Genomic DNA, 144,179 nt, shown 5'->3' on the forward strand with positions numbered 1-144,179 from the left:
ACATACACACAATCAGAACAGAAGGCTGGATACGTATTAGAAAAATATGGAAGATTTCATTAAAAGAAGCCTTTTATAACAATGAAGTATAAGTTTAAGTGAGAACGAACAGTGAACTGCTTAGTTACAAGGAGCAAAGCAGCAGTACGTCAGGGAAAAAGGATTTGATCATTGATAAGATTTGTGCAGAGCTGTTTCCCTATGCAGTGAGGGTGGATGCACAGATGTACAGATCTGAGGAACAGGTGGGAGGTGAGAGGGAAGCAGCATTCATGTTCACTGTATTAGTCAACACTAATGACTAATACAGAGCTGCAATCCCAAAAGACATCCTCAGATCTCAGTGGCTTAGCACGATAAGAGACTTATTTCTTATTCACAGAAAGCCTAACACAGACCAAACTGCCCCTTCAATCTTGTATTTGTGCCTTGCTGAGCAGGGGGCACAGGCAGTAGAGGAGGATAGAAGATGCTCGTCTTTATTACTTCACTGTGGAAGCCACATGTGTCATTTGTGTTTATAGTTTGTCTGCTGCAATGGGTCTGCTATTTGGAGGAGCATCAGTGTCTTCTAAGGGCCATGTGTTACAGGCTCAGTCCCCAGCTTGGTACTATTGGGAATTGGTAGAACTTGAAGGGGTGGAGTCTAATGGGTGGTTTTAAGTCATTGGGGGGGGGGGAAGGGACAGAGAATGATGCCCTTGAAGCTAAGAGTAGAACCTAAGCCCTTTCGTTAGTCTCTTCTTTTACATCTGAGCCATGCAATGAGCAGCTCTGATCTACCACATTCCCACCATGTTTTGCTAACTTACCACAGTCCCAATAGGACCAACTAACCTGAACTAAAACATCTAAAACTGTGAGCCAAAATAAACCTTTTCCCTTTGATTCAGATATATGTGATAGCAACAGAAAGCTGACTAACACAGTTGTGTGGTTTCCACCTAACAACACAATACACTGACACTTCATTCGAGTGTGGTAGTGGAGGAAAGGTACCAGAGAGGAAGGGGGCCTGCATACATATAAGATATGGAACTATGAGCATATCTAAAAGAATATATAATCAAGTCAGAGAACATCCTGAATGATATCCAATGAATCCTGAGTCTCTCCTCAGGCATAATCATTGACTCTCTCAGCCTTACATCATCTGCCCTTGATTATAAATGTTCCTATAATCCTTTTCTATAACCTGTTTGGGCATATAAATCAGCCCCAGAATCAGCTAGTCCATGAAGGGTCATTTGGGTGGCCTTCCTGAAGAATGAGACAGCTAAGCCTGGTCCAGCTTGCAGGAAGCTTTAATATACACCATCTTAGCTGATTTCTTATTATAACAGTGTCATGGGGGCATAGCATATACACCTAGTATTTTTTCATCATCATCACCATCCTTGTCTTACAAGGAAGAAAACTAAAATGCATGGGAAGCAAGTGACTTACTCAAGGTCATCTGTTGAGACATGAATTTGTGTCCCCTGGCTCCTAGTCAGACTCTTTCCTCAAAGCCATGAGATGCCATCTGCTTCTTTCTGTGCTTATTAAGGGAAGGTTTTAAATGTTTGACAGTCCTTGTCTACCAAGTGGGCAATGAGTTTGCCAGGCCTTTTGTAGGGTTCGGTTGATATCTTTCTTTCTTTTCTTTTCTTTTTGTTGGTCATGGGGCCTGAACTCTGAGCCTGGGCGCTGTCCCTCAACCCTTCAGCTCAAGGCCAGCGCTCTACCACTAGAGCCACAGCACCACTTCTGGCTTTTTCCGCTTATGTGGTGCTGAGGAATCGAACCCAGGGCCTCATGCATACAAGGCAAGCACTCTACCACTGAGCTACCTTCCCAGCCATCTTTTTTTTTTTTTTTTTACAAAAGCTTGTATAAGTAGTAAAGAAATGGTTTCAGTGACTTATGATCCATTTGAACTCTATGGCAAGGTTCACATTTTCAGCCCCATTTATGCTTGGGAACAAATTTAAACTGATACGAGAAGTAGATAGCATTACAATCCAGCCTCCCTCTCAATATGCACCCTGGTCCACTCCAGAGAATAGTGGTTTCGATGGTGACCCAAGTTCAACCTGATTGGGCATGATCAGCTGGACCACGGCAAGTCCTTTCTCTATGCCTCTATGATGTTAGCTTTTCATATGAGTTTTAAAAACAGGCTGCAGCACCAAGAAAACATTGGGTCCTAATACGCTCCTGGAACCTCATATACACTGTGTATCATGGGAGCCTTAAGAACTAGGAATTAGTCTTCGTTAACAGAGGCTAGAAAATATACACAAATTACCCATCGTTCAATAGCTACAAATAGCACAAATAGCTAAGCCCATCTTTCTCTAAGGTCCAAGCAATTTTAAGAGTTCCACTGAGCCTCCTGGCTGAGAGACATGATGGGAAAATGAAAATAAATCAACCATAATCTTCTTAGATCATTGCACAGTGACCTTTCCAGTAGAGTCTATTTTCTCAAGGACAGCAAATAGGGATGAGAGACTAGATGGACAGATGCTGTGGACATGGTTTGGAATATTTTGCACACAATACAGGTCTCTGATGAGATGCTTTCCTAAGTTCTAAAAACTGTTTGCTAAGTGCCAGGTTGAGCCTAGGCCAGGGTCTGGGTAAAGAGCAGTCAGGAAATGAGAGGAAAAGCAAGAGGAGGAAAGGCCCCAAGCCACCAAGAACATCTGTATTCCTGCCAACATCATCAGTAAGCTAACACGTTCCTCTCAGGTTTTTCTTTTCCTGTATTTACCAACACATTCTTAAGTATTTATTTTTGAAGCAAAAGGGAGAGAACATCAAAGGGCTTGCATTAAAACAAAAAGCAACCCCAGCCAGATGCTGGTAGCTCACACCTATAATTCTAGCTACTCAAGAGGCTGAGATCTGAGGACCATGGTTCAAAGCCAGCCCAGGAGAAAAGCCTGTGAGGATCTTATCTCCAATTAACCAGCAAGAAGCCAGAAGTAGTGGTGTAGCTCAAGTGTCAGAAAAAAGTGTGTGAGAAGGCAAGGCCCTAAGTTCAAAATGAAGTACTGGCACAAAAACAGAAGTAACACAATACCTTTGCTTTTTTAGCTTCTTTGTGAGACTGTCCCCACCTGCTGGTGGGAAGCCATTTGACCACTGAAGCCCAGATGGCTCCATTTTCTTGCAGCACGCAGGCAGGTGATGGCAGAGACCCTCCACTTATCTATAGTCTTGGCCACCAGAGCACACATTCAACCTCACCTCACAGCCCTGATGCCTGGGACAACCTCCAAGCCTGTCATGGTGTGTGTGTACGTGAGTCCCTGCTCATGCTGGAATTAAAACGCAAGGCACCTACTATTTTCAGCCAGAGCAATTGCCAGGCCTCTCAAGCCAAGTTGGTGGAGGCACCTCTCCCCAGAGGAGTGCCCCATGTGAAGGTCAAAACCGTCAACCTTTCTGGAAACACAGACAGTGCACTGCAGTGCTATTCCTTCATAAAGACTACCTTTCCCGGGCTGGGAAGGTGGCTCAGTGGTAGAGCACTTGCCTTGCATGCTCAAAGCCCTGGGTTCGATTCCTCAGCACCACATAAGCAAAAAGAAAAAAAGCCGGAAGTGGTGCTGTAGCTCAAATAGTAGAGCGCTAGCCTTGAGCTGAAGAGCTGAGGGACAGCGCCCAGGCCCAGAGTTCAGGCCCATGACTGGACCCCCCCCCCCCCAAAAAAAAAAGACTACCTTTCCCTGAGCACCAGTGGCTCACACCTGTAATCCTAGCTACTCAGGAGGCTGAGATCTAAGGATTGTGATTCAATGCCAGCCTGGGCAGGAAAGTCTCTCAGACACTTATCTCCAATTAACCAGCAAAAAACAAAAAAACAAGCAAAAAAAAACCCCACAAGAAAGCAGAAGTAGAGCTGTGGCTCAAGCAGTAGAGCACTAGCTTGGGGGGTTTTTTTTGTTTTTTTTTTTTTATTTTGGGTCCGGTCGTGGGCCTGAACTCTGAGTCTGGGCACTGCCCCTCAGCTCTTCAGCTCAAGGCTAGCGCTCTACCACTTGAGCAACAGCACCACTTCTGGATTGTTTTTTTGCTTATGGGTGCTGAGTAATCGAACCCAGGGCCTCAAGCATGCAAGGCAAGCGCTTTACCACTGAGCCAACTTCCCAGCCCCTAGAGCACTAGCTTAAAGTGAAAAAACTATGGGAAAGTGCCCAGGCTCTGAGTTCAAGTCCCAGAACCAGCACACACACACACACACACAATACCTTTTTTTTTAATTGTGAAAATACTGTACAGAGGGGTTACAATTACATGGGCAAGATATTGAGTTCATTTCTTGTCAAGCATTGTAGCCTCCTCCTTTATTTCCCCTTCCCATCCTTTCCTATCCTCCCCCTGCCCCCCACCAAATCCTCCTCTCCCCCCATCAAGGTTGTAAAGTTCGTTTTCGACATAAGGACTTGTACATCTCATTGTTGCAATGGGTCCACCTGTATCCCTATTTAAACGAGTTTTTTCCCTTCCCCTCCACAAATTATAACATCAAATACAGTGAGAGCAGGGGTTATACTGTGGAGGAGGGACATACAAAGCAACAAAGAAATAATCTTATCAAAATACCTTTTTTTGTGGGTTTGGGGGCTTGAACTCTGGGCCTGGGTGCTGTCCCTGAGCTCTTCAGCTCAAGGCAAGTGCTCTACCACACACTTGAGCCACAGTTTTCTGGTGGTTAATTGGAGATAAGAGTCTCCCATAATTTCTTCCCGCCCCACCCCCACTACTGCTGGACTTTGCTCCTCAGATCTCAGCCTCTTGAGTGACTAGGATTACAGGCATGAGCCTCTGGTGCCAAACACAAATACTATCTTGCATTGTTTGCAAAGCCAATTGAAAGAAACCACAATGAAAAGGTTTATCTTCTCCTGAGTTTCTCCAAAGTTCCAATGTGCTGGAGGGGTACAGATTAGAATCTCCCCACCTCAGGGGCCCAGAACTCAGGGGAGAGATCAACACTGTCTCTGGGGTCCAGTCTGGACAACACCCCACTCCCAGATCGGGACTCAGGGGAGCTGTTCTATTTACTCCCAATTTTTTTATTATACAACTCAAGTCACTAAAAAGATTGACACATCATTTTCCTCAGCCCTAAAATGATGCCAAAAGAAGGGAAGGTTATTGAGTTCAAAGAGACACCCCCACACACACACACACACATTCAGAAACAAGCATGGATTCAACCATAAGACACAAGCCCATGGGGTCTCCTGGTCCACCCATGAACAGGGTGGCCTACATACATAGCTTTGACCCAGCCCGTCCCTGGAAGGTTATGTACTTCCTGCAAGAGGGCGTGAAACACAGCCCTTTAGCAAGAAGAGAGTTCAAGCAAAGCCATAATGTGCTTGAAGAAACAAGCCAAGTTGCACCTCAAAACCAGATAAGTTTGTGCTACTCCCAATGTGCTTTCTTTGCAACAGAAACCTGGGAGTTGGTGTGACAAACAGAAACCCTGACTGGCCAACTCGGGCCAACAGTTGCCGGTAAAGGGAAGGGAAGCCATGGGTGGGGTGAGAGGCAGGCTTTACTAGGACAAAATTGGCCTCTTTAGGCTTTGCCCACGCCTTCCACCTTGCCCTTGGTGCATTTTATGCCCCTCACCCAGCAATGCAATTGCTCTGTAGCCATTCTTGGTCTATAGATCTTCGTCTTGCTCAACGGAGAAAAATCATGAGCTAGTCAGTAACAGGGAAGACAGCATGACAGATCTGGCTCAGAGCCTGGGCCTCCTGACTGCCAGCCCTGTGGCCTTTTCCCATGAGAAGGTAGATGGCCAACATTGTTTCAGTAGTCCCAAAGAGCTGTGTGGACAGAAATACCCTCCAGGATCTTTGTTATTTCTTGGAGCTGACTGAGAGTCCACCTGTAAGGACACGAGGCCCCACCCTCTGTCCTGTGCCCCTTTATCCTTCAGGAGCAAAATTCAACAAGAGTGTGCTATCCCATGTCCCTCTCGCATGGAAGGCTGAAGCAAGGTATCTGAAGCAACTGGGCCAAAGGTCACCTTGTAGTAGGTGCTAGAGGGGAAAGAAGGCAGATTTCCCACCACCACCCCCAGCCCCACCCCAGCAGCTTGTGACAACCCTCCCCCCCCCTTGCAAGGGACATGCAAGCACAAGCCCTACCTGCCCTAATGGACCAAGCATCTCTGCCATGAAGCTCTCATCTCAGGAATTACAATCTATGTGTATGCATGCATCTATATTTATATAAACATATACTACATATATATTATATAATGTCTACAATAACATCTACTCCCAGACCCTTTAAAGGGATCACCTGTGGATCCTGTAAATAGAGTCTAAGGTCAGGAATTGGGTATTCTGACCTTCTTCAGGGAATAGTATATGACGACCAAGTTTGATCCCAAATACAGGTAATGGGGATTGAGGAGTTTGGGGACAGGTAAGACAAGTGGCTGGGGTTAGGGATTTAGCTCAGTGGAAGAGCACTTGCCTAGAAAGTGCAAGGCCCTGAGTTCAGTCCTCAGCAAAGAGTGGGGAAAAAATAAGAAAAGACAAGAGGCTGGAAGCTGTACATGGCTTCCATCCAGCTTCTCCAGGAAGGAAGCTTGCTACCTGCCATGGGGCAGGGGAAGAGGGCTCTGTCCACAGGCCCCGACCCCCTCTGGGTGTTTATGACCTGTGCTAAGCTCTTTGCCTCCACCACTCACCCAAGTGAGTGCTAGGTCACTGAAAGCTAAGCAAAAATCTGCTGCATGACACGTTCACCCTGGCTGGCTGGCTGTTTTGCATGCCTATGGGGCAAGCAGGCTATTTTTGCATGGATTTCATAACCCCTTTCATAGATGCTGTTGCTGCTGATTGCAAATGTGTTCCCAGCTCCCCTCCCATGGTTGAGAGAGACAGTGCCTTGTCAGACAATGTGCAGAAAGCAGGACTGAACGATCAGGAGCACAATGTCCTAGTCTACAGCAGGGTCAGCTCCAAACCAGGGCCCCAGACCTCAGCCCCTTGTGCTGACCACTCACAGAGTCATTTATCCCAGCTCTTCAGAACCTGACAATGAAACGAACAGGGCAGAGGGAAGGATGAAGAGGACCCTGAACACTCTTCCTGAGAACAAACTCAAGGTGAAGTTCTGAATGCTCTGGTAGGAAAACACATTCTCAGAGCACCTGGCTTATATACATTTTCTTTTTTGTAATCTGTGTGTGTGTGTGTGTGTGTGTGTGTGTGTGTGTGTGTGTGTGTGTGTGTGTGTGTGTGTGTGTGAATACTGGGGCTTGAACTCCTCACACTCTCCCTTGACTTTTTCACTCAAAGCACTCTACCATTTGAGCTACACCTCAACTTCTGGCACATTTCTGTTTAATTGGAGATAAGAATCTCATGGATTTTTCTGCCCTATCTGATTTCAAATGGAGATCCTCATATCTCAGCCTCCTAAATAGCTAGGATTATAGCCATTCGCATCTGGCTTCCTTTTGGTAATCTTAAACCTCAAATCAAATTCCAAGCCAGGTCCTGACTGCAACCTAGCTGGTAAGTCATCTTTAATCACTACCTGGCTTGCTCTTTTATTGGATCTTGTCCACTTTCTTCTGCTTTGCTTACCTGGAACTCCTGTCCAACTGATAATAAGCCTGCCCAGGTTTTTCCTTTTAATTCATCACTGGGTTCCTCTGTCCCACCTTTGCCTCTGTATTCAGGCCGTCCGAAAGCAATGTTCATTCTGTTTATTCCACTTTCACTTCTGAGCCCCATCAATCCCTTTTGGCCCATCATTATGATCACCTTCTGGAAGCTACCTGAGAATGGAACTGGTACCTGACTTCCCTTCATTTCCATCATAGCCTCCATGGATGAAGTTCTAGGCAAAAAAATAACACCAGCCGAGAGGCATGGTGGCTCACACCTGTAATCCCAGCTACTCAGGAGGCTGCGATCTGAGGATTGCAGTTCAAAGCCAGTTAGGGCAGGAAAGTTCATGAGACACTTATCTCCAATTAACCACCAGAAAACCAGAAGTAGCGCTATGGCTCAAGTGGTAGAGTACTTGTCTTGAGCTCAAAAGCTCAAGGACAGTGCCCATGCCCAGAGTTCAAGACCCACAACCAACAACAAAAAAAAAGTAATAATAGCACTAGCCAATCACTGAGCAGCACTAGGTTAAGGCTCTTCATGTGTTTGCCAATTTTCACTTCATCTCATCACAACTTATGGAGGAGGTAGCTCTTACTTTCCCAACCTTACGTATAAGAGCCCAAGGCTTAAAAAGGTAAAGAAAGTTAGAACCCTTATTGCTATTTCCTGCATAGGAAGCTGGAAATATTTCTCGCTCCTTTGTTATATTAAAATAAATCTTTGCTAAAATCTGAAAACACACACAGGTCAGGCACCAGTGGCTCATGCTCATAATCCTACTTACTCAGGAGTCTGAGATCTGAACAATCAAGGTTTAAAGCCAGCTCTGGAATATAAAACTTCAAGACTCTAATCTTCAAGTGCTAGAGTAGTAGAGCCCTGAGTTCAAGTCCTAGACTGGCACAAAGCTAAAAACGAAAAGAGAAGGAGGAGGAGGGAGAGGAAGAAGAAGACAACAACTTCTGTTAATTGCATTCACCTCTAACATTCATTCAAACCTGAATAAATATTCTGTAGGACAATCCTAGAAATTTTTGTTCTCTTCTGGACATTTCTCACTCTATGCTGGACATCACATCTAATCCTAGGGAAAAACCAGACTGAAATTGAAATCAAAAGTTACAAATTCAGGATCTGGTCATATCACTTACTAACTCAGAGATACCAAGTGAGTCATTTATTCTTTTTCAGATTTCACTTTACCCACCACTTAACAAACATACAATAAGAATAAGGAGAGGAAAGGGAACTTTTTTTAAATTCAAAAATGAGGAGAGGCAGAAAAAGCCAGTCAACTCCTCATGAGGGCTAATAACTCTTCTGTTTTTGAACACCGGTTTTACTCTGCATTTCCAGATATTCATTTTGATTGCTATCCATCATCCAATCCAATTTTTTCCTAACCTACTGATTTTTTGCAATGTTTATATTCATAAAAATTTTATTAGCATCAAGTATTTATATAAGGGGATTTTATTTCAAATGTCCATTTATGTATACAATACATCTTGCAGATCTTATTTTAGAATACTCCAGTATAACTGAGAGTTACTAGCCCTCCTCTCACTATGGGCATCAAAGAGATTAAATCTTCTATTACAGTTTGATCAGTCCAAAGCTTTCACTCAGGCCTGGAACCTAGAGCGAGTGACCCAATCTGGAGGCAGTGGGACATCTTGTTCACCTTGGCCTGGCAATATAAGAAATGGTTCTTTGGACCACACTCTCCTGAGCGCCCTTGATGTCTGTCTGCTTTCTAAACTTGAGCATCCTAACTATTTTAGAAGCTCTACTCTGATTCCAAAAAGTCCTTGAATGGTAAGTAAAGTGAATTTTCAAAAGGATAAATAATTTATCCAATGCCTCTGAGCTAATCAGTGATCCAGCCAGACACTGAATATTATTAAGTCCTTAGATTTAAATATCATATCAATGAGTTCCTCATTTTTGCTCGTGGTAGCCTGATCAACTCCTGTGCTTTGCAACCTAGAACCCCAGCTGATTCACAGAGTATAAATAGCAATGTGAAGAGTCACACAATTTGCACATCAAAATAATGGATATAGACTACTTTTTCAAAAGAGATTAGGCTTTCTTGGGATAACATTCAAAAGTTATTTGTCAGCTGGGCACCAGTGATTCATGCCTAGAATCCTAGCTACTCAGAAGGCTGAGATCTGAGGATCACTATTCAAAGCCAGCCAGGACAATAAATCACTAAAAAAACAAAAGTGGAGAAGTAGCTCAAGAAGTACAAAGCACCAGCCTTAATCAGAGAAAGCTAAGTTAAATACAACACCCAAGCTCTGAGTTCAAGCCCGGTACTAGTACAAAGTGGGGGAAATCTTATCAGAGACAGTACATTCAGATACTCTGAAAGCCAAAAACTTGTTTTAGATCTGGCATCCTTACACCATTTTCCACAATATTACCTAGTATATATTTGCTATGAGTAAGATCACTTTCTAGAAACTTTTTCAGCCAATATTCTGGATTAGTGTTTTGCCATCTTTGTTTTGAAAAGTCAAAGGAGTTTCATGACAACATCTATACTCTTTTTCGTCAACTCCCATGCTACCTATGCATCAACAGATCCTGTGTGGTTACTCATACTGAGCCTTTCCATTCTTCTGACTGTATTGTTCCCGTCCATCCAACATGTACAAAAAGCCTCTTAGAAGTTATCCTTTGGGCTTCTGTCACCTAAGCTGAATGTAGAGATGACCTAAAGGAGACCACAAAGATGGCACCTTAGAGATTCAGAGCAAGAAGGAAGAGCCAATGGGCAAGACTAGGCAGAGCAAGGCTGCACCCCTCTGCTCCCTCAGGCTCAGGAGCATTTTCCCTGCCTCTTTGCTGATTTAGTAACTAGAGAAAATGTGATTTTAAAGGACCACATAACATCATACAATGCAATGACCAGCCAGCCTTAAAACAGACAAGTCTGAAAACTATAGTTCAGTAGGGCCTGTCCATTACATCTGCAGTGGTACTCTCTAGACACTATGTTGAAAATGAACTATACAACTTGTGGGTGAGAATAGGAGAGAAAAACTGGGAAAGAGCAAATGGAGGAGTGATATTGCCCAAGAAGAAATGTGCTTATGAAATGATTAACCCTTCTATATTCCAATGATATATTCCACAAGAGTGTTTTTTCTTAGGAGAACTGGGCTATGACAATGAGCTTGTAAGGTTTGGAGAAAGGAGACCTCCACGTGGTTGTTCAGGCAGAAGAGAGTTTATTAACAGAATGGAAACCACCAGCCTGGACAAAATGGAGGTGTACAGAGGGACGAGTTATGGTAAGGACTGAGGTTATATAGGGAGAGGGCTGGCCACAGTGGATACAGAAGTGACCTCAGATCCTGGGAACCTCTCAAGATCTGAAGGAGGTATGACCAGGGCAGGTGAGGAAGTGATCTCAGAGCATGGGAGCCTTCTCACTATCCCCAGGTGTTCCAGTTACCTGGGTTACAGGTGCTAGGCCAGACTTCTAGAGAGGGCCATGTTTGCACAGAGGGAAAACAAAGGGCAAGAAGCCATTTTTTTGCCTAGCCCCTATCATCTATTTACCCTGGATAAATCATTGCTTCAAGTCCCTGGGAGGCATTAGATTACATTTCCTCTGATGGCAGGATAACCACAGTGTGGAAATAACACTATTCCAACATATTCCGTGCAGCTAATCAACCTGGCATAAGAAGAATTCAGACTAGACTGGAACATAGTGAAAATGATAGGAAAGCTTATTAGGAAAGCAATATGGCAGAGAGTTTACATGGCATAGGCATGCCACAGGAGGATGGCACTTTAGTTCATCTTCAGCCATCTTCAGGGTACAGTCCTGAACTTTAGGTTCAAATAGAGAAAGAATTAGAGGCAGAGGACAAAGGCTTGAATGTTTAAGAGTCCTGGTTACAGGTGTGGCTTGACTGGTCATTATGTCACTTCTGGTTTTCCTCAGGTTCCTGAGAAGTTGTGATCCGACTGAGGGGAACAGTCTGGTTCCCCTGAGATGATTCCTCCAGCTCCAGGGTGCAGCCTCATCATCATAGGTAATTATCCTCTTGAAGGGGTTAGGGAAGATGATTTTATCCTGAAAGGATCTGCTATTCCTTAGGGATAGTTTTAGTCCCTTATCATAAAGATGTTATCCATCAGTCCTGTCTTTCCTGGAACCCAAGATGATTGCAAAGTGACTGTAGAGCGAACAGCTTACTTAGAACGACAACACAAAATGGCAGCGAAGAAGCCAGGCTTTTCCCCTTCCGGCTTTTTGTTAATTCACAGAAGCAAAAACAGTTTCAGTTCCTCTGACATTTTCGATAGACTCAAAGTGAGTTGTCTCTGTGGTAAGAACAAGGCCCTAGCCTTGAGGGTTGGTGCTTATGGGATTGCCTTGAGGAATTCCTAGCCTTAGGTCCAGTCTACACCTGTGAGATGGGACTTTTAATCACATTCTAGGTTGTTTTTGCATTTTCCCTTGGCTCATAAACATTCTGGAAATAAAAAAGTATTGACACTTTCTCCCCCGTGCCTCCCCCCCCAGTTTTCTAGGCAAGTGGGAAGAGCAATTTACTCAAATACAAACCAGAAGTGAGGAAAAGACCCCAGTGGCACTCTATTGAGGACCTGCCACAATACAACACCTGCTCTGCACTGAGCTATGCAAAGAACAGGACTCCTACCAGGGCCTGAGACTGCTTGCCATAATCTTGTCAAAGTCTTCCATCACCCTGATGTAAAGCCTGGAGTAGCTAGAAAAGCAATAAAAGCAATGCAGCAACGGCCCTTCACTGCCTCCCTATTATAGAGAAATGTAAAAATATGTTCTAACAGCATCAGCAAAGCAAAGTATTCGTCTCAGCTCATTAGCATTTCTATGGATGGCTGGGCAGATTCCTTTCCCTGCTTCAACACAGCAAGAGACCCATTGTGTGCAGTTTCATTCACCAAGTCAAGGCAGATCTCCAGAAAAACAGGCCAACTAACACAAAAAAGCCCCCTCCTTCCCCAACCCTGAGCAAGGGGATACCCAGGGGGGCCTCCAGGGCTCACCCTTTTGCTTTTCCTATTAAGCATTTATTTAAAAGAAATTTACATGTTTGGCTTCAGTCCAAGCACTGTGTGAAAGAGACTCAACCTGGAGCTACTTTTTGTCCAGCATTTCCTAATTTCTCAGGAAGGGAAAGAAGAATATAAACTCACTATTTGGCCTCCAAAAGCTATTGCTTTCATATTTCCAGGCTTTTCTTTCAGTGGTATTTGCTAGGAAGTACTTTTCTCAGGGAGGTTGGAGAGGGGAGAGTTACCAGTACTAAGACTTGAATTCAGGGCCTGGGCACTGTGCCTTAGCTTTTTAAAAAAAAAAAAAAATCAGGACTAGTGTTTTACCACTTGAGACACACCTCCAGTTCCAGCTTTTTACTGATTAATTGGTGATAAAAAGTTTTATGGGCTTTCCTGCCTCGACTAACTTCAAACTGCAACCCTCATATCTCAGCCCCCTGAGTAAGAAGAATAACAGTTATGAGCAGCTGGTGCCCCTCTCCCCTCCCCCCCCCTCAAAACCTTTCAGAAGTTTTGAGAGCAGCAGATTTACCTGAGGGGGGAAAAATTGTAGGTGTATAAGTGTTGAGCTATGTTAGCTCTCAGATGTCTGGGAAGTTTTATACCAAGTCTCAACAATCAGGTCACTGCTCTGTTTGAGCCAAAAGATGGCAAATGTCTTAGAACAGTATTTATGTGGTTGTTCCCATTTCTTCCCAGAAAGGTATCACAACAAAAAAGCAAAATGGCTTTTTAAGTGCAGTGCTTGACAGGTTGGAGGAGACAGGGCAGAAGTGGAGAACGGGAAGGAAGAAAAAACAGAATTTTATAACTAAACATTAAAGTGTGGTGTACAGGTGATCAACCTCACCCCCACCCCCACCTCTGCCCTGCACCACCCCCATAATAACAGCTCAGCAGACCAGGACAAAAGACAACCAAAAGGCCTTGTCCAAAGAGAATTTTAACCAGAAGTGTTTCACATAGAAATTTCCTTCAGGCCATGGCCATCATCAAAGAATCTTAACACTATTGTCACAATCTCCAAATCAACTGGCAATAGGCACTTGAAGCTTTCCCAGGGATGAAATGTATAGATTTGTATAGAAATGTATAGATGAAATGTATAGGTAGATTTCAGAAAGTTCTCTAGTTCTTTTCAATTTAGATCCTCTCCCTGATGTAAGAGTCTGTAGAGAACATTTGGTTCACATGACAAAGGAGGAGAAAAAGGCTGGAGTTTCTGGGGCAGGGAGGGGGAAAGTCTCTCTTTTAATCCCTTCGTCATCTTCTATCTGGTATCTATGACATACTCAAAGTGACATGAAACTCATTGCAGCTTTTTCCCAAACCCAGGATGGTGACACTTTAGTACAGATTCCTGTAGAACCAATGTTCTTTATCTTTGCATCACAGATTAAATACTTCTAAACATAAGCATTAAAATGATATGGGTGGTTCTTGTATTTTTATTAACTCACATAGTTCTCTAGAAGTCACATCTTCTCTAGAAGGGTTAACAGGTACTTACACTGCTTTTGTTGAAAAAGCACTGACTCCTTACTTGTGGCTCATGAATCAACTAGAAACTGGAGGAAAGCCTGGCATCCCTGCCTCCATTTTGATGTCTGTCTTTGCTCTGAGCTATTCACCTTGGAAGGCAGGAGGACAGGACTGATGGATAACACATTTACAAAGAGGGATGGAGAAAACTGTCCTCAAGGAGAGGAACAGCAGAGCCTCAAAAAGACAGACCACCTGCCTGCCAAGTGGTCTTCTGACTTGCTTACCCTGACTGTTAGGTTTTTAAAAAGAGGTAGCCGAGTAAGAACAGCAGCAGGTATTCAGGTAAGGGGTAGATTTATTCAGTAGACCTGATGGGACCAGTCAAGGTTGGCACTCCACGCGGCTGGCAAAAGAAAAGGGAAAGTCTGGCCGCGGTTTAGGCCTTATATAGGGTAGGTGGTGGGGAAGGGTGTGTCCAGGTAAAGGGAAGTGGGATCAGGTGGGAGAAAGGTGTGGCCACATCAGGTTAGGATGTGACCTCAGTGGATGCGGATGTGACCTCTTCCAGGTGTCCCAGTTGCCTAGGTAACGCAGGTACTGGGCGAGGTCTGTTCGCTGTCCAGGAATGGACCTTACACTGACCACATTGCTTTCTTCAAAATGACTTTCCCACAACAACCTCTCTGGTATACTTCCCAACCAGAACTGAAATAATAACCAACCAATCATTATGCATACCTTTTGCTCTCAGCTTTTCCAGTTCTTTGCTTAAATATAAACTTTTGTCTGTAGCCTGAAGATGGGCTGAAGTGCTCTTTCTCTTCCCATAGCATGCCCATGCCACATAATTCACCTCCTTTCTCTGCCCTTTGCCATTACTTGTCTTCTTTATTTGGTAAGTTGAGGGGAGTGGACAGACTTGACATGTAGAAACTAGAGTTTTGGGGTCTGGGGCCTAAACTTCAGTTTCCAAAGTGGATATCATTATTCCCAATGGAAAGATGACAAAACTCAAGATGGGAGAGGTGAACTGTTTTAGCTAAGCCTCCCCACACAAATAATATTAGTCAAACACAGACTTGAATCCAGGTCTTCTGTTCCTTTCTATGATGTCAAAAATGCCTTTCAAATGTGTACTAGAATACCCCAGCGTAGCAAATGCCAGAGTGGAACAAATTCCACCATTTCCTGCATGTCTGTTATCTGCATCACTGGAGATTGACTCAGACGGCTCTAGGAGCCATGCCAGGTGGGGCTGGCAAGAGTAACTGCCTCATATAAAGGCATCTGCTACACAGCTCCAAATCAGTGTCTACAAGAATGGGGGTTCACTGGTATCAATAATGGGGGTTCATTATGTCTACAAAAATGAGGGTTCACTGTTCATTTTCAAGAGAAGCTAGCAATCTGAGTGTGTGCTTATGTGCATATGAATGCAAACCTACCTCATTTTAAAATCTAGGCAGCTAATACATTTTAAGCCATTTGATACACACAACACCCTTTTTTTTTTTTTTTTTTTTTTTTTTTTTTTTAGGGTAAACCTGGTCCCTGGACACCAATGTGAGAAAACAGAGCTTTTCTTTCTTTTTTGTGCCAGTACTGGGCTTGAAATCAGGACTTGGGGGGCACTGTCCCCAGCAAAGCTGACACTCTACAATTTATGACAGAGCTCTATTTCCTAGATTAGCTTTTCTGTTTGGGGTGGTCCAACACTTGGCATTGCTCCTTCCTCCTTCTTCCTGGGAAAGGCAGCTGAGTGGGAAAGACGTCCTGTAGACAGGACGCCAGAGTCCACTGCTTCCATACAATTGATATAGCGTCTGGTCCCTTGGCTGGAAGACTTAGGGTTACATTAACTAGAGCAAGCTGTTTTGGAAGCTTATGGTGGTATGCAAAGGAGAGGTGGTATTCATTCTGGACACTGAATTACTGAATTCCATCTACCTTAGGACTCTCCCATCCTCCCGAACTGTTTTGATATGAAGTCTCTCTGACATCCAGTAGACATTTAACCACAACCTATCTAGTATCATCTGGTCTTGGTAACTAGCTCTACTAGTTTCAGCTCTTCATATAAGGGTCCAATCAGATGGTGAGTCCTGGAAAGCTGAGATTATATACTACATTTCCCAGTACTACCTTACCACCTGCCATTATGATCCTTACTCAATTACCTAAGTCAGTAGACAATCTAGCCAATTCCTGCAGTGGTCTGCATTTACTTTTTGCTCCTTTCCAGTTGAAAGGGAGGATTAAGTTTGCCAAAACAGGACTCAGCTTTGGGGCCCCTGTCTGGATAAAGAGTCTTGCTACTACTTTATTCTACTGCTTTTCTTTCACTTTCAAGTAGACTTATACTGTTTTCCTTTAAAAAGAAAAAAAGTTTGCCAAAATGTAGAACACAAGGAATGACTTTGAGGGAAAGTGACACAAGTTTTGATGTGAAAAAAACAAATAAACAGAAGTTCTCATCCTGAAAGGCCTCTGATTGATGATAGGAGGGAATGACCTCAGGAGACTCAGCCAAAGAAAGACAGGTAGAGATGAAGTGGGAATTCTAGAAGCAAATAAAGACAGAGAAATGGCTTGTGTTGCTTTTCCATCCTCTGATCTCTCCCATCATTTCCTCACACTGTGCAAAAAGATAAGAAACAAAACCACATCAAACCCAACCCCCCAAAATACACCAGTCAGAGATTGAGCGAGAGGCAAGCCCTGGATGGAAGGAGGTGGGAAGAGTAGGCAGCAAACCAGCTGGGATTCTGCTACCCTGGTCACCACAGCCACCTTGACCTTCCCTGGGGTTGTAGGGCATTAGTAATCCTGTTAGCTCCATTCTAGAACCCAAGCTAGTGTGCAGATGTAAAAGCCCAAGCATGCTAATATGGTGAGTCAGGAAAGGAAGATGCACCCTGCACACACCCATCATTACCATGACACAAAGAAAGCAGAGCCCTGTCAAATCATCCTTCACATGAATGCAGTGACTAAGACTTCAAGTTGCTTGCCAGACAAAATTGGCTCTCATAAACAGGTTTCATTAAGCTCTTCCTTGTTGGCTGGAGTATTGGGCCTTCCTTTCTGAATTTTGGTTTCACTGACACTGGGGGGGGGGGGGGGGGGAAGGGAGGGAATCTGATGAAACTAAGTCCTTCAGTAGCTCAACCATTCTTTCTCAACCTCGAGGTTGAGAAACACTGACTGCAGGATGGGCACCTCTTCCTCCAGTTACCTCTTTGCAAAGACTTCAGTTTCCTTATCATTCCAACCTCTCCATGAATCTTCAATGGCAGATATTCAATGCATGTCCTTTATGAAATGAGGAAAATTGAGGGGATGGGTAGGGTTGGAAGGGATGGGGGAGAATGATGAAAGAAATGATATTGATCAAGATGCACTGTACTCCTAAACTGACATTTGATGGTAATTTGTACAACTACTTAAAGATAATAAAAGTATAATTTAGAAGAACGAGAGAACAAAAATAAAAAGATTTTAATCTAGGAATCTACAATGGAAAAATAGGACATGTTACTGGTCTAGGATCTAATACTGATTAGATCATATAGCTTAAATACATATAAGATCCCGAGAGTAAATGACTTATTCAACATTGCATTAACTTGAATCCTACATCTATGTCTCCCAAATTCTCTGCCATTGCTTTCCTGTCATGTCACACTGGACTCTGAGAAAGTACTATCATATCTACTTTTATGCCAGCTCAACTCAGAGCCAAGAATCCCAGTTGCAGTTCTAGAAAGAAACAGAAGCAGAGGATAGACATGCTAGTCAAATTGTACCTCATATACAGGTATAAGTATGATGTGTCAACTAAAAATAAAAATATTTCTTTTTTAAAATAGCAAAGAGGGGGGAAAAGGCAAACACCCAATGCTCCAAGGCTATTCTGCCCTTATATCTGTCACAGCATCTGTGAGAAAGTTTGCCCAGCATTCCCCCCTCCAGATACTTGTGGATCCCTGAAATGGGTTTACACTGGCACAAGCTCCAGCAAAGGGAGAGAAAGCAAGCACTTTTTAAGAGATGCTTGAATATCAACAGGAGGGTCTGTCTCTGCTCAGAAAAGCCTCAGGTCTTGGCTTTAATCAGATATCCTTCTCTCCTCATCCTCCAGCTACTCTTCTCTCCCTTCCCAAGCACTTTTTGGGTCTAATAGCTTTATGTCTTTATTTGCTTTTTAAATACAGTTCCCAAGGTTTTGTCTTTTTATTTTATGTTCCTGGTACTGGGACTTGAACTCAGGGCCTGGGCACTGTTCCTGAGCGTTTTTGCTCAAGGCTAGAGCCACTATTTGAGCCACAGGTCCATTTTAGGCTTTTTTTTTTTTTTTTTTTTTTTTTTTTTTTTTTTTTTTTTTTGGTGCTTAATAGGAAATAAAAGTTTCACAGACTCCTACCCAGGCTGGCTTTGAACCTCAATCCTCAGATTTCAGCCTCATGAACAGCTAGGATTACAGTCATGAGCCACTTAGTACCTGGCTCTGCATTTTTTTTTTATTTTTTATTTTTGCCTTTTTATTTCCTATTTTTCATCATTAAGCCCTATGATTTTAAGTTTCTGATCCATGAGGTATTTAGTATTTTGTCTTCATTGTTTTATTTTCTTTGCTTTTTATGTTCTTGATCTTTTACACCATTAATTTATAATGTCTTCTGTTTTAAATCATCTAGTTTATGTTGTTATTTTTTTTTTTTTTTTTCGGTCGTGGGGCCTGAACTCTGGGCCTGAGCACTGTCCCTCAGCTCTTCAGCTCAAGGCTAGTGCTCTACCACCTGAGCCACAGTGCCACTTCCGGCTTTTTTCTTTTTGCTTATGTGGTGCTGAGGAATCAAACCCAGGGCCTCAGGCACGCAAGGCAAGTGCTCTACCACTGAGCCAACTTCCCAGCCCTGTTGTTATTTTCTTAAACTTTTACCTTGATAGGGCTTTTGAGCATATATTCTACTTCACTTTCACTTTGATTTCTCTTACCTTATACTTTAAATAAACATTAATGGTTTACTAAATTTATTCTCCCTTTCTTTAAATTTTTTCATTATGTTGTATATTCACTAACAAGAAGTATAAAAGGAGAGTGGGGGGAGTATAGTTGTGGAGATGGGAGGGAAGGGAAGGTAGGGGAAAAACAAAGGAGGAGGCAACAATGCTTGATAAGAAATGTACTCATCACCTTGCTTATGTAATTGTAACCCCTCTTATTTAAAAAAAAGAAGTATAAAAGGAGAGTCAAAGGTCATTTTCCTTTGACTTCTTACCATCACCCTTGATCTTCCCTTTCCCTTTCCATTCTCATGTTAAAGTGGCTTTAAAACACAGATAATAGCCAGGTGCCCAAGGCTCACGCTTGCAATTCTAGCTATTCAGGAGACTGAGATCTGAGAATCACAGTTCAGAGGCAACTTGGGCAGATGAAGTAAAGCTGTGGTTGAGCAAAAAAGCCAAAATGAGAATGCTCAGGACCTGAGTTCAAGCCTATACTGGCACAAAATCAAAACAAACAAAAACTCAGCTCTCATCTCAGGAATTACAATCTATGTGTATGCACGCATCTATATTTATATAAACATATACTACATACATATTATATGTCTACAATAACATCTATTCCCAGACCTTGCTTTCTAAATACCATTTTCTGTTAAAAGAAGCCCTGACTCTAAATAAATGGCTATTCTCAGGGCTGAGGCAAGGGAAAGTATAAGGTAAACTTGAAATAGCGTATAGTACCCAAAAGAAGCTTAAATCATGATGTAGATGTGTTTCAAACAAACAAAAACAGACAAGCAAAAAACCACTGGACTTGGATTAAAGGGGATCTCAGGAGACAAATCTGGACATTTTTACTATCAAAATAAATAATGATAATAAACCATACAAAAATACATGAAAGAATGAATAAATGAGTAAATATCTAATAGATGGAAAGCTCTTCTTTATAGTAGAATACCTACTAATAAATGTAGAAATAGTGGTAGAGGTAGAAAATTACCATCTGGCACCTACCATAATAACAAATGATAAAACTAGTAGATAACCGTTTGAGAACCAGAAATAGATAAGCTGCAACTGTCTCTCAAAATTACTTATCAGTTTTGAAGGGAAAATAATAATGTTAGGTGGAGAAAGCTGGAGGAAATCAACTTAAACCATATGCTACACTGCAAACATCACCACCTCTATAACAATCCTGCTGAAAATCCATAATCACTCTAACCATAGAAAAAAATCAACCCACCTCAAATGAAAGGATTTTTTTTTATAAAACAGCTGCCTGTATTCCAATGACATTAAAAACAAAAGAAAGCCAAGTAATCATTCCAGCATGAAGCACTAGAGCTAAATGTAATGTGTGATTCTAGTTTGGGTTGGCAATAAGGGGTTGGAGGGCTGAAAGGAGGAGGGAAGTATTTTTTTAAAGGACTTTATTGATAGACAATTGGAAAAACTCTAACATGGATGTTATTTAGAAAACAATAATATAGGAATGTTAAATGTATGGATTTTTATTATTGTACTGTGATTATGTAAAAGAATGGTTTTGTTTTTAGGAAGGCTACATTGAAGTATTGGAGCGAAAGGTCTATAATATCTTTCTCACCAAATCTGGGCTATTTTGAGCATCAAAATAAACAGTGAAGCCAGGCATCACACTTTTAATCCTAACTATTTGGAAGACAGATTTAAGGCTCTCAGTTCATAGTCAGCCTAGGCAGGAATGTCTGTGACACTCTTTTCCAATTAACCACCCCAAAGCTGTAAGTGGAGCTATAGCTCAAGTGGTAGATCATCAGCCTTGAGTGATAAAGGTCAGGAACAACACCCAGGCTGTGAGTTCAAGCCCCAGTACTGGCAATAAATAAATAAACAAATAAATAAATGCAGCAATGAATTCTGACTCATGAAACAAAAGAATTAATGAAGCTACAGTGATGAAAATGAATATATACATAAAGAGAAATGGGATGGTTTTTCTTACAATAGAACTACTCTCAAGTGGTTCAGAGAATATTGAATGAGTGTATATTCAAATGACAAATAAGAGAGAAATTATTACAACAAAGAAATCCTAGTAGAGTTTGAATGAACTGTGCCAAAAGCAAAAACACTCGGATACAAAGGTAGGTAGATGACTGATGGTCAAAAGAGCTAGGTGGCAAGTCCCTTCTTTACTTCACTATCATGAGGACTATTCCGGCCATTCTCCAATATATTCATTTCTAGGTTGTTCTGTGTCCCCTTCAGTAAGATCAAAGGCTTATAAAGCTTGCTGCTTCATTGTAAGAGTTATTGCTCACCAGAATGGAGACAATTTCAATTGTTAAGAAAATAGTGATCAACTCATACCTCTGGTCAGTAGTGTAGGCAACAAAGGTCCACACAAGAAATCAGGGAAGTCTGTTTCATCTTGATCAGAGAACAATGTAAGCTCTGGAATACTTTTTAGTGAGCAAAAGATGGCTGAGGAAGACTGACTCAGATCTATTATCTGGCTGTTCCAGGAGGAAGAACACTATGTTATGGAAGGGATAGGGTCTTGAAGGACAAGTTTGTCAACCTTCAGAATCCTCCTTAGAGTGAAAATATACATTTCTGCCCCATATTTCCTGTTAGGTCCTCTTGTAGGATATCGTTATAGGTTTTGTGTGTGTGTGTGTGTGTGTGTGTGTGTGTGTGTGTGTGTGTGTGTGTGTGTGTGTGTGTGTGTGTGTGTGTGTGTGTGTGTGTGTGTGTGTGTGTTGGTACTAGGGTTTGAATGTGGGGCCTAAGCACTGTCCCCAAGCTCTTTCACTCAAGGCTAACACTCTACTACTTGAGCTACAGCTCTAGTTTTGGCTTTTTGCTGGTTAATTAGAGGTAAAAAGCCTTGTGGAATTTCCTGCTCAGGCTGGCTTCAAACTCAGATTTCAGTCTCCTGAGTAGCTAAGATTACAGGCACAAGCCACTGGCCCTCATCCTATATGATCTTTTGCAATATAGCTGTTTGGGTAAAGTTATTCTGCATCCACTTCATGAGATTGTTCCAAGAGTTAAATGAATTAAAATGGATGAGTACGTAGAATAGTGCAGCACATAGTCAACTCAAGTTTGGTTTTTGTTTTTTTTTTTTTTTTTGGGGGGGGGGTCTGGTCATGGGCCTGAACTCTGGGCCTGGGTGCTGTCCTTCAGCTCTTCAGCTCAAGGCTAGCGCTCTACCCCTTGAGCCACAGTGCCACTTGCGGCTTTTTTCTTTTTGCTTATGTGGTGCTGAGGAATCGAACTCAGGGCCTCATACATGCAAGGCAAGCGCTCTACCACTGAGCCACCTTCCCAGCCCATTCAAGTTTTTTATTGTATTATTATTTGACTGAAATGTACTATAATAAAAATAATGAAATAATAACAGAATAACAGAATAATATAATAAAAGAATTGACTATACAACAGTATAATCATTTAGGTAAAAATTGTATTTTAATAATTAATTTTGGCCAAGGTGCTATGTTAACATTATCAACATCTGATTTATTAAAAATAATTGAGCTCTGACTATTCTTTTAACTGTGTATTGATACAAACCTAAAACTACTCAAGGAGAGATGATTGGCCCATACAGAAGCAAGGTGGTGTCTTCAAGTTTTTTTGTTTTTGTTTTTTGTCATTCCTGGGGCATGAACTCAAAGCATGGGCACTGTCCCTGAGCTTCTTTTGCTCAAGGCTGGCACTCTGCCACTGGAGCCACAGCACCACTTCTGGCCTTCTCTGTTTATGTAGAACTAAGGAATCGAACCCAGGGCTTCATGCATGCTAGGCAAGCTCTCTACCACTAAGCCACATTCCTAGTCCAGTCATCAAGTTTTGACCTTCTAGTTTCAAAACTTTGTAAGTGGGTGGCTGTATCCCAGGTACTGCACACAGAATGCTCTTCACTTTGTACTCGGGGCCCTCAAAACATATTGTAATTCAAACTTAGAAAAGTTTGAACCAAGCACTGGTAGCCTAGGAGGCTGAGATCTGAGGATCAAGGTTCTAAACCCCTCTAGGCAGGAAAATCCGTGAAATTCTTATCTCCAACTAACCAGCCAAACTGTGGAAGTGGAAGTGTGACTCAAATGGTAGAGCTCCAACCCTGAGTGAAAATGCTAAGGAAGAGCACCTTGTCCCTGAGTTTGAGCCCTATTGGCAAAGAAAGAAAGAAAGAGAGAGAGAGAGAGAGAGAGAGAGAGAGAGAGAGAGAGAGAGAGAGAGAGAGAGAGAAAGAAAGAAAGAAAGAAAGAAAGAAAGAAAGAAAGAAAGAAAGAAAGAAAGAAAGAAAGAAAAAAGTTGGTCTGAAGGATATATGTGCTCAAAATGTTATCATTAGATACTATGCTGGAAATGAACATACAACTTCTCGGGGAAGGGGATCAGGAGAGAAAAAACTGGGAGAAAATGAGGGAAGGGGTTATACTCAAAAAGAAATGTACTCATTATCTCCACTTATATAACCCTAACCCCTCTGTACATCACCTTTACAATAAAAATTTCAAAGAAACAAAATGTTATAAGTTAAAGAATTTTTAAAGGTATCAATAATAATTTTTCCTTATAATATAATAATAATTTTTTTCCTTTCCCTTAAACAGTATCAATATCCTCTCAAAGGGAACCTAAGGGGAAATTTTCCTTCTAGCCTGTTACCAAGACTAAAGATTAAGATTAATGTTTATTGAGTGCTACAAAGAACCCATCACTTTTCAAAGTACTTAATCTGTGTTGATTCATTTAATCTGTGAGATGTTTTCAAGAGTAGATACCATAATTAACTCTGATTTATAGGTGGGAATGCTAAAACACATCAAGATTTGGCAATTTGTACAAACTACATAGCTAATAACATGTGGAACACAGATTATCCAGCTCCAAGGAGCAGTCTGTAAACCACCTTTATACACACTACAAAAACCTTGTTCTGCTCCTGTAAAAGCTAGCTTGACTCTGGCTCATTGATTTCTGTAAATCATGAAATTGATTTAAATTCATTGCTAGGAGGCTTAGAGCCAAATTCCTAGTCATGTAAGAGATCTTATGGCATAAATCTTACATTCAAACCTCAATCCTAACATTCAAACCTCAATCCTAACTTTTATCTTTTCTTTCATATTTACATTTTTCCTTTGTCCCATTATTCTGACTCACTTAAAAAGTGAGCCACTTAAAAAAATAATAATAACCCCAAAGGGTGGGGGAGAAGGAACAAGCACAGAATATTTAAGGCAGTGAAATACTTCCCTACTAAAGATCAGACACCCCATGCTAGTAGATACGTGTCATTATAAATGCATCCAGACCTACAGAGTATGTAACAGCAAGAGTGAAACTTCATGTAAACCACAGATTGAAAATGAGTATGGAGGTTCATCAACAGCACCAAATGGGGAGATGTACTTATAATGAAGACTGTACATGGCTAGGGGTAGTGTGTATGTGAGAAATCTCCCTACCTCCTGCTCAATTGTGCTGGGAACTTAAAAGTACTCTAAGAAAATGAAATCTTAAATTAAATGTCAATAATATGACAAGCCAGTTATATGCATGAGCAGAGATGACATTTTTTAATTAGCAAATATATGTAAGTAATTCATTTAAAAAGTCATAATGAGCCAGGCCCCAGTGGCTCATGCCTGTAATCCTAGGTACTCAGGAGGCTGAGGATTGAGGTTCAAAGCCAACCCAGGTGGGAAAGTCTGTGAGACTCTTATCTCCAATTAACGACAAAAAGCCAGAAATGGAGCTGTGGCTCAAGTGGTAGAATACTAGCCTTTAGTATAAAACCTCAGGAGCAGTGTCCTGGTCTAGAGTTCAAGCCCCAGACAGGCAAAAACAAACAAAACCGTAATCAGATTAGATATCTCAAGGATGCAAGATAATGCAAGTATGATTTAGCATTCGCATATATGCAAAGAGCGGAGAATGCTAGTACACTGCTATAATTTCAGCATTTTAGAGGCTGAGGAAGAAGGATGTGATTTTCAGTCTAGCCTAGCTACATAGTGAGTGTAAGGCCAGCCTGGGCTACCTAGTAAGAACTTGTCTTAAAATAAAAATGCAAAGAATGTAACTAAATATACCAATAAATAAGAAAAGTTATCTAATCATTTGAATTTCATGGGGAAAAAAATCCGAATGAAATATAGCATTTACCTGGTGTTGGCAGTTCATTCCTATAATCCTGGCTACTCAGGAAACTAAGATCTGCTGGTTTAAAGCCCAGAAAAGACTGCAACTGCATCCCCAATTGACCAGCAAAATGTCAAACTGGAGGCATGGCTCAAGTGGTAGAGCAGCTAAGCCCATGAGCAAGAAAGCTAAGCAAAGTGTGAGGTCCAGCCCCTCCCCCAAAGAAAAAGACATCATATTTATTTCTGACCCCCCCAAAATATTCACCAACTTGGAATAGAGGTCACTCCCTTAATGTAATAAAATATCTTAAAAGATATACTTGCAACAAACAACATACTAATGGTGAAGTATTGGAAACATTCTGATGGAGATCAAGAGCAGGAAAAGTGTTTCCATTACCATCCTTCTTGTTTAACAGTGTACTGTGTTTGTTCAATAGAGAAGAAAAATGAATTTCCTAATATGAGCTTTTATGTAGCAAAAATTCTACACCTAAATTTTTAGAATTCTAAGAAACAATATGCACAAATAAATTGATTCTACATTTGAGGCAAAGCAAATAAGAACAAAAACTTTAGAGGTATCCTTAATAATATCATTTAAAAAAATGACTTAATGGGGAAAGATACTTCTAAAAATGTAAATCAAAGCCAGGTGCTAGTGGCTCATGTCATAATCCTAGCTACTCAGAAGGCTTAGATGTGAGGTTCTTAGTTCAAAGTTGTCAGATTAGGCAAAACTTTGAGACTCTTATCCCCAATTAATCAGAACCAGAGTTGTGGTTCAAGTAGTAGAATACCAGCCGTCAACAACAACAACAAAAAAAACCACAGGGATAGCACACAGGCGCTGAATTCAAGCCTTAGAACCGACACACAAAAAAATGTTAATCAGAGTAGAGCTATATTTTATTCATGTACTGGAAATTTCAGTCATAGAAAGATATCATTTTTTTCCAAATTGAGGCCATCTCAATAAAATTCCAACCTTTGTTTGCAGAAACTGAAAGCTGATTTTAAAATATGTATAAAAATACCAAAGACCAAAAAGAGACAAAATACTACTGAGGAAGGAAGGTAACTTATTCTGCCAGAGCAGCACAGTACTGTATGCATATAAGGTTGGGAACAGATTTTTGTCCATTTGCGGTGTGGGGGGGGGGGGCGGTTACTGGGATTCGAACCCAAGACTTGCTAGGCAAGCGCTTTGCCACTGAGCTACATCCCAGTCCTGGAAACAGGTTTTTTGTTTGTTTATGGGGTTTGTCAGGGATATTGCTGACAGGCCATCTTTTTTTCTGACTATGGTTTGAATTTCTCATAGGAACTTTTTGAGAACTCAGTTTTCACATCTGTAGTCTATCTGGCCCATTTTCCACATTCCATATTCTGCCTAGCCTTGGCATTTCTCAGTCAGCCGTCTTTCCTTAAATGGGCTTCCTCCTGAAGCAGCACATGTAGTATAATTGAGGAAGGCCTCAAACACACTTTTAAACATCATCATACATTTCTAGATTCTTCTGTTGATTAAGATATTTCACAATTTCTTTTACAAAACAGAAAACAGTTCAAAAGATATAACTCTTTCAGCAGACTTCTGTCCTTATCATTGGAATAAATACCTAAAGTTACCTATCTTAAGAATGGTAATTTTTTAAAGGGCAGCATTTATCTATACCTGAACCCCTTATTGGAGGTTTTATTATATATGTGATTATATAAATTGCCTGCACTCCTTTCTGAATCAAGGTGAAGCTTAAATGAACCAATAACCAGAGGAGAAGATGGTAGTGGGCCTGGGGAACAGATCTGGTGCCCATAAGGTATTTTTCTCCAGCAGGAACTCAGGTTAGATTCCCATCAAGGACAGGCACAAACATGGCAGGGCTGTTAATTCAGATTCCAGAGCTGTAGCCTTCCACAGAAACCAAAGAAAGGAACCAGGAACTCTTTTCACCTTCAACCTGTGAATACCCTTCCGGCTTGCTTGCCAGCCCAGAGTAGGAAGCCAGCTGATCTCTGCTTCCTCCCCAATCCCAGTTCACTGCAGCCTTTTCCTGTGTGCTGGTGATTCAGTACAGGTTTCTCTTGATGAAAGGGCAGTGAGTTCAAAACCACTGATAGCCATCAGTAGAAAGACTACAGCACCTATCATAAACATCCATAAACATCCGAAGAGATACTTCCTTTTGGCAGATGCTTTGCATTGTTTGGAAACAAATGTTGTTGACTGGATTTAGGAGAAAATAAATCTCTCCTTTTACAAAGACCAGACAAAAAGCAAGGTGAATAGCCTTTGTCCTTTACTTCATATAGTCCCAGGGGCAGCCCTGGCCTAAGGCTCAGTCACTGTCCAGGTTCACTGTCTTGCAGATGTCTGTAAAGCTCTCTCCACCCAGATTTAGCAGGGTCCTTCCCAGAACCGAGACAAGAACAGTTACCCTCTCTATATGCCTGTCTTCATCTTTCCCCATCCATCCATGTCTTGTGAATCTTTCTCTCAGAAACTAGTGTGGTGACTTGGTATTTGTAATGGACACTACTCTCAGAGACTGGACCTCTCTCAGAGATTAGGTGCACCTCAATCTTTTTGTTGTTATCGGTGGTGGTGGTGATCATAAGGCTTGAACTTGAGGCCTGGGCACTGTCCCTGAGAGAATCTGCTCAAGGCTAGTGTTCTACCACTTGAAGCCACAGCACTTCTTCCCATTTTCTGGTGGTTCTTTGGAGATAAGAGTCTCAAGGGGACTTTCCTGCCCAGGCTGGGTTTGAACCGGCATCCTCAGATCTCAGCCTCCTGAGTAGCTAGGATTACAGGTGTGAGCCACTGTATCCAACCTCACCCCACTCATTTTTTACTCAAGGGAAAAGCAGGGGTCTAGATTGGCAAAGAGACATGTCCAAAGCCACACAGTGAACTCAAGGAGGAATCTTTAGTCTTCTGACTCTCATTCCTATTTCCTGCTAGAGAAGTTTCAGGAACAGCTATACTGTATCCTAATTCCTAGACTCCTGGAGTCTGTACCTCTGCCCTGACAGAAACAAAATGAGCTAATTAAATGCTTGCCACTAGCTTATTTTGGAAACTTCACGGAGTGTGTGAGAGCCTGAATGAATTTCAGGCCACTATTGATTACTTCAAAGGCAGAGGAACTCACCCAAGCATAGGGAGAAGGTGAGGAAGCTGAACCCGTGGCTGAGGGTTATTAATATTGTAATGCTTTTGCTTATTGGTGCAGAAAAACAACTCTTGGCTGTATAAGGGATGAAAGCTTTAAAGCTATAATAGAAGAGAGCAAATAGAATCCTTCAAGGTTGAAGAAGAGTCCAACCAAATGTGCCATCTAATTGCTTTGGAATAACCAAGATCACCCTGCTTACTGTGGGAAAAAGAAAATCAATAGATTATATTTAGAGGAAACTAAAGGCACAATTGGGTCATTCTCTGTGTGGCTAGTAGAAAGTGGTGCTAGTAGAAAGTACCCAGAGGGGCAGCAATTAAAGAGAAGACAGTCCACGCTGCCTAAAGTAAACTCAATAGCTTTTCAATATAAGAGTTCCTTGCAAATTTAGAGGCTTCTCATGAAGCCTCATAAGGGAATTCCTCCTAAAATGAGATCCATCAACTGGTAAAGTTGATAAGATTTTCAGATAACAATCACAGAGATATCTAGGATCCAAATTAAATTTCTCTCATTTAAAAAAAAATACTCTTTTCAAAGGAGGAGGCTGCAATGCTTGATAAGAAATGTACGCATTATCCTGCCCATGTAATTGTAACCCCTCTGTACAGTATGTTCACAAAAAAATAAAATAAAATAAAATGAAAAAAAATACTCTTTTAGACTTAGCATGTTTGGTTTTAAAAAACTTTTCTTATCCAAACTCAAATGACACTGCTTAATCACATGGTAAAAATCACCTCAGGGAACATAGGATGGGCAATCAGGGCCTTAGATAATCACAGGACTGATCAGACCAAACATATATGGGCACATCTAGCCTCAAACTGCAGCCGTGCCAATTCATTACGTTTGTATTCACATTTAATATTTAGGACATCGATGATGTCTGTGATAGTCACAATATAGGATTCAGGTGGTTATTAAAGCAATATTGTTTCACCAAGCTCTTTCCAACACAGTGTCAAACACAAATGGTTGTACAAATGTTTTTCAATTAAGTAAGAGAGACATTTTCTGCCATGTGGATTTTTAGGAATAGGATTGGCTCATTCTCTGTAAGAAAATAGGTTTTATGCTCTTTATGCAATCATCGTGTTCTAGGAAGAAAGTGTCACCTGATTCGTGTATCATTGTAAACTATGCCATGACATAGCTTACTCTTCCCCTTTGGCCCTTCGGTTCAATGAATGGGTCATCAAATCCCAAACCCCTCACTCTGGTGGTTTCTCAACTTTCTTGTGTCCTTTGGCTATTAGCCACAGCCTCCTTTGGCTCTGGCTATTGGTATATCTGCCCCTCTCAAGCTTCATTTGCTTCCACCTGTCTCCACAGGGTGCTGCCGCTCTTTTGGGTTTTACAACTCTTCAGTCATCATCCTCATGCCCCCTTTCAAGACCTCAGCCTACCCTCCAGTTTCACATCTATACCCTTCATCATCCTGGGCTCTGGTCCAGCTGGATATCTCCTCCATAAATATATCTGCTTCCTCCTTTCTCTATACAATAGGCTGTCTGAAATAACTCTGCCTTGCTCTTTTACTAGGAAAAATTCTACTTATCCATCCATATCCATCTCCCCGCTACTTCTTGAAATCTCTCTCTCTCCTCAGACAGACCTGTCTACTCTTTTCTGCATTTCTGTTGCTTTCTAGAACAGTTTTGTTTGATTGCATATTTGTCATCCTGAGCACACTGATGGTGTATGTGTGGGCAGGGCACTTCCTGGACTTACCTGCCCATCCTCTGTGCTTCTCTGCATGTCCCTTACAGGAGCTCCATGCATCTGCACTGAAAGGATCAGCTCTAGTGGGTTTCCAGAAGAATGACACTCTTCCAAGAGTAGAGGTCATGTTTCTTAGCGGTTACCAAATACTCTTCCTGAACGATGTCTCAGGGCAGTGAATGTGACATCTGTGCTCACTTACTTTCCAAAAGTTGTGTTCACAGCATTCCCAAATTGCCCACATCTAGAGTATTTGGGGCCATCTGGGACTCTCAGTGCAGAGCTCACGTGTGGTCACCATCAGTGTGCTCTGTCCATGCCATCTGATTACCTACGGCGGGATTCTTCTGACTACAAGGACTCTCACTGGACAGTTGGGCTACACTGGCCAGGGAAACGTCTCCTTGCCAAAATACACTTTATGACTTATACCACAAGACCTGTATTTTAATCAGATCATCCCACCCTTCATTCTGTGAATTTCAAGAAAATCCAAAGCCGGCAATTTTAAATGGCACAAGAACAACAGAGGAAAAGCTTAATTGCATTTGTACAGATTTCTGAGGGATTTTTTTTCAACCCCAAAGGGGGTTGGATGATCAAGGACAAATAGAAGGAAGGTTATTTGATAATATTCATTCTGACATTTGGCATACTTTGCTATTTCTTCTCCTTGGCTAGGTCTAGCTTGTTAGTTTCTTGGCTCACATTCCTCCCTGACTTCCAATTCCTCCACATTCTTTGCTCTGTGTTAATGGGTAACAGAGCATGTACTGTAAATTAGCATTTATAAAAATCAATTACACTGCTTTGTAAGACAGCGCAGAAACTTAAGATTGTCTTCACCAGATCATTTGTATTTATCTGTTAATTATAAACCTTAATTGTCTCTTTTTATCATATTAATTTGCACAAATTGTACAACTTCGGAGTTTAGCAATTTTCAAGCCCTTGAAAATACAATTACTCTCTTACCATTCTTTTCAGAAACATGGTATTCATTAATGATTAGGTTGGTAAGAATTAGCAGTTCTGATAATTGGCCTTGGCTTCTCCTTGGATTTTCTTTTCAGTTCTTTTTTTTTTTTTTTAATTTCCCTACAGAAGTCCTGGCTCCCACAATTACACATGTCAGGGGTATCTGCCTGTGCTCAAGTTCTGTTTTAATTGGACACCATGATTCACAAGATTTCATATCTTTCAAAGTGTTCAGAGTAGAAAACAGTTCAGTGCCAGGGAACTGATTCCAAACTACATTTATCTTTTCTGTCCAGCAGAACTGGAGACTTGCTCACAAGTGTTGTCTATTTGCCATAACTCTTGACTTGAGAAGACTTAGATACAAGGGAAGGAAAAAGCTGCCCAAGCTCTAGTCCTATCTGGAAATCGGTTACAGATTAGTTGGACACCATGCAAGCTAGTTAGCAAGCACACTTCACCAGGGGCTCTTGGGCCACCATTAGCTGACGTTCCATTCCTGCTCAATGTCATATATCACACGGGCTGTGTCCAAAGACCAGACCAGATTTGTTCTTTCAACATGATGCACAAATCTGGATCCACATTGAAGAGCATTCCCCTGACCAACTTGGGACCAGGAAGCTTCCAGGAAAGTTTCTGGGGTTTGGGCAGTTTTCAGAAACCTTGCATCCAACTTCTGACAGACAATCCAGTCCATACGCTCCATCCCCAAGGCTGAAGACCTCAGGAGCAATGAGGAGGAAGTCATCCTTGCTGCCCAGATGAGGATCGCATTCTTTCCCATTTGGGAGACCCAGCTGTGTTCCCCCAAATAGTAGGATATACACAGTAGGGATGAGCCACATGTTGGTGTCTCACAGCTGTAATCCTAGCAACTCAGGAGGCTGAAATTTGAAGATTGTGGTTCAAAGCCCAGCCTGGAAGAAATGTCCATGAGACTTTTATCTCCAATTAACCAGCAAAAAGCTGGAAGTGGAAAGCGTGGCTCAAGTGGTAGAGTATCACTCGAGTGAATAAGCCGAGCCAGATCATGGAGCTCTGAGTTCAGGCTGCAGTGCTGGAATGTATTGGGGGGAGGGGTGCAGGGATAGAAGGAACCACAACTGAAGATTGTGAGCTGTTATTTTTTAGGGATTTTGTTCATTTTATTGGGTGGGGAAGGATGTTGAATTAAGGCTGGCTGGCCAGAAGGCACATGGAAGGAAAATACCTGCTTTACTTGGGTTGTTTGTATGAGATGGCCCTTACTATGTTGCCTACAGTATAAACTCTTGGTCTCCAGTGATGCTTTCTGCCCAGCTTCCTAAGGAGCTGGAACTACAGGTTCATACCACTGTGCTGGCTGAAGAAGAACTCAATTATGAGTTGTTGTTTTATCAGGCAAAAAGACCGTACTGTATGTGTGCAACTACAGTGGCTTTCTGAAACTCTTCAGATCAGGGTACTTGGAAGGAAAGCTGTGCATTCCCACATCTAAAGCACCTGTCAGCACATCAGTGAACCCATTACCTGTGGCCTAGTTCCTCAAGTGCCGCTTATACCAATCAGTTCATGCCACAGAAATGTGACCAGGTTACCTACAGACAATGCTCCCATCCTAGTTTCCACCCCATGGGAATTACAGTCCGTCTTGCCAGTACCTAGTCACGTACATTAAATCCTGTGACAAAGTAGGATCCTATTCTTTGGAATTGACAGATGATGACCTGTTATTTAGCCAGGGGTGAGTTGGCACTGTCCCTGAGCTTCTTTTGCTTAAGGCTAGCTCTCTACCACTTGAACCACAGTGTTACTTCCAGCTTTTTTTGAGTAGTTTATGAGGAGATAAGAGTCTCATGTACTTTCCTTCCTGGGCTGGCTTTGAACTGATCCTCAGATCTCAGCCTCCTGAGTAGCTAGGACTACAGCTGTAAGTCACCAGCACCTGGCTTTTTGTTTTCTTTTGAAATAGGGTTTCATATGTAGCTCTTCTGGGCCTCAAACTCAGCCTCCTGAATGCTAGAATGACAGGTACACAACATCACACCCAGACACTCACTTTTCTACCTCAAGACCCAATGTGCATCATCAGCCAGATCTGTGAACCACCTTCAGAGCTACTGCCTTTTTCTTTCACCCATCTTCCCTGATAGGTGCTATCTTATCTCCTGCAGCTCAGGCATCACCCACCTTCAGCAAAGCACAGATCCTACTTGGGTCATCTGATGACATCAGTTTAGCTGCTGACCACAGGTTAATAAAAATGCAGCTATCAGCTGTCACTGAGATCCAGAAAAGAAAAGGCTATGTCGCCTTGTTCCACATGGTCAGGATGAAGCTGAGTGCCACAGTCTCAAACAGGTGAAAGGAACAGAAGAAAGAATGTGAACTCTGCCTTGGATTAGTCTATGGCAAGTTTGCAGAAGTCCATTTATGAGAATTAGGAAGAAGCGACCCTTCTCAGCTGTCAAGCAGCTGTCAAGAAGCTGTTATGACACAAACACTGCATCTTCTCATTCACTGTAGAGGCTGGGAAAGTCAGTCTCATGGAAATAGACATAGAACAGAGGTAGGGGGGAAAGGGATAGAGTACAAGCACCAAGTGGCTGACTCCTGTAATCCCAGGTACTCAAGAGGCTGAGATCTGAGATTCAAAAAAAGCTCAAAGTCATCCCAAGCAGATTGATCTGAGAGACTCATCTCCAATTAGCCAGCAAAAATCTAGAAGTAGTGCTGTGCCTCAAGTGGTTGAGCATCAGCCTTGAGCAAAACAGATAAGTAAGAGTACGAGTCCTTGAGTTCAAGTCCAAGTTCCAGCAAAAAAAAAAAAGTAAAAGGGGGGTAGATAATTGGGTACAAAATTACAATTGAAAAAGAGTAAAATAATCTACTGTGCTATAGTATAGAAGGGTGAGTATGCCAACAATGTCATATAGATCTCAAAGAAGCTAGAAGAAAAGATGGATCTTCTTAGTAATACTCAGTTTTAACTCTGGACTTTGTGCTTCCTAGATAGGTATTATTCTACTTGAGTCATGCCTCTTTCTGCTTTTATTATTTTTCAAATAGAGACATTCTTTTAGCCTGGACTAGGATCCTCCTATTTACACTTCCCATGTAGGTGGGATGACAGGTATGTGCCATTTATTGGTTGACATGAGCCTTCGTGAATTTTTTTTTTTTTTGCCCAGGTTAGCTTTGAACCATGATCCTCCCAATCTGTGCTTCCCACCTAGTTAGGATTACAGGTATAGGTCACTGCACTTGGCTAAGGGAAAGATTTTTGAACATTCCAAATACCAAGAAAAAAAAATCAGTATTTGCTAATCACTCTGATTTGACCATTGTATGTTGCATACATGTATTAAAACACTATAATATGCACTGTAAATATATATAATTACCTAACAGTTAAAACTGAAAATAAGTGATCATAAAAGGCGCATCCAATTCGATCTGTTAATCTTTTCTATGTGTACAATTATCTCATTTCTAAATAAACACTTCAACTTATTGCTAAGGAAAAAAGGTGTAGTCAATGAACCCTGATGCAATGCACAGAAGATACATGAGAATGGTGACTAGTGAGCTCTCCAATTGGTACTGAGCTTGGAGTCTCATTCAATCCTCACATTTAACCCTAAGTATTATTATCATCCTATTTTGATGTGGCAAATTATGACACTGAGCCTAAGTAATCTGCCCAGGCCACAAACTGTGCGGTAGAAGGGCCAGGATTGGAAGGAAGAGAATCTGAGCTTGTGACCTTTATGCTCTATGGCAGTGGGAATATAACATCCTGTGTGATTTGAATGGTTACTGAAATAAATGGTGTTATCTCGGGCAGACTGCCTAGAAGCAGGGGCCTGAAGTACCTGTGATCTGTGGAAAGGCACTCTTTCCAGGAAAAACCTGTAAGCCAGTGAGGAAAGCAAGAGAAGGAAAGAGAAGATACTCAGCAAGAATGTGATCTCAGGTAACATCTGGAAACTCCACGAGGTTCTGGAGTGGTAGTATTGTTCCAGGGGGAGGCAAAGGGCAGTCTCTAACCTCTTTCCTCCCAAAATTCATTCAGCCACTGACCAGAGAGCTGCATGGCTGAACCTTCTGTGTGTCCTCCAGAGAGATGGCTACTGAGAAGATGATAGATGTGAGCTACCAGGGCAGGTAATGGCCTGCCAGCCTCTGAAGTTCAGACACAACTGCAAGTGAGGGGGTAGGCAGGCCGGACACCAAGAGCCTCTACTGCAGACACCAGAGCAAGATACAATCCTATTTGGTTTAAAAGTGTCATTTTGTATCAAGCCTATAAAGTTAGAATGCAATCATCACCCAACATGTAACACATATAAGGTGTTTGCCACTCTCTAAGAAGATCAAATCACATCACCTACTGTTCAGAACCTTATAGGCTCCCTTTCCCTCCCATGAAGGTCATTTCTAAGGTGAACATGATGAGCAGTCTTCAAATCACCTTTTTGAATCAGTCTCCTTTTCCACGTCAACCCTTCAGATACCCTCTGTTGCAATCTCCACTTGGAGAATGCTTCCCAAATAGCCCTGAAGAAACACTCTCTCAGAGGCCACAGTTTGGGCATACTGCAATGTTCCTCCTCTGGAAGAGCATGCTTTGTTTTATTATAGTAGACGATCACAATAAATAATTTTGCCATAAGAAACACACTTCCTCTTTATGACAATTTTGACAGCCAATTGTTTAAGCCTGAGAGAAGGAGTCCAGAAATAATTTACAGAGGAAACTTGGCTCAGGTGTCTTTCCCCAGATGTTCCTAGCATCCTGAGACCATCCAGAGAGGTGATTTACACACCCAACCACATACAGAATGGAATTTAAGTGGGCTTTGTGTTTCCACAGGGTATCCAAATATGAGTGCTTGCCATCTGGTCTGCTCAGATGGCTGTTTCTGGTGTCTGTCCCAGTGTCTGGGTTTGCTTCCTTTAAACCACGCATATTTATGGAATTTGAGCACTGCACTAGGCACAAAGGATGCAAAGGTGGAAAGTTGTTTTCTGCAGCTCTTCCCATTCCCTGAGCTTTTTCACTCAAGGCTGTCAGTCTACTACTGGAGCCATAGCTCCACTTCTGCCTTTTTAAATAATTCATTAGACTCAGAGACTCTTGCCTGGGCTGGCTTTGAACCATGATCCTCAGATCTTAGCCTTCTGAGTAGCTAGGATTACAGGTGTGAGCCACTAACACCTAGTGTAACAGGATGTTATAATTCAAAGAGAACATTGTAAACCAAAAGGTACAGTTATCCTTCTCCTCATCTAATCCTGCATTTCCAAAGGAGTATAAAGAGCAAAAGCAGACTGGAATATGTGCTTGATAGGCCAGAATTGAGCAGGAAAGCAGACAACTTCTTTGGAAATACTATCAGGCCACGTCTGGACTGAAGCAGCTGGTCAAAGGCCTCAAGTACTGCACCTGCTAGAGCCTGAAGGGTTAGACACCAACAGGTTTCTGGACAGAAAATTTATTCCTGAAGCTCGGCTCTGGCTGCTAGCCAGTCAGCTCTTTTCTCTTCATTAATGATGATAAAAGCTTTGACTTTAAAAATGCCTTCAAACTGTTGACTAAAATTATTTATATCATTCTGGCTAGCCTTGTCCTTTTTCATCCTTATTCCATCCTACCTCTCCCTGAATCTGAAAAAAAAAAAGACTGAAAGAGTTTATTGGAAATGTCTTGTAATTTATTCAGTGATGGAACGATTTCCCAAGAATATAAACAAAGGGAACGGCCTGTAGGTGCTGTTAAATCAAGCTGGTAGGAGAGAAGACATAAATATTCCCTCTAGCCTTTGGGCAAACTGAAAAAGGAGATAATCTCTCAGGATTTCTTCTGATGAGATTAATACCCAAGATTTCCTAGTGGGCTTTGTTATACTTTTAAAGGTAAGAAAAAACTCCGTTCAGGGCTCCCCCAGAGAGGCCCATAGTGACCAAAGACTACTAGTTAACCACCTGCTAGGGCCAGGGAGACAGAACTGGCAGACAGAACTTCCACATTACATCCCTGGCCAGCCAGGGATGAATTTCCCCTGACCTGTCATCCATCCTCCTGGCCCCAGGTCTGCCCCTCATCCTGCTGACCACAGAACTGCAAATAATTCTTAGTCAATAGGGAAACAATGGATGCTTCTAGTTTTTTTTCATCTTTTTTCCATGGTGTTCAGGCTACTCTGTCTTTGGAATCATTCGGCCATTCCACTATCTGGGGTCAAAGTTGAGCCTTAGGCATCAGCTTTCCAGTCCTTTTCTTCTCACTTGAGGGACTTTGGGTTGAAATGCTAGAATGCAGAGGTCAAAATTATTAACATTGTCAAAGATGCCTTTCTCAGAGGGAGAGCTGGGGTTGGAGCTGCTTTACAGAGTTCAGCAAGGCTGATCAGAGAGGCTGGTGTTATTTGACCTCTATTTCTCTAACTCAGAACATGGAGAGGTTTTTGGGTTGTTTTTTTTTTTTTAACTAAACCTAAATGTTTTTTTAGTATAAAATTTCTAAAATAAAATAAAATATGACTAATTAGTAAGGGAAGTGGCAGTCACCACATGTTCCCACCACAATTCTCAGGATAGGAGATCAAACCTATATTCCCACCTCAAATCTACCATGCTTTTCCCCAAAAGAATTACTAGAAATGTTACCCTATTCTAATCATACCAACCAAAAATGTTTCTATTTTCACTTTTCCTGTTTCTCATTAATATACATGCAGATCAATTAAGCCACTTTATTTTATTTTCTTCTCTTTGTCTACTGCCCCTCCCCCACTTACCCTACAGTACTAGGGTTTGAACTCAGGCAGATGCTCTACCACTTGAGCCAGTTCATCAGCCCTTTTTGTATTGACAGACTCTCACTTTATGTCTGAGCCATCCTGGATTGTGATCCTCCTATTTGCACTTCCCTTTGTCACACAGATGACAAGTCCACACCACCACACACAGTCATTTGTTGAAGTCTGCAAAATAAAAAAAAAAAATTTTTTTTTGGCATGGGATGAAGTGCAGAGGGAGGCTGGCCTCCACCTATGATTTCTCCAATCTCTGCCTCCCAAGTTGCTTAGATTATAGGTTTGAGTCACCACACACAAACACTACTTTCTTTGACGAGTGTTCAGTCTCTTTGGGAGTTGAGCTATGTTTTCCCTCATAGATATCTTTTTGCTGAGTACAAGAAGCAAGAGTAACAGGCCAGGCTCAGGCCTCGAACTTTCTAGACCAGCAAGAAATCCTAGGGGCATAGATAGCAATCTCTTTGAAACTTGATTTTCCTAAAATAAAAAGAAGGCAAAAGACCTCTCTAAACCCCAGCTCTCCAGGGCCAGTGATTTATAAGCAGGATCAGGTTCAGTCCTCTTCCTGATGGGGCCCTTTGTCCTCCTCCATGTCAAAAGGGTCATGAGGGCAGGAAGCCCAACTTCCACTTGGAGCAAGCCTAGGAACTGACGCACTCAGCCTGGAGGCCAGAGCTTGTATTTCATTTATACTTGACCTGTTCTTCCTCCACTCCCACACATTTTCCTACTTTTCTTTTGCTGCTACGATTCCAGAGAGACAGAACTCAAAGTTTCAGGAGACCAGATTTTTAAAATAAGTTTAAAAAAAAAAAAGGCAAACACAGATGACCACAGATCCTTGGCATCCTTCCAGTTGTTGCAGCTTGAGGCAATCACAGCCAGTATCAGGGCGCGGGGGTGACTTGCAAAACATCAATCTGTCAGCAGGCATGAAGAGCTGCAGTTAAATGGTAAAGGGACACATGCAGAGACTGTGTTAACAAGAAATTCCAAGTTCAGAAAGCAAACCCTTACAGGTGCAAGATAATGATCTTCCAAAGTAAAATGATAATAATAAAGAATCTGAAAAAGAATGTTGAAAAATAAAGGTATTGTCAAGTTTCTGATCCCCAAAATGTGTATCGAGTGCCTATTAGTGCAAAGACTGCACTGGGCCGTGACCAGTCTATCACCCCAAGACCTGAGCTTAGTCAGTACAGGAAGGTGGAAGTATTTGATCTAATGAGGATACAGGTTGAAGGTGGCTGGTAGAATCCAGAATTTCAGAGCTTATAAGGGACTTCAGAAAAGACCAAAATCTTGGGGCTAGAGACATGGCTCAAGTCGTAGAGTGCTTGGTCTAGCAAGTACAAAATCCTGAATGCAACCCTTAAGACTACCCAAAGAAAGACAAAGGAAGATCAGAAGGAGGTGATGGAAAAAAGAAGGGAAGGAAGGATAGAGGGAGGTACGTAGGGAGGAAGGGAGGAAGGGAGGGAGAGAAGAAGGGAAGGAGGGAGGGAGGCCCAAGCAGGCCCAAAGAGAAGAAATATATTATCTAAGGCCGGTCATATGGTTCCAAAACCAGAACTAAAACACAAGGTCCAACATAGTATTCTTTCTCTGCTACTTCATCTCTGGAGGACAGCAGAATCTTGGCAATCTCAGAGTCACAAGGAGAGCAACAGGTGCAGGTAGCATTGGGACTGTCATATCTTGGCTTGCTATGAAGAAAAACTGCCTGTAACAACTGCTTCAGTCACCAGAAAACAAAACCTCAAGAAGAGTCAATATATTAAAAAAAAAAAAAAAAAAAGCCTTTGTCACTCTAAGGCACAGGACAAGAGACAAGAACTATTTGTCCTTGGAGCTAGCCTCCTCAAGAAGCATGTGTCACCATCATCCACTGCCTGTGCGGCACTCTCTTGACAGTCAAGTGCAACGGAAATAATGCTAGCTAACCTCCTGTGTCACTTTTCACCCTTAGCACTCTCACTCTTGGACAGCATCTTTTCAGAATGTGGCCACTGAGCTTTGCTTTGAGAAACCTACATCTCATGAGAGAATGTCTGTGCAGGCACTTCTGTGGGTCAAACCCAGCTAGGTCTGCAGCCAGCAACCACCAGCAATTACCAGCCATCCAATGAATCTTTTGGATACCCAGTCTCTTTCACCCCCAAATGACCACAGCGCTTCCCACCATCTCTACAGCAGCCATAAAGAGAAGTCCCCAGTGAGGACTGCCCAGCCACACACAGCCAATCCAACAAACATGAGAGAATAGTTGAGTCTCAAGCCACCAACAGCCCAATGGTTTGTTCCACAAGAAATAACATACAACAAGACAGTCAAAGAAATTCTCAAAGAGGTGTGTGTGTGTGTGTGTGTGTGTGTGTGTGTGTGTGTGTGTGTGTGTGTGTGTGTGTGTGTGTGTGTGTGTGTGCGCCCGCGCACCCTTGCTTGGTTTTTTTCACTCAAGGCTGGGGATCTACCACTCAAGCCATTCCTCCACTTTTGACTTTCTGCTGGTTAACTGGAGATAAGAGTCACATGAACTTTCCTGTTCTGGCTGGTTTCAAACCTCAATCCTCAAAGCTCAGCCTCCTGAGTAGCTAGGATTATAAGTGTGAGCCACTAGTGCCCAGCTGAAAATTACCATTTTAAAGTAAGAATGCCCATGGGATTCTAAAAGAACTGCACAATGTGAAAGGGAGAGGTATGTTCTGAATGAAATGTTGGCAAACTATACGGTTTACATGAACAAATGACCCAACACATCAGACTTCAAGGACAGTGAGGAGAAATAGAAACTATTCAAAGCAAAACTTAATGAATGCCCAAGGGTATTCATTATGCAGATCACCCCAGCAATAAATACTCCAGAAGTAAATCAAATGGAGGAAGAGAGGCAGAGGAGCTACGACATGCAAAGAGTAATCAAGGGGAAGAAAGAAGCATATGCTCTGTTTGGTACAAAACCATCTGGAACTCACCAGAAGAGGATACATCAGCAAAGGAGGAGCAGAATATCAAATGTTAGAGACTGCAAGTGATTACCAAGTCACTCAAAGTAGTCAGAGGAAGGTCAAATCGAATAATAAGAATTATATCAAATGTACATGGAAAAAGATTAGGGCAGGAACAAAGTTGGGTAGTGAAAAGGAAGGACTTTTATGAACAATAGCAGCAACATGAGATAATGAAACAATTATCACACCCTAATCAGGCTCCAGTACTAAGAATTAATAAGCACTGGACAGATTGGGCTTTGGAATTATTCAGTCAGTTATAGGATTTTAGCACATCATCTAGATTTCTCACTGGGTCCCAAAGCATTCAAAAGGCATAGCTGGAGTCCTGGTTAGAAAGAAGCTTTGAAGCCAGCCATTGATGGATCAGTTATAATTCTAGCTATTCAATAGGCTGATATCTGAGGATTGCGGTTCAAAGCCAGCCTGGGCAAAAAAAAAAAAAAAAAGTCTGAGAGATTTTTGTCTACAATTAACCAGCAGAAAACTAGAAGTGGGGGTATGGCTCAAGTAGTAGAGCCCAGCCTTCAATGAAAAAGCCAAGTGAGAACATAAGGCCCTGAGATCAAACCCCCTCCCTCACACACACAAGTTTTGTATCCTACTCTTTCCTTCAGTGATCACAAAGATTAAATATCAAATGTCTTAGTCAGACTTGCTTGCTCAAGAAGGTTTAGAACTCAAACCTGGCTGACAATGGAGGTTCTAATCAGCTTGGGGGATGAAGGCCTCAGCCTTGGGTAGCATCACTGCCCTGCAGATGATTTCACTTCCAGTGTCCCAGCAGTGGGGACTTTCTGCAGCCTGGTTATTATATCTCTACAACCAAATCCACAAGGCCCCACACGTGGTCAGGTAAATAAAGTGGCAGTTATTTAATCATCTACTCACATCAATCATCCTTAGGAAAGCTTATGCTATGTGCCAATAGTCAAATTACAAGTTTTACATACAGTAATTCTAATTTGAAAAGCATGTAAGACTATAATTACCCACTTGGAGTTCTAGTGTTAAAAGCAACTAATAGTAAGAATAGTAGTAAATACTGTATTGCAAATACTTTAAGAACAACACTTTGAAAGCCTATATATTCTTTTCTTTGTACTGTGTGTGCAGTTCTTGGGTCTTAAAATCAAGCCTTGGGCACTATCCCTGAGCTTAGATTAGTGCACTACCACTTGAACTATAGCTCGACTTCTGGGGTTTTTTTGTGTGTGTGTGCTTAATTAGACATAAGAGTTTCACAAAGTTTCAGAGTTTCTTGTCTAGGTTGGCTTCGAAATATAAGCCTCAGATCTTAGCCTTCTGAGTAACTAGGATTATAGGCCTGAGCCACTGGCACCTAGAAGCTTTCACATTTTTATTATGAATTTCTTTTCCTTAGTTCATTTTTAGGCAAGAAATGGCACACAATTTAGGGTTGTGACTAGAGTTTTTGCTTTTACAACAAAAAGGACTTAGCTTCTAAGTTAGTAAAAACAGGCAACCTAATATCTCAATAAATGTCAAAACCCACGAAGCCCACAGACTGTTTTATGTGACACCAAAATCCAGGCTCAGAGGAGGCAGGAGTTTCCCTCCACAAAAAACTAAAACCCATATTATTTAGCTCCTCTCTATACAAATTCATCCACAGGCTGGATGCACACTCCCCATGGATTCCTTATTGCTACCTGCCAAGAAATGGGCTTTCAGTACACACAAGCCAATACAAAAACAAACACGATTTTAGTGTTCTCCAAATACTACAAGTCAACAAGGTTTTGTAGAATCCATCAAGGAGAGTATCACAAAGAAGCAACCAGAAGGAATTAAAAACTGAAGAGATAAGCCTGGCACCAGTGGCTCATGCCTATAATCCTACCTTAACTCAGGAGGCTGAGATCTGAGGATTGAAGTTCAAAGCCAGCCCAGGCAGTAAAATCCTTGAGAATCTTATCTCCAATTAACCACCAAAAAGCCAGAAGCGGAGCTATGGCTCAAGTGATAGAATGCAAGCCTTGAGGGAAAAAAAAAAAAAAAAAAAAAAGCTCAGGGATAGTACCCTTACCCAGAATTCAAACCCCAGGACCAGTACAAAACAAAACAAAACAAGCAAGCAACTGAAAAAGTATTACAACTAAAGTAGGGTTCTTAGTCACCCGGGAGGCAGAGGATTTAGCAAAGAGGCTTTTTTTTGTTCCCTACAGAGGGGACAGAGAACAACACATACCCAATACATGTGCTACATTCCCATCAATCTCACAGCACCTTATCCCTTCCCAGCTGTGTGCTCTGAGGACCTCTAGCGGGTAGGCTGACCACACCATAAGCAGATCTCAAGTGAGCACTTTAGCTAGAGTCCTAAGTCCCTAAAAATCATGATATAGTAATTATTTAAAAAAAAAAAAAAACAAAAAGAAACCCTATGGTGTATGGCATGTGTGTAAGTTTTCTATTATACTACAACAAAATCACCCCAAATTTATCCACACCAAATGTTAAACAGTGATTATTTCATGAAACTTGAAGGGTCAGAAATCTAGCTGGCTCAGGCTGTAGTCATCTGAAGGCTTAAGCCGTGCCAGAAGTCCAGGCTTCATGTTTTTCTCCCAGAATTGCCATCTTCTCAGAGGGAGGTGACAGAGACAGTGATGTCATGGGAAAATCCACACTTGCACACACCCATATGCCATGGAGGGACATCTGGTTCTCTGGCTCTCATGACACAATATTCGCTCCATCAGTGAAGCCTAGAGTTATCCAGCCTGAGAGCCTCATGCTAGGACAGCAGCAGAGGGCAGCCAGTACATCTTTCATCAAGTCAAGTTCAAGTCATTTTCAAAGTGTCCTCAACAAGACTGACATGAAGGTCATGTTTGCATATCTTTCCTGTCATTTCATGATCACTGGTTCCAATGTCTGTGAACAACTGTTAAAAAGAACACACACATCAGAAGCAGTAGCATACAGGGAAAGGGTCAGCAAACTTTTGTCTGGAGAGGCCAGGCAGTAAACAGCTTTGGCTTTGGGGGGGTGCCTGCAGTGTCTGTCAACAACATGCAAATAAGTAAGTATGGCTGTGTTCCAGTAAAACATTCTTCACAAAACAGGCAAAAGGCCAGATTTGTAACAAGAGATATCATTTGCCAAACCCTGATAGAAGGCAAAGAATGGTTCAAGTCTAAAGTTTCTTTTCTTCTTGTTTTGTTTTGTTTTGTTTGTTTCCAGTACTGGAACTTGAACTCAGGGCCTCAGTGATCTTCCTTTGCCTTTTCATTCAAGGCTGGAGCTCTACCATCTGAGCTACACCTCTACTTCTGTCTTCTCTGCTGGTTACTTGGAGATGAGAATCTCACAGACTTTTCTGCCCCCTGACTAGCTAGGATTACAGGCCACCAGTACCCAAGAAACCTAAATTTTCTTATGCAGAAATAAGGATACCTGGAAATCTTTACTTTGATGAAAAAAATTTACACATAACTTATACTAACATTTAAGCATCCACTTTCAGGGATATTCTGAGTCCATAGCTCTTGTGCTGCCCAAATGTGATACTCAAGATATTTTTTTCCATAGAATAAATATTCCAAAAAAAAGAACAAATATTCCAAACTAAATTTATGTTTTGATAGGGTTGGAAGAGATGGAGAGAATAATAAAAAGGGGTGACATTTATCAAGATGCACTGTACCCATGAACTGACATATTGAATTTGAAATCCCTTTGTGTAATGAAAAATAAAGAAAAAAATTAAAATAAATAAAAATCTAAAAACTTAACTTCAAGCTTTGACTTCTTTCAATTTTAAGCAACTATGTTTTTAGCTTCTAGGAAAAATATCATACAATTTAGAAGAAAGCTTGCCACCTTTTACCTGCAGCTTGCTGTATGAGAGAGTGCATTCTACCCCTCAGTAAAATCTCAAGCCGACTCCCCAAGACATCCAGGTCCACTATATGCATTACAAAAACAGAATGTTACACTGAGGAAGTCACCTCCAATCCAAACCACTACTTCCACTTCCTATACTAAAAACACATCTCTTATTGGAGATTTGAGTTTCAAACTTTTCTTTTATGATAGTACTGGAGATCAAACCCAGGACACATGAAAGGCAAGCACTCTTCCACTGAGCCACACCACACATACACACACACACACACACACACACACACACACACACACACACACACTCTCACACACACCAATTTCTAATCAGCTTATTTTACTACATGATTTGACTTGCAAGAAGGCACAGATGCTCTTCTCACAACCTCCCTGGAGAAAACAGTAACTCATCCTCTGTCACCAACACCACTCCCGCAGGAGGATTAAGTCCAGGAAATTTTAATCTCCTCTAAAATAATGCCCATTGATTGTCCATAGTAAACACTTACTGTCCTGATCCACTCCCGAGTGTACTTCTGGAAATTTATTTACTCTCTCTCATCATCAATCAAGGATGCCCTGCTCAAAAAGACACCGGACGGCCTCAGCAAGCTGCTGGTTCAAAAGTGTGGATACGGGCTGGGATGTGGCTCAAATGGCAAAGCTCTTGTCTAGCAAGTACAACATCCTGGGTTCAATCCCCAACACCAAAATAATAAAAGACAAAAAATATATACAGTTAAAAAAAAGAAAGCATAGATAAGTCCTGGTTCTACAGCTAGGCCCAAGACTTCGGAATTTCTGCCCATCAGGTGTGGAGCAGGTATCAAACACAGAAACAAGATGCCAACCATCAAACAATAGGAACTGGCTATGGCTAAACACCAAGAAGGTAGGAAGTGGGGTGATTGTTATTTTATACTTTATACAAAAGGAAAAAAGTGGTTAGACTTGATTTGTGCTGTTATAAGGAAAAAAAGTAAGGGAAATCCCAGCCTTCAGCTTCAGGTACACCCTTTGAAAGGGTGTGGTTGGCACTGTTTTACCACTATAAGGCATGTTAAACAGCCACGTGTGAGATTTATTTATTTATAGTTTATTTATTCACTTATTTATTGACTGATTTTTCCAGTGTCTGTGCACTGCCTCTGGGCTTCTTTTGCTCTAGGCTAATGCTCTACCACTTGAATCACAGAGCCACTTCCAGCTTTTTCTGAGTAATTTATTAGAGATAAGAATTTCACAGATTTTTCTGCGGCTTCAAACTGAATAGCTAGGATTATAGGCATGAGCCACTAGCTCCTGGCTTATTTTATATTTTATATTTTGGGACTTGAACTTAGGGCCTGGGCACTGTCCATGAGCTTTTTGACTCATGAATGGCATTCTACCACTTAAGCCACAGCTCTCTCTCCAGCTTTTTGTATGTAGTTAATTGGAGAGTTTCATAAACTTTCCTACTGTGACCCTCAAATCTCAGCTTTCTGAGTAGTTAAAATTACAGGTGTGAGCCACCAGTGCCCCGCCAAGATTCTTATGATTCTTAAGAATCACAAACACAATAGCAAGATTTGAGGCACTGAACACCAGAATATCAGTGTGTAAATCTGGCTTTCCACAGACTTTAAGAACATTGACCTCTCTCTTATTTGTCACCACTTTTTCCAATTCCATCTTCATTACAGACAGTCAAACCAGAGTCTTCACATATGGTAGAGGCTCAAGTCTTGAGCAGTGTCATCCTCGTGCTGTCCTTCCAGATCAGATTCTCACTGAGAGGGGATGGTGGAAGCCACTAGCTAAAAAGCATGGCAACTGAAACTAGAAAGGTGTCTTCCTGCTCCTCCTTTCCCCCCAAACGTCTGATTTAAGTACAGTCAAAAATAGCTTAAACAAAGTCTTGCCCCTATCAGATTCCCTCTGATGGTCCCCAAGTTTCAGTGTCTATTCAAATAACCTGGAAGGCTGGTTAAAATTCCAATTGCTGGCTCCACCTCTCAGTTGCTGATGAAATTGGCCTGAAATAAGGTTTGAGATTTTATATTTCTCAGAAGCTCCAAGGTGATATGATGACTACTGGTCTTGGAGCCACACTTTAGGAACCACTGCTTAGGTCATAAGGAATTATATAGATTGGTAAAATCTCCTAGAACTGCCCAGGATCAAATAATCCTGTGAAGACTACTAGCCCTGTGCTGTACCTCAGGCAGAAGCAGGATTCACCTGCAACTAGATTCCAGGGCTTGGAATTGGGGAGAGAAGTTGAGTCACAATATGGTAAAATTTGAATAAGGACTGTGGGAAGCAACGAGTCTGGTGATCTCAGTCTAGGGCTGGGACCATGACTTGTACCGATTCATTTCCTGCCAGCCCCATGCTTGTACTGTGACCTTGGACACATCCCTTCGTGTGTTAAAACTACAGTTTCTTCATCTCTAGACAATGATTTTGGTAATCCTAACGACAGCCTCAGGGAGTTGCCCAATGTAGATGAGGTAAGCTATTTAAACATGCAAAGTACATGGAGATGTTAAATAGGTTGATTAAACTGCTCAATAAATTCCTAAACTGAGAATAAAGTCCAGACTTGAGATTTATCAGCCTAAAGGGCTAACCTTTATACTACGGTTGCCCTGAGGCTGGCAAAATGACAGTGAGCTACAGATAACACACAGGAAGAGGTGTAAGAAAGGTCTGTGGCATAGGTTTTTTTTCTCCAACCAAGAAATACCTTTAAGTGGGTTTACTGTGCAGTGGGCATTTGGGAAATCAGGCATCAGAATATATCAGAGGATGCTGAATTCAGATAAAGCATTCAGTTACTAAAACACTGAGGTGTAAGGTAAGGATCCAGTAGACTGCTAACCTTAGAGGATGACCAACAAGAAGTGATGCCAATTTAGGAAGCTGCTAATACCAATTTGGGTTTGGATTGTGGAGTACTAAACTGCTCCAAGGTAAAGGATGCAAGGTATGGTGGTATATGCAGGAAGATCATCAGTTTAAGGCCAGCCTAAGCTACCTAGCAAGACCTTGTTTCAAAAAAAAACTACATACACCAACAAAACAACAAGAAATCTGGTAATGTCTGAAGAAATGAAGCACAGAGGGTGAAGAGATCAGGACATCTGTAGGCCTGTATTCACTCTGGGCTCTACATCCTATGCTTAGCAAGCAATGAGAAATAGACCACAAAGCCCAAATCTTCTCTGCCCCTTAAGATCAGAGTTGAGGTCTGCCTCCAGGTACTCTTATTTTGTGGTGATAGACAGCCAAGTAACTGAAGCCAAGTAAGAAGAAAAATGATTTAATTAGCTTTCAGTTCCAATGGTATCAGCTTTGGTGAGGGCCCCCTAGCTGCATCGCATTACAGTGGAAGGTTAGATGGAGTATCAGTGTCAAAGGAAGAAGCCAGAAAGTGAGACCGAAAGCCAGAAAGTAAGGCCAGGGATGAACTGCACTCTCACAAGAACAACAGTGGCAATCCCTTGAGAGAGCATGCTTCCAATGACCTGTGGACCACCTGCTCTCCACCTGTTAAAGGCCTCACCCCTCTTCACCAACACACAAATCCTTTTCAACACATTTAGACTCCATTTAAACCCAGTCTCTCCGACTACCCCGGCTTAGGCCTTCACTCAAGTCTAGAGCTCGCTCACATTTGTTCTTTCTCAGTCTGCCGTGAGATCAAGCTGCACTGAGGGATGCTGGGATAGGCATCCACTGATAATTCACCCAACCTCAAAGCCTTTTTGGAATAAGCAATGCTGAAATGACTGTCATAAAAAAAAAAATGATTTTCCTACTCTCCTACTTTTCCTGTTGCCCAAATTAGGGAAGCTTTGTTTTGTTTGCCAATTTCTAATTGCTTAGCAAGAACTGCCTGGGGTGTATGCATATTTTTTAATTATTTAATTAATTTTCATTTTATTGTTTTTTTATTATTTTTTAATCAGATAGACATGCATGTTTAAAGTTAATAGTCAAATAATTCAACAAGGTTTATTACAAAAAGATGGTTGCTCCTTATCTCCCTCAGTCCCATTTCCCCTTTCATGAGGTAATTACTTTCATGTCTTCTCACTAATACATGAAATTGGTCTCTAGGCCTCTAAATGACATTTTTGTGTTCTACTATTTGGCTGAGGTGGAGTGTTTTTTTTTCCTCTTCTAGTTTTAGGAAATATTTATTGACTTCCTTCTATAAAATTTAATATTTTATTCTTTTTTCTTTTCTATTATCCCACACTACCCATATACCTTTCACATCTTCCCAGCATAATTATAATTTTATAATTTTAGATAGGCCAATATTTGGAATTTATAATATCGTTACTGTGTAAATGCTATTCACAGATGAGTCAAGTAATCACCATAATAATGTTTCCTTTTCTGTACAACTTTTTTATTTTTCCTGAAATTAAGAACTTAACATGCTTTTATTTTTTTTATTTTTCTATATGTGTACCACCAACTAATTTAATATATATTTTGGACAGTTGTCTAAATCTCTCAGAGCATTCAATAGAGATCTTCTGTTCCTTTCATCTTCCTGAAGCAGTGCATCCTGGAGGTTTCTGATAGACTCCCATCTCTCCAGATGTGCAATATTATGACACCCTATATATGGGCAAACACGTTCTGTCCTTAGTGCATCCCTTCACTTGCTCTTGCTTCCTGTTTCCTGTGTCATATAACTCTATCTTTCTTGGTTTACAATTTTGTGTTTATGGAACACACCTCCCAGTGGCTTTCTAAGAAGAGGTATGTGAGGAGGAAGTGGTTTTGAGTGTGAGTGTGTCATTAGTCTCCCTTTGTAACCACTTGACACTGCATAGGCATTATTTTCTAGGTTGACAATCATTTCCTTTAGAATCTGTTGTCTCTATATTCTATTTTTGCCTTTGAAAAGTTCAAAGCTATTCTAATCCTGTTCCTTTCTGTGTCTACAAACATATAGGATCTTGGTTTTGAATATTCCAAATTGTTACAATGAGTGTCTTTTCTCTCTCTCTCTGTATGAATTTCCATCTGTTCTCAGTGAACTCTTAAAGATTATCCTCTAGATAATTTTCTGGAATCATTTCATTGATGACTTTCACTCCTCTGTTTTCTCTATTCTGTTCCTCAAGAACTTTCTTTACTCAGATTTTATATCTCCTGAATTGGTCTTTTTTTTTGTTATCTTTATCACCTTTTTTGGTTCATCAGAAATATATATTTACATCTATATTCAATATCTCTTTTTTACTTTAATTTCTGCTATTACTTTTTTGTGTATGCCAGTCCTGGGGATTGAACTCAGGCCTGGGTACTGTCCCTAAGCTTTTTTGCTCAATGCTAGTACCCTACCACTTGAGTCACTTTTCTGTCTTTGAGTGGGGGCATTAATTGGAAATATGAGTCTCAAGAACTTTCCTACCTGGGCTGACTTCGAACTGCGATTCTCAAATCACAGCCTCCTGAGCAGCTAGGATTATAGGCATAACTACTGGCTGTTATTACATTCTTTTTAATTCATACACTAAATGTTCCTTTAAACAGCATCCATATCTTGTTTCATAGTTGTAATATCTTCCTGTTTCCTTGAGGACACTCTAGTACCAGGGCCCTTGCACTTGGCTCAGTGTGCTTGTTCAACTTGCTTGTTCAGCTGGTTAGTCCCCTATCACTTCATGCCCCCAGCCTAGTTTTTTGCCGGTTGTTTTGCAGATGGAGTCTAGTAGACTTTTCTGTCTGGAATAGCTCCAAATTGCATTCCTCCAAGAAGTCAGCCTCCTAAAAGAATAGGATTACAGGTACAAGCCACCTGTAATATGTGATAGGCTTTAATTTTTCTAATGTTCATCTCTTGGTTTAGTCTGTTGCTTTTGTTTTTATATTATCTGTCTCTCTCCCAGTCTTTTTCTATCTGTCTTTGTCTCTGTGTCTGTCTGTCTGTCTCTCTGTCCACTTTTCTCAAATATCTTGTAATCTTCAGTTTATCTATTCACATTTGGAAGCGAACTACAAGGCAGATTTTAATGTAAATTCATTTTCAAATATGATAACAATTTTCCTAAAAAACAATCGAGATTGTTTTCATGTTTCATTAATTGCTTTTGATTATAGTCACCAAGAAGAATCTATTAAGTATCTCACTGAACAGTGAATTAGTTCCCATTACAGGCAGTAAAGAGGAAATTGGCAAAGCCAACAGCAGGCTAGATTTAGGAGAAATCAGAGTTCTCTTTCAGGATCTCTGAAACTACTGAATGTCTTTCTATTGAAATTTTAAAGAATGAGGCATAGCTATAGGTTTGAGATATAAGGCTTGCCTAAGCAACAACACGAGACCCTATCTGAAAAAAAAACCCAAAGCACCGAAAAGGCTGGAGGTATGGCTCAAGTGGTAGAGCATCTTTCTAGAAAGTACAAGGTCCTGAGTTAAATCCCCAGTACTATCATAAATAAATAGATAAATTAAATAAATAAATAATAAGCTGCCTTTCCAAATGGCTTAAGGACATAGTTACCTATCACTCTCAGCTGGGATATAAAATAAACCTACTATACTATGTAGAACTGCCCATAGTCACTGGGTAATCATACATCTTTCTTGGGGGAACCTGCTCATCCCTACCTTTCAACAAAGGACAGTGCTAAGTACCTTCTCCTACACAGCTATTGAATGCACCAATAGACCGAACTCTGCCTGAGCCACTGAGATTCTTTCTTCCAGAAAAGTGAAATTGAACACTGAGAAACCCAACTAAAGGCATTCCTTGAAAAAAGAAGCTAAATAAGATCAACACAGTTTGTACCATGGCCTAAGCCAACAAGTCCATGAGGCCTGTATGTAGGAAGCAGAGAAGAGGTGTGTAGAAATAACAGAAGGAAGAGACAACATGGTAACAAGCAAAGGGGATTTAGGTTCTCACTTTCCAAATATCTGGGGAATGCTGGGTACCAGTGGCTTATACCTATAATCCTAGCTACTTGGGAGGCTGCGATCTGAGGACTGCTGTTCAAAGCCAATAGGAGCTAGAAGTAAGCTGCAGCACAAGTGGTAGAATGCTAGCCTTGAGCCAAAAATCTAAGGGATAGTGCCCAGGCCCTGAGTTTAAGCCCCCCCCACACACACACAATCTGGGGTATGTCTTTTACCTGCCTGTGTCCTCTCAGTGAACTCACTTTACAATTGAGCTAGTATGGGGAAGCCCCTGTTTTCTATCAGATAATCTCTAATATGAATTCTTAATGAAGTCCAGTTGCTAGAATACAGCAGGAAACCAATGGAACACTCAAACTGGCTAAGAGGAAATTTTAGTAATGAGATGGTTTACAGAAAGAGGCAGAGCAAAAGAAAACCAATAAAAGTACCTGAACTCCAGCAGCAGGGGGTTGTCACCACCCTGGAACTGATAGGACCAGGGGAAGAAGAGTCTATCTTAGTCTGAAAAGAATAGGAACTTCTAGGCAAGTATTATGGCCATAAGTAGATGGATATGACCAGCCCACAGCATCCCAGAAAGAAGGGAACTGAGGAAACAAACATCCCAACCTTCTCCCTCTTCTGCTAGCCTGTATAAAGCAACTAGCTCCTGTGTGAACTCTCCCAGAAATAGGACAAGGGAGCCACTGATGCAGCCGATGAGTGAAGGGTGGCTTATGAACTTGGAGAAGCAAATGGAAAATTAACCAGCACACAAAGTGCCTTCTGTCCACTTTTACAGGAGGCAGCCCTTTTCTCCTGGCCTCTGAGTAACCCTCTTTTTAGCCCATCTTCTTAAACCAGAGGTGGAGGGAACAAAATGAAAATTCAAACACACAGGAGTTGGGGTGTGGAGCTCAGTGGTAGAGCATTTATTTAATATTGCAAAGCCCTAGGTTCAATTCCCAGCATCTCTAGGGGAAAACAACACAGACACACAAAACTTTTATTCAGCTCACTCTACATTTTACCAAAAAGCATCAATTACAAATGGCATCCATCCTTAAATTATCAATAAGATAAATTAGTCATGGATTTTCACAAATTTATAGTTAAGATGTTCTAGTTTGCTCACTTATGAAAATACATGAATATATGAAAGGCCCTTTTTTTTTGTTTTTATGAGCTTCCAAAGCAGGGATCTTCTGTTCCTTTCCAATCTCCCCTGCATCACCTTATGTGGGAAAGAAACTATGAAATAATATGCAAATGGGAACACATGCACACATCACCATTATCATCATCATCATCATTATCACCATCCTTAGTGAACAAAGTCATTTAAATCAGAGGCTTTTCTTTTGGAAGAAAAACAGCAAAGTAAAATTAAGAATATTATCACAATAGGTGCTACTGGCTTGCATCCATAATCCTAGCTACTTGTGAAGCTGACATCTGAGGATTGCAGTTCAAAGCCAGGGTGGGCATGAGACTCTTATCTCCAATTAAGCACCAAAAAATCAGAAGTGGAGCTATAGTTCAAGTGGAAGGGAGATAGCTTTAAGCAAAAAGGCTAAGGGGCAGTGCCCAGGCCCTGAGTTCAAGCTCTAATACTAGTGTGCACGAAGAATATTATCTATCTCACCAACATTCCCAATAAGAACATGTCTCATGTCAAATCATGATATAAACTTGGCACAAGAAAGTCAGAATGGCTTCAGCCCACGAGAATGACAATAAAGGTGTCAGTGAGCCTTGGTTGCATGTCACCTCTATTGTCTGTTTTTGCTGAGCAGATAAGTTAGCAACAGGACCTTTCCATCTCAGGTCATAGTGAGGAGCCTGCATCACTGGGCTAGCTAATACTGCTCCTGTGGAGACATGGGAAATGAGTGGGTGCATTTATCCCATCTCACCCTATATGAAAACTGCCCAACAAAAACCAGCTGTGGACATCTAGCACAAATGATCTGTGTAATTCCTGTGGTGAGGAGAGGGAAGGTTGGAGGAAAACTGAAATTCATAGACTCTGAGGAAAGGTTGGGCCCAATTCAGACAAAATAGAAACCAGCCTACAGAGGCCACTTAAGGGTAAGTTAACATAGTATGGTATTGATACTAAGTTAATTACCTTTCTTTTTTTTTTAATTTAATTTTATTTTATTGGTGAACATACTGTACAGAGGATTTACAATTACATGGGCAGGATAATGCGTACATTTCTTACCAAGCATTGCAGCCTCCTCCTTTGTTTACCCTTCACATCCCTTCCCAGCCTCCCCCCTCCCCCCCAATCCCAATCCTCCTTCCCCCCCTTCCCCCCCCTCCGCCCCGCCCCCCCTTCCCCCCCCCCCTCCGCCCCGCAACGACATTGTAAAGCTCGTTTTGGACATGACAACTTGTACTTCTCATTGTTGCAACAGGTCCACCTGTATCCTTAAACAACTGGTTTTTCCCCATCTCCTCCACAAGTGACACTGACATCAAATATAGTGAAAGCAGGGGTTATACTGTGGGGGAGGGACATACAAAGCAACAAAGAGATAATCTTATAAATGCGTTAGAAACACATGCATGAAAGAAAAAAACATTAAAATACATATCTAAGGGTTCATTTTCCTGACATCACATTATCTGACCTTTTCTGCTTGACTCATACATATACTAGATATTACAAATAAGGGAAACCATGGGACCTATGTTTCTTTGGGCCTGGCTTACTTCACTTAATATAATTTTTTCCAAGTTTTTCCATTTCCTAACAAATAGGACAATGTCATTCTTTCTGATGGAGGCATAGAATTCCATTTCTTCAAAGTTTATAATTCTGAAACATCTGGCCATGTTGATTTCAGGTAAGGATTGTGAATCTGTTTTCTCTCAAATAATTTAGAAGGTATAATTTATTTTTAAAATGTGACATGCTGCTGGATGCTGATGGCTCTTGTCTACAAGCCTAGCAACTCAGGAGGCTAAGATCTGAGGATCACAGTTCCAAGCCATCCAAAACAGGAATTAATCACCAAAAAGCCAGAAGTGGAGCTGTGGCTTAAATGGTAGATCACCAGCATAAAAGCTCAGGGATAGTGCACAAATTCTGAGTTCAAGCCCCAGAACTGGCAACAAAAAAAAAAAAGAAAGAAAAGAAAGAAAGAAAAAAGACAAGTGAACTGCTTTCATATTTTACACCATTTGTACTTTGTATATTAAATGCATTTTAAATAAAAATTATAAATCACTGTTTCTAATCAGAGAATCCCAAAACTTAAGGTTCGTATAGGCAATCTGGGACCATTAACACCCTCACTTCACAGATGAGAACCTTTTTCAGGGAAATATGATATTCCTACACAAGGGTGCAGTGCTGAAGTTTTTCACCTGCTCCTTATGACTCAAAGCTCCCAATAGGCAGACTTTCAATTAGTTCTAATTACCAACAGGTACTCACAAGAATGGGCTGGTAGCAGCAAAGATTACAGTTCTTGGCAAACTCACTTTGCGTGATTTCTAAGTTTCTAAATCATCCTTTATATCTCTACTGTCACAGGGGCATGGGGACAGAAGGAACGTGGACAAAGTTGTGAAACTAATACCAGATGGTCCAATAAGGACCAGACAGTGGGCCACCAAGGAGATCAATCTAAACAAAATGACAATTACTCATAGTTACAGGTCAATAAGATGCAATGCAACAGACCTCTCATTCTTTACCATTTGTCCCATAGAAAGGAAGAAAGGCTCACCTTGAAGGAACCCATGGCATTGTGTTGGGGACAGTGACAGCAGACAGGATTCATTCACCCAGTTTTTTGATAGGGAAAAGAACAATCCAAACTTCCTTGGTGGGTAAACCTTTTGTAAACTCCACTAATTGCCTATGAAAATATCATGCCTACTGACACATTCTGACCAAGATGCATTCTACTCACAAATGGATGTGTTAAGATGAACCCCTTTGAACTAGCCAATGCTAATTAAAAAAATAATTGCTAATCTGACAGAAAATATCTGTCACCAGTTTCATTAAATTGAAAGAGCAGATTTTATGTAACATTATACAATGCAGACATACATGCATAGAGAGATGACCAGAAAAGTATTGGAAAAGTAGGTAGAGTATGCCAGGCACAGTGACTCATATCTATAATCCCAGCTACTCAGATTATGAAGATCAGAACTATTTAGGTCCAAGTCAATCTGGCAAGAAGTTATAAAAATCCCATCTCAGACAGTAAGCTGGGTATGGCAATATGCATCTGTGATCCCAGTTGCACCAGACACATGAGTAGAAGGCTCATAGTTTGAGTCCAGCTCTGGGCAAAAGTGTGAGACCCTACTTTTAAAATAGCCAAAGCAAAAAGGGCTGAGCTCCTGCCAAGCAAGCACAAGACCTTGAGTTAAATACCAATTCCACCAAAAAGACAGAGAAAGAAGAAAGAAGTCAGGTGCCAGGGACTTGAATCTGCAATCCTAGCTACTCAAGAGGCTGAGAACTGAGGATGGCTAATCTCAAGTAGGAGAGAAAACCAGAAGTGGAGCTGTGGCTCAAAGTGATAGAGCGATAGTCTTGAGTGAAAACAGCTCAGGGACAGTGCCCAGGTCCTGAGTTCCAACCCAAAAAGGAAGGAAAAGAGAGAGAGAAAGAGAGAAAGGAGGGAAGGAACGAAGGAACGAAGGGGGAAGAGAGAGAGAGAAAGAAAGGAAGGAAGGAAGGAAGGAAGGAACTGTACAGTATCTTTACAATAAAAAAATATAAAAAAACTTTTTTTTCTTTAAGTAGTTGTACAAAGGAATTGCCATTTAATAAAGCAGTGTGTGAATTCAGTGGGGAAAAATAAAAGAAGAGAGAGAAGGAGGGGAGGAGAGAGGGGGGAAGGAAGGAAGGAAGGAAGAACAAAAAAAAGCTGATCATAATTTTCAACATTGTTTTATTTTTCCATACCAAAGTCGCATTGCAGTTATTAACAACAATAACAAAAAAAACGAAACCAAACTGATTTTTTAGACTAACCAAAACCCAGCAATATTCAGAAATTATAAAAGGGAAAAGAGACAATAAACATTGGCTGAATGTCTGCCCTACACTCAGGGCCAGGAATGTGAATTCTATCACTTTTGTTATTTTGCTTGAGGAAGAAACAAAATGAGCGCCAGGACATTTCTGAATGTAGCCAGTCTCTTAGCAAAGCAAACCCTGGAACCAGAAATCAGAATAACCCTGATAACCACTCAAGACAGCTGCCTTCTCTGGGCCTCTTTTTCCTTTATCTGTAAACTAAAAGACTTGGTCATCCCCCAAGTTATTTCTAGTACTAAGTATCTACAAGCCATGATCTGATTCCAATCTTTGTTTCTTTCAGATTCATTTAACAATTGGCCCAGCACGGTCAACTGGTCCACCAGACGTTGGTTCAGGGCCATCAAATTATGTGTATTGATGCAGAGATGTAAAATTGCTTTTGTAATCTGTGGAGGATTTTGCTACCCACTTAGCTTTGTTGCGTAACTCGCAATTATCTTCGCAAAACAGACAAGTCTATTTACTCTCTCATCTAGGTTCCAGATGGAGCCAAACTGCCCCTCCCCTTTCTTAATAGAAAAATCCCCAAATCTCAGGTGGGAGTCAGGGATAACTCAGGAGATTTGGCAGTAGGAGCTTGGAATCTTTCCCACTGGGTCCCACATGCTTTATTTCCTGAAAGCTGCTTTTGTAAGGAGGCAAGAAAGGCTGTGTCAATAGTTAGAATTTCTAAATGGCTTTTGCAAATTAAACAGAATTCTATATCTGAAAGGCAAGCAGTCGAGTGCTTCTCTCCTTCTATATTATTTGCTTACAAGCAAAAACTCAAAATGCCAATAGCAGGCTCTGGGTGCTTACTGGTAGGTTCCTTCTTATCAAAACAGGCCAGGAGAGTGAATTGAACCACACAGGAAATCATATATCCACCCCTTAATAATATTAACTGGGGAAATCTCAGAGACAATGATAGCATGCACAATTATAACCACAGGCTGCAGATGGCTAAATCACAATAGTCAAACTCAATTGCTATTTGAAAAGAATAAGCCAGAAATGAATTTAAAAACATGGTTCAGAGGTCAACTTCTAATATTTTATATTCTGTACAGTGCAAGTCCTCTTTTTGATGAGGGAAGGGGACAGAGAGGTAAAGACGCCAAGCTTTCTAGGTGAGAGGAGATGGCACCTCCAATTTGGAAATTCTGCCTAAACAGCATGAAGATACTTTCTAGTTTCCGTGGGTGTCTTTCTTTGTTCACCTGGGGACTCCATGGACTAGAGCAACATTGCACTTCTTTTACTGTGGCCCATGAGAATAAGTCTGAAAACTCCATCTTTGCAATCTCTATGGAGTCATTGGCGGTATTCATGATAGGAAATCCATTTCTGAAATCTATTTCATAGATTTGAATGTTTCCTATTTAAAAAAAACTCTTAAAACTCTATTCAAATAGATTATGCACTTCATTGAGTCATTCCTTTGACAAACCATGTGGCATTATCTCCTGGCTCTTAAATATATTTTACCTTGGACACAAATCTGTGTGTTGTAATTTTTGAGAGTTTTTTTTTCTCATTTTCAGAGAAGTATATCTAAAGTACATCTTAATCCAAGTTAATAAAAGAGTCTATTTTCCTTCTCTGCTTTGGCAGGACACTCTTAAAGATGCTAATGAGTGACTCATAATCTTTGGCTAACATTTTCCTGAGAATCAGATCCTCTCAGAGCAGTTAACTCATCCACGGAGACTCTGCATGCCCACTCACTCATCCCAGCCCCAAGACTGCCCTTCTCCCTAGCATAGGAACAATTATTCAGATTCTTTCTTCCTACTCACTTGTTAAGCTGAGAATGGGTGGGGCTGGAGGTTCAAGTTATTATCTCTACTCCTGAACAACTCCCTTGTTCAAGGGACCACAAAAGTACTTCATACCACTTAAGATTTGCTTTTGTGACCACAGATTCCTTTCAAGATGATTCTAAATCCCACCTTAATGCAAGAAACCAGACATCCCTAAGAAAATGGGTAGAAAAGTCAAAGCTAGAGAACTGTCGTTAGTGTCTTTATCATGAACTTTCTCCTGTCCTTTAGGTGTCAGGAATATTCATCTTCCCCTCCATTCCCATCCTCAATCTTTTCCCTCGTCATGTTAACCATTCATTCCAGGTGGCCTCTGGGAGTTCCAACCCACTTTGTCTATCATCTCTCTGGAGTTGCTTACATCTATTGTCTCATTTCATGGCACTGAAATATAACTATCTGTTGTTAGGCCCATTTCCTCAGTGAAGGAGGAGCTAAGTCTTCATTTATATTGCCTATTCTTGGTCCAGTCCAGCACATAGATGGTTAGAGCAAGAAGGAATAGACACAAAGTTTGTTGTAGCTCTCTGAATGACTTAAGAAAAGAAGCACAATTTCATATTCAAATGTATGACTGTTTGGTATCAGTGAATAAAAAAAAAAAGAAAAGAAAAGCACTTAGTCTTTTGTATGTTCTTCCCCCACTGCATAACCCCTGTTTTCACTGTATTTGATTCTGATGTTCTGCATCTTGTACATACATTTTTCTAATTTGGGGAAGGGAATGGATATAGCAGAATGCTTAAATGGGGATGCAGGTTGATCCATTGTGACGACAATGAGATGTACAGGACACTATGTTGAAAATTAACTTCCCAAGGTCAGGGGGAGGAGAGGGAGGAGTTGGGGAAGTGGGCAGGGAAGGGATGGTAGGGGAAAAAAACAAAGGAGGAGATAACAATGCTTGATAGGAAGTGTACTCATTACCCTACTCATGTAACTGTAACCCCTCTGTACAGTATTTTTACAATCTATATCTATCTATATCTATCTATCTATCTATATCTATATCTATATCTATCTCTCTCTCTCTATATATATATATATAAAGCATTTGGTAAAAGAAAATTAAAAGTATCACCCATGTCTGTGTGCCTACCTAGGCACTGGCATACTTGTTTTACTCTGCCTTATATTAAGACTAGGTATTATGCAATTCACATGATTCTACTATCTCTACCACTTTGGCTACCAGGACAAACACTTCCAGCACAACCTCCATACCTCCGCATGCCTTCATCCAACTTCTCTAACACCTCCAGCATGTTGCTCACCTCCTCCACCATCTCTACTTCCTCTATCACCACCTCCCCCATCTCCTCACCTCCTTCCATCACCTGTTCTCTCACCACCTCAGCTGCATTATCCACTCGTCCACCACCTCTACCACCTTCCTCACCTTCTTTATCACCTTGGCCACAATCCTACCACCTCTTCTACCATCTTAACCATAACATTCACCACCCCTCTTATCACCATTCCCTATGCTACCATCTCTACTGCTTCAACCTCCACCATTTCTGCTACTTCCTATTTCCAACTCCATCTACTGCCCCCTCCATCTCCATCATCTTCTCCAGCACTTCCTCTATCAGCCTCTATTATGTTCTTTGCCTCTACCCTCATCCTTACCACCATCTCTTCTCCTCTACTTACGTCTACACACAGGGTAGATGAGTCACCTCTACCATAACCTCCAGCACCACAAGAATTTCCTGCTCTTCAAGAACCATCTTCCTCAAATATATCTGGGGAACGCAATAGAAATTAATTCTATAATCCCTTCTGTTCCCTACTGTCTCTTACTTTCTCTTTTTTGTTATCCTGGTCTTTTACTATTTGTTCTTTTCACACTCTTGTATCCCACAGTAACATACTGATACCATCATGGTAAACCTAGCAGAACCTGCTCTCATTAAGTGTGTGAAAATAAAATTTGTTTGCAAAGCTTCATTAGGCATTTTGTAGACACTTGGAGTGAGGTGAGAGGAGGCACAGATTATGTAATAAAGTGTACCTTCCCTGGTCTCCACCAGCCAGCGCCTTCACGCCACCATTCTCAAATCTGTTTTCCCTGGTAGTCATGGAGTAGAAATGTAAGAAAATTCTTGTCTCTCTTCTAAAATTTAATATTTAAAAGCTATTTTACTCACTGAAAATTTCTTTAGCTAAGGTAAAAAAAATGTCTAGATGCAAGGCACAGAATAAACTGGGCATGCTGCCCGTACCAAAGATAAACTGGAGACAGGACTGTAATTCTAAAGGGTCCATCCATCCCCCAGTGATTGCCTTCCTTCTGTCACAGACACATACATGAGCATCACAGCAGAAAAACATACTTGGCCTTAGGTGGAATGTGTTTGGGATGATGGAAAACAGTACAGTAAGAATTCAAGGCGTAATGAAACATAAACATACAACACAAAGGGAATTTACCATAAAATCCAACTCAGCAGGCCTTCTGTCTCAGTTATAGAGACTTTGATAGAAAGATATGGAGATCTTTGGGTGCTAAAGTGGCCACCAGAGGAAGGTACACTTGAAGGATGAGCCAGCCCCCAGATCTATGTAGCCCCTGGAACCAACTACACAGATCAAATAAGAAAGTCCACACATGTCCCTGAAACTGCTATTTTCTTTATGTCCCCAAAGATTGGCTCCTTCTTGATGCAGTTATGAAGCTCAGCTTTAAAAAAATGAAAAAATAATGACACAGGTTTTTTTAAACAAACAAATGTAAAAGATTTCAACGTTATCCATACTTAAGAACATTTAGAATAATGAATTGTGTTCAGCTCAGGTCTTACCTTTCACTGGTTCACAGGGTGATAACAAAAAATTATTTCAAAAGAGAAAGTTCCTAGCCGGGCGCTGGTGGCTCACACCTGTAATCCTAGCTACTCAGGAGGCTGAGATCTGAGGATCGCAGTTCAAAGCCAGCCCGGGCAGGAGAGACTGTGAGACTCCTATCTCCAATAAACCACCAGAAAACTGGAAGTGGTGCTGTGGCTCAAGTGGTAGAGCGCTCGCCTTGAGCTGAAGAGCTGAGGGACAGTGCCCAGACCCAGAGTTCAAGCCCCATGACCGACAAAAAAAAAGAAAAAAAAGAAAGTTCCTAATTTTGTGATGGTCATCAATATATTTTAAATGACATGCTAGATGTAACAACCCTGTGACTTGAGAAAAAAATATATATCATTTCCAGAGAAATGCCAGGTATTCTTCATGAAAGTTCACCTGGAGACAATGTCCAAAAAACTTTTGCCAGGCAGAACTGGTTATTCCCTATAATCATAGCTACTCAAGAGGCTGAGAGACAGAAGATTGTATTCAAAGTCAGCCCATGCAGCAAAATCTGTAGGACTCCATCTCCAAAGTAACCATTAAAAAAAAAAAACCCTGGAAGCATGACTTAGTGGCTAGATCACCAGCCAAGCAAACAAGTCACCTCTAAGCCTCACCCAGCTTTATTTTTTCTTATTTTATTTGTCATATCTGATGATCTCATCATGCCTTATTTTTCCATCTGATCACCACTCAGCATAATATATATTAGGTTTTTTTTTTTTTACTTATTTTCTCCTCCTAGTGGAACATAAATGCCATAAGAGCTTTGACATCTGTTTTCTATTCACACAGTTATAGCCTCACTATATAGGGTAGTGCTTGGCACACAATATTTGTTCTATAATCAGTTCATTAATATATGTTTCACAATAGAAAAATCTACAGCTAGTTAAAGGAATGGTTGTATCTCTAAGCAATACAAACAATTTTAATAGAAATATAAAATTATCAGTGAAAACTGAAACATGTTCCCATGCATTTGCTTAGCTTCCAGTTTCATCCCAAATGAAGTCATGAGCACAGTTTTCATGTTTGCTTGCTATTCGATCGTTCCACTTTGCTTCTGAGTCCATGGAAATGAAACCTATCCTTGGTAGCCTCCCAGTCTCTCCCTACCTCAGTTCTCTCCCTTCTTAATGGAAAATAGAGAAGACATGGAGAGAGACTGGAGGAAAAGTATGTGTCAGGGACAAATTTCATCTAGCATAAATGTCCTTACCCCTAGTGCTGTCCTTTGTCCTTCCTTCCTTCTTTCCTGCCTTCCTTCCTTCTTTCAGCTATAATTCTTCCTTTATCTAATCCCAGTTAGAAGGAACTTTATCAAGAATACAAACAATATCATTTCCTTTATATTTTGTTATAAGACTTAAAATTGGTAATTCTTATAAATAGTATATGTGTACATCTTGTGTCCAAATTACGTCTTTTGATTGGTCACATTACATACTATAAATACTGCTACATTGACATTTTGCTGTTGTATTTGGTGTTATTTGATGTTTTCCTTTTGTTTATTTATTTCCTCTTTCTTGATTTCCCTTAAATACATGGCTCAAACCTGGAATCTTAGCTATTCAAGAGATAAGAGATGAAGGAATCATGGAATCATTGAAGGAATTATTGAGGCCAGTCTTGGAGGGAGGGAGGAAGGGAGGGAAGGAAAGGAAAGGAAAGGAAAAAGAAAAATTTCAAGACCCATTCTTTACTAATGATTACTGCATGTCTACCACCTGAGCCACAGTACATGGCTGATTGCATGGGCATATGCCTAACATCTCAGCAACTCAGGGAGGCGCAAACAGGAGGATCTTAGTTCAGGATAAAGAAGATCCTGTCTCAAAAATAACCAACACCAAAAAGGGCTGATAGGGTGGCTCAAGTGATAGAATACCTGCCTAGCAAGCGTGAATTCAAATGTAAGTCTGAGTTCAAACATATTTAAGTACAAATAAAAAACCCTCTCCATGTTATTCTTCTAATCTAAATGTCACAACTTGGTAATTGTGGTGGTGACTGCCCACATTGACCTATACTCATTTTTCCTAAGAATGCCTATCTATATCATTCCCTAAACAACAGCCTAGGTATCATAACAAATTTTGATCTCTCCTTATACCATCCCCCAAATATTTAATAAATTTAATGTTCACACACAAATTTAGAAATTTGGTCTTGTTACTTACTATTCGAGTTTGTTATTTCCACAAAATACAGCATTAAAAAAAAATCTAAATATCTAGTCACCTACCTAGTCAATTCTCTCCAGACTAGAAATATACTCATGATAAATGTGCATTTTCCAAAGTCAAATCCAAGTTTAGCCCCAAAGATCCCGAGAGGTGTTTATAAAGTAATGCTTTCAGAATACTATGAGTTCTTTTTTCTTAAGCTACTCAGACCTATTAGATCAAGCCCAAAGTCATTCCTTTGTTCTCTGAATACTTCCTCTATCTAGCTTTGCCCTTGATTTCAGCAAAGTGGAGAAAAGAAACTTGCCAAAAAGGAACTAGCCAAAGGCCCGCACCACAGATACAGACAGCAGTTAGTGTCAGCTTCCTGTGAAGCCAGCATGGGCTGGGGACAGCTATTCCAAGCCCTTAAAGAACCCCAGAGAGATTAGCTTGACACTCAACATACCTAGAGAAGGACAATGTGAAACCAAGCCCACAGCAATACAGGCCTGCACTCCAGTCATTATTGTAAGGTCTGTCCCAGCCATGCAGGCCCTGACCTCCCCCACCTCTTTTATTTTCTCTCTCTTAAAAGTACTTATTTATCTAACTTGACAAATATAAGTTGTATGTATTTATCAAGTACAACATGATGTTTTGAAATATGTATACATATGTACATATACAAGGGTTAGATTGAACTAATGAATATATATATCACCCCTTACACTAATAGTTTTGTGGTGAAAACATTTAAGATTCCCTTATCTTAGTAATTTTCAAATGTCTACTACATTGTTATTTATTATAGCTAATAGCCCTCCAATATAGACTTCTTGGGCTTATTCCTCCTCTCTAACTGAATTTTTTTATTTTTATAAGTTTTTTTATTGTGAAAATACTGTACAGAGGCATTACAGAGCAAGGTAATGAGTACATTTCTTATCAAGCATTGTTGCCTCCTCCTTTGTTTTTCCCCTACCATCCCTTCCCTCCCATCTCTACAAAAACACTCCTCCCCACATCTAAATTGTAAAGTTTATTTTTCAACATAGTATCTTGTACATCTCATTGTTGCAATGGGTCCACCTGTATCCCTATTTAAACAATTTGTTTTTCCCTTCCGCTCCCCAAATTATACCAACATCAAATACAGTGAAAACAGGGGTTATACTGTGGGGGGAGGGACATATAAAGCAACAAAAAAAATCACATAGAAACAATAGCAAGAAAGAAAAAAAAACACTTGTGTCCTTATCTTGGAGTTCATTTCCCTTAACATCATCTTATCTGACCTTTTCTGCTTGTCTCAGACATATACTACCTATTGCAAATAAGGGAAACCATGGGACCTATGTTTCTTTGGGCCTGGCTTACTTCACTTAATATACTTTTTTCCAAGTCTTTCCATTTTTTCCAAGTCTTTCCATTTCCTAACAAATGGGGCAATGTCATTCTTTCTGATCCTCCCCACCTCTTGAGTAAGTCTCCACCCAGTATCCTGTGTAACTGGCACACCTGCAGACAGTCACCGCAGTCATCTCCCCCTCCAAGATCACATGCTGGGATGCCCCTGGTCATACCTCCCATTGGACCGAGGGAGGGTCCAGGCCCTGAGGTCACATCCGCATATTGTTTGGCCACACATTCCCTCACCATGGTGGGACCTCAGCTCAGCCCTTCGGCCATGTGCTTCTCCACCATGCATGGTAGGGCAGCAATTGGGTAATACAATAAACTTCTTTTCCTGCCTGAATACCACATAGTGTTCTCTTCATCGGCTACCTAGCTAAACCTCCTACCTATTTAATTTCCTACCTAACAATTATATGCACTCATTCTTATATCGATGTCTAAAGTATTTAAGAGTATGGAGTTTTCTAATACTTGTGTTATACAGCTCCAAAGCTGTGCCTTAGATACAACTATCAACAGAAAACAGAGATGATGAATGAAGCACTATGCCTGTCCCCAGGATGGAAGATGAATGCAAAGCCATAAGATGTTCAGCAAAAATTTTTTTAAAAATTTAAAACCCAGTAATCTTGGGGGACAAGAAATAGGAGGGTGTTGAGGGAAGGAAAATACTTTCTCCTCTGTCCCAGGCCCGGGGATATAACTCATCCGGAAGGTCTCTATTGCCCCCAACTGATCTCTTTTGCTTTTCATTAAAGCTCAAAATTCCTTTCCAGGGAGACAAAGTCTCTAAATTAGAGAAAACTAGATGAAAAATAGAAGTGTGGTGGATTGGTTAGCATTTGTTGGAAATCAGGACCAATTCATGTAGAAATGACTAATATCAGATCACCATCAGTGTGGAAAGAGGACCGAGCTCAATTATTCCTAAATCCTGGAACTGGAGGCTTCGGGAATCTCACTGACTGTGCAAGCAGGTGTCACAGTACCATCCAAGGGGTGCTTTCTGTTGATTTTATTACTGGAAAAACAAATAGAATCCCAGGAAATATATATTGCTAATCCAAGTCACCTCAGAAAGGACGGTGTCTCGAAATCCAGTTGCTGTTTTCACCTGCTGGCATCTAAAATGTGGATTTGTATTCTAGGTTTTAGTTTTTTTTAATTATCTTGAAGTAGTTGTACAAAGGGATTTTGATTCAACGTATCAATCTATAAGTACAATGTGGATTCATACACTAAATCCTAATGATCATAAGTACTTCTTGCCTAGCTCTTTATTCCTAAACCTCTAGACAGAAGGCCACAGGTTCCAGTTCCTTCCTTAGCACATCAATTTGATCACATCAACTGGTTCCTAGATCAGCCCTTCAAGGGCACTTCCAAGGTGACTCCAAGGACAGTGATAATCTCTCCAATCTGTCCCTGTCCACAATGATCTGTCCTGCCTGGCTTTAGTTTTGCTCACAGCTGCTTTTTCAGCTCTCTCAATGAGATCTCCACGAGCATAGACAATGGGGACAGAGGGGTCTAATGGGGGAGGGGTGACTAGGACGCCTTTTGTGCTTGTTGGAAGCTCCAGCCTGGTTTAATAACCCCAAGCACCACTTGGCGGGAAGCAAGGTATAAATATATGCTAATGGGAGGTCTGGCTTCTTGTCACAACACATTGCAGGCTGCATTCGTGCAAGATAAAATAAAAAGATTAGATGCAATCTTGAAGTCAATCAGAAAGCAAGAGGAAACCAGAGAGAGAGAGAGAGAGAGAGAGAGAGAGAGAGAGAGAGAGAGAGAGCTCAGATTGTCAACAAGGAGAAGCAGAAAAATGACTTGAATCGAATTGCAGTTTATCTCGTTAAGCGTTCAAGGAAACCAATTTCTCTCTGCAATTGGAAGGCAATTTAAACATTTCTAGTTTTACCAAAGTTTAAAATTTTCCAGTGAAAGAATGAGGTTTTCTTTATTTCTGCATATCTGACATTTTCCCTGGACTTTCAGTGACTAGAAGGCCTAAGATAAGAGAGTATTTAAAGAAAGGAGAGAGCACAGTTATCAAGAACTAAAGAAAAGATGGTGCTAAAGAAATATTCATAGGATTTTTTTTAGCCCTTTGGGATTCTGAGCCCAAAACCTAAGGAAGCTAAAATGGATAGAAGATAGCCAGGCTACAGGGTCTAGGACTGGACAAATGGGCAGGTGGGATTAATTGATAAATACAGGTGCTATATTCAATTAATGGATGTCAATATTATATAGCAGTCTAAAAGCCAAGTTACATTCCATTGAAATGAGTGATGTCCCAAGCCAAAGACACCATTCACAATGAACTTGAATCTTCATAAGCCCTCCTCCAGATTTCTACAAGCTTAAATACATTGGCAGTGACCTCTCCTTGGCAATGGAGTTGTAACTGTTCCTTCCTGTGATAAAAATTATAAATCACCACAACCACCGTATTCAATAGAAATCACTAACTGTGCCCATCAGCTCAGCTACTCAGGAGGCAGATATCAGAAGGATTGTAGTTCCAGGCCAGCCCAGGAAAAATTTTGTCTCTTGTCTTTACTCATTACTCACCTCATACATTCAGTTAGTAGATGCTTACCGGGCCCTTAATTCCTCAAAGACTACAAAAGGCAAGTATGATGTGAAGCTAAAATTGTCTACAAAGACAAAATATAAGAGCCAGGTATGGGGCACATAGCCATAATCACAATCACTTGGGAAACTGAGGCCGGAGGATGACAAGTTTGAGACAAGCCAAGGTTACATAGTGAGACCCTGTCTGAAAAACAAAAGAAGGAATAGGAGAAAGAGGAGAAGGAGGAAGAAGAAGAAAATGAGCAGGAGGAAGAAAAGGAGGAAAAAGACAATGAGAAAGAAGAAGAGGAGCGGGAAGGAGAGGAGGAGCAGAGGGAGGAGAAAGAGAAGGAAGATGAAAAGAACAATAATAAATAGCAGATAGGGTGGCCAGTTGTTTTCTATTATTATGAGAGACAAACTCTCAGACAGATTCATCAGAGAGAATATTCAGGAACAAAAAAAAAATGCCTTCCCTGGTTTCTCTACTTCCACTGACAACTTTTCCCTTTCAATAACTTGTTGTGTGCCAGGAGGGAACAATACAAAATCCATTCCTAATGAACAATAATTATAGCTTTAAGAAGCTGCACAATCAGTGTTCAGTGATTTCATTATTAGCTAGCACCATAAATTATGCTAATGCTGATAACAGTTCTGGATGAGAGAAGTTCAGATCCGGGAGACAGTGCTGAGATTATTTACATCCTCTATTTCTGAAACAATAGACCTGGCAATTTGAAAAATCACATGATCTGATTTATTCTGGCAGGACACACATGTTGTATCAACCATAAAATTAAACAGGGCATTTTCTTTCCTCCCCCACTTCTTTTTCTCTTTTTAAAGTTTTCCTTCTGAGCTGGATGCCAGTGGCAAATCACTGTCGTCTACTACTTGGAAGGCTGAGAACAAAAGGACTGTGGTTCAGGGCCAGCCTGGGTAGAAAAGTTCACCAGACTCCTTCTCAACCCATAGCTGACTGGAGTGGGTCATACTATGGCCCACATCTATAATCCTACCTACTCAGGAGGTTGAGATCTGAAGATTACAGTTCAAAGCCAGAGTAGGCAGAAAAGTTTGCAGGATTTATCTCCAATTAGCCACCAAAAGGCCAGGATTGGAGCTATGCCTTAAGTGGTAAATTGCTTACCTTGGGCAAGCTATAAGTCCTGATTCAAACCCCAGTACTAACACACACACACACACACACACACACACACACACACACACACACACACACACACACACACATACACAAAAGAACCAGCACAAAATGGCTGAAGACATAACTCAATGATAGAGCACCAGTAGATTAAACAGAGAATCTTGGAGTCTAGATTATAAACCTAAAATTCAAGGGCATTTGTCTGAGAATTCAAAGACAAAAGCAAGCTGGCAAACTCTAATTATATCAGGTCATTTTTATAACTGTTAGTCTCTTTCACTTGAACTTAGCTCTTTTTTTCTTCTTTTTGTCCTATTCAGGGGCTCAAACTCAGAAACCTTCTGATTGCTTGGCTTGCTTGCTCATTTGGCTGGTACTCTGCCACATGAGACATGCCTCCAGGCCAGCTTTAGTTTGTTGTTTTTTGTTATTTTGAAGATGGAGTTTTATAGACTTTTCTACTCAGCCTGGCTTTGAACCACAATATCTTGAGTCTCCTGAGTAGCTAGCATTATAGGCATGAGCAATTGGCACCCAGCTGAATAAACATAATCAAGCAATTCCACGGTTAGGAGAGAATTAAAAGAACATGAATTTCTCTTGGAATTTGTATTGGCATAAAGACATGATGTTTTAGTTCTCAGGAGTAGGAAACAAAAAATTGGAAGCATGGTTTAGTTGGTAGAGCACTAGCCATTGAGCAAAAGCATCAGGTACCAAGTTCAAATTCCAGTCTTGGAGCAAAGAAGGAAGGAGTAGGAAAAAAATCTAGAAAACCAGGCCAGCACTCATTTCTTTGCTTTTGAACCAAGTAAGCAGAAGTATGGCTCAAGTGGTAGAAGGACAGCAGTGAGTATAAACAATCCAGACAGACTTTGAGAACCTGAGTTCAAGCTTCAATATTGGCACACAATAAAAAGATGAGATTATCCTTCTCTTAAGAGAAGCATGGCAGCCGGGCGCCTGTGGCTCATGCCTGTAATCCTAGCTACTCAGGAGGCTGAGATCTGAGGATCGTGGTTCAAAGCCAGCCTGGGCAGGAAAGTCCATGAGACTTTTATTTCCAATAAACGACTAGAAAACCAGAAGTGGCACTGTGGCTCAAGCGGTAGAGCGCTTGCCTTGAGCTAAAGAGTGCAGCGACAGTGCCCAGGCCCAGAGTTCAAGCCCCATGACCGACAAAAAAAAAAGAGAGAGAGAGAGAAGAGTGGCTTTGTTTAAGAATCAGTTTCAAAAGGCTGGGCCAGGCCAGATATAGAGGAGAGAAAAATCTATGGTTTCACTCTAACACAGAAAATATGTAAGTAAATGAACTAGAAGTGTAAGGTCATGTCCCATCTTGCAATGGTTAGATCACAGGTCTCCAAAACCATTTTTCTAAATATTGATATATTACAGACATTCACTAAGCATGCTATGACAGAGAAACCATTTCTACCTTCCTTCTCCATCCCCCAGGATTACCTCTTTGGTTGGCCATCTTTGGGATAAATACAGAAGTGAGCTGCTAAGAAATGTATGTTCACTTCTTAGAAAAATATTCCTGTGTTTATCTTTTACTAGGCTGAGTCTTGCTAGACATAAACCATTCCTGGTCACCAGCAAGTTAAGGTTTATTTTTGTCATACATAAAATAAACCAGGTACCGGCCAAAGGAAATGCTTCTTGGAAGCAGGCCCTGTCACAGCAATGCTGCAGAAGTTACAAATGGCTCCACGGCCCAGGCCATAAACAGTCTTTAAAAAGGCTGGCGCTGAGCTGTTGATATTAAAAATCACCTCATTAATTATGTTTGTAAACAATGCAGCTGTCTGTGCTTGCAAGCTCACTTCTTCAGCATCATAATATTTGTAACAATAATAACCATCGTTTCAAGCACAGCAATAAATAGTCAGTCCAAGAACCTCAAACGAAATCCCATGCGGGAGCTGCCACCCTGGTCATTCAAAATACATCTTCAGAGGCAGGGAGGTTGGTGGTGGTTTTTCTGTTTATAAAGTGTTCTATCAGGATCCAAAATTATACTAGAATTTTTTTGTACCTTTTTTTTCTGGGGTTGAAGAGGTAGGGGTCACGGTGATACAGGTCAACAGGTAATTTGAGGAGAGTCACAAATTTGAACGAAAATCTGAGAAACTAAAGAAGTGCACGGGTTGGCTGGGAAAATATCTCATGTGCCCTAGAGCATGATGGGAAAATGGCAATCCTTCCTCTGGGAAAGAGGTTATTAACGGTGGCATTTTGAGGTTCCAGTTAATTAGCTGTACCTTCTCTGTAGCCATTTAGTTATACTTTTATCCTACAACTATTCATGTGTGTGTGTGTGTGAGAGAGAGAGAGAGAGAGAGAGAGACAGAGACAGCGAGACAGAGAGACAGAGACAGAGAAGCTATGTGTGTATCCCAGTATTGGGGCTTGAAATCAGGGCCTGCACACTGTCCCTTAGCTTTTTCACTCAAGGCTGGCACTCTACCACTTGAGCCACAGCCGCACTTCCGGCTTCTTTGGTGATTTATTGGAGGTAAGAATTTTCATAGACTTCCCTGCCCTATCTCAGCCAGCAGTGCCCAACCTTACAACCATTTATTAAACACCTGCCAGGTATGTACCAGTTACGGGAGAGAATTCACACACAAATATCCATTTTAGATGCCTGTGGGTGATGCAACTGGAACCTTCCTGATGGATACATAAAATAAGTGACCTGGTATTTATTTGCTCTTAAGTTGTATCTTTACAGCACATATTTCTAAAGTTAGCCCAGCCATTGTGAGTCCTTAAAAAAGCAAGAGGATGCTGTCAGCCTGCAACATAGGTAAGCTGGAATTACTACGCCACTTTCCACATGAAGGACAACACCTTCATACCTCATTTATGTCTCCTCCATAGGTAAATTTTAATTCTGAACTTCACAGGAGAGAGATAAATGTGGCATCCAATTCCAAAGCATTGCCCATGTTCTGTCTCTGTCCCTCTCTTTCCCTCGCTCACTGTGTATATATTAATTTTATAGATCTTTTTATTGTCTGAACTACACTGGTTGCGTGAGAAGCAGAACAATAGGCCAAGAAGTTCCATTTCACACATGCCATCCTTATAATTCAAATAGGACAATAAAAAGAGAGAAAGAGAGAGAGATCTATAAACTGGTGATAAATCAGTGTCCTAAACCAAATTAACCATCGAAATAGATTATCATAAAAATAACACCATGAAAAATATTCTTCACCTTCCTGGTTCAGCTGCCTGTAATGGAGAAAGGGAGAGAGACTCTGTGTGTGTGTGTGTGTGTGTGTGTGTGTGTGTGTGTGTGTGTGTTATGCGTGTGCGCACACGTGCATGCACACACATATGCGCATGCATGTGTCACACAGACAGCTGTAGACATGCATGTACAGGCCAAGCATACACACATGTGTGCACATACACAGACCCATGAAGAAATCCAGAAGCTATATTGTGTCTGCTGCTTGTTCTCCCAGTAATGGCAGAGAGCAAAGAAACTCCTGGATCAATCATTAGCATTTCCCAGTTTCTAATGCTTAACTTTCCTTTCAATATGGTAAATAATAACCATGTACCGAATGTTATGTTAGACCCTGAGGCCATAAAATGAACTAAAATGGATAAGACTCTTGTCCTCATAAAACAGAACAGATAGACACTGATCAAATAGCCACACAGTTTTGTAATAATGTGAGTCTAATGAGTTTGATGAATTATATTCTGTCAGTTTGGTTTGGGTGGTACAGATCAACTCCCAGAATCAACTAACTCCATTGTATGGCTATTGATTGTCAATAGGCCACAAAAGGAATTTGATATTTTGAAAATGCAAGTTTAGGAGAATCATCACTTTTTGTTATGAATATAACGAGGGATAGACTCAAAGGTTAAAAAGACTCCTGAAAAGTGCCATTCAGAAAATCCTTGGCAAGGTTGCACACAGTCATTCTAGCTATTTGGGAGTCAGGGATTGGGAGATTCTAAGTTCAAGGCCAGCCTGAACATAAACATGAGACCTTATCTCAGATGGTGGTATGTACTTGTCATCTAGCTAAATGGGAGGCTTGATACTGAGTGGAGAGTGGTTCCAGGCCAGCTTGAACATAAACATGAGGCCTCAGTCTCAATCAAAATAGCTAGATGTGGTACCAAGTACAATTATATATAGGAAGTGTAAATAGGAGGATCAAAATCCAAGCCAAACCAAGCAGAAACACAAGAATCTATTTGAAAAAAATGATGAAAGAAGAAAGAGCTAGAGCATAGCTCAAGAGGTAGAGTACCTGCCTAGCAAGTACAAGGCCCTGAGTTCAAACACTAGTATTCACACACACACAAAGAAAAAGAGGAAGAAAGAAAGAAAGAAAAAGGCAAGGGTCACTATGAGATCAATGATCAGGAAACCCAACTTCATCTGATGTCAAGAACAAATGGATCTTTGAACCAAAGAACCAGTGGAGGTTAGAGAGAGAGAACAGGGCCAAAGGCAGTCAGCATTCCACATCAGCTGGGGATATGATGATGGACAGAGACACTCTCGAAAGCTCACTTTGTTTCCTATGGAGAGCATGTTGGCTTGAGGAGAGGAAGACAGTTATCAGGCCTCTTACCAGTCTCTGCAGACATCTAGGGAAGAAATGGGACCAGGAATCGAACACTAATTAGCTGGCTGACCTTGGATAATTTGCTTCACCCCCTTTAAGCCTCAAATTCCCCACCTGTAAAATGGCAATAATAATGGTTTTAGTGGGGATTAAAGGAGATCAGGCCTGTGGCGTGTCTAGCCTTCTGTAAGCCTTCAATAAACGTTAGCTATTGGTGGTTCTGGAGATGGAGAGAAATAGACAGATTAGGGAGATATAAATAGTCCACCAGCAAGAAATCACCCTACAAGGCATCACAAGGTGGAGTGAGACACAGATTCCTCCATAGGACACAGCATGGGAAAGGATGAACAAGAAAATTAACTGATGCCAATGGAAGTTTTCTAGATTTGAAAAGATTCTTGTTCCTTATTACAAACACTTGCTATTTAAGCTGTGAAAGGTATCTGAGACTTGCCCAGAACAGTTATATCGCTGAAAAAAGGGGGTTTAATGTCTCCCACCAGCTTCACCAAAACAAAATACTACAGAAAGGTAAGTAACTGGCCCCAGATCATAGGGCTGGGAGAAACCAAAACAAGGTGGGAAGTGGATTGAAATCCAAATTTACACCTTTCCACAGTCTCCCAAGGAGTCTTAATCCAACTCCTTCCTTCCAAAAGCTTTCAGTCTAGTCACAAAAAGAAATAGACCGGTGCCAGTGGCTCAAACATGTAATCCTAGCTAATCAGGAGGCTGAGGTCTGAAGAGTATTGTTCTAAGCCAGCCCAGGCAAGCCAGTCCATGAGATTCTTATCTCCAATTAATTGCCAAAAAAGCCAGAAGTGGAACTATGACTAGTAAAGCACCAGCCTAAGTGAAAAAGCTAGGCGACAGTGCCCAGGCCCTGAATTCAAGCCCCAGCTAACATGTATATACATTCATATATACATGCATACATGTACACATAGATACATACCCACAACCAGCCAGCCCCTTAACAACAAATTCCAGTTGAAAGTTCAGTCCTGAAATTTACATGAAAAAAATTACGGCAACACTAGAAATTGTTGGGTATGTGATTAATAGCATCAAACTTATTTCAACACTATCAAATAGTTCTTGCCATTGGATCTAGTAATGTCATTTTGAAAGCTTTATCAAAAAGCATACCAGAAGTTAAGTAAATGAAAGCAAGGTTATTTGTCGATTGCCAAAGGCAATTATTTACTTTTAAGGCAAGTTAGATGAGAGGTTATTTGCATATCCAAAACTTCTAAGGCAATAAGAAAAAAAAATACCCCTTATTAGCCACAGACTCAAAAACCAAAAGACAGCCATAATTAAATCAAACTGCTTTTCTACAGAAGCTTTAAGTAAAACTTACTCGTGGGAAGCTTAAGATAACTGATCCTGAAATGAAGTCCTCATTCAAAATCTGGGTACCAGATTTTTTTCTGTGTGTACCAATTGCAAATAATAATAAATAAATAAATTTACTGGCAGAATCCAGAACTGCTTTCCCCCAGCTGATCCTTAAGGGTGTCCCCTTTAAACTTGCCAGCTTCCTCCAGCAGGAGAAGATAAAATCGTGCCGGGGTATGGATTAGCTATCATGTCATTATAGCAGGCACAGCCGTCTGTTACAGGTAAATTGCTAGGCAATGTAATAACAATGCGGTTTATTTACTGTGCAGGCTGCTTATCTACAGAAATGTTTCCCACAAACAAAGAAAGGCACAGCTAACCGCCTTCTCTTTTAGAATTACAGACTGAAGCTATGCCAGCACCTTCAGAGAATAAAAATGCTAAATAATCCCTGTATAAACAGAGTCTCTTAAAAAAAAAAAAACCACAAAGCATTTCCTAACAGAGGAAGCAAAAAAAAAAAAAAAAAAAGGACAACTGGTGTGTGGAATGTTCACCAGATCCTCCTCTGGCTCCTATCACTAGGGATTAAATCACATTCCGAGCAGGGGAAGGCTCAAGAATTGTCAGACTCTTTCCAGCAGCAAAGCACACCTGGCCATGGAAGGAGGGGAAGCAGGAGGAGGAAGTTGTTCAGGTAGGGTACCATTTGTTGTATACTCATGGCCTTCCCCCTTCAACACCATTTCTTTGCATTCTCCAAACAACCCCAAAAGGTGAGTCCTAACACTTACCCTCATTCAAGCTGATAGTAAGGAACTTGTCTCTGAAGCTGGTGGCTTGAAATCCAAAATAGGTCTGCCTCTCTCCAAACTGGAATTTTTAACCTCTACATGAGATGGTTGGTTAAGAACTTGGGGCCTCATGTAAGGTTAGATGAGCATGTGCATATGGGACATTTGCATTCCCATCATTGGGGCCCACCTTATGCACACATCCATGGGCTCACACTCTGTGTTCCACAATGAAGGCTGGTACCACAAAGGGCACTGATTTACTGAAAACTTAGTAGATGGTCTTAAACAGGTAGCTTTTCGTTGATAGAAGGGATGCATTAATGAATGAAGGGATGAAGAAATCCAATTAAGGAGGCTAAGGTTCCACCTAAGGAGACATGACCGGAATGTGATTACTCCAAAAGAAAGCTATAACTTAATCAATAGGATTAACATATCTTAAGAACACGTGCACAGAAGTAAGGTAGTAGTCTGCCCAGAATTTAAAAAAAAAAAAAAGGAGCACTATTGAATTTTCCAGTGTTTATCCAAATGTGCCCAAGGGAGATACAGAATAGTATATTTGGTAGTCAATAAAAATAGGTACCAAGATTCAGTTCACCTTAGTCTTTGTAATATCTTTATAAACGTGTACTTTGTACACATATGCGCACATGTGTGTGTGTGTGCGCGCACACACACACACACACACACACACACACTACAGTTCTTACAAGGAGGAACTTGCAATGACAATGGAAACAATTCTCTTTTGTTTGTACTGGTCCTGGAGCTTGAATTCAGGGCCTGGGCACTGTCCCTGAACTTTTTTGCTCAAAGTTGCACTTCTACCATTTGAGCCACAATTCCTGCTGTTTTGGTGGAGGGTTGCTTTTTTTGTTTTGTTTTGTTGTTTTTTGTGGAGGTTTTTTTTTTTTTTTGGCAGTTAATTGGAGATAAGAGTCTCACAGACTTTTCTGCCTAGGCTGGCTTGAACTGCAATCTTCAGATCTCAGTCTCCTGGGTAGCTAGGATTACAGGCGTGAGCCACCAGTGTCTGGCCATAAACAGTTCTTAAATGCTCTGTAATATTATAAAGTATAAACTATAGAGTTCAGAGAAGATAAACATAATCCAAGGTCTAGGAAGAGTTCCTGAAGTAACCTTTGTGTTTCCATGGATAAATAGTTGTCATTTAGGCCATTAGGGATAGAAAGAAGGACAGAGAAGTTGTTCAAGTCACAGCAGCTTGAGGGATAAAAGTACTAATCCACAAACAGAAAATGAGGTGTTAAAGAAGCCTGAGATTTATCCTCAGGGAAACAGGGAACCATGAAGGATGCTAGCTGGAGAGCAACAAGACCACCTTGCCTTGTACAAAGCAATATAAGCATTATAGAAAAAATGTAAGTCAAGGATATGGACAAACATCAATGAGGTGGAGCAGCCAATTGAGAAACTACTGTCTCGATCCCTGGAGAAGATGGGGCCGAGGTCAACAGTAACCAGGATGAAGAGGAGAGGGCAAAGCAAATGTTTAGGAAGTAATGCTGTTAACTGGTTGGATGGGAGGGAAGAAATACAAGTACTAATCAAGAATAATTCCAATTTTTTTTTCTTTTTGTAAAACCAGTAACTCTCCTTTATTTACTTATTGCCGGTCCTGAGGCTTGAACTTGGGGCCTAGGCACTGTCTCTGAGCTTCTTTTGCTCAAGGCTAGCACTCTACCACTTGAGCCATAGCACCAGTTTTTTCTGTTTATTAGCACTGGAGGAATCAAATCCAAGGCTTCATGCATGCTAGGCAAGCACTCTACCACTAAGCCACATTCCCAGCTCCAAGTTTCTTTTTCTTTTAAATCACTCATGAATAGTTTTCAATCAGTGTCACTATGATTCTATAGCTACTATACTGAAGCTATTAACTACTTTCATTAATTCAATGAGCAAGGAGGAGGAAAAACTCAGAAGAAATTGGTGTACTTCAAATTCCCCTTTAATTATAAAACACTAAAGATGAGCTCAGTCTTAACTCTGTTTTCTCAGTCTTGCTATTCTCTCCCTTTTTTCTGGAGGGGGGCGATGCTGGTTAGTGGGGTTTGAGCTCAGACCTTAGCTTTTTTTTTTTGCTCAAGAGTGATGTTCTACCAGTTGAACCACAACTCTGCTTCTGGTTTTTTGCTGGTTAATTAAGAGTGTCGTGGGACTTTTCTGCCCAGGCTGGCTTTGAGCGAGGGTTCTTGGATGTCAATCTCTTGAGTAGTAGGGCTATAGGCCCATGAGCCACAAACTCCTGACTCTTTTGTCTTATCCATGCACGGAAGACAGGACTTGGCCAACCATGCCTCCATATATACTCTGTTCCACATCATCTTGACTGTTCAGTCATCCAGTGGCAGAAGAGGGTGCCCTGTGGCCCCTGAGTTTCTACTGATGATTCTTGGGACTTTTTTTTTTTAACCCCCCTTAAGATAACTGCTCTGAACACCAGCAGGCCTCCCTGCGCACTAAAGTTGCGCTGCAGTGCCACCTAGCGTCTGCTTCTGGTAAAGACCCAGAGCCAGCCAATCTTGGACAACAGCTGGCTGTTGCAGAGAACATATAGCCACCCTGGCTTCGAATGGACTATGCATTTCCATCTGGAGCTATGGCTTGTTAAATTGCATCATCAGATTGAATTTCATCTTCATATTCGGATTTGGAGGCTGAAGGGTTGTGTATAAAAACCACCTTCATTGCAAGAGAACTTCAGTTGGAGAAGGCATGGAAAAGGTAACATGGAAGCTTCCAGATCTTTCCTGTGGGGGTTAAAGCTGTTTCATGGAGGTCTAAGAGAGGTGAAAACCAGTGTGGCCTGACCAGGGAGCCAGATAGCAATGGAATACGCATGTGCCATGCATTAGGCACCCACGGTCCATTAGCTCTCATTTAGTGTTTCTTCTCTGGCAGATTAAGTACAGGCATCAAACACCCCAGTCCTTTTATGACACATAAATCACAGGTCAGTGCTTTCCTTGGAGACTCTTATTTGCTGAGTAGTTACACCAGGACCAAGGAAGCAACATTTTAGCACACTTAGAGACCCAGGGGGGATGAACTGATTGCACAGAGCAGAGTCAGGAATTTGTCACTGCAATTTAACTATTAAGCCTTCCTCCTGCTTGAGAACTGATACATCCTTGCAGATCTCCAACCCACAAGAGCTGCCTTTCGCCCAAGACTGCCTTCACCCTCCTTCTCTGAGTGCCCATGGAAGGGAGAGCAGGTGGAGAGATTACCCCCCACACACATCTCATGGGCCACCAGTAATTACATTGAGGTGGATCTTTTCCACATTAGACCCCACAAATCTCTCTGGATAATTTATATGAGAAGTACATAAAACTAAGGGAGCAGTGATCTGAGCCAAGGGAAAGTGAGGCCCTGAGTGAGAGAATGGCCTGCTTTCTGCATTTCCTGGGCAGGTAGCCTGGTCTTTTTATGGATTCCCAAATCTACTTAGAATGGAGCAGATATCTTAGTTTCCTCATTGTTGTCAAAGCAACTAAATGTTGGAACACTTGTCCAACTCAGATTGAGATTTCTGCTCCTATTCCACTCAACTGGGGAAAAATCTCCACAGCCTGCATTGCCTACCAATGTCCCACCCTCCCACTAAAGGCAGAAGTTAGCTACCCTATGGGGCAGGGCTGGGGCAAGGGAAGGCAATTGGAATAGAAGGCAGAGCACTACCACCTATCCACCCACCGGAGTGCACTGGACTGCCACAGGAAGGCACAGACACTGACACCAAGAATTTAGGAACTATTAGAACAGGTTTTAAAACAAGTTCGAATCTACCATAGGTAATTTTAAAATATCAAAGCTTGTCTTTTGGGTATTTTTTCCCATTTTCTAGTTTGTACAGGTGTAGGTATAGGGGCTCAGCTTGCTTGCTTATGGCTGGCACTCTACCACTCGAGTCATACCCCCCAGTCCAGCATTTTGCTAGTTATTTTGGAGCTGAAAGCTTGTAGATTTTTCTGCTCAGGCTGGCTTCAAAGTTCAGTATGCCCAAACCTGAGCCTTCAGAGGAGCTAGGATTTCAGGTGTGGGCCATTGTTGCCTGGCTTCTAGTATTGTTTACTGTGTTTTACAAAGATGACTAGTTCATAATTTATTGGAAATGTGTGTGTGCACGCACAGATCCTTCATTGCCTGTAGTCTGAAGGGCAATATTTTAAATTCCCCCTTCACACTCTAGTCAGTCCCCATGACCATCCAGTGGGCAAAAACTGAAAGGCAAAACAGGGATAGTGCCAGGCCTTCTCTCCAGAGAACAAGGATGGCTCAGAAGCAGCAAAGCTTGTGCTTTCCATCTGATGACAAGGACAAGAGCACCCTTGGATTAGTCTGATCAGAGGCAGGCCCTTGAACTTCAGGTTCAAGTACCCCCAAACATTTGTATCTAGAAAAGACCTAAGATCCAACAGCCCCCATGGTGTTGAGACCCAAGTATTTCAAGCAAGGGTAGAGCTACTTTCAAAGCAAACTTTGGGACTGCAGCCAGAGGGGAACCCCAATGCCCACCTGGGTTAAGGGGATTCTAATCCCTCTTGACAGTGGTTTGTTCTCTGTGCCATACTTCCAGACACTCCCAGCACACACATAGCAGCAGCAGCAGCAGCAGCAGCAGCTCCCTCACTTCCTGGAGCCTGTCAACCTCTCTGAGCAACATCACCTTCTCAGGGAGTCAGTGGCAAGAGCAGAGATGTGGACGGTACATGGCTGCCCTGTTTCTTGGTACGGAGTTTGGTTCCAGCTTTATCCTCTTTAAGGCAGGAGGCCCCTAGGGATGCAGAATTAGTCCTTACACTGTGTCAGAAAATTAAATAACTTATGTGTATGTGTGTGTGGCACTGAGATTTGTACTCAGATGCTCCATCTCTTGTTTCATGTCCCCAGCCCTTTTTGTCTCTATCTATTTTGAGATAAGGTCTCATGGGATTTTGTTGCTGTTTTGTTGTTGCACAGGACCAGCCTCAGACTATGACTCTCCCACCTTTGTCTCCCTGGTAGCTGGGATCACAGACAAATCACTCAGCCTCTTTCTTGAGATGGAGCCTAGCTAACTTTCTCATGGAGTTGGCCGTGAACCTCAAACCTCCCAATCTCTACCACCTGAGTAGCTAGGATTATAGGCATGAGGACCAACACCTGTCTCAGAAATACCCTCTTAAAAGAAAAGCATTGTATCTCTTTAACACATAAAAATTAAGAAGTATTAAGAAGAAGAAAATGGAGTACATGGAGAGACATAGAAAAGGAGGAGGGAAAACTAAAGGTTATGAGTTCACAAGGGGGAGATACTAGGTGTGTGTCCCAGGGCAGTTCTGAGCACATAATGGCTCTCAGCCGGCATGCATTGATTAACAAAAATAAGGGAAATGGACAAAGAGCAAGAGGAGAGAAGATGCCTGCAGGATGCATGTGACTACCCAGCATCCTCCTGGCCTGCTGATTGGGACTCAGTGCTGACTTCCAGCCATGGGAGGAGGAAGCAGGGAAGGCCCAAGAACACAAGGCCAGTGCTTTGGGGCAGAATGAGGCTGCTGCTTCTCTGAAACAAGGTTCTTGCAGGGCCCCCTATTTTTTATCCCCACCCCACTCCCCTCCCCGCCTCCCCACGATGTTGTCTTAACACAGGCAAGTTGCTGATTTCATTGGAAACAATTCCCAAACAGGATATGGCATCTCCACCAGCGCCCGGGCCTTGGCAATCACTGAACGCAGGTGTCTCATGCAAAGTGCTGCCCAGCACGTAGGGCTCAGGGAGCCAGGGAGCAGGGTGGAGGTCTGGATGGGGGCCCAGGACAGGGGGGAGGGGGGAGAGAGAAGCACTGAGCCCTGGAGCATCCCCTGCCTGCCAGAAACTAGACTGCTCCCTCCTCTCCCTGGCCTCCCATTAACCCCACCACCAGCCCCATTGGTATAGGAATGGGAATTCTCTCTTGTTATTTCTATAACTCACAAGATATAAATAAATATGTAAAAATAAATAAACCAGTCTCAAAGAGAGATATTTAACATGAAGCAGGAGAAAGGAAGAAAGACAGTTTCCCAAGCAAAGATCAGGTAGAACCTGCAATGTATTTTGCCACCCCTTCTGGCTAAGAAAGGGTTAGGAGAGCAGCTAATTAAGTCCTGCGCACAGGAGTGACTTCTTCATATTCTTTTTTCAACCTCTTTGCTTCAATGAGGCTCTTGCTCCAAGGCTTCTCAGAGGGTCCTGGGAAGGAGCCGCTCCCCCTCCCCAATTTACAATACAACCGGTAAATATTTTCCTCCAGAAATGTATATTTTTTAGGTAACATAATTGTAGAAACATCAATTTTCAGCTTACGTTAGAAACTCTGAATGTTTGAGGTGAGACCACAGAACTGATACCTGAAGCCAATAGATCAGGCCTGAAATATCTTGCTTCTCTCTTCCTCTGATCTCCCTCCAGTATCTCAAACCAGCCCAACCTAGCCAGAGGTCCACAGGGAAGTCTAGGAAAATGTACTTGGCAAGGACCAATCCCCTACCACATGAGCAGGGCAGGGAGGGAAAAAAGAAGTGGATCTGGGGACAAACAGGAAAATGACAGACACAGCCATCAATGACCCTCATCTGCTTCGCTTGCATTTCATCAGCAAGGGATGTAACAGGACCACACCAAGAAGCAGGGGATTCTGGGAAATGTCATTCTTGACCACAGCTTATCAACATGTTTTTGTTTTGGTTTTGGTTTTTGTGCTGGTCCTAGAGCTTAAACTCGGGGCCTGAGCACTGTGCCGGAGCTTTTTCTACTCAAGACTAGCACTCTACCATTGGAGCCACAGTGCCACTTCTGGCTTTTTGGTGGTAAATTGGAGTCTCAAGGACTTTCCTGCCCAGACTAGCTTTGAATCCATGATCCTCAGATCTCAGCCTCTTGAGTAGCTAAAATTACAGGTATGAGCCACTGGCACCTAGCAGGAAGCCAAACTTTTTGTAGATGGTTAGCATTGATATCACAGACTTGATTTTCAACCCATCCCACATCCCCAGCTTCATGAGGAACAGAACAGCAGTAAAATAGGAAGTGGGGTTCCATTAGACATAGAGACCAAGCAGGAGAAATAACTGCTCTACTTGGCACTCCTGAGAAGAAGGGACTTCCCACAAGTGTCAAAATGTCCACACAGTCCTGGCTTCCTCTGTGTGTGTGAGGTGTGTTTGTTTGTGTGTGTGTATACTAGGGCTTAAACTCAAGGCCTTATACCCTCAGTTAGCTTTTTCCACTTAAGGCTAGCATTTGAGCCATACCTCTACTCCCAGCTTTTTATTGTTTAGTTGCAGATAAGTCTCATGAATTTGTCTGCCCTAGTTGGCTTCAAACTGGGATCCTCAGATCTCAAACTCCTAAGTAGCAAGGATGATAGGCATGAGTCACCAGTGTCCAGTGAGACCAGGCTTTTTCAATGAGCTATTGATAGCAGAGGTCCTATCATGAAACTTTGGAGTGAACTGGGGAATTGAAGCATGAAAGAATTAAGTCAATGAGCCATGCTCACCAAGCTTATGGCTCTATTAGGAGTTGCCTGGGAAGTGGTGCGGAGAAGAGAAATGGAGCTCCAGGATGAAGGCTGACAAGTCAGTGTGTTCTCTCACTATCTCAGCCACCCTGCTTATACTTCAGCTCCAAACATTTATTTTTAACTTGATGGCCAGCTTCCTCTGCTATCATCTTAGAGCTATGCTTACATTCTGAGTTCCTATATTTATATTCCAACAAATACACATCACTTCCCACTCTTTAATCTCCTGACTCAACATTGCATTCACATAAGCTGTATTTCTATGCAGACCTGACCTGACCTCCAAAGAGACAGGCCAAGAGCTGCTCAGATGTCCCACGTGTACCTGCTCTAAATATCGCACTACTTAATTTGAACATGGAGTTTGAAAGTCATATATCAATACCACCTTTTCCATACAAGAGGCAGCTAAGTCAACACTTGCCCAAGATTATACTTCCTAGGGACTTAGGGAGACAGCCCTAGAAGTTGGAGCTCCAACTTCATTATCCTGCTATTCTTGGAATCCCTGATAAGAATAGTTTCTCAAATATATGTTCTTCGTAGAAAATGCCGAGAAATTATCTGCTCCTGAAGATAATATTCACAGAAAATCTGCAAAGGAGCCCATTTCTTTGCAAATCAGGACTCCTTTGATTACAGTGACAAATCCATTGAGAAAACTTAGAACAGAAAGAGAGACTTTCTTATAAGAAAGTCAAGGAGCCCAGGGAAGAAATGCAGCTTTAAAATATCTTTCCAGGGCCAGGCTTACCCTTGTAATCCTAGTTACTCAGGAGGCTGAGATCTGAGGATCAAGGTTCAGAGCCAGCCTAGTCAGGAAAAAGTCTTGAGACCCTTATATCAAATTAACTACCAAAGAGCTGGAAGTAGAGCTGTGCCTCAAGTGGTATACTACTATCCTTGAGTGAAAAAGCTCAGGGGCAGTAACTAGACCCTGAGTTCAAGCCCCAGGACCAGCACACACGCAAAAATCTCTTTCTACAATCTCCTTTGATTTTTCTGTACACCTAATTAATCTCCTATTTTCTGAGAGTTTATTTTTCTGCTTGGCTATTTGACTACTTACATGGCAGAAGATAGGATACTCCCTGTATCCACCTCTTCTCTCCTGGACTCCTGGCTTCCTACACACTCATTTCTGGTCAGTTTCAATGTTGTACCACTTATATACAATTAAAAAGTACTCTTTGTTAAGTGTATAATTCCTGAGTTTCCACTACTGTATACAGTCCCATAACCACTGCCACAATTAAAATATAGATTTGTATTACCTCAGTTTCTGAGGGTTCTTAGTTGACCTCCCCCACCCCCCAGCTCTCAACCCTAGAATCACTGATCTGTTTGATATTCCTAGCAATCTGGCTTTTCCAGAATTTCATAGAAGTCAAATCATATATTATGTAGTATGACTTTTATCCCTCAACATAGCGGTTTGAAGATCAAGTTGCTGTTAGGAATTTTGGTGGCTACTTTCTTTTTTGTTGTTCAGCTTCCCTAGTTGCACAGAGTAAACATAGCACAATTTGTCCATTGTTGATGGAAGTTTAGATTGTTTCCAATTGGGGGTGATTATGAATCTAGTTACTATGAACATTAATGATCAGGTCTTTGTATGGTTTCAATACTTTTTTTTTGGTCGGTCACGGGCCTGTACTCTGGGCCTGGGCACTGTCCCTCAGCTCTTCAGCTCAAGGTTAGCGCTCTACCACTTGAGTCACAGAACCACTTCTGGCTTTTTCTGCTTATGTGGTGCTGAGGAATCAAACTCGGGGCCTCATGCATGCAAGGCAAGCACTTTACCACTAAGCCACCTTCCCAGCCCTGGTTGCAATACTTACAAGCAATGATTACAAATAGGATTTCTGGGTCATACTTCAAGAGGGTTTTAATTTTACTTTTTTTGTACCGATCCTGGGGTTTGAACTGAGGACCTAGTTGCTGTCCCTGAGCTTTTATGCTCAAGGCTTGTGCTGTACCACTTGAGCCACAGCCCTACTTCTAGTCTTTTTGGTGATTAACTGGGGATAATGTGTCTCACAGACTTTCCTGCCTGGGCTGACCCCAAACTGTGATCCTCAGATCTCAGCCTCCTCTGTAGCTAGGTTAACCTGTGTGAGCCACCACCACTGGATGTTTAATTTTGTAATTTGGCTTTCAAAGTGCCCATCCACTGTCTCTCCAATTATGTGTCCACATGCCAGCTGCCTCTCCACTTGTTCATTGATGGCCCTGTAACACGTAGGCAATGACATCTCATCGTGGTTTAAACCTGCATTTTCTTCATAATTAATGACAGCTACTATTATTTCCTGTGTTTATTTGCTATCCAGAGCTCTTCTTTAGTGAATGCTTTCACTTCTTTGTCAACCATTGAAGGCTTGTCTTCTTTCTTGAAGTTTAAAATCTATTCTAGGGACTGGTGGCATATGCCAGCTCAGTGGTAGAGTACTTGCCTGGCACATATCAGGCCCTGGATCTTATTCTCAGCACTACACACACTCACAAAAGAGAGGTTTTTATAAATTCTACATATGAGTCCTTTATCAAATATGTGTTTTGCAAACATTTTCACCCAGTCTGCAGTTTATCTTTGCTTTTCTTAATAGGACATTCTGAAAAGCAGCTTTGAATTTTTATGAAGTCCAATTTATCCATTTTTTTTCTTTATAGTTCCTATTTACTATGTCTTATCACAGAAATCTTTGTCAAATCCAAGGTCACAAAAATTGGTTCCTATGACTCTTCTAGAGATGTTATAGCTTTCGTGAATGATTCACTTTGGGCTGATTTTTCTTTTTATGACTGTATTAAGGCTTGAACTTGGGGCTCCTATTGACACTTGGTGTTTTTTCTCCATTCATGGCTAGCATTCTACCACTTGAGCTACACATCTACTTCTGACTTTTTGATGGTTAATTTGTAGATAAGAGTCTCAGAGACTTTCCTGCCTGGGCTGGCTTCTATACACAACCCTCAGAACTCAACCTCCTGAGTATCTAGGATTACAAGTGTAAGCACCTGGCTTGGTTCCTTTTCTCTCTCACTTGCTCTTTTTTTTTGTCCTAAACTGGAACTCAAACTTGGTACCTGACACTTTCACTCATTGACTCTCCTGAGACACACCTCTGACCCCTCTCCACAAGCTTTCATTCACACTCTTTCTCTCTCCCCAACCTAATTCTCCAGAGTGGGATTCTGACCAGATAAGCTTTGGTTAGGTGCTCATTCCTAAGTAAGTCAGCCCAGGAAAGTCTCTTGTAGCCAGCTTAAGCACATGCCTACTCTGGTTTTGTCATAGTGCCCAGAGCTTCAGAGATCTAGGGAAAATACAACTGCCAGAAGGTCTATGTTATGGGGAGAGCAAGATCAATAATCAGAGATGAGGGCTTGCAAGACCTTAAGAAGATACCTCCATCTGCAATCTGGTTCTAACCCATTTTAAGCATTGTAAGCAATTAACTTTGCATATTAAAAGGCTTCTTACTATTGAATGATCAGGCTTACCAACATTCAAGCACCATTTTCTACTATACTCTCCTTCCAGAGCTAATTTACTCAAACACTAATTTACTAAGTTGCCTTCAGTGACTCCTCAGATAGAGTTAGCATTACTGTCATACTTAATACTTAATTGTCTTCTCAAAAAATAAAAAATAGCCGGGCTATTACAGGCTCATGCCTGTAATCCTAGCTACCTTGGAGGCTGAGATCTGAGGATTGCAGTTCAAAGCCAGAATGGGCAAGAAAGTCCGTGAGACTCTTATCTCCAATTAACCACCAGAAAACCGGAAGTGGCACTGTGGCTCAAATGGTAGAGCACTCACCTTGAGCTGAAGAGCTCAGGAACAGTGCCCAGGCCCAAAGTTCAAGCCCCACAACCTACAAAATTTTTAAAAAATTAAAACTATTGGCCATTTGGGCAAAAACCTAATTTTAGCCAGGCACTGGTAATCCTAGCTAATCGGAAGATGGAGATCAAATGATCGCATTTCAAAGCCAGCCCAGGCAGGAAACACTGTAAGACTATTATCTCCAATTAATCAACCAAAAGACAAAAGTGAAGCTGTGGTGGCCCAAGTGGTAGGGCAGTAGCCTTGAGAGAAAAAGCTCAGGGACATGCCCTGAATTCAAGCCCCAGTACAGCTCCTCCACTTCATAAAAACCCTAACATTGTCTCTACTAATGCAATTTTAACTGCTGATACAATATATTTTGGGGTAGTTATTAAGTGTTGGGGTTGTCCTTCTTATTTGTCAAGTATTGTTCAAATAATAGGAGAGGGACACTCTTAAAGATTCTCAAGTGATGGAATTACACTGCAGAACTTTTTTTTACTCTTTTTTTAAATTTTAATTTTTTTTCAGTTACATGAGCAAGGTAAGGAGTACATTTCTTATCAAGTATTGTTTTCTCCTCCTTTGTTTTTCCCCTACCATCCCTTCCCTTCCATTTCCACAACTACACCCCCCCTCCTAAATTGTAAAGTTCATTTTTTGACATAGCATCTTGTACATCTCTTTAATACATTTTTTACTGTAAAAATACTGTACAAAGGGGTTACAGTTACATGAACAAGGTAATGAGTACATTTCCTATCAAGCATTGTTGCCTCCTCCTTTGTTTTTCCCCTACCATCCCTTCCCTCCCATATCCACAACTACACTCCCCTCCAAATTGTAAAATTCATTTTTCAACATAGTGTCTTATCTCGTTGTTACAATGGGTCAACCTGTATACCTATTTAAGCATTTTGTTTTTTCCTTCCCCTCCCCAAATTAGAGAAGTGTATATACAACAAGATGCAGGGCACTGACATCAAATACAGTGAAAACAGGGGTTATACCATGGGAACATAAAAAGAAACAAAAAAAATCACATGGTACATTATAAATACATTAGAAACAATAGCAAGAAAGAAAAAAGCACTTGTGTCCCTATCTTGGGGTTCATTTTGCTTAATATCATCTTATCTGGTCATATGTACATAGCTTTTGATCTTTTCTGCTTGTCCCAGACATATACTAGTTATTGCAAATAAGGGAAAACATGGGATCTATATTTCTTTGGGTATGGCTTACTTCACTTAATGTAATTTTTTCCAAGTCTTTCCATTTCCTAACAAATGGGACGATCTCATTCTTTGTGGAGGCATAAAATTCATATATATATATATATATATATATGAATATATATGAATATATATATGAATATATATATACCACATTTTCTTGATCCATTCATCTACTGAGGGGCATCTGGGTTGGTTCCATATTTTAGCTATGGTAAATAATGCTGCGATAAACATTGTGCTGGTAGCTTTAGTATGGTCTTGTTTGTGATCATTTGGGTAAATGCCAAAAGCTGGGTCATAGGGGAGCTCTATGTGGAGTCTTTTGAGGAGCCTCCATACTACTTTCCAAAGTGGTTGAACAAGTTTACACTCCCACCAAAAATGCAGTAGGGTTCCCTTCTGTCCACATCCCCTCCAGCATCTGTTGTTATCAGAGTTCTTGATTATAGCCATTCTAACTGGGGTAAGGTAGAATCTCAATGTTGTTTTGATTTGCATTTTTTAATGGCTAAGGAGGTTGAACATTTCTTCATATTGGCCATTCTTATTTCCTTTTCAGGGAAGTTTCTCTTAAAGTCTTTAGCCCACTTACTTATTGGGCAGTTGTTTCTTTGAGGATTTGTTGTTGGGGGATTGAATTTTTTGAGTTCTAAGTATATTTTAAATATGAGACCCTTATCTATTGTATGGCTAGTAAAGATCTTCTGCCAATCCATGGGTGTTCTATTGATTTTGCTAGCTATGTCCTTTGCCATGCAGAAGCTCTGCAGTTTCATGCAATCCCATTTGTCCAACCTTTCTTTGATTTGTTGTGTTTCTTGGTCTCTATTAAGAAAATTTTAGCCTGTGCCAAGGAGACCTAGGGTTTCTCCTATTCCTTTCTGTAATGTTTTCAGGGTGTTGCAGAACTTTTTCTATCAAATATTCTTTCTGGAGATTGATGGCTGATTCACACTCAATGGAAGAAATAACACAGGTAGGAAATCCAATATAAATCTCATTGGGATTTTTCCCCCTTACCTGGGGGAAATACAACTCAAATGTTTCCTTGTACTCATGATATGCAGTGCTGAGCTGTGTTCTTCTTACTAAGGAATATCTAGTATCACTCCTAAAAATGTCCTGTGATCAACATGGGTACCAGTACTGGGGCTTAACTCAGAGCCTTACATTCTTACTTAACTTTTTCACTCAAAGCTGTAGCTCTATCACTTGAGCCACACCTCTACTTCTGGCTTTTTGCTGGTTAATTGGAGATAAGAATATCTTGGATTTGTATGCCTGGGCTGACTTCCAACCATGATCCTCAGATCTCAGCCTCCTGAGTAGCTAGGATTATAAGCAGTGTGTACACCGCTCACACCATTCATACTAACAATATAACTGCTACCTTGCTGGACCAGATATTCAAAAAATAGCAACTTTTAAAAGGGGAGTCTATGCTAATGATCTATGATACATAAAACATTATGGAAATTTTGTAAAGAACTATGTCCTTCATATGGAGTTTTCTAGGTAGAACTTAAGACAGAAATGTTCCAAGGAGCAAAGCAAAAGCTGCCTGGGACAGTATACTTAAAGTTTGAATTAAATCTACTGTTAAGGAAATTTATCTGAATTCTCCTAGTGTTACACATGGGTACCAAGACTATAACAGACACACATTCTTTGATTTTAAAATAAAATATTCCAAGTGTGTAGAACAGATCCTTTCAATAAGAGAATATATACACACTGGGTAATGTCCAAAATAAATCATTTAAACAGATTCTAAGTAGTAGTGAACAGTGTATATCTTTCTCCCATTCTAAGAGCCAAAGAAACTGAACTAGAATGTGAGAACTAGAAAGACTCCAGAGTGAGTAGAAAGACAGAGTGACTACTTTTTCTGGGCCCCACCAGCTTCTGTGGGCTCCCATCATTCTAGAGCCCTGGACCTCCACACTGCTTCCTATGTGCTACCCCGGTGAACTGCATATTTGGGAAAATGTGTTGGAGTCCTCACACACATAAATGTGAGAAAACACAGTCATTTCTGGATCTCTCCAACAAAGAGCAAATGACCTCAATATTAAAGAAAAATAGGCTGACCAGTAACTCAAGTATCTGGATAGAAGGTAGAGGATGAGTACAGAAAGATTGGGGGGAGGGCGGGGCTTGAACTCTGGGCCTGAGTGCTGTCCCTCAGCTCTTCAGCTCAAGGCTAGCGCTCTACCACTTGAGCCACAGCACCACTTCCGGTTGTCTGGTGGTTTATTGAAGATAAGAATTTCATGGACTTTCCTGCCCGGGCTGGCTTTCAACTGCCATCCTCAGATCTCAACCTCCTGAGTAGCCAGGATTACAGGTGTGAGCCACCAGCACCCGGCAGAAAGATTTTTTTTAACAATTGATTTTGATTGCGCCAGGTGTGGTAATGCATGCCTGTAATCCAAGTTACTTAAAACAGATGGAGGTAAAAAGAGTCCAAGACCCAGAGCAAAAGCATGAAACTCTATTTGAAAAACAAACTGAATGCAAAAAGACCAGGAATGTGGCTCAAGTGGTAGAGCACTTACTTGCCTAGTAAGTCAAATTTCTGGGTTCAAACCCCAAGAACACCAAAATCAACAATAATTTGTTTAAAAAAATTAAGTTTGGATTTACTGGAAACAGCACAAGAACTGGATGACTCAAACACAGGGCTTTCTATCTGTACCAAGGTGTAATCTGGTAACAAGAGCCACCCTTTTCAGGAGCTGGGAATGTGGCTTAGTGGTAGAACGCTTGCCTAGCACACATAAAGCCCGGGGTTTGATTCCTCAGTACCACATACACAGAAAAAGCCAGAAGTGGAGCCTTGGCTCAAGTGCTAGCCAGGACCTGAGTTCAAGCACAGGACTATCAAAAAAAAAAAAAAAACATGCTTTTTCAGCCAGGCAGTGGTAGCTAAGTCTTGTAATCCTAGCTACTTGGAAGGCTGAGATCCGAGGATCATGGTTTGAAGTCAGCCCAACTACCCAAAAAAGCTGGAAGTGAGACTGTGGCTCAAGTGGTAGAAAAGCCTTGAGCAGAAAAGCTGAGTGAGTGTCCATGCCTTGACTTCAACCCCAGGACCAGCACACACCCAAAAGAGTAATGCCTACCTTCTTGTTGGGCACCCACTATAGAAACCCCGCCACTACCCAGGAGGTTCGAGTCTCTTGGTGCATGATCCTGTAATTCAACATGAACTAGAGGTTTCACTTTTTTCCCCATCTATGCCTAGGTTATGTACAGCCCTCTATTGAATTTATAACTCCTGGGCTTTTTCTTCCTGCTTAGGCAGTAGCAAAAGGAAATTAGTTCTAAGCTAATTGGGCTCATATAACAAATCGTAACAAACAAAGTTTTATATGCTTATGACTGCACTAACTTAGCCACCATTCATATAAACTGAATTTTAAAAAGAAAATAAAAGACTTCTATTTAAACTATTGCTAGTTTAGGTGTCCCTAAAGTTTACTAAAATTTGATATTTTATGCTTTTGTCCCTCCTTCCCCCCTTATTTACTGATAGAATTATATACTCTTCAAATTTTATAATATAGGCCATTTCTTTACAACATTAATTCTCATAATGAATTTGGGAGCTCTGGAAGGTTTCTAGAAATTCAACAATGCAATCAACAAAGGCACAGAGCTGAGCTTTCTGCCTCTGAGCAATCTGAATGTGTGGCTGGTGCTTCTTTTTCCAAACAAGGAACAGCTACTCAAATAGCTACCTAAAGTTTTAATTGTCTAGCTATCAAAATCCTTCTAAGGCCAGGCACTAGTGGCTCAGACCTGTAATCCTAGTTTCTCAGGAAGTTAAAATCTGAGGATCACGGTTCAAAGCCAGCCCAGACAGGAAAGTCTATGAGACTCATCTCCAATTAAGCACCAAAAAGCCAGAAATAGAGTTGTAGCTCAAGTGTTAAGAGTACTAGCTTTGAGCAAAAATTGAGGGACAGACCTAGGCACTGAGTTCAAGCCTCAGGACCAGAACAATAATAATAACAAAAAAATCCTTTTCTTTCATTCCAAAAAGTAAATAATGTGGCTTGAAAAGTGATTTTTTTATATGATAGGCAAACAAAGGTTCTTATTGTCCAAACTTTACATCTGTCCCATAAAACCCAATTACAAATGGGTTAACCAACAGTTAATTTGGTAGAAAGCAATTTGGTTAAAAGCAAATTTGTTAAAAAGAAAGAATTCAGTTGGTATAAAAATCGGTGCTGGTCAGGCCAAAATTTTCTTCATAGAGACCCAGAAACACAACAAATTAAAGAAAGGTTGGACAAATGGGATTGCATGAAATTGCAGAGCTTCTGCATGGCAAAGGACATAGCTAGCAAGATCAATAGAAAGCCCATGGATTGGGAGAAGATCTTCACTAGCCATACAATGGACAAGGGTCTCATATCTAAAATATACCTGGAACTCAAAAAATTAAATCCCCCAACAACAAATCCTCAAAGAAACAACTACCCAATAAGTAAGTGGGCTAAAGACTTAAAGAAATACTTCTCTGAAGAGGAAAGGATGGCCAATAGACACATGAAGAAATGTTCAACCTCTCTAGCCATCAAAGAAATGCAAATCAAAACAACATTGAGATACCTCACCCCAGTTAGAATGGCTATAATCAAGAACTCTAATAACAACAGATATGCCTCCATCAGAAAGAATGACATTGCCCATTTGTTAGGAAATGGAAAGACTTGGAAAAAATTATATTAAGTGAAGTAAGCCAGGCCTAAAGAAACATAGGTCTCATGGTTTCCCTTATTTGCAATAACTAGTATATGTCTGAGTCAAGCAGAAACGGTCAGATAAGTTGATGTTAGGTGAAATGAATTCCAAGATAAGGACTCAAATGATTTTTTCTTTTTTGTGATTGTTTCTAACATATTTATAAGATGATTTTTTTTGTTGCTTTGTATGTCCCTCTCCCACAGTATAACCCCTGTTTTCACTGTATTTGATGTTGGTATCATTTGTAGAGAGGAAGGGAAACAAATTGTTTAAATAGGGATACAGGTGGACTCATTGCAACAATGAGATGTACAAGACGTTATGTCAAAAAACGAACTTTACAACTTTGGCGGAGGAAGGAAGGGTTGGGGGGGCGGGATTTGGGAAGGGTTGGGAAGGGGAAACAAAGGAGGAGCAACAATACTTGATAAGAAATGTACTCATTACCTCACCCATGTAATTGTAACCCTTCTGTACGGCATTTTCACAATTAAAAAATTCTAAATCAAAATCTATGAAAAAAGAAATCAGTGCTGGTGACCCATTGTAACAATGAGATGTACAAAACGAACCTTACAGTTTTGAGGGGATGGAAGGGGAGGGAGAAGTTGGGGAGGTGGGGAGGACAGCCATGGTAGGGGAAAAACAAAGGAGGGGTGACAATACTCCATAGGAAATGGACTCATTACCTTGCTCATGTAACTGTAACCCCTCTGTACAGTATCTTTAAAATAAAAAACATTTTTTTAAATCGATGCTGGTGGCTCATATCTATAATCATAGCTACTCAGAAGGCTGAGCTCTGAGGATGTCAGTTTGAAGCCAGCCAGGGCAGGAAAGTCTGTGAGACTCTTACCTTCAATTATCATAGAAAAAGCCAGAAGTGGCACTGTGGCTCAAGTGGTAGAGTGCTCGCCTTGAGCAAAGGAACTCAAGGACAACACTAAGGCCCAGAGTTCAAGCTCCAGGACCCGAGGGGAACTGAATTGAAATCTATTGACACTAGTTACAATTTTTCTTTCAGAATTTTTTTCAATTTTTCTTAGACTTTTTTTTCTAACTTAATCCACTTCGTGAGAACTATTGGACTGTTTTTGCTTTCCTCCACTTTAATCAATTCAAATTTTTCTTGTTGCAGCACTTGGGATTGAACCCAGGACCTCATATATATGAGGTCCGCACTCTACCTCCCGAACTATATCCTAACTTTCAAGTTCATTTTAAGTCAGTCTTTCCTTCTCTGTTCCACATATGATGGTGAAAATCTGGGACCACCTCTAATGCATCCAATGAGCTGTTATTAAAATAATAACCACCATCCTTAGCTAACACATTTACTCTGTTCTTCCACCCACCACCACCTCCTCAATCCCACCTCCTACACCCCCATCCTCAACACATGGCTTTGCTTCTTTCTGTACAGAGGAATAAGAAAAAATGGGCAAAACTTGGCTTCCCTCCCAGGCCATCTACAACCTCCTCTGCATCCTCCTATCTCAGAAACAGGTCTGCCTTTAGGCACAGCTGCTGCTCCTGTGCTCTGAAGTTTGTGTTCTGGGCTCTAGCGAGCCTCTCCCTTTTTCCTTTCCTCTTATTTCCCTTCCCCATTCCCCCCACATCTCTTCTCATCCCTATATCATGTGTCATCAATCACTCTTTACTCAGTCATGTCAGTAGTCAGTCACAGGTTTCTTCATCCTAAAACATATTCAACTTGCCTCACCTCTCCAACCCTCACATTCTTTCCTCCCCTTCACAGCCCAACTTCACAAGGACCCATCCAGTCTTTCTGCTTCTACTGCTCTCTTCCCATCTTCTGGGAAGCTCCAATTCGGCTTTAGCTAAGCTTGCCAAGGCCAATTGCTATTAGACTGTCAGGTTCAATGGACTTGTCCTTGTACTTATCTTACCTGACTCTGCAGTGTTGGCTTCCAACTAGCTGCTCCCAATCCCAGCTCCATTTCCTTGGCTGCCATGACAACCCTTCTTCCTGGTGCATCTCTTTCTTGTTCAGCTACTCCTCAGTTTCTCACGGGGCTCTTCTTTACCAGCTCACCTTTTGAAGACCATAGTTACCTAAACCCTTTTCTTCAGATTCTGCTCTTCTCCCTATAGATGCTCCCCTATCCATCCTTAATCTGACAGCTTTCACTAAAGAATAATGGTTGACCCCATGTATAACCCCTGCTTTCACTATATTTGATGTCAGTATAACTTGTGGAGGAGATGGGGAAAAACCAGTTGTTTAAGGATACAGGTGGACCTGTTGCAACAATGAGAAGTACAAGTTGTCATGTCCAAAATGAGCTTTACAACGTCGGTGCCGGGGGGGTGGGGTGGGGGGGGGAGGAGGATGGGGATGGGGGGGAGGGGGGAGGCTGGGAAGTGATGTGAAGGGTAAACAAAGGAGGAGGCTGCAGTGCTTGGTAAGAAATGTATGCATTATCCTGCCCATGCAATTGTAACCCCTCTGTACAGTATGTTCACAAATAAAATAAAATAAAATTAAAAAAAAAAAAAGAAATGGTTGAAGTTGTGGACACGGAGTTTGGATTCCCTGTTTCATCATTCTTTTTTTTTTTTTTTGGGGGGGGGGGTACGGTCATGGGGCCTGAACTCTGGGCCTGGGTAATGTCCTTCAGCTCTTCAGCTCAAGGCCTGAGCCCTACCACTTGAGCCACAGCGCCACTTCTGGCTTTTTTCTTTTTGCTTATGTGGTACTGAGGAATCGAACCCAGGCCCTCAGGCATGCAAGGCAAGCACTCTACCACTGAGCCACCTTCCCAGGCCCTGTTTCTTCATTCTTTTTCACCCCACTAAACTACTCTCTTGATTCTCAGCTATGTCATAGTTACTAAGAGGAAGAATGATAATGTATACCAATCAACAATTAGAAGAGTGCTTGGAAATGCTCTTAGTAATTAACTCTGTAAGTGTTATATATTGTGGCCTTGCTCCAAAGCATCTAGAAGCCTCTACAAGGATAGCTCGTTATTATAACTCATTACTAATTGGTCACTGAGGCCAGAAGGTGATGCAAGCCATTCCTTCCCCTTCAGGTCCAGTCCACACACAGTCTTGGACAGGAACACAGAGCATGCTTTGTTGGATCTGTAATCATCTTCCCTTCTCTAACCCTCTGTGCTCTATCAAGGCTCCAGCTCCTCACTCTGAGCGGCAGCCCATGTGGTCTGGACCACTGCTGTCTCTGTTCTTGGTGAGCATCTGCCTATAGTCTTCCACAAGCAGGCCTGGGATTTAGGGTCTTCCCAATGGTCCCTACAAGCCAACTTCTACCTAATAATGGCGGCCTCTCACAGTATAGGCTGATGCTTTCTTCATAGTATAAAGAGTCTCTGCATCTGGAGTGTGAATTAAAAAGGACAAAGAGACTGGGCACTAATAGTTCATGCCTACCTACTAAGGAGGCTGAAATCTGAGGATCCCAGTTCGAAGCCAGCCTAGGCAAGGAAGTCCAATTAACCACCAAAAGGCTGGAAGTAGCATTATGGCTCAAGAGGTAGAGCAGTACTTGAACTCAAAAGCTCAGGGACAGCACCCACATCCCATCCTGAGTTCAAGACCTCAGATCAGCACAAAATAATATAAGAAAAACATAAAAAGACAAAGATGGTGAAAGGGGAACAGAAAAGAGTATTCATCACCTTATTATTATGTTTTCTATTAGATAATAGTATATTGTGAGAAATGAATAGATCAAGAAAACGTGGAATATAGTGGAATTCTATGCCTCCATCAGGAAGAATGATACCACACCATTTGTAAGGCAAATGGAAAGACTTGGAAAAAATTATATTAAATGAAGTAAGTCAGACCCAAAGAAACATAGGTCCCATGGTTTCCCTTATTTCCAATAACTAGTATATGTCTAGGATAACCCAACCAGACAAGTAGGAAAAGTCAAAAGCTATGCACACATGACCTATAAGATGGTGCTAAGCAAAATGAAACCCGAGATAGAGACACAAGAGGGTTTATCTTTGTTGCTGTTGTTTTTAATTACTTTTAATGTACTATATGATTTCTTTTGTTTCTTTGGTATGTTCTTCCCCCATGGTATAACCTCTGTTTTTACTATATTTGATTCTGGTGCCCTGAATCTTGTATATACATTTTTCTAATTTGGGGAGGGGAAGGGAAATAACAAAATGCTGAAACAAGGATATATGATGACCCACTGTAACAATGAGAGTGTTAACAACGAACTCTACAATTTGGTTGGGGGGGGGGGGAGTTAGGAAAGTAGGGAGGGAAGGGATGGCTGGGGAAAAACAAAGGAGGGGGTAACAATGCTCAAGAGGAAATATACTCATTATCTTACTCATGTAACTGTAATCCCTCTGTACAATATCATTACAATAAAAAAAAATTAAAAAGACTCCCAGGTGGGATGGTTGTCAGGTCAGTTTGGCTGCCAAAGCTCTGCTCTTCCACGACAGCTGAAGCTGAGGATCTAATCTCCAGCCCCCAGTTCAAAGTAGCTAAACAGTGACAGGGCTGGAATGGGGTTTCCATAGACCAATATTGTTTGATACAGCTGGAGCTGCTCTGGGCTGCACTGGTCCTGGCTGGATTCCTTCTAGCCTTGCTTCTCTGGTCTTCCTGGAAATTCCAGAAAGGACTAACACTCAGTAACAGATTCCTTTCTATTAAAATTAGCATTCATGGTTCTGTTTTCTGAGATTAAAAATCCTAGCCCAATACAGTTATTTAAAGTCTCATTTAATAATAGAGATTTATTTTTAGTTTGTTATAAAAAGGGAGAAGCCATCACTTTATTATTTTTGTGGAGCAAAACACACCTTAGAAATTTTTATCCTAGGAGGATTTGTGTTTTGCTTTTTGCTTTTATGTCTCTGTCAGTGGGGTTTGTTTAGATAGAATGCATGAATCCATGCATTGCTCTTAATCCTAACAACAAAAGCTTTATAAACTTTGGACATAAAAGGCCTATTACCCCCTACAGTGCTTTAATAATAATAGCTATATTTTTACTATCTACTATGTGTCAGTAACTGACATATTCTTAGTACCTGATACCTAATTCTAACAACCACAGAAACCAAAGTTCAAGTTATACAAATCACTGCCAGATTCCATATTTTAACCCAAGTCTCTCTGAGCTCAAGGCCATGCCCTCTTCCCTAAGCATACCTCCCTGACCAATGAGCCTATCAGAATCCAAGCCACAAATGATGTTGGGGAGTGGGGCTTAAACTACAAGTGGATTCTACACTATGAGCCAAACTTTCAGAGGATGTGTGGGCTTTAGGAAAGTCTAGGCACCCTGCCTAGTTGAAAGAAGTATTCCTTCCATTCACAGCTGCACTATTACAATTCAGTTCCACTGTGAGTAACAGAATAATCCACAACAACCATGGTTTAAACAAATTAGCTTATTTCCCTTTTACTTTCAAAAAAAAGTACAGCAATTGGTTAAGTCCAAGACTGAAATAGGGTGTTGCACTCTCAGGGACCCAGACATCTCCTTTCTTGTTAATTCCCATGGGTGCAGTTTACATTCCTAAAGTGTCCTCCTGGCCCACAGTCTGATTGATTCTTTAAATAATGTTTTCAGCTATTTTGTGTAGGAAATAAGAAATGACAGTTTGCTTTCTAGAGTTTAAGACAAATCTTAGAGAAATTAAAATGATGAAGATTTCTATCTTGTTATTTCAAACTGTAGAAATCCAAGCAGTTTGTTTGTCATCAGCTAAGTCTTCCAAAATACCTATTTCTAAGACAGGTACTAGTGGCTCATGCCTATAATCCTAGCTCAGAAGGCTGAGATCTGAGGATCATGGTTTGAAGGCAGCCAGGGCAAGAAAAGTCCATGAGATTCTTATCTTGAATTAACCACCAGAACACTGGAACTGAAGCTATGCTTAATGTGGTAGAGTACCAGCCTTGAGCAAAAAAGCTCAGGGACAGCACTAGGCCCTGAGTTCAAATCCCACAACCAAAAAAAAATCCCTACTCCTAGTTTCAGCCTTTCAAGATTTCTGTCTTTTACAGATTAATGCACAGATGCCTCTGTGAAGAAATTAAATTCTGCAGGAATCTTCAATCAACAGGGACAAGCAGGTTGGCTGAAATCAGTGACAGAGCCAACAGCAGGACAAGGTGACAAGTATCCTACTGGGTGTCAGATCCATTATTTCTTCCCCAAGAATCGATGCACCTGGGACTTTCTCTTCCCTTTCTCTCTGTTCTTTGAACAATAGTCACAACCAATTCTGTGTGCCAGCTCACCCATTCATTCATCCAATAAACATTAAATGTCTTCTTTAGGGAAGTTCACCATCTCTTCATAACATAGGTAAGTCTAGGACTGGAAGAGGTCATACAGTCTCCAGGACTCAATCATAAGAACATCTTGCTGTTCCCCAGAGTGCAGCTTATATCTTAAGGTTACCTCATGGCCCACAAATCCATGAGCAGATCATCTGAAACCACATATGAAATTCTGTATAGAGAACAAAAATATCCCATGGGAACCTAGAGGCTTTCTAATGTCACTTAAGAAGTGGCATTTCAGGTGATGCTTGATTCATCCTTGAGTCCCCAATTTCCAACACAGTGCCAGTGTTCACCTATAACAGATTGGGAATCCCTCGTGATATCTGACTCTTGAGTTTAATTCTGCATCACACATACTAGAAACATTAGCTCTGTCCTTCTGAGTTTCCATTTTCTTGCTCACAACATGAAGATAATCCTGCTTGTATCCAACAAATGCTGTAACAAATGAGACCAAGTTCTTCCTAGCTTTGGGTGGGGAGGGTTTTGGAATTGGAACTCAAAACTTTGTGCTTAAAATGTGAGCACTCTACTTCTGAGCCTTACCTCTAGCCCATTTTCATACTGGTTATTTTGAGATTCATAGGGACTAATTTCCTGTACAGATGTGTACATGTACCACAGTCCACCTATTTCAGGCTTCCCTTGGTAGCAGAGATGACATACAAACATTGGCCTATCCAGCTTCTTCCATTAAGACAGAGTCAGTCATGAAGTCTTTTCTGCCCAAGATCCTGGATCCACAACCCTCCTAGTCTCAGCTCCTTATGTAGCTAGAATGTCAGGCACATCTCACCCACATCCAGCCATTTGGCTGAAAAGTGATCTCATGAACTTTTCTACCCAGACTGGCCTCAAAGTATGATCCTTCTGATATCAGCCTCCCAAGTAGGTAGGATCACAGGTATGAGCCATTGATACCTAGAGTTTCTAATAACCTTAGAATGTTTAATCCTTCAATTTTCACCTGCTTATTACTGGTATTATTATATCACTTGATCGAATTTTAAGCATCCTTTGTAGGATACCTTCACTGATAAATACTTTAGTGTTTCTTTCATTCTGTTTCTGTTGCTATTTTGAGTGTAGCATTTTCAAGTTACCTGAACTTACGTGAACTCTGTCTTTTTGGGGGGAGAGGGGGAGGTAAATTCCCATGTGGACAGGATGTCACTCGGGGACAAGGCTGGGTTTTACATGGCTCTATGTTTCCTGCACTGTTGGTCTGTTGCCCATCCCTCCCCCCAGGTCCCCCAACATGATGATCTTTGCAATGACATCTCTGGTAGCTGCTCAGGGTATAAAGGACACTGTTATCCTACACTAGCCTTCTTTTGGGAGGTGTGAGCCACTGAGACACTTGCGGGAAGTTGTCCAGTGGGAATGGCCAATGCTGGGAAGTAAACTGTGCTATCAGGAAATCCTGGTGTAGCCAATAATACTTTACTAAAGGTTACCTGAGGCCATGTCATTCGTAGTCTTGGCTGAACTGTAGCACGAGGACTAAGAAAAAAGGCAGAAAATTATGACAAATCCATGCTGACCTAAGCCTCCACCTCAGATCCACACATATGGCATTCCTTCATTTGTCTGGCCATCCCCTCATTCATCAGACTGTCACACTGCTTATTTCTAAACGCAAGCAGGGGCTGAGAAGGTAGCTCAGTGGTAGAGCACTTGCCTTGCATGCCTGAGGCCCTGGGTTTGATTCCTCAGCACCACATAAGCAAAAAGAAAAAAGCCGAAAGTAGTGCTGTGGCTCAAGTGGTAGAGCGCTAGCCTTGAGCTGAAGAGCTGAGGGACAGTGCCCAGGCCAGAGTTCAGGCCCCACAATTGAACCCAAAATAAATAAATAAATAAATAAATAAATAAATAAATAAATAAATAAACTCAAGCAGGATAATCCTGTGCAATCCAGGTGCTAATCTCCTAATGTCATATTTTCCTAAGCTCTGTAAGACTTTTTTTTTTCTCCTCCAACTCTGTTTTTCTTCTAATCTGATTTGAATTCCTCAACATTTTTCCTTTTTTTCATTCTTCATAAATTACTTCTCATTAGATGAACTCAAATCACCATTTACTAAGAAGAAAAGCAAAGCTCTTTTCTCCTCACAATAACTCTTCAGGACCAACAGAAACCTGAACTTTTAAAATAGCAGGCAAGAAAACAGGTGTTTTCCGGAAAGGGAGATACAGGTCCCAGGTTGGAAGAGAGATGAAAGGGACAGGAAGTGTGACCTCAAGTACATGCAGAAGCCAGGGCCAGATTGAAAACTGGGCTGTTCTCAGGAGAGTGCCAAGGTCATAATCAAATGGATGGAAACTATTGTGCATAAAAGGCACTTGAACAAACATGAAACTCTCTTTATGACCCTATTTAAATGATACTGAAACAAAAGGTTGGCCTGTTTCCCACCACTGCTTTAATCACACAAACACCACAGAAATCCCCCTACCCTTATTCCAGGCTTCTACATGAGGCAGCTGTCATCTCCCAGCCCTTCCTTCTAGGCAGCCCCAGCCTCCAGAGACCCTCCATTTCAAAATGCCGCAAAGCACTTTTTCTGTGTGTATAAAAAATATATTACATATACACATATCCATATATGTGTATATGCATATATAATATACATATCTGCATATATGTATATGGATATATGTGTATGTATGTGTATATAGATATATAGGTATACATGTATATACATATATGTGTGTATATATAAAATCTTTGAGTAGTTGTACAAAATATCTTGATCAATGTCACCCCTTCCAACATTCTCATCCATCCCTCCTGTACCCAACCCTTCTTTCACTCCTCTTAATATCCTAATATTGTAGGATATACTTTGGATTCTTGACTGCATTCTCCTCTTCTCTTCATTTGTCTATCCCTTTCCCTTTGACCCACCTCATCCCTTTTGAGTACCCGCCTCCTGGGGTGTGTGTGTGTGTGTGTGTGTGTGTGTGTGTGTGTGTGTGTGTGTGTGTGTGTGTGTGTGTGTGTGTGTGTGTGTGTGTGTGTGTGTGTGTGTGTGTGTGTGTGTGTGTGTGTTTTAATTAAACATTTTTATTGTCCTTAAGTAGTTGTTTTATTTTGCTGACCTTTGTCTTTCTAAGGAATTACGCTGTTGGAGTTCTCCTTGAATCCACCCTATTTCAGGTACTACATTTGTATGCACTTGCATACAACTCAGCAAATTTTATTTGTAAGTTTATTAGCCCCCACTTTTTTATGATGCTTTAGAAATAATGACCAAAGTTACTGAAAGTATGTTTTCCTCCAGATTTCTGTGAGGATACAAAGCATCTGAAAACATTTACAGTTATCTTCCTGCCCTCTCCCTTTTCACAGTGCCTCCTTTAGGGCACCGACCTTTTCACTTGAGTGAACAGAAAGGCCACGTCAAGACCAACCCAGGAAGCTACACAAGTGCTTGTCTCTCCTTGCTGAGGCAGGATTATCCTGCTCCCTCTTATATAGGTTGAATGTCATTGAACTTGGAAACCCAAGCAGCTCTTCTCTATCCCTTTTCTCTGAGTCAGATAGAAGGTTTCCTAGTGCAGGAAGCAGGAAGATGCTTACAGTTGGTGCTTTTTTATTTTGAATTCAAGGTCTGAGCTTTTCCATTCAAGGCTAGTGCTGCTTTATCATTTGAACCACAGCTCCACTTCCGGTATGTGTTCATGGGAGATAAGAATCTTATGGAGAAAAAAAAAAAAAAAAGAATCTTATGGAGGGCTGGGAATGTGGTTTAGTGAAGAGTGCTTGCCGAGCATGCATGAAGTACTGGATTCGATTACTCAGAACCACATAAACAGCAAAAGCCAGAAGTGGTGCTGTGGTTCAAGTGGTAGAGCACTAGCCTTGAGCAAAACACCACCAGGGGCAGTGCCTAGTCCCTGAATTCAAGCCCCAGGACTGGCAAAAATAAAAGGGGGGGAATCTCATGGACTTTCCTTTCCAGGCTGGCTTTGAACCATGATCCTCAGATCTCAGCCTAATGAGTACTTAGAATTACAGGTGTGAGCCACTAGTGCCTCGTTGATTTGGTGCTTTTAAAGGTCTAAAATGAATTTGAACACCCAAATATGGCAATGTGCTTCTAATCTAAAAATTCATGAGTTTATCCTGTGGTATTTATAGTTATCAACATACTAGAAAGACTTATGTCTCACTACTTGCAGACTAGAGTTATTCTAACTCAGAGATACCAAACTTACCTATCCATTAAGAGGTCATTGAGCTGTTTTATTTATTAGTTTCTATTAATTTTACTGTGGTATTTGTATATAAACTACTTTGATCAAACTTACTCCCTCTGTTACTTTTTCCTATCCCTATCCTCCCCTTTTTAAAGGTTTCATTATACTTCGTACTTTTGTATGAGTACTTCTATCATATTTACCACTCCCTCTCCCTTTTCCATCCCCCCCCCTCACTGGTTCTTCAAAAGAAATTCCCATTTCACACTCATGCTTTTTTTAGGTCTAGATTCTACATATGAGAGAAAACACATAATATTTGTCTTTAAGAGTCTGGCTTATTTTGAATAAACTAATTATGTCCAATTCCACCAATTTTCCTACAAATGATACAATTTTATTTTTCTTTATGGCTGAGTAATAGTCCATTGTATATATTTACAAGTTTCTTTACCCATTCATTCATTGATGATTCCATGGCTTGACTACTGTGAACAGTTATGCTATAAAACATTGAATACACGTAGCACTCTTGTATGTTGATTAACATTCCCTTGGATATATGCCCCAGAATGATGTAGTAGGGTCTATAGATAAGTCTGTTTTTCATTATTTGAAGAATATCCATACTGATTTCCATTGTGGCTGCACTAATTTTCATTCCCATCAACAGGGTATAAGGGTTCCTTTCCTCTCACACACACCCTGAGCCCCACCATCCTGACTGGGTTGAGATAGGAACTCAATGTCATTTTAACTTGCATTCCCTTTATGGTTAAGGAAATTGAACATTTCCTCATATGTTTATTGACCATTTTCACTTCTTTTCAGACTGTCTGGGTTTTGTTTGGCTTTTTTGTCTTTGTGTGCTTGTTTGTTTCACTTCTATTTTGCTTTATGAAGCATTAGCCTCTAAACCCTCAGAATGACAATCAGAATGCCCAGGGAGAGGTTTAGAAATGGCTCCACTGGATGTCTTTTGTGGGCCCTTTATACCCTTTCTGTATCCCTAAAGACCTGTGTGAGTTATTGTGCTTCCATGGACTGTACAGCCAGCCCACATGCTCCCAGACACACACCCTAAAAATGCAATTCCATGGGAAAAGAATAATAGAGAGAAAAGAATGAAACAGAAACACAAATTCCATTCCAAGTATCAGTATCAAAGACATTAGTCCTGACCTTCACTTCTTCCCAAGACAACTCCTCCTGCCCATCAATAGTGCAGTGGTAAGTAAGCACAGAGAAAGAAAAGTAACTGATTCTAAGATTGTTATTTAAAGGAATGGGTGTCAGTGGCTCACACCTATAATTCTAGGTATTCAGGAAACTGAGATCTGAAGACTATGCTTCAAAGCCAGTCAAGACAGAGAAGTTTACCTTATCTACAGTTAATCAACAAAATGCTGGAAACAGAGGTGTGGCTCAGTAGTGGAGCTCCAGCATTGAGCAGGAAAACCAAGAAGAGCTCAAGGTCCTGAGTTCGATCCCTAGTACAGACACAAAAATAGGGAAGGAAGGGAGGGAGGGAAGGAGGGAGGGAGCAGATATGTATTCATTCCCTGAGAATTACTACTGCTTCCATGCATGTCTCTTGTAACTCATTCTTTGCAAGAAACAACAATGTTTCTTCTCACCTCTTCCAAAAAACTAGATCACCAAGAATCAAATGTGCTACATGGGAAAAGACACTGCCATAGGAAATACAGAAACTCTTTCCCATTTCCTCCAAGAGCCTGCTCTGGCCCAACACATGTCTACTTAAAGACTCAAGTTAAATGTTCAAAAGATGCACCACTAAAAAATTACTTTTATACCTCATCCCTTAAAGAAGAAACAATAGACACAAAATTGCATTATCCAATTCAAGCCATATAAATCAGTATCTATTTCACAAAGCTGATTTCAACATTTAACCAAAGAAAACTGTAATCACTATAATTAACTGACCTTGGGTGATTCCATTGTCCTGTTCTGTGATCATAACATGAAAACAAATGATTTTATAGGCACCTGGTTCATTATGCATTACAAATTGCCGCTTCATTTATCTATATGCTCCAAACAGTACCTATCCATCGCCATCACTTAAAAACCCATTGCCCTTCATTCTAGCCTTGTTAATTTCCAGATGCTAATTAAATTTAAACTCATAAAAATATCTGTTTAGCATGCATGACAGGATCATCCCTTACCACTCAGGCCCCACTGTACATTGCAACCAGTTTACCCTACTCTTTTCAGTTTGCATTATTTTTCTCAATGCCTCAGTTGCAAGGGACACACTGGTGATTTAACCTGGAATTCAATGGCTCTCCTATTCTGGTTCTACCCAAGCTGTTCCTGCTGCTTGATGGCTTTGTAAGCAACTTCCTTCAAATTGTTGCTGAGAAGAATGACTTCCAGATAATAGCACTTTAGATACGGAATAGCAGGATGATAAAGGAAAGCAAGAAGGGAGCTATATTTCAGCCTCTTTTCATCAGGCCATTGCACACAAAGAGAAGACTTTCAATCTCTAGAGATCCACAGTCACTTATTTATTGCCAGAAGTAGGCTGACAGTCTGAAAGCCACACCGACAATGAACCACACTGCTCAGACCAGCACCCAACATCAAGCCCATGCCATCCCAAAGGCATATCCCAGAGGCCTGGGAGAGAATTTGCAGTTCACACTCCAGTTTCACTGAAGCAGGGATTCTCCAGAGGGCAAATGGCAGAGAAGAAGAAGGAGCTGTACCTTGTGATGGTTTGCTGGGCCTCATTCCTCTGCCTCTGCAGAAGAGGCTGGGCCCTGGCTTGCCTTTCACAGTTGGAGAGCTGCTCCTCCCAGGTGAATTCACATCTGCCTTCAGATCCTTGCCTCCTAAAAGAGGTGACCCCTGCTTCCATGCCACTGCTTTAGAGAAAGGTCATGCATGCCACTGCATACCCAGTGACCTCCAGCTGCCACATGTTAACACAGACTCTGGTCCTCATCCCTTGGAACACACACACACACACACACACACACAGAGAGAGAGAGAGAGAGAGAGAGAGAGGGAGAGAGAGAGAGAGGTGAGCACTGGGAATCACAATTCTAGACAAAGCCTCCCTAGCCCGCCAGTCTTCATTGAAAAGCTCAACAAAATTTATTGGGGGGGGGAGCAGCGGAAAAAACCCAGATAATAAACATTTTAAGACTTTGTGGGTCAAAGAATACCTCAGCCACAGTTTGGGGTTTTTTTTTTCTGTTTGATTCTGTTTTGGTTTGACTAGTTTGGGGGGGGGGGGTGATTGTAAAACATTTTTGCAACATTTTAAAAATATAAAAATCTTGAGGATCAAAGTTTGAAGCCGACCCAAACGAAAAGTGAATGAGACCTCATCCCAACAAACTGCCTATGGTCTCAGCTAGATAAAAGTCATAAATAGAAAAGTCAGGATTTGAGGCTGGCTCCAGGCAAAAACACAAAACACTGAAAAATAACTTAAAGCAAAAAGAGCTGAGAATGTGGCTCAACTAGTAAATACAAGGATTTGAACTAGAGTTCAAATCTAAGTACCACGTATATACATATATGTAGTGTATAATATATACATACATGTATATTATATAATATATGTATTATGTATGTATTACATATAATATGTTATATGTTTATATATGTATTTATATATGTATATGTGTTTGTTATATATGGGTATCCATGTACATATATTTGTATTATATATATATATATATTTGTGATGTGTGTATGAAATCTATATGTTCTCTGAGAACACATTCACAAGATCCCTAGCTGCCACAAATTTCAAACTAAGGTCTTTCGTTAAAATTGACTCTGACTTTAAGGAATCTCAAGTCACTGATGTAAATGAATAAACAATGGCCTGAGGACCAAAATCTTCCTTATAGTAATGTTTTTAGATGTCTTTGAAGTAAAAATCAACCTTCAGAAGTCATTAGCTTAACTCTAGCCATATTCTCCCAGAAATCTACAGTCAGTACCATACATTGAACATATAATTAATAGAGGAGAGAAGGAAGCTACATGGCTATTAGTGGCAAAATCTGGTTAATATGATCATAAACTCACTGAAAAAAAAAGTATAGCCAAAGACTAAGCGGAGGCACCAATCACCTATTTCTTTCCTTCTCCATCTTTCAGTATCTTGCCCCTTCCCACCTCATATTTCCAACCTGTCTAAATTGCCTGCCATGCCTTAGATCTCAGGAAGTAAGGATGTGTGTAGTTGGCAGAGGACCAAGATACTAAATTTTCAGCTCCCAAGTTCAAAAACTCTTGGAGGCCAGTGATGTCTACTTAGACAAGTTATTTCACTTTCTGAAAAAAAAAAAAAAAACAACTCTTTGAGTTAAGAAAAGACAGTAATTTATGAGGAGAGATAAAGGAACTTGGAAAGTTAAACATGAGCATCAACAGGAAGTAATCTAAACTAAAAGATTTAGGAGTCAGCTGGAAGCCAGTGGCTCATGCCTGTAATTCGAGCCAATCAGGAGGCTGAGAGCTGAGTGTCACAATTCAAAGGCAGCCTGGGCAGGAAAGGCTGTCAGATTCTTATCTCAAACTAGCTCCCAAAAAAAACCTGAAAGTAGAAATGTGGCTCAAGTGGCAGAGTACTAGCCATGATCCCAAAGCTCAGGGACAATGCCAAGGCCCTGAATTCACGTCCCCAGGACTGGCACACATACACACACACACACACACACACACACATACACAGACACACACACACACACACAAGATATTGAGGAGCTGAGGAACCTAAGATTATTGATTTGTGCTGATTTCTGTCTAAAATTTTTAAAGGTAGTTGTCTCATAGCTATTCCTTTACTATAATGCACAGGATAGAAGGAGGATGCAGGCAACAGATACAGATCTAGGGATGGCACATATGTTGGAATTTGCCAATAAGAACTTCAAAATAAGTGAGCCACTGAGTGATCTTGACTGATAAATAGAAACTATTAAATAAAACAATTATAGTGCTTAAAAAAACACAATATTTGAAAGAAATACTTCATCAGAATGTTTTGCAATATATTGGGGAAGTGGCGCTGTGGCTCAAGCGGTAGAGCACTCGCCTTGAGCTGAAGAGCTCAGAGACAGCGCCCAGGCCCAGAGTTCAAGCCCCACAACCAACAAAAGAACAAAACAAACTAGTGAAAGAAGATCAGAGCTAGGAATGTGGCTTAGTGGTAGAGTCCTTGGCCTAACATACATGAAGCCCTGGGTTCAATTTCTCAGTACCACAAGGAAGGATATTTTTGTGCTGTTCTCAGCATTGTGTCCGTCTTCAGCATGTTGTCTCACCCCCGTGGTCATGAAGTAAATGTCCCTTGAATGAAGGCCTCCTCATTCCCTCGCACACTTATTTGACAAGTATCCCGACACGTGGTCAAAGGTCTTTCCCCATGCTTTCCCACGACTCCCCTCCGCAGCCCCTCGTGCTCACCCTCACCTCGTGGTCTCCCCGCCTGTGTTTCCTTGCCCTTTTCCTGAAGCCTTATGCACCTCAGTCTCACACATGGAGATGGTAGGCACACACGGGCTTACCTGCTCCTCCTCTGGGAAGTCTTTCCATCCCACATGGCTCCTCGCTTTTGAGTTCCTCCAGTTCTCTCCTCCAGCCATGATCCCATCCTGCCAGCTAGAATCCTAGATTATGGTCCGTGTGACATCCAAGCTAACCTGTGGGAGCCTTATCCCCTAGGCCACCTTTTGTTCTTCTCACCTTCACCTGCTGAGCCAAACTCCCTCCAGCTGTTCCAGAAAGGTTTAGGAATGTGCTAGCATGCACGTGCATCAGGCTGTCAATTGAAAAGTCAAAAGTAGGCCTGAGATTTGGAGAGTGAGCTCATCTGGCTCCTTGAGACAAGACTGGCATGGAATCACAAAATGACTTGCCTCCTGCTTGGCCCTGTCCATAGCCCCAAGGGTCCACACTCCCATGCCTCCACAATGCGACCCAACTCCGAAATCCCACCCAGTGCAGCTGCGATGAGGCACCCTCTCTACTGCCAAACCCACTGATGTGAACTGAAGCCCATTTCCTCACTCTGAGCCTCAGCTGTAGCTGTCAGGGCAGCAAAGCCTTGTTTCCCGGCAGTCTCTGTCTCACTGGGAGGAGACCATTTCCAACCCATCTAGCTCTGCATTGATGTTTGTACTTGAAGGAAGAAAAGAGCACATTTTCCTTCCTAATTCCCTTTTGATGTGCACATTGGATTTCCAGTTGGTGGTAGATTTGTAGAAGGCTGATTTGTGGAGGAATTCCTGAGCAACCATCTGCTGTGTGCTTCTGAGACATCTTGGTAAAGAGAGAAGGAAGATGCTAATCAACCATGCAAAAGGGAGCTGCTTGCTCTTTCACTAGGAAATGGGGGTACACATGTCCTTGAGTGTGCACATGCTCTGACATTCTAAGGCTGCTGACACACTTGCACTATGCACACGCCCTTCTCTCTCTGTCCATTCTGCACACCAGTCTACCACCACCTTCCTTCCACATCCATTTTTGATGTGTCACCGACAGAGCTGTCCTTGAGGTAAGTACACAAATCCCTTTCGTAACAACAAAGAAAGCAACCTGCACCGCACAAGATTAGCAAAGTCAAATGTATTGCCTGAATTCTGGAGGCTCTTGCCTGTAATCCTAACTGTCCCAGAAGCTGACACCTGGACTGCAGTTACAGCCAATCTGGGAAGACTCCATCTTCAATTAACTAGAAAATTTCACACCTGGAGGTGTGAATCAAGTGATAGAGCACCAGGCATGAACATGCAAACTGAGAGGGAGAAAGAAAAAGAGAGAGAGACAGGAGACAGAGAAAGAGGAGAAACAGAGTCAGAGACAGATTCAAGAACAGAAAGAGAAAGAAGTAATGGAAGATGGAGATGAGAGGAAGAAGATGAGGGGAAGGGAAAATAGACTAGGTGATGGTATGGGATAGAAGAAGAGGAGGGAAGAGAGATGGTAGAGGGGGGAAAGGTGGGAAAAGGTGAAAGAGAAAAGTGAAGGAAAAGGAAACAAAGAGAATAATCAAAAAGCACTGAGGTAAAGCCCTGGTACCAGCACACACTCACAAATACATACACAAAACAAAGAAACAAAAAGGCATGGAAACATCGTTGAATTTAACAGTACTTCCCTCCCCACCCACCCTCCACTGAACACTGGTCCATGTGGAGTTCAGGATTCCTCAGCTCCCTTCATGACCTTCCACCTCTCAGTTCTCCTTCGGCATCAGTGTCAACCCTGTCATTCACCAGGTACCCATCCTTTAACCTCTTTGGCCCTCATTGCTTCTCTCACTAGAATCCTACCTCATTCTTTGAGGGGAGATCTGCTCCCCACATAGCCCTGAAATGCACCACTTGTCTACCAGGAGGCCCAGCCCTCCTCCTGCTACAAATCTCATCAGTCTGTGCTGCAGGCTCAGCCTCCTGAACCCAGTGCACACAGCAAAGTCCAGGTGTGCCCAACTCCTCCCCATCACACACTTGTTACCTAAGGGAAGACAGCATCAGCCCTCAGCACTTCCCTGGCTGAACCAACACAATAACCCAGTGGTGGAGGGTCACATCCATTCTTACTGAATTTCTGCTCATGTCCAGAGGTAGTCATCCCAAGCAGGGTCCATCCTCAGACAAAGTTCACAGAGGCCTGGTCCATCCACAGGCACCACTATACCGCCATGTTCTCTCAGGTCTCCTGCTCCTTCAGAGGTTTCTCCGTCTCTGAAAGGAAAAGAAAATATTTTAATTCATACACTTTGTGGTTCAAAAATGGGCTCTGCATGTTCAGAATGTTCCCATATTTGAAACTCAGCTCCCCCAGGACTCTGTTTACCCAAGGAGAAAAAATGGGCTAAAAGAGGAAGTTGCAATAATGACTAAAGGGTGTGTGCATTACAGTCTTTCAACTATACCACTTATCTTTTACCATATAAATAAATTGTGAAGTAGGGGCCTCCTGGATGATGGCTTTATGTTGGGATAGTGATGAGATCTATGGAGAAAACACACAAGAAACTGCATTGAAAGGGAGGAAAGCTGGGGCAGACACCACTGACACGGTCCATGGAGACAGGTCCCTCTCCTTTCCCAGTGAAGACTTGCCCTTATGCTGTGACCCAGCCAGCGTAACTAGTGTTCTCAGGAGTTGTACCCAATCACAAAAGACCACCAAAGGAGAAGCAGATGCCTCCTGCCCCTCAAATCTATGGGCTTCAGCTCAAATGTCAATAAAACAAATGTGTATATAAGCAGGCAGGAAGCATACATGGGAGGTAAGATGATTACCTGTTATAGCATCTGGGACAAAAACACCTCAGAAGACAAATGTGAAAGGTTGTTAAGTGAAGTGATGATGTGTGTAGTAAAGGATCAAGATGGAACTCCCCCACCCCCATGAAGGTAGACAACTTGAGGCCGCCTTTCCACTTACCTTTCAGCATGGGAAAGCCAGTTTAGTGTCAAATGTCCTATGACCAGAATCCCAGCTGCAGAATCCAGTAGCACATGGTACAGGGCCTGGATGTTCTACACAGAGGCTTCTGATAGGCATGCTGGGCTCATAGTGCTAGTCAGACCTTCCACAATGAGTGAACTAGTGTGTAAGGGACTAGGAGATGGTAAATTGGACTAGGTATGGTAAATGGTCACAAGAACCAAGTTTCTGTGAGAGCTTGAGGACTCTACTATTCTTCCATGAGGCCTAGAGTTTTACCCTGGTAACTGCCAGAAGAAAGGAAGCACCATACCTAAAGTCTGGTGCTCTGGGGAAGGGGGTGTCAGCTGGGGGCCTCTATGGGGACTCATATGGTCTCTACTATACCTCTGACAATTCCCAGAGCTGACACTCTTGCACTGTGCACATGGCCTTCTCTCCCTGTCTATTTTGTGTCCCATCCCACCACCATTTTCCTTCCCCCACCATTGTTAAGGTGTCACTCACACAGCTGACCCTTACATAAGTATATAAATCCCTTCCATAACAACAGAGAAACCAACCTATGCTACACCAGATAAACAAGGTCAAAAGCATTGCCAATTGTGTGGACTCATGCCTGTAATCCAAACTTTCCAAGAAGACAACACCAGGAAGAATGCAGTTACAGCCAGTTCAATTAACTACAAGCATACAAGCCTGGAGGTATGATTCAAGCAGGAGAACACCAGCCATAAACATGCAAACTGAAACAGATAAATGGACACAGACAGACAGATGGAGAGGAGAGACAGAGAAACTGACAGACTCAGAGACAGATTCAAGAGCAGGAAAAGAGGGAGAAGAAATGGAAGAGGGAGGTGAGGGGAAGAAGAAGGGAAGGGAACTGCAGTCAAAAATGGGATGGGATGGAAGAGGAGGGTGGAAGAGAGATGGCAGAGGGGGAAATGTGGGGAAAGGGAAAAGAGGAAAGAAAAGGAAGAGGAAACATAGAGAATAAGAAAAAAGCAAGCCCTAGTATGAGTACACATTCAAAAACACATACAAACAACAAAGAAACAAAAAATAAAAGAAAAAGCACTGAGACACCATAAAAATCAAAAGTAATTTCCCTCCCCACCCACCCTCTTACCTGAAGACTGGTCCATGTGGAGCTCGGGACTCCTTAGCTTCCTCCTTCAGCTTTCCTTCAGCATCATTGACAACTCTGTCTATCAGCAAGGTCCCATCCTTTGCCCTCTTTTGTCCCATCAACAGAAACCCATCTCATTCTTTGAGCTGAGGTCTACTCCACGAAGAGTCCTGAGGCAGACCTTTGACTGGACCAGAGCTCTAGCCTACTTCCTGCTGAAAATTTCATCAGTCTGCTTTGCTAGCTCAGCCTCCTGACCCCAGTGTACACATAGCAAAGACCAGATGTGTCCAGCTCCTTCCCAGCACACACTTATCACCCAAAGGCAACACCAGCCCTCAGCACTTCCTCTGTGTGGAAAGTCTGATGCCTGTAGGTGAATCAGCAAAATTATCCAGTGGCAGATGATCATATCCAATCTTACCAAATTGCTGTTTAGATCCCAAGCAGGTCCCTCGAGGCACAGGTATATCTGCATGGTTTCTCAGATGTCTTCCCTCCTTCAAGAGGTTTCTCTCCTCTAGTTGAATGGAAGAAAAAAATGTTTTATTCTGTATAGTTTGTAATGCCATACATCCCCTCTGGATGTTTAGAGTGTTCTAATATTTGAAACTCAGTTTCCTCCCTACCATGGTTCCCTAAAAATCAGACCCTACTATTCTTCCATGAGATCCCAGAGTCCTCCATTGGAAAGAAAGCACCAGGCCCAAAGCCTAGTGCTCTGGGGAAGGGGGTGTCAGCTGAGGCCTCTCTGGAGACTTATAGGGTCTCTACTAAGAATCAGACACCTCTCAGTGCTGACAATCTTGCACTGTGCACATGTAATTCTCTACCTGTCTATTCTGCACACCAGCCCAACACCCCTTCCTTCCCCAACCATTTGTAAGGTGTCCCTCACACAGCTGTCCCTCAAATCAGCACACAAATCTCTTTTGTAACAACAGAGAAACCAACCTGTGCTCCACTAGATTCACAAAGTCCAAAGCATTCCCAGGTGCTGGAGGCTCACACATGTAATGCTAACTATTCCACAAGTCAACACCAGGAAGACTGCAGATAAAGCTAGCCTGGGCAGACTCCATGTCCAACTAACTAGAAAAATCATGCCTAGACAGTAAAACACCAAGCAGAAACATGAGCACACCCAAGAGAGACAGAGACAGAAACAGAGAGAAACAGACAGAGAGACAGATTCAGGAGAATGGAGTGAGTGAGATGGACTGGAAAGGGAGAATAGAAGGATTAGAGGGAAGGGGAAGAGGAGGAGGGGAGGAATGGGGATGAAGGTAGGAAGAGAGAAAGTAGAAGGGAGAGAGCGAGGAAAGGTCACAGAGGAAAAAGGAGACCAAAAGAGAGAGACAAAAAAAACACTGAGTTCAAGCCACAGTACCAGCACACTCACAAATTTATACATACAACATACAACAAACAAACAAGAAGAAAGACAATAAAAGAAAAAGCATTGAGAAATCATGTAAATTCACAGTACTTCCCTTCCCACCCACTTCACTGAACTTGGGACTTGTTAGCTTCCTCCTCTCAACTCTCCTTCAGCATCAATGTCAACCCTTTCTGTCAGCAAGGTGCTCATCCTTTGCCCACTTTTGGCCCTCATTGCTTCTCTCAGCAGAATCCCATCTCATTCTTTGAGGGGAGATCTGCTCCCTAAATATCCCTGAGCTGCATCACTGAACAACCAGGAGCCCCAGCCCGCCTCCTGCTGCAAAACACATCAGTCTGCTCTACAGGCTCAGCCTCTTGGCCCAGTGCACACATAGCAAAGGTCAGGTATGCCTAACTCCTCCCCATGACACCCTTGTCACCTAAAGTCAGCATCGCCCTCTGCACTGTGTGTGCAAATCTAACGCCCTGGCTGAACCAACACAAATATTCTAGTGGTGAAGGCTTACATCCAATCTTACCAAATTTCTGTTCTGTGGGAAGGCAGTCATCCCAGGCAGGGTCCATCCACAGGTGTGGTCCAAACACAACCAAAGTCCATCCACGCCCTGTCCATCCACAGTTACCATGACATCTCCATGCTTTCTCGGGTCTCCTATTCCTTCACATATTGCACCACCTCTAGCTAAAAGGAAGAGAACATATCTTAATTCATACACTTTGTGATTCCAAAAATAGTCTCTTGATGTTCATAATGTTGGAATACTTGAACATCATCTCCTCCATCACACAGGTTCCCCCAGCAAAAAATTAGGGTCTACTCTTCCATGAGACCAATAGCCTTCCCCTGGGAACTGCCAAGGGAAAAGAAGCACCATGCCCAAAGCCTGGTGCTCGGGGGAAGAGGGTATCAGCTGGGGGTCTCTCAGGGGACTCCCAGAATCTCTACCAAGATTTACCAACATGTACTGCTGATCCTCAGCACTGCCTCTGTGTAGAAATCTAATGCCCCGGCTCAACCAACACATATAACCCAGTGATGAAGGCTCACATCCAATCCTACCAAATTTTTGCTCATGTCCAGATGTAGGCAGGATCCATCCACTGGTATCACTATATCTTCATTCTTTCTTAGGTCTCTTGGTTATTCCACAGGTTTTCTCTGCCTGTAGCTGATAGAAAGGAAAAGTATTTTAATTCATACATTTTTGTGATCTTGATTTTGGGTTCTGGATGTACAGAATGTTCTCATATTTGAAACTCTGTTCCCCCAGCACTCTGATTCCCCAAGGAGAAAAAGTAAGCCCTTCTATTCTTCCATGAGACCTAGAGTCTTCCCTTGGGAATTGCCAGGAGAAAGGAAGCACCAGGCCCAAAGCTTGCTGCTCTGGGGAAGGGAGTGTCAGCTGGGGCCTCTCTGGGGACTTATAGGGTCTCTACTAAGAATTAGACACCTCACAGTGCTGACAACCTTGCATTGTGCACATGTAATTCTCTACCTGTCCATTGTGCACACCAGCCCAACACCCCTTCCTTTCCCTCACACAGCTATCCCTCACATCAGCACACAAATCCCTTTTGTAACAACAGAGAAACCAACCTGTGCTCCACCAGATTCACAAAGTTCATAGCATTGCCAGGTGCTGAAGGCTCACCTGTGTAATCCTATTCCACAAGTCAACACTGAGAAGATTGCAGATAAAGCTAGCCTGGGCAGACTCCATATCTAACCAGAAAAATTCAGGCCTAGAGGTATGACTACAGAGGTAGACCACCAGCCACAAACATGGAAACTGAGAAAGGCAGACAGACAGACAGACAAACAGACGACAGAGATAGAAACAGTCAGAGACAGACTGAGACACAGAGAGGGACAGAAAGAAGACAGAGACAAAGAGATAGAGAGACAGGAAAAACAGAGACAGATTCAGGAAGGAGGAGGAATTGAGATGGAATGGAAATGGGAGAAAGATTAGAGGGGAAGGGGAAGAGGAGAAAGGGAGCGAGTAGGAATGAAGAAAAGGAGGGAAGAGAAATAGTAGAGAGGGAAGAGCAAAGTAAGGCCAGAGAGGGAAAGGAGACACAGAGAGAAAGCCAGAGAGTTCAGGCTACAGTACAGGCACATACTCACAAATGGATACACACAACAGACAAAAAGACAATGAAAGAAAAAGCTTTGAGAAATCATGGAAATTAACAGTATTTCCCTCCACACCTACCCTCTTTCACTGAACACTGGTCCATGTGGAATTCAGAGTTAGCTTCCTCCCCTCAGCTCGCCTTCAGCATCAGTGTCAACCTTGTCTATCATCAAGGTGCCCATCTCTTGCCCTCTTTTGGCCCTCATTGCTTCTCTTACCAGAATCCCATCTCATTCTTTGAGCTGAGCTCTGCTCCAGAGCTCCAGAACCACTGATCAGACAGGAGCCCCAGCCCTCCTTCTGCTGAAAATCTCATCACTATGCTCTGCTACCTCAACTTCCTGACCCGAGTGCACACATAACTAAGACTGTGTGTGCCCAACTACCCCCCATCACACACTTGTCACTCAAGGCAGCATCAGATCAAAGCACTTCCTATGTGGAAATCTAATGACCCTGGCTGAACCAACACAAATAGCCCAGTGGGGTGGAGGGTCATATCCAATCCTACTGAATTTCTGTTCATGTCCAGATGCAGTCATATCAAGCAGGGTCCATCCACAGGCAAAGTCTGTCTAAGCCTTTCAGAGGATTCTCCACCTCTACCTGATAGGAAGGGAAGTATTTCAATTAATATACTTTGTGAGGTTAAAAATAGGCTCTGTGGGCTGGGAAGGTGGCTCAGTGGTAGAGTGCTTGCCTTGCATGTATGAGGCCCTGGGTTCAATTCCTCAGTACCACATAAGCAGAAAAAAAGCCAGAAGTGGCGCTGTGGCTCAAGTGGTAGAGTGCTAGCCTTGAGCTGAAGAGCTGAGGGACAGTGTCCAGGCCCAGAGTTCAAGCCCCACAACTGACAAAAAGGGGGGCTCTTGATGTTCAGAAGTGTCTTACATTTGAGGGCTGGGAAGGTGGCTCAGTGGTAGAGTGCTTGCCTTGCATGCATGAGGCCCTGGGTTCGATTCCCCAGCACCACATAAGCAAAAAGAAAAAAAGCCGGAAGTGGAGCTGTTGCTCAAGGGATAGAGCGCTAGCCTTGAGCTGAAGAGCTGAGGGACAGTGCCCAGGCCCAGAGTTCAGGCCCCACGACCAGACCCAAAAAAAAAAAAAAAAAAAAAAGAAGTGTTTTACATTTGAGCCTCAGCTCCCCCAGTAGTCTGGTTTTCCTAGGGGGAAAAATGGGCCCTGCTATTCCCCCATGAGGCCTAGAACCTTCAACAGGAAAAAAGGATGCACCATGCCCAAAGTCTGGTGCCCTGGAGAAGGGGTGACACCTGGGGACCTCTGGGTGGACTCCCAGAATCTCCACGAAGGTATGCCAACACTCAGTACTGACCCTCTTGATCAGTGCACATGTCCCTCTCCCCCTGTCCATTTGCACACCAGCCTACCACCCCTGTCCTTCCCCAACCATTTGTAAGGTGTTTCTTACACAGGTGCCCCTCAGATAAGTACACAAATCCCTTTTGTCACTTCACAGAAACCAACCTGTGCCACACCAGATCAACAAGATCAAAAGCATTGCCAGGTGCATATGGCTCTGGACTATTCCAGAAGCTCACACCCAGAAGACTGCACTTAAAGCCAGCCTGGGCAGACCTCATCTTCAATTAACCAGAGAAATACAAGCTTCAAGGTAGTACTCAAGTGGTAGAGCATGTGCAACTGAAAGAAAAAGAGAGAGGAGAAGAGGCAGAGGCAAAGAGACAGATTCATGAGGAGGCAGGGAAGGATAGGGAATGGCATAGGGAAAGGAGAGGAAGGAAAAGAGAGCAAGGGGAAAATGAGGAGAGGGAGTGAGGAGGAACAAAAGAAAACATGGGGGAAGAGAGGAGAGACAAAAGAGAGGGAAAAGAGACAGAGAAGGAAAGAAAAAAGCACCAAGTTCAAATTTTAGCACACACTCACAAATACACAAAACCAACAAACAAAAAGAAAGAGAATAAAAGAAAAAGCATTAAGACATCATGGAAATTCACAGTACTTCCCTCCACACCCACCCTCTTCACTGAATACTGGTCCACGTTGGAGTTCGGGATTCTTTAGCTTCCTCCTCTCAGCTCTCCTTCACTATCAGTGTCAATCCTGTCTGTCAGCGATGTGCCCACCTTGGCTCTCTTGTGGCCATCATTTTTTCTCTCCAGAATCCCATCTTATTATCTGAGCTAGCTCTGTTCCTCAATACTCAGTGCCCTGAAGAAGAGCTGGATCACTGATCCAACCAGGACCACAGCCCATCTCCTGCTGCAAATCAGTCTGCTCTGCAGGCTCAGCCTCCTGACCCTAGTGCACATATAGCAAAGCCCAGGTGTGCCCAATTCCTCCCCATCACACACTTGTCAACCAAAGGCAGCATCAACCCTCAGCACTTCCTCTGTGTGGAAATCTAATGCCCCAGATAAACCAACACAAATAACGCAGTGGTGGATGCTCATATGCAATCTTACTGAATTTCTGCTCATGTGGGAATGCAGTCAGCCCCAGCAGGGTCCATCCACAGGCACCACTATATCTCCATGCTTTCTCAGGTCTCCTGCTCCTTCACAGGTTTCTCCACCTCTACCTGAAAGGAAGGGAAATTATTCTACTTCATACACTTTGCCAGTCTAACTATGGGCTCTGGTTGTTCAGAATGTTCTCATATTTGAAACTCAGCTCCCCCAGCATTCTGCTTCCCCTTAGAGATGCTTGGAGGCTCATGGGGGGAGTTGCAATTCAAAGCAACCTGTCTAGGTAATAGGGTCCTTTTTACTGTGAGCAAATAAACAACTCTGAAGAAGAGACTCTGGATGATGGTTTTATGTTAGGATAGTGATGAGGTTTAGAGAGAAAGCACACTGCAGGAAACCTCATTGAAATGGAGGAAAGCTAGGGCAGAAACCACTGCATAGGGACAGTTCCCTCTTCTTTCCCGGTGAAGGTTGGCCCTTACGCTCCAACCCAGCCAGTGTAACTAGTGTGCTCAGGAGTTGTACCCAGACACCTAGAGACCGCTGAAGGAGAAGAAGAGTCCAGGATGCCTCCTGCCCCTCAGATCCATGGGCTCCTACACCACCTCACTTTAAACCTAAATAAACAGTTAAATAGGCAGACAAGCAACATACATGGAAGGTGAGATGATGACCTGCTGCAGCATTTCAGACAAAAACACCTCAGTGTTCAGGGGGACAGATGTGAAAGGTTGTTCAGTAAAGTGGCAATACTCAAAAGTAAGCGATCAAGGCAGATCCACCTAGCTCAGAAGATATAGGCAGCTTGAGGCCACCTTTCAGCTTACCTTTCAGCATTGGAAAGCCAGCACAGTGTCAGCTGTTCTTTCACCGGAAGGAATCCCAGCTGGAGAATCTCCTAGCACGTGTCAGAGGACCTGGCCGTGCTGGACTGAGACCTCCACTGGGTATGCTCGGCACACAGCAGTGTAAATTTCCTGTATGACTCCGTCCCCTCCTGCAGCTCTTAAATTCTACACCTCTCAGATTTTCTACACCCCAGTTAGAGTCTCCCCAAAGGTCTGAGTTCGTTGACTTTCAATTGTGCTGTTTCAGAATTCTTCACCATGTGCTCTTAAGCTGTGGGCATTATTTTGGGGCCTTCACACAGCAGCAAAGTCTGCAGAAAATTATGACTATCCTATTAGCCACCCTCCTCCAGCCCTGTCTATTATTCCAGCTGGAGGCGGCTTTGGCTTCCCCCTGAGGCTGCCCAGTGGGAAGGGCATTTTCTACTGAGAATGAACTCCCTAGTCTGCTCAACCAGCTAAAGGAATCCTGGCCCCCCGATTAAGTTGGAACTGGAGCTCTGCAGGGAAGGACAGGCAGACTGGCACTTTGGGCTCTCTTGAGTGGTAACTGCTTGTCATCATTGCACCACTGAAATTCTGAGGACAAGTAGAAGGTGTTAGGTCGTGCAGATAAGGTTGGTTCTCCGTGGAAGGAGAGGGCTGGTGGAATTTTCCTCAGGAGTTGTGCACGGAGGACTAGCCAAAGGCATCATTTTCAATTCCACACTTTTGGCATGCTCTTTTAAGCTTTCTTTGATGACCAGGTAGGTGCCGATGGCTTCATTGAATGCTCTGTCCTGGATTGATGTTTTAGTGTCAGCTACATTGTACCCCATGTCACACATGACTGTCACAATAATGGGGTCCAGCTTGCAGGGCAGTGGTTCATCAGGTCCTAGTCCAAATCCCACACCTAGAGCCAGCCCTGGGTGCTCCATTATTTCCTCAATATTAGGTCTCTGATTGAAGTCCACAGTCAGCAGTTGGGAAAGTAGACCATGTCCCATTGCAGATAGGTAAAGGGGACCAGTGTATCTGGCCTTTGTACCTGGATGTCGGCCAACTTGTCACCGTATACAAGAGCACACCTAAGCTCCAAATGTCCACCTTGAAGCCATCGTATATTTTGTGTAGGAACATTTCAAGAGGTCGGAATATCAAGGCTCCACAAAACCCTTTTAGCAACTGCTCCCAGGTCACCCTGACACTCAGTCCAAAGTCACTGATCTTGACATTGCGATTGGCGTCCAGCAGGATGTTGTTGACTTTCAGGTCTCGGTGCACGATTCCATTCTTATAAAGGTAGTGAACTGCACTAGTGATCTGTTTGAACAGCCTCCTGGCTTCATCCTCAAATAGGCGGCAGCATGGGGATTTAGTGATCCACCCCAATAGGTGTCCATGGCCAGCTCCATAACAAGGTACACACAGTCTTCATTCTCCATCACCTGGAACAATCGGATTATGTGTAGGTGACATACACTCTTAACAATGGCCACCTGGTTTTCTGTCTCATGGCTCTCCAGGTCTTTCTTCAGGAGAACTTTTATTGCCACTGTGGTGTCCATGAGGCGGTGATGGGTCTACTTCACATAGCCAAAGCTGCCGTAGCCAATGATCTTCGTCAAGTTGTACTGTCTGATCACAGTGATCTCCTCCTCCTTGGAGGAGCTAAAGGAGACTTTGTTATAGTTTGATATCTTTCAGCTGGGAAGGCAAGTGATCAATCTTACAATTATCCAAGACAATCTAAATGAAGTTGGTAGGTAATAAATCTTAACAAAAATAAGGTAACTTAACAAATAAGTAAATGTAACCCCAGAATAGTAAATGCAATCCCCAAACAACACAAACACAGCCCCCCACATCAAAAGAAAGCAACACAGTAGCTCTGAGTTAGTCCAGCAGGTCACCAAGGAAAAGCTCCCAGCACTGTAACTGACAAAGCTGGAGGGCAGCTGCTTCTTATGTACCCTGCTGGGCACTCCTCATAATGCCCTGTGATGTCAGGGAGGAAACGGACCAATCACAAGTTGGGCCAGTGACATCAGTGAGAAAATGAACCAATCAGAGCCTGGCTCGAACCCACTGGCAGTTATGCCCTGGGGCCAGGAGGACTGTTCCCAAGGGCACTGGGCACATAGGTGAGGATGCTGCTACTGCTACCATGGCAGCAATGTGGGAACCTGAGGACATTGGGCCAGTGGCCCTCAACCTTCTTGGGGACTGGGCACCCTAGGATGGCTCCTGTGGGGACATCACCGAGGGGAGTCTATCCTTGTACAGAAATGATAACACCTAGGGCTGGTAATATGGCTTAGTGGTAAGAGTGCTCCCCTAGCATGCACGAAGCCCTGGGTTCTGTAACAACCAGCGTGGCCCCATGGCCCGCCTGCTGGAGTGGGTGGACAGAGTAGGGCAATTGAGAGGCTGATGTCACCACCCCCACGGGGGCGTTTAGCTGGAGGGGCTGCCATGCTGCCAAAAGGAGGGTGTGCTACTGGAGGAGGTGGGGCATCGAGCCCCACATGGCAAGCTGTCAAGACGTGATTGGACAGTGGGCAGTTTGGGGGAGGAGCATGAATGGCAGTGGGAAAACCGTGAGTCTGGAGGGAGGAAGGGAGGGGGGGAAGGGAGGACAATGAGAGAGTAGTAGGAGTGGAGGGAGAGACAGCAGGAGGGGAAAGCCTGCTGGAGCAGAGCAGAGCAGGCCTGTGGCGAGTGGAGAGGCCTGGAAAGAAGGAGGAAGGGGAAAAAAGGAAAAGCCTTCCCCTTTGGAGGTTTGGAGCTTTGGAGCTTTGGAGGTCTGTAGTTGGAGGTTTGCAGACAGACTAATTTGGTGGTTTGCAGACCAACTAATAAGGTGGAGGGGGGTCGGAGTTGCCTATTGGGGGCCTGGAGGTTTGGTGGTTGAGGCTATCTAGCCCAGGACAAGGGAATTGCAGGACCCCTTTCTGGTGTAAATAGTGTAAATAAACTTCTTTAGTCCACCTTTCACTGTGCCTCAATGGCTTGTCTCACTCTCCGGAGGTCATAATGTGTTCAATTCCTCACTACCACATAAACAGAAAAAGCCAGAAGTGGCACTGTGGCTCAAGTGATAAAGTGCTAACCTTGAGCAAAAGATGCTTGGGGGCACTGCCCAGACCCTGAGTTCAAGCCCCAGGACTGGCAGAAAAAGAAAAAGAAAAAAGATCAATGAACTTCAAGATGAAGCTGTAGACACTAGAAATTAATGCCCACTGCAACAATGAGATGTACAAATCGTTATGTCATTATGTGTGGGAAAGGGTAGAGGGAATGGGGGGTGGGGGGAGGAGATGGGAAGGGATGGGAAGGGGAAACAAAGGAGGAGGCTACAATGCTTGATAAGAAATGTACTCATTACCTTGCCCATGTAATTGTAACCCCTCTGTATGGTATTTTCACAATAAAAAAAAAAAGAAAGAAATTAATGCCCAAAAAGAGAATATAAAGATAGCCAAGGAGCCATAGGAAGTTATGAAGACCCCCACAGACTTATTATTAGAGTCAGAGAAAAGAGAATGGTGATTTAAAATAACAGAATGAAAATACAACAACAAATATGAAAACTCTGTCATGTAATTTGTGAACATTTTTCTAATTTTGTTTTTTTAAATATATCAATACCCAGAGCCAATAAACTCAACAAACTCTTATCAGAATAATATACCTAATTATACCATAGCCAAATACTGATGGGCTAGTCACTTTTTAATTACTGTGACAAAATACTTGAGGAAAAAAAACTAAGAATAACCTTCAAGCTCTGCAATATATTGGTCATGGTGGAAAAAGATTAATGAATTTCAAGATGAGGCTGTAGGAACTAGAAAGTAAGTACAAAAGATTACAGGCTCACATCTGTAATCCTAGCTACTCAGGAAGCTGAGATCTGAGGATCATGGTCAGAAACCAGCCCATGCAATTAATTCCATGGGATTCTTATTTCCAATTAACCACCAAAAAAAAAAAAAAAAACAGGAAATGAATCTCTGGCTCAACTTGTAGAGCACTAGCCCTGATAGAGGGAAAAAAAATGCTGCAGGATCGGCATTAAAAAAAAAAAAAAAAAGAGGAAAAACTGACTTGTCCCATAGTTTCTGAGGTTTCAATCCCTGGCCAGATGGATCCACTGCTATGGATCTGTGATGAGAGTACAGGAGAGTCAGACTAACTGTATTCAATTACAAGTTAAGTGACAGGTTTATTATTACTATTATTATTTGTCAGTCGTGGGGCCTGAACTCTGGGCCTTGGCACTGTCCCTCAGCTCTTTAGCTCGAGGCTAGCGCTCTACCACTTGAGCCACAATGCTACTTCTGGCTGTATATAAATCTAAAAATTCAATAAATGGTAATAATCCATATAGGAATAGTTTTTCTTGTATCTTAATTTCCTCAAATGAGACTAAAGTGACCAGAGGCTGATAGTTCATGCCTATAACTCGCTACTCCGGAGGCTGAGACTTAAGGATTGTGATTTGAAAACAGGCCGGGCAGGAAAATATGTGAGATTTTTATCTTTCCAATTAACCACCAAAAAAGCCAGAAGTAAAGGTGTGGCTCAAGTGGTACAGTGCTAACCCCTCCTAGAGGAAAAACAAAAACCACTTCAGCAACCAAGCCTTGAGTTCAAGCCCCAGAATTAGTACCAATAAATAAATAAATAAAAAGACACTGAAATGGTCCATCAATAGGTGAATGAAATAAACAAATTTATTTGCAGATGGAGCATTATTCACTCTTTGAAAGGGGGCTCATGTTTGTAATCCTAGCTGCTTGGGGAGCTGAGATCTGAAGACCAGCATAAAAAAAAGTTCTAAAGACTTCATTTCCAATTCGCCAGACAAAAGCCAGGCCAGAAGCTGTGTCTCAAGTGGTAGAGTAGTGCCAGCTGGGCAAGTGTGAGGCTCTGACTTCAAAGCCCAGTACTGCAAAATAAAAATACAAGCATGAAAGAAACTTGAAAATATTGTGCTAATGTAATAAGCCACTGGATGAGGTCCTTAGTATAGACAGAAAATACATCAACAGTTACACAGAGGGAAGACAGGAAGGTTCAAGAAATTACTACTTAATGGTCATGGAGTTTCTGTTGAAATAACTAAAAACATCAAAAGAATAAGTGGTGTCCCACATAGTGTATATAATAATGCCACCAAAATGTGCACTTAGCATAATTTAAATAACTACTTTTGTTATGTATGCACATATCCACATTTTAATTAATAATGTTGGGAGTGGGAAGCATATAGAACTCAAGGGGAAAAGTGTGAAAAAGTTCAGCAGTGGAGCTCATTGGACACAGATGAAAGTGAACTAGACAACTCGTGAGTGAAGATGGGAGGAAGGGACTGGGAGAGAATGAGACAATAGAAGACACTGTACAAAATGAAATGTCCTTGTTACCGACTCATGTAATTATAATCCCTCTGTACATCACCTTTATAATAACAATTAATATTTTAAAAAATTAATCATGAAATACACTAAAAATTTTTCATCAGGCACTTTAAATGGATGACTTGGATAGAATGTATGGTATGTGAAGTTATAGCCCCCTCCTCCAAAGCTGTTTTCAATACAAAAATCACAATGTGTTGCATTGTGTATAACACATGTAGAAGTAAAATATAGCACAATAATAGCATAAGGAACAGGAAGGAAGTTGAGTGCTTGCTGGTGCGAGGTTCATGTGAATGATACTAACTGAAGGCATACTGAATAGTGCCCTAGGCCTCTTCTACATGGAGGACACAAAATCTGGAGGGACTCCTACAAGACTGAATGGCAAAAAGGCTAAATGGAAACAGTAAAGAAAGCCTTCTCCTATTCCAATGGTGTAACTTTACTGAACAACTAAGGGTCTGACAAAATGAAATATCAAGAAGCTGAAATGTGTTTTGTCGGAAGTGGGGGAAGTCAAGGAGAGAGTAGGCAAATGGAGAGAGGAAAGGTGGGAAAATACAGTCCTAGTATTCAATGTACATAATTGAAAATGGAGCCAGGTAACTGGAGGGAAGGGTAGGGTTGGAAGAAATAGGGAGAATGATGGAAAGGGTGACACTGATCAAGACATATTGTACTTATAAACTGATTTATTGGATTGAAATTCCTTTGTACAACTACTTGAATAATAATAATAATAGTAACAAAGAAAGCCTTACCCATCTTTGAAATCCCTAGTGTTTGTCTTAGGGTATAAGATTCCTTCTGAAAACAGACTCTCCACGCCATGTACTTCCAACACTAAGGAATAAATGAGATTATAATTCTCCCTTAGTTCTGAATATGTTTGTACAATGAGGTCCAAGAGGTATCACTCAATCTCTCTGCTGCAGGACAATCTTGACAGAAAAGACCTTTTTGACTAGTGAACAGCCAATATTCTTGCAAACACTGAGATTTTCTTCAAAGAAAAAGAAGTCATAAGGTAGGTGAAAAGAAGTACATTTCTTTCTTCCCTACAATTATACTAGGGACCATAAAGAAGGAAGATGATCACCACACACATACATAGCCCTTCTGAAGCAGTTAGGGCTGATCACAGGATACACAATATCAGCTTGATCAGAAGTAAATGAGAAGTCGGGGAGGGAACAGAGGCAGTATATTTCAAGAACATAGAGCTAAATTGGATACCAGTGCCTCATACCTATAATCCAGCTATTCAGGAGGCTGAGATCTGAGGATTTCAAAGCCAGTCAGGGCAGGAAAATCCATTAGATTCTTTTTATTTTGATTTTTTGCTTGGCCTGACTTACTGTACTCAGGGACTGGGCACTATCCCTAAGCTCTTTCTTGCTTAAGGATAGTACTCCATCACTTGAGCCACAGCTCCACTTCCAGTTTTTTGATGGTTAATTGGCAATAGTTTCAGATTCTGTTGCTCATGCTCATTTTGAACTGTGATCTTCAGGTATCAGCCTCCTGAGTAGCTAAGATCAAAGGTGTGAGCACAGGCTTCTGGCAAAGATTCTTACTTCTTACTAACCACCAAAAAGCTGAAAGTGGAGCTATGGCTCAAGTGGTAGAGGGCTCTAGCTTTGAAAGAAAAAGTTAAGAGACAGTGCCCAGGCCCTGAGTTCAAGACCCAGTACTGGCACTAAAATAAATAAATAAATGAAAAAAGAACATAGGCTGCTAGCTTTAGATATAAACACACTCCCATTACTTCTGAGCTACAACAAATGATTTTTTAATTACAAGCAAGTCCTAAATTTGCATCCTGCATTTTATCTGGCAACACGACAGGCTTTGGTGAAAGAAAGAGCTAAGGTCTCCCAGCAATGCCTGCAGGGCCCCAAGTAGCTGCCAGGAATTGATGGAGCCTGGTCAGTCATTTCTATCTAGTTCTGATCTCTTACCCTGAAGAGTAGCAACTTGCTACCACTTATACAAAATAAACCTTTGCCATTTTGGTAAGACATCATTACACAATAAGTCATCTATGTTGTGGGATTAAACACTTGCGGCCCCTAATGTCTTATAAAAGCATAGAAGAGGGTTGGGAAGTTGGCTCAGTGGTAGAGCGCTTGCCTCGAATGCATGAGGCCCTGGATTCAATTCCTCAGCACCACATAAGCAGAAAAAAAGCCAGAAGTGGCACTGTGGCTCAAGTGGTAGAGCGCTAGCCTTGAGCTGAAGAGCTGAGGGACAGTGCCCAGGCCCAGAGTTCAGGCCCCACGATGGGAAACTCCCCCCCCCCCAAAAAAAAAGCATAGAAGAGAAGGCTGTGGCAAAATAAACTACTTCCTCCACCTTTGTCATCCTGCTTCTACACCTCTTTAGTTTTTCCTCTCCCCACTCTGGTTATAGTCTTATCTAGCTTCTGCTTAAATAAATCCTTTTCCAATAAAGACTTGAGAAACTTCAAAATTGGGATTCTTAGATGGGTCAATGCCTTTTGGCTCCTCATTAAGTTTCAAAAGAACATTGATGCTCTCTTTGATTGAAAGCAGGAGCTCCCTTCCCCATGCTCTAAACCAGCTTTTCCCAAAACTATAAATGTTCAATTTCTTCCCCAGCAGCAAATATGCATTGCTCCTTCTTGCTGTATGTTTTCTGGGGTTCACATAATCATTTCCTAAATATGCTCTGACAGTCTACTTATCTCTGGCCACAATTCTGAGACCTTCATGCTACTTCTTGCCCTTTATGAGCGGCACAGATAAATCACTGCCCAGTCACTGAGCCCACAAAGAGGAAATTCTAATTCTCCAAATAGAGCCATTTGTTTAATTTACTTGGCTGCTAGGGAATTGTGGAAATGAGGCTAATGTGGTCAAAGAAAGAATATCACCAAGCCCTGAGGTTTTATCTCACCTCTGATTGCACAGTCCAAAATCTTATTAGCTTCTCTTTTTTTTTCTGGTGCCAGTACTAGGGCTTGAACTCAGCGCCTAGGTGTTAGCCATGACCTTTTTTTTTTTTTTTTTTTTTTTTTTTTCTCTAGTCTAAAGCTCTACAAGTTGAGCCACAGTTCCATTAACTGGAGATAAGAAGAATCTCACAAACTTTTCTGTCTAGGCTGGATCCCCAGATCATTGCTAGGATTATGAGAGTGAGACCCTGGCACCTGCCTCAGCTTCTCTTTTAAAAATACATAATCCTCCTAGACCTTCATATGGGTGTTAGGTTTATAAGTTTGTTCGTTACATTGTTATTCTATATACTTGTCATAAAAATTATAAATATTCTTAACATTTATTAAGTTTGTATTAAAAATCTTATGTACATACCACATATCCCCCAATACCAAAGAAAAAAATCAAATGCCTAACCTTTATATCAACTGAAATATCGATCACTTGAGAGAAATAGGTTGGGGAATATGAGATTCTTCACAGGTGGTTAAGTCGATCATATATCCAAGGGACAGATCATTGCTCTAGGAAATTGGAAACCTGAGTTCTAATCCCAGTTTTATTCATAGATAAGGCCATTGTTAGTCAATAAACTCCTCAACAACATAGCATATAGCCTACCTACAGTGTCCTTCTAATTAACAAATAAATTATATGTGATCTTTTTTCCTCAAATACCCAGTACCATAGATATGGATAAAGTCCTCCTTGGAGTTTGTCAGTTCTGTTCCAAACCAAATGACTCTTTTTTTTGGGGGGGGGGAGGTTCGGTCGTGGGGCCTGAACTCTGGGCCTGGGCACTGTCCCTCAGCTCTTCAGCTCAAGGCTAGCACTCTACCACTTGAGCCACAGCACCGCTTCCAGCTTTTTTTCTTTTTGCTTATGTGGTGCTGAGGAATTGAACCCAGGGCCTCAGGCATGCAAGGCAAGCACTCTACCACTGAGCCACCTTCCCAGCCCGTAAACCAAATGACTTTTACCAAGCTGCTACCACCACCTTGGAAAGCATATGATATTGATATTTTTGTGAAATAGATAGGTATCACACGTGATATATGCAGTTATTTTTATAAACATATAGTCATATATAATTTATATATAATATATAATTTATCCACTATATATATAATTTACCCATTTGCCTGTTAGTTTATTAATTTGTTTCTTACTGACTTGCAGAGATTTTTACATTTTTAGATACTAACTCTATTATACATGTGGCTTTAGTTCAGTTTTTGAAACACCAACACCCAGCAGAATGTTTAGTTCTTAGTAACAGATAGTAATTACCCAAGTTTATAGTATTTTCCATTATTTAGATGTGAAGATCATATGAGGGTGCATTAAATATAAACCATTAAATAACATGCCTCACTCATTTTTTTAATCCTCAGTTTTTGTTTTTGTTTATCTAGTGCCAGTCCTGGGGCATCAGGGCTTGAGTGCTGTCCTTAGCTTTTTTTATTCAAGGCTGGTGTTTTATCACTTGAACTACCCCTCCATCTCTAACTTTTTTGTGTTACAAGTCTCATGGCCTTTCCTAGGCTCAATTTGAACTCCAATCTTCAAATCTCAGTCTCCCAGGATACAATTACAGCTAGGATTACAGGCATGAGCCACTGGTGCCCAGCAATTTGTGTGTGTGTGTGTGTGTGTGTGTGTGTGTGTGTGTGTGTGTGTGTGTGTGTGTGTGTGTGTGTGCAGGTTCTGCAGAATTCAAGGCCTTGTACTCTTCCTTAGCTTCTTTACTCCAGGCTGGCTTTATCATTTGAGCTATACTTCCAGTTCCAAACTCTCAGTTCTTATGAGAAGGCCTTCTATAGACTATGATTCAATAAATGCTGAATAAATGAAAATAGTAGACTAGAAGATATCAAAAATTATCACCTGGGGCTGGGAATGAGGCCTAGTGGTAGAGTGCATGAAGCCCTGGGTTCTATTCCTCAGTACCACATAAACAGAAAAGGCCGAAGGTGGCACTATGGTTCACGTGGTAGAGTGCTAGCTTTGAGCAAATGAAGCTCAGGAACTGAGTTCAAGCCCCAAGTGTCTCCTTCCTCTAACATACCTGAGAGATGAATTTTCCATTCCAGGATCAGATAAATAAAAATTTGTAACAAAATCTGGCACACTGCCAGTTTGTTTCATTCTTGCCCTGTTCAAAATCTCTTGATCTCCACAGCAAAGAAGGAAAATCAGAGCCAGAGTAGATTCCTCACAAGAAAAGCAAATCAAAATAAAATGAAGAACCATTTGATTCAGTGTAAGGAAATTAAGTCTGACTGCTTCATCCACTGCTTTTTAAAAAAAAATGTTATCATAAAGGTGGTATATAGAGGGGTTATAGTTACTAAGTTAAGTAATGAGTATATTTCTTTTTTGGACAGTATCACCCCTACCATCTCTCTCTCCCATTTTTTCCCTCCCATCCTCTGCTTTTTTTAATGGACATTGGAAAATGACTCTGGGGCAGGGCTGTGTCTCTCACTTGCCCATCTCTTCCTTCCTCTCCCTCAATTCCCATTTTGCCACTTTTTTGCTCTTTCTGAATGTTGTTCTATTCCATAAAGTGTCATTCCTTTATCTTCCTGATTGTTATTATTTCTGTTGAAAGACTAACAGCAGAAATGCCCCTCATATCTATCTACAGATAATGATGTTTCTTTTCTTTTGCTTTCTTGCTCCATCAGGGGCTCTGTGAGCTATATGGCTTAATTATTTCTGTCACTTTGCCCATCTTCAAAAGGATGGAAATGACAGGGAATCTGAATCCTCCAGAGCCATTGAGACTTATGTTTGAATCCTGTTGTCTTGGAAACAAGCAAGTTTCATTGAACATATACCTACTATGGTGGTTAAAATATCCACAAGATAGAACAGCTCCCTTTATCCTCGGTCTTGGCCAAGTTACAGGTTGCTTAGCTTCAGGGTGGGGAGGAGAATGCGACTATAATTCAAGACATCAGGATTATAGCTGTAGTTCCCATGCTATCCATGGTTCTAGGAAAAACATGCCACCTTCTTAAACTGCTATTAACTTATTAGCAAGTAGGAATAACACCACCACCTCTTCCATCCATCTCTGACTTATTGAGAACATCAAAGGACAAAGTAGCTGTGAAAGAACATTTTGCAAACTAAAAAGCTTTAACAAAGAGAATCACGTACTTGAATTATTATTTTCCTCTTGCTACAAACAAGTCATGAGTTTTTAGCTCAGACATAGACAAGTAAATTCTCGAAGATCATCTTTTCCCAATATAAAACAGACCACATTTAAAGACCTTTGCACCTGCCTGCTGAACGTAAGCATCATCACAAAGAGTTACTCACATTTTAGTCCATGATGCTAACAAATGAAATAAATGGATAAAGAAAATGTGGTGTATGCATATATATATGTATACAATGAGTGGTGTATATATATATATATATATATATATACATACATACATACATACATACATATACACATAACGAAATTTATTCAGCCATAAAGGAGAATGAAATGTCATTTGCTGGAAAATAGATGGAGTTGGAAATCATAACATTGAGCAAATAAGCCAAGCCAAAAAAATCTCGTGTTTTCACTTATAAGTAGTACCATAGTCTAAATGCTAATAATAATAATAAAACAGTAATAATGAGACCTAAGCATAAAAGGAAAACTACTAAGGAGAATCAGCAGGAGGGCATAAGGGGTTAGAAGAGGATGCTAGGGGGTAAGAGGATCAAAGTGTATACATATATGTAATATATATTGCATATATATCACATACAATATATATAACATATATGTGTTTGATATAGATAGATAGCATATAGATCATTGTTGCAGTTTTCTTTTGTGTCTTACCTATATAGCTTTTTCCCTACTACAGGTTAAAAATATAGATAAATCTTAAAGTGTTTAATAAAACATCAATCACAATAAAATGAAATAAAGTAGCTGTAATATTGAACATCTGTGATGTTCAGCTACCGGTAGAAAAATTAAGAGCCAATCAGAGGTGAGTTGGTGGACAGGTAATCTGACTCCTATGTTGTAATCCACATGAACACAACAGAGTCAAGACTTGCCTCCAGAGATGAGCTGTGGTTGGTCACTAGGAATTCTCAAAAGTGTAACTGTTTTCTAGTGACAGTTAAAAGTGGCTCTAAAAATAAGAGTCTCAGGCAAAGAGAAATTGCTCCTCTAAAGAAAGAGATGTGATGTCCTTGACTTTAACATCAGGATGAGCTTGGTCTCAGGCTCCAATTGATACCTCAACAGTTCCAGGTTCACATTTTATCAGTTTTAAGTCTAGAAGAAAATTAAGCATGGAGTGCTTTTGACAGCCCAAGGAAAACCTGGGATTCATTGAAAGGCAGCAGAGTGTAGAATGCAACATTCCCCTTTCCCAGATAGCTAATCAACATGACTATTTCCCTGCTCGCTAAAATCTAGTTGTGCATAACTTCCAAGTCCATTCTGCTCCTTGCTAAAGGGCAGAGGAAGCCACTTGGTAGAGCTGATGACAATGGACACCTTCTCACTTTGGCTTCTTGTTGGGTTCAGTCAATTGGATACACTGGGAAGAAACTAGAATGGAGAGGAGTAAGAAACCAGCATATTTACTTTCCTCGTAAGGCCAAGGATCTACAGTGATTGCAGTCTTCCACTTAAGGACCCAACCCCTTGCAGGAGAATTTTCTCTGATATAGTTCCAGACTGGCATTTCCAGGGCAAACAGCTTGCTTTTGTTGCTAACTCTGACAGTGCTTTACCATCCCCTACTGGTTCCCTTTAACCTGTCAACATCTCTGTAGATCATCTCTCTATGAAACTTACCTCAGTTTTCCCATCTGATTCTGACTGATACACTAGTTCTTTTTTACTTCCTGTCACTTTGGAGACTTAGCCATCCCCCTCACCAATAAGAATCTCCCATTAAGAGGTGTCCATAATAGTTTATTTCCTTTAGAAGTCTCTACGTTTTGATAAACAGAGAACGGAGAAAGCCTCTTCCTGCACCTGATGGTTCTCAAATGCCCTTAATTCAAAACAACCTTTATGCCACAATGGCATAGTCTAGAACCCTTCCAAGAATTGATCATGCTTGGAACAAATCATAGCTCATTTAATGTAAGCATAGGGGGACTTTTTGGCTTCTTTTACTTTTTATTATGGAAAATCTCAAACATCTGTTTGGAAATAGGAGGGATGGTGTAATTAACTTTCAAGTACCTATCATTCAGCTTCCACAATTATCAGTTCATGGTAAATCCTATTTCATTCCACCTGCTCCCTGAAATTATTCTGAAGTAACTCTCTTCTACATCTTTTCATCCACAGACTTAATGTGATTCTTTTTTTAAAAACACTATCATACTGTTGACACTTCTAAAAATTAATAATAATTCTTTGATGTTACCCAATATCCAGTCAACATGTAACCTTCTCCAACTGCCTTGCACAACTAAATTTGTTTGAACCAAGATCTTAGTAAAAATTATTTTTGTTTTCTTTTCTTTTTCTTTTTTCTTTTTTATATTTTATGTTTTATTTGTTATCTACGCAGGGTTACATTTATATATGTCAGGTAATGAGTACATTTCTTTTCATACAGTGTCGCTCCCTCATTCTCTCCCCTTCCCTCCCTCCTATCTCCACCCACAAGTTGCATAGTTCACTTTCATCAATGTCCTGTGCGCTCCACTGCTGCACTGTCTCATCCTTTTGCCTCAGATTCTATGTCCGATTCTATGCTCTCCCACAGATGTGCATGTGAATACACCATATATAAGGTAAAGAATACAGTCACCAGAGCAAGAAAAAACAATTTTTTTAAAAAGCGCTTTGTTTCCATATCTTTGGAGTTCATTTCAGTATGTATATTATTTTATATTCATATAAAGAGGTGCTGGGGTATTGCACCTTTGTGATTCCCTCCTAAGACTATCCTCTTTTGGTCTCACTGTATGTAGCTATAGAATCCTATGTAATTTGATATATCCTCAGTGTTTCTAGATTTAATTTCCACATATCAGGGAGAATATGCACTCTGTCTCTCTGATCTTGGCTTACCTCAATATGATTTGTTCTAGTTCCATCCATTTCCCTGCAAATGACATTATTTTCCTCTTTCTAATGGCTGTGTAAAATTCCATTGTATATGGGTACCACAATTTTTCTATCTACTCATCTATTGTGTGGCATCTGGTGGTTTCCATATCTTGACTATTGTGAATAGTGTAGCAATGAAAATGGATGTGCAGCCCGGCTCATGCCTATAATCCTAGCTACTCAGGAGGCTAAGATCTGAGGATCACGGTTCAAAGCCAGCCCAGGCAGGAAAGTCCATGAGACTCTTATCTCCAGTAAACCACTAGAAAACTGAAAGTGGTGCTGTGGCTCAAGCGATAGAGCACTCGCCTTGAGATGAAGAGCATAGGGACAGCGCCCAAGCCCAGAGTTCAAGCCCCATAACCGAAGAAAGAAAGAAAGAAAGAAAGAAAGAAAGAAAGAAAGAAAGAAAGAAAGAAAGAAAGAAAGAAAGAAAGAAAGAAAGAAAGAAAGAAAGAAAGGAAAGAAAGAGAAAGAAAGAAAGAAAGAGGAAGGAGAGAGGACGGAGAGGGGGGAGAGAGGGAGAGAAGGGGGAGAGGGGGGATACAGGGGGGAGGAAGGAAGGAAGGAAGGAAGGAGGTAGGAAGGAAGGAAGGAAGGAAGGAAGGAAGGAAGAAAGGAAGAAAGGAAGGAAGGAAAAGAAAATGGATGTGCAAGTGTCCTTATCATTTCCTGGCTCATGATGCTTAGGGTAGATGCCAAGGAATAGAATGGCTGGGTTGTAGGGAAAGTCTATGTTTAGTTTTTTTGAGGAAATTTCAGACTGCTTTCCAGAGTGGTTTTACGAGTTTACATTGCCACTCGCAGTGCAGTAGGGTTCCTTTTGGGGGGGTGGAGGGGGTCGGTTGTGAGCCTGAACTCGGCCTGGACGCTGTCCCTCAGCTCTTCAGCTCAAGGCTAGCACTCTACCCCTTGAGCCACAGCACCAATTCAGGCTTTTTCTGCTTATGTGGTGCTGAAGAATCGAACCCAGGGCCTCATGCATGCAAGGCAAGCGCTCTACCACTGAGCCACCTTCCCAGCCCAGTAGGGTTCCTTTTTCCCCACATCCCAGCAAGCATTTATTGTTGTTCAAATTCAGAATGTTGGACAATCTAACTGGGGTAAGATGGTATCTCAGGGTGGTTTTGATTTGCATTTCCTTTATGGCCAGGGATGATGAGAATTTCCCCCATGTGTTTCTTTGCCATTCTTACCTCTTTCATCTGAGAAGCCTCTGCTGGGCTCCCTTGCCCATTTAGTAATTGGTGTATTGTTTGGGAATGGTTAATTTCTTGAGCTCCTTGTATATGTTGGATATTAGTCCATTGTCTGATGTATTGTTGGTAAAGGTCTTTTCCCAATTGACTAGATATCTTTCTAGTTTAGTAACTATGTCTTTAGCTGTGAAAAAACTTTCTATTTTAATGCAGTTCCACATGATGAGTCTCTCTTATATGCTGTGTTCTAAAACTCTATTCAAGAAGTTCCTGCCTATACCTGTAAGTTCTAATATTTCTCCTACTCTCTCTTGCAGTAATTTCAGAGTTTTGGTCTGACATTGAGATCTTTGATCCACTTTGAATGGATGCTAGTGCATGGTGACAAGCAGGGATCCACTTTCAGTTTTCTGCTTATGGCTGCTCAGTTTTCCCAACACCAATTGTTGAAGAGACTATGTTTTTTTCACTGTATGTCCTTGGGCCCCTTTGTCAAATATCAGATGACTGTAAGCATGTGGTTTTATATCTGGGTCTTCTAATCTGTTCTGTTGATCTTCAGATCTATTTTTGTGCCAAATCCAAGTTGTTTTTGTTATTATGGCTCTGTGGTAGAGTTTGAAGTCTGACATTGTGATATCACCGGTATTGCTTTATTTTGCCTAGAATTGCTTTGGCTATTCTAGGTCTTTTGTTGTTCCATATTTTTATTGTTTTCTCTTTCTTAGTAAAGAACATCATTGAGATTTTGTGGAGGATTGCATTGAATTTATATGTCATTTTTGGCAGCACAGCCATTTTTACAATATTGACTACCTATCCATGAACATGGAAGGTCTTTCCACTTCCTTGTGTTCTCTTTGATTTCTGGACTTTTTTTGGGGGGGGGGGTCCAGTCATGGGGCCTGAACTCTGGGCCTGGGTGCGCTGTCCCTCAGCTTTTCAGCTCAAGGCTAGAGCTCTACCACTTGAGCCACAGGGCCACTTCCGGCTTTTTTCTTTTTGCTTATGTGGTGCTGAGGAATCAAACCCAGGGCCTCATGCATGCAAGGCAAGTGCTCTACCACTGAGCCACCTTCCCAGCTACTCCTGCCATTTTCTTGATTTTCTGTATTTTGCTTCTTTCCTCTTCCTGTGCCTACTAAATTGGTCTTTTAGTAATTTTTATCTGATGTGTTTCCTTTGATTTTGATTGTTTTCTTCAGATTGTATATTTCCCTTTAGTATTCTTTGTAATGCTGGTTTAGTTTTCATGAATTCCTTTAATTTTTGTTTGTCATGGAAGGTTTTAGTTTCACCATCAAATGTAAATGATAGTTTCGCTGGGTACAGCAGTTTGAGTTGGTAGTTGTTGATCTTCAGAGCTTGGATTAGTACCATTTCAGGCTCTCCTGTGTTGAGGGTTTGTGTGGAGAGATCTGCAGTGATTCTGATTTTCTTTCCATTGTTATATACCTCCTTCTTTGATTTTGTAGCATTTACAATCAATTCCCTGCCTTTCAAGTCTATTGTTTTTATTACAATGCATCTGGGAGCATTTCTTCTTGGATCCTGTCTAATGGGGGTTCTGCCTGGTTCTGTCAGGTGGGTGAAATTTTTTCTCTTAAGATTGGGGAAGTTCTCTAATTTACTGAGTAGCTTTTCAATGTCTTTAGTATTGAATTCTTCCCTATCATCAATCCCAATTATGCATAATATTGATCTCTTGGCTGAATCTACCAATTCTTAGATTTTTCTCTTTGTAGGTTCTGAGTGTCTTTTCCATACCTTTGACTTTTTGTTCTAGCATCTCTATTTTATCCACTCCTTATAACTCCTTATATTCTGTTTTCCATTTCATTCATTCTGTTATGTAGGCATTCCATGGTGGTTTGTGATGTGGAAAGATCAGTTCTCATAGTGTTAATTTCATTGTTTAATGAGTTATATAGCATTTCCATTTTTACCTCCATATCTTTTTGGGAGTCCTGGATCTTCTTTGTAATTTCTCCTTTGTACTCTTGAAATTGTTTTTGCATCCCCCCTTTTATTTCATTGGCCAATTCTGTTATCATTTCTTCAATGGTTCTTTTGTCCTCCATCTCTTCTTCACTTTCACTGGAGTTCTTCCTTAGATTGCTGTTGGCTTTGGATTTGGTTTGTTGTCTTGATTGTTTTTTAATCTTGTAATCTTTCATTGGGATTTATGCATTTGGTTTCAGGGATTGTCAGGGCCGTGGCCCAAGCTTGACCTGCTTGTGCCCAACAAGTGGCAGCCCACACTTGGGCCAGGCTAGCTCACACTGGGTGAACTAGCCCACACTCAGCTACCAGGTCAACAAGCACTTATAAACAAGTGCTTGGCCACAGGCTAGCCCAACCCTGGGACAGCAAGCTTGGTCCAGTTTGCAGGAGGGACTGGGAAGGCTAAATTCAGGCCTCCAGGATGGGCATACCCTTCGGAAGGGGTGCACAAGAGTTTGTCTGTGCTTGCACCACCAGTTGTCCCTTAGCTGCCAGCTTGCATGTACATTTGGCTCTGCCTGGACCAAGGAGCTCTCCCCAGAAGCCTGGTGCTTGGTCTTGTTTGCACTGAGGGCTGGGAAGCTAAATTTAAGCCTCTGGGATGAGCATGCACTTCAGAAGGGGTGGACTCACTAGGGTGCACAGGATTTTTTTTCTGTATTGTTTTCAAACAGGTCAGGTTTTCCTGCCAATAGCCAGAGCGTGGAAGATGCAGGGTCCTAGCATCCTCCCAGTATGAGTCTGGGTGGTCTCACACTGGAAGCTGACAGGTAGGGTTGGGGGGATGAGGAAGACCTCTTGCCTTTTTGTCCTCTTCAAGTGTGGTGTCTCTTCTTGGGCAGGAGGGAGGAGTCCAGTCCAAACTCTGTGGGTCACCACCAGTGCTGGTGTCCCATGGAGGGGGGGTCCCAACAGGGTACTCGCTGAGCCTGGAGTTGGTTCTGGGCTGGTCCGTGTGCTGTGGAAGTTCCCTGGGTCTAAATGTGGTAGTCTCACATTGCTGGTCTGTTTCATTGTCTGAACTGTACAGGTCCAATGCTGTGGAACTTTTCTGCAACTAAATGCTGCAAGGCTCGCTGCTTAGATCCTGGAATCCTGGGAAGCCACAGGGCTGCATGATTAGAGAGAGCTAGGGTGATTCCTTATTGCTTCACCACCATCTTCTTCCATCTCTCTTTTCTTTTCTTTTGGTCTTGTTTTTTCATTTATCTGTCTTTGGGAGGTTAAGAGGGGGCACAGAAATGGAGTGACAAAGAGTGAACAAATGCAGCAGTGGTACTCACTAGATACTATGTTGAAATGAGCTTTATAATTTGTGGGTGGGGACAGGAGGGGAAAACTGGAAGACAGCAAGGGATGAGGTGACATTGTTCAAAAAGAAATGTAACTAAATCCTCTGCACATCTTCATTATTACAATAAAAAAGCAAAAAATTTTACAAAGAATTGTTCAAGTCACATTTAATATATAAGTTCTCCTCCATCTTTCTTGCTTGCTTTTTTTCTGTAGTACTTGTCACAGTCTGGATTTTTTCTATCATATCCTCATTATACAATGTCACAGGCTCCTTTCTCTAATTCTAACTATTTGGAAGCTAGATATAAGTTCATCAGATCTGTGGGGTTTTTTTTTTCATTTTTGTCTTTGTCTTGGGGGCCACTCCTGGGACTTGACCTCAGGAATTAGACACTGTTACTGAGCTTTTTTGCTTGAGGCTAGCACTCTACCACTTGAGCCACAGTACCACTTCTGGCATTTTAGTGCTTAATTGAAGAATCTCATCCTGCCTAGGATGGCTTCAAACTGGTCTTCTCAGATTTCACCTCCTAAATGGCTAGGATTATAGACATCAGATTTGTGATTTTAAGGAAGAATACTTTGTATGTGGTGGAATGTCTGATTGGCTCTATTTTTATATTAGCAGCCAGTAATAAGCATCATTAACATGCATTAATTTAGTAGGCAGTATAAAAAGGTAATTTTCCAAGTCTATTTTTCTTTCTTCAAGTAGTAGCTGGAACAACGGTATAAAGAGAAACTTCCCAGAGACAGAGGCACAGAAAGGAAGAATGGATACATGTTGGAGTTTTTGCCTTTATTTACCTGATTTCTAATAATGAGTTTGTTCTCTAGATTTTGTTTGTTTGTTTGTTGGTCATGGGGCTTGAACTGTGGGCCTGGGCTGTCCCTGAACTCTTAAGCTCAAGGGGAACATTCTACCACTTTAGTCATGGCACCACTTCTGGTTTTCTGGTGGTTAATTGGAGATAAGATTCTCACAGACTTTCCTGCATGGGATGGCTTTGAACCAAGATCCACAGATGTCAGCATCCTGAGTAGCTAGGATTACAAGCATGAGCCACCAGCACCCAGCAAGAATTATAAATTATTTTAAATGATTATTCAGGGCAGGCGCTGATGTATCATGCCTGTAATCCTAGTTATTCAGGAGGCTGAGATCTGAGACGGTTCGAAGCCAGCCCAGGCAGGAAAGTCTGTAAGACTCTTATCTCCAATTAACCACCCAAAATAGCCAAAGTGAAGCTGTAATGCAAGTGGTAAACCTCTAGCCTCAACAGAAATCTCAGGGACAGTGCCCAGGCCCTAAATTCAAGCCCAGGATACACACACACACACACACACACACACACACAAATAGTCAAATATTATTTAGGAGTTTTCTTTCAAAAAGCACTTCATTTTTGCAATGGATCCACCTGTATCCCTATTTAAACGATTGAGATGTACAAGGTACAAGTCGTTATGTCGAAAAATGAACTTTACAACTTTGGCGGGAGGGGGGGAGGGGGGAGCAGGGCGGGGGGGGGAGGAGGGGATGGGAAGGGATGGTAAGGGGAAACAAAGGAGGAGGCAACAATGCTTGATAAGAAATGTACTCATTTTCTTGCCCATGTAATTGTAACCCCTCTATACTGTATTTTCACAATAAAAAAAAAGAAAAAAGAAAAAAACCACTTCATGCTTGTGGATTTAAAGATTGGACTATATTTAAATTCATTTCAATGAAATCAATCTTTATCAGTGCTCAACTTGTCCCATCTTTGACCAATTCTTCAAGTCAGTTCCTGAGTTCTTTTGACACATCTCTGATAATTTTTCATCAGAGATGTTCCAGAATGATTTGGTACATTTTCTGCCATTAAACTGGACTCTGCCATTTTTCTCAGAAGCCCTTTTTAGTTCCTTCCAAAGAAACATGAAATTTAGAGAGTATAATATGGGCTGTAAAGATGTTCAGAGCCATTACTAGATTGGTTATTATTTCCTTATCTTTTCCATTGATAGAGTTGTTAAATGTGTGTGTGTGTGTAGTTGTGTATATATATATTTTTATATACATTCTTACTATATATATATACAAATATATGTACATGTAGCTGCATATGTATACATGTATATAATAAGAATATACCATGTATTACTATTGATACTACTGAATTTAATAAAGGACCATGAGATTTTTGTTTTGACATGTTAGAATGTATACATTTATGTCGCTTTTTTGTTGTTAGTCATGGGGCTTGAACTCAGGGCCTGGGCGCTATCCCTGAGCTCTTTTTACTCAAGGCTAGTGCTCTACCACTTTGAGCCACAGCACCACTTCCAGTTTTCTGGTTAGAGATAAGGATCTCAAGAACTTTCCTGCCCAGGATGGCTTCAAACTCAGATCCTCAGATCTGAGCCTCCTAAATAGATAGGATGCGAGTGTGAGCCACCAGTGGCTAGTACATTTATCTCTTTTATAATGTCAAAATTTCAATTTTCAAAAATCCATCATTGGGAAAGGCTTGCACTGGCCTTCTGCAGGACACTATGGCTTTTCAAACTGGGATCCCGTGCCCACAATGCATTCAGGAAGCTTTTGCTCTGAAATCTAGTTGGTAGTAGCCAGGCCCACATGCCTGTGCTGAGCATAGACTATACTACAGGTGTCTAAGGGGTCCCCACTTGTGAGGTACTGGGGGAGGGACACACTGGCAGCTTCCATCAGGAAGGCTCACCCTTTGGAAGCACTCTGCTGCCCAAACACTGGCACTCATGCCCAATGACATCAATGGCAGCCTTGATAACTTTGGGATTACCTTCAGGGCCATTTTAAAGACACTATCTCTTGGCTTTAGTGGAGATGGCTAACTACTCTCTTTTATTAAATGATCATTTGTCCACATTTCAAGTGTCATCTCCAAAATGGACATCTTCAATATTTCCCATATCTTTTTCCCTAAATCTGTATGTCTATTCCTAAACAGTCATATCTCTCAGAGGGACTAGTCTGATCTTTCACCTCTTGGCTTAGAGATTTCTCAGGCAAATATTCAGCTTTAACCTTGCATAAAAACACTCTCCTGCTGTTGTTGTTGTTGTTATTTTGTGCCAGTCCTGGATCTTGAACTCAAGAACTGAATGTGCTGTCCCTGAGTTTTATGCTTAAGGCCAGTCAGTGCTCTACCACTTAAGCCACATCTCCACTTTTGGATTTTTTGGTAGATTTGTGGGGTTTGGAGTTTTTTGTTTTGTTTTTTTGGTTGGTCATGAGGCTTGAAATCAGGGCCTGGATGCTGTCCCTGAGTTTTCTGGCTCAAGGCTAGTACTCTAACACTTTGAGCCACAGCTTCATTTCCAGTTTTCTAGTGGTTAACTGGAGATAGGATTCTGATGGACTTTCTTGCCTGGACTGGCTTTGAACCACAATCTTTAGGTCTCAGCCTCCTGAGTAGCTAGGATTATAGATAAGCACCATTAATGCCTGAAAAAAAAACTCTTTCTATCTTACACAACATACTACAGCACAAAGAATTCAGGCAAATTCTTTGCCACTTTATAAAAAAGATGTTCTTTTGGCCAATGTCCAATAAAATGTTCCTCAATTCTGTTAAGAACTTAGCAGGATGACTTTGACTATCCATATTTCTATAACATTGTTTCTCATTACTTGAGCATCTGTAAGACTGAGATTTATTCTCCAGCTCTTCTCTTGTTCTTTCTGTGTCCTCACCAGAATCACCCTAACATCCTTATTTCTAGCATGCACCTCAAAACTCTTCCTGTCTCTCTCAATTGAAAAGTTGCTTCTACATTCTATATATATGTTCCTGTAGCACCCTAATCACAGTGCCAATTTCAGTCTTAGGCTGTTAAGTTGCTAAGCAGTATTCTATAGACTGGACTGCTTATAAACAACAGAAATTAATTTCTCAGTTGTAGAAGCTGAGAAGTCTAAGATCAAGGTGCTGGCAAAAGGAGACAGCCATGGTCCTCTTGTCTACTCACATGGTACAAAGGCCCAGTTAGCATTCTAGGGTCTTTTTTATAAGAGTATTGAAGCCAGAAGTTGGTGGCTTACACCTATAATCTTAGCTACTGAGGAGAGTGAGATCTGAGGATCACAGTTCAAAGCCAGCCTAGGTAGAAAAGTCCCCCTGAGACTCTTATCTCTAATTAACCACTAAAAACCATAAGTGGCACTGTGCCTCAAACTGGTAGAGCACTAGTCTTGAGCAAAAGAGCTCAGGAACAGCTCCCAGGCCCTGAGTTCAAACCCCACAACCAACCAAAAAAAAAGTATTGATCCCACTTCTCAATACCAATTTCTGTCTTAGTCTGTCATGGATGAGATCCCACCCTTATCACCCTAATCATCTCCTCTAACTACTACGAAACTATGGATTAGGTTTCAACGTATAAAATTTACAGGGACACAGTTGGGTGCCAATGGCTCACACCTGTAATCCTAGCTACTCAGGAGGCTGAGATCTGAGGATTGAGATTTGAAGCCAGCCAGAGTAGGAAAGTCCATCAGACTCTTATCTCCAATTAACTACCCAAAAGGCCACAAGGGGCACTGTGGTGGAATTGGTAGAAAAATAGCCTTGAGGGAAAAAAGAAAGGAAGAAAGAAAAACTCAGGGACAACGCCTAAGTCCTGAGTTCAAGCCCAGGACTGGCATACACACAAAACTTTACAGGGACACATACACTCTATGGTAATAACCAGAAATAATGAACCAACTCTGTAATGAAGCAACAGTAAGGTTAAATGAAAGGGATAAGAAAATGAATACAAACAAAGATGAATTTTTCTCAAAAATGATAGTAAGCCAGGCATTGGCAGCTCCTGCCTACAATCTTACCTACTCAGGAGGGTGAGATCTGAGAATCACAATCCAAAGCTAGTTCAGGCAGGGAAGTCCATGAGACTCTTATCTCAAATACCAAAGTCCAGTAGTGGAGTTGTGTGGCTCAAGTGGTAGAAAACCAAACTTGAGTGGGAAAAAAAAACTAAGAGACAGTGCCTAGGCTACTTCAAGCCAGTGTTATTAAAAATAATAATAAGATAGTAAGCAGAACTCAAGGTATTGAAGAGTCAAGAAATCTAAATTTCTTACAGAAAGCTATGTACACTCCATGCCTGCATGAAAGAACCCCTCTTTAAAGTGCCTATATT

At 41.6% G+C, this 144,179-nt stretch overlaps 2 long non-coding RNA genes across 2 annotated transcripts; one reads left to right on the forward strand and one right to left on the reverse strand.

Moving 5' to 3' along the window:
• The first annotated feature begins 6,904 nt into the window (after positions 1–6,904).
• LOC138830052 (uncharacterized) lies at positions 6,905–99,362 on the forward strand. The gene is made up of 3 exons (XR_011372846.1): positions 6,905–7,129; positions 11,611–11,701; positions 99,118–99,362. It is a non-coding gene; the product is annotated as an uncharacterized lncRNA (long non-coding RNA).
• On the reverse strand, positions 38,853–120,906 carry LOC138830063 (uncharacterized). Its single transcript, XR_011372851.1, has 7 exons — positions 120,014–120,906; positions 119,184–119,299; positions 115,662–115,770; positions 115,120–115,283; positions 113,622–113,717; positions 111,210–111,353; positions 38,853–38,997 (listed from the first exon to the last, which is right to left on the reverse strand). It is a non-coding gene; the product is annotated as an uncharacterized lncRNA (long non-coding RNA).
• Between the last annotated feature and the right edge of the window lie 23,273 nt (positions 120,907–144,179).

This window comes from Dipodomys merriami, unplaced genomic scaffold, assembly GCF_024711535.1.
Source record: "Dipodomys merriami isolate MVZ:Mamm:240054 unplaced genomic scaffold, mDipMer1.0.p SCAF_1, whole genome shotgun sequence".
NCBI classification, from domain to species: Eukaryota; Metazoa; Chordata; class Mammalia; order Rodentia; family Heteromyidae; genus Dipodomys; species Dipodomys merriami.